Here is a 133701-nt window from a genome sequence, read left to right as displayed (position 1 = left end):
AAATAACCACATATAACAAGTGACTACCATATTGGTCAGAAAGTGTTAATCACACAGTCATGTCTTTGTGACCCCATGGACTGAAGCCCGCCCAGCTCCTCCGTCCATGGGATTCTCCAGTCAAGAATATTGCAGTGGGCTGCCGTTCCTTTCTCCAGGATATTGGTCAGAGCATCTCCATAAACTATCATCCACTTCTACTAAACAGTGAGGAATGACTACTGAGGGTTTAGGATGTCACCTCCCAAGAACAAAACAGCAAACTCAGAGGAAGCAGCCTCTGAAATTAAGATGGCTTACTGAGAGGATCAACACCAGTTATTTCTAAAATTTGCTTCTAGAGGGACTAGAAGGCTGACTCTCAAATTGGCCCTGGGCCATTTGATCACTATTCAGTTCAAGCATGTGAAACAGAGACTCTTTTATAGGTTACAAGTAAAGATGGGCTGCTGACCTTTAAACCACAGGAAATGTCTGGAATTGACTGCTGCAATCTCAAAAAAGTGCTGAAAGAAGACATTAAACATCAAGTATCACCCAAAGAAAAGTATAATAATTTGTCTCTGTTCTTTTTCCCTTACAGGAACACTTCCTCAGTCATGCTTTGGACTTGGAACTGGGCTGATCCGCTTTCCTATGAAGATAGATTTACTAAGGTAGAGAGAGGGTGACAAGCTTTGTGAGGCATGTAAGAAGCAAACGCCAAGACTTTGTGAGGATGTGAGAACGTGCAAAGAAGTGTGGCTTGTCTTCTGAGAACCGTAGGAGGCCTCTGGACTATCTGAAGCAGGGAGGGGACATTGTCAATTTGGGATTTTGTAAGGGTGACTATTGTTGCCGTGTGAAAAGTAGGGTGAAGGGGGTGTGAGAGATCAATGAGGAGACCTTTGTTTTTGCAAAAAGTGATGGAAGTGAGGAGTCTAAGAGCACTAGAACCAAAGGGAAGGGGACGGAGTAAATTGATATTTAGGGATAAAATTAACAGGGCTTTGTAATGATTGGACCAGGGGTGGGGAAGAGGAAGGGATGAGCAAGAGGTTCCTGTTTTTCATAACTGAATGGAGGGAGGTACTATCTGCTGAGATAGACAGAAAGGACCAGATCTGGGGAGAAAATAAGTCTCATTTTGGACACTTACGTTTGAAGTCTTCTTGACACTGTGAATATGGCAAGTAGAGAAGTTGGACATGCATTTCTAGGGTTTCGAGGAGTGGTTTAGTCTATAGTGTTGATTCCATTAAAAACTTTTGAAAAAAGAAACTGATATAATATCTCACTTTTCAACCCTCAATAGGTGATGCCCAAGAGTAGCACAAGGAGGATTTCTCCAGAATTCAGGTTTTACCAGGCATAGCTCCTTCCTTGCAGAATTTCAGGTGCCAACCTCACCAGAAAAGACTGCATTCCCCATTTCTTTCAGCAACGTCGTGGGGCATCTCTTGTTCTTACAAACCCTGCTAAATGTCCATCTGCTTTGGTCACACATCTGCCCTCTTGTCTGCCCCTCTGGCTGGGATGAGGTTAACACTTTAATCCTTTCTGACTTGCAGCGTCATCTACTGGCCAGTTCCTCAATCTGCAGCCTCATGATCCTTGAACTCACCTGTAAGTCACACACCCTAGAGTCTCTAGGGGCCATGCTTGAACTCAGCCAATACCCAACTCCATCATGTTGTCATCTGGGAATAACCAATATTGCTGGAGTTAACGATTTTTAAGAGAAGCTAAAGCTGGGTTTTTTTTTTCCTTATGAAATCATTCTATTTTTTAAATGTCTAACTCATTTTTTTTTTTTTAATTTTTAAAGGCCACCTGGGTCAAGAAAAACCTCTTACAGTCCCCGTTTCTGCCATGGATCATCAATTTGTGACTTTTGGTCTCATGGGTGGCACATGGACAGCATTCATGTATTCATTCATGACTCAGCCCTAATCGATACCTTTTCCCACCAAATCTGAATACATATTCAGAATCTATCTCAACATAAAACCCTCCAGGGAGATAATGTTTCAAATATTCAGAACTGCATATATGAGTGGGAACTTATCTGCCATATGTATTCTGGTGGTAACCACAGAATAAATTCTATTCCTCAAAAACAGGAGGACATCACAAAATGCCCCAAAGTCCCTCTCCTCACCTCCTTTCAAGACAAACTGCCCTGAAGCACAAACACAAATGCCAGAATTCTTTCAGTGCCCATTTCTATTACTACATATTGTGTTATCTGAGTCTACAAACCATTCCCATTTTCTTCCCACCTTATCTCTGCTCAGTGACCTTTTAAACGCCACTGTAGTTCAGTTGAATCAACATCTTTTTCTTTTTCTATTCACTCTTGGCCTTCACCTCTCCTCTCAACCTTTTTTTAATCTCAACATTATTTCCCTAAATGCCTCATCCTGATTAAAAACAAGACCTGGACACTTTTCTCTACATAATTCTCTAATGTGATGATAATTGATGGAGAAGCCTTTTCATACCCTGACCTCAAAACTCAAGGGCACCAGGAAGAGTCTGCAAGCCCTGTACTTTCCTGCAAAATGACTCGTTTTGTTTTCAAATGAGTTGAAGAAAGAGTTCCCATTCTTTCAATTAGTGAAACAACAATCATTTTCCCATGTAAAATTAAAGCTTAGGAGGCACCTTTCCTTGGGAAGACGTGAAGCTGAACACTTCTCACTGAAGCTAAACAAAAGCATTAAGAAGATATATTCCTCCAGAGATGTACTCCTTCAGATCCTCAAATGCGAGTTGTTGGTTTACTTTTCAGCCAAAGTAAAAGATCTCTTTGCTTCTTTCTTTAAGGATCTCCATTAAGAAAAGAAGCAGCAGTTTTTCTATCATTGAGTTTCCTTTGTCAGGGGCAAAGGAAGGAGAGATTATAGTCTCACAACTTAGACAGTGGTTGTATTAGGTTGCTATGGGTACCATAACAAAGGACCACAGACTGGGTGGTGTAAACAACAGACTTTTTTTTTCTCACAGTTTTGGGGGTTTTTAACTTTTTATTTCACTTTGGAGTATGGTCGATTAACAATGCTGTGACAGTTTCAGGTGCACAGCAAAGGGACTCAGCCATACATACACGTGTGTCCATTCTCCCCCAAACTCCCCTTCCATCCAGGCTGCCACATAACCTTGAGCAGAGGTCCCTGGGCTATACAGTAGGTCCTTGTTGGTTGTCCATTTCAAATATAGCGGTGTGCACACATCGATCCCAAACTCCCTAATTATCCCTTCCCCCCTTCTTCCCCTCAGCAACCATAAGTTTGTTCTCTAAGTCTGTGAGTCTGTTTCTGTTTGTAAATAAGTTTGTTTGTGTCATTTCTTCTTAGATTCTGCATATAAGGGATATCATTTGATATTTCTCCTTCTCTCTCTGACTTACTTCACTCCGTATGACAAACTCTAAGAAAAGGAGAAATATGACATCTCTTATGTGCAGAATGTAAAAAGGAATGATACAAATCTCACAGTTTTGGAGACTGGAAGTTCAAGATCAAAGTATCAGGTTTAGCTCCTCCCAAAGGCCTCTGTCTTTGGCTTGTGAGTGGTGGCCTTCTCTCTGTGTCTTCACGTGCTATTTCCTCGGAGACTGTGTCCTAATCTTTTATAGGGAGGCCAGTCATTCTGGATTAAGGCCCACCCAAATGGTCTCACATTAACCCACTTAACCTCTTTAAGGACCCTATCTCCTAACACAGTCACATTCTGAGGTCCTGAGTGTTAGGACTTCAGCATATAAATTGAGTGGGGGAGGACACAATTCACCCCATAGTGGTGGTCTTGAGGACAGTCTACATTCGAGCAGAGTTTAAGTGTTTAGTGATGACAAGCGCGCCTGTGTGAGTGTGCGCAGTCACTTCAGTCGTGTCCGACTCTGCGACTCCATGAACTGGGGCCCACCAGGCTCCTCTGTCCATGGGATTCTCCAGGCAGGAGTACTGGAGTGGGTTGCCATTTCCTCCTCCAGAGGATCTTCCTGACCCAGGAATTGAACCTCATCTCCTGTGTCTCCTGCATTGCAGGCAGATTCTTAACCATCGAGCCACTGGGGGAGGTGTTAGTGACAACAGGAACTAACTCATGGCAGTGTGAGTAAATAATCATCATAATCGCCAAAAGGAAAAACCATCAGAAAACACCGGAGGCAGGAAGACAATCATGCCTTAAGAAGGAAAGAGCCTGAAACAGAAAAACCCTCAAGACACTCTCCCTCCCCTCCCTGCTTCCTCTGCTGCAAACAGGCATCTTCTCTGTTTCCTCTCTTTCCACAAGATAGAGAATAGTCTCCAGGCTGAAAACCTCCCTTGGACAGGTGCTGCCATTTATCCACACAGAGTAGCTAGAAAAACTTCAGTCCTAGTTTGCAGGGGATAGAATCCTGATGGTCCCAGTTGAGGTCAGGTGTTCACGACGGTCCAATTAGTTATAACCACGGTGATCACATCACTTATTTCACACATGTCTCTCGGGGGCTTGCCCCTGTGAACTGGGGTGATTGCCATAGGAAAAGGAGGTAGAGATACATGATCACTGGCCTGTGAACACGGTAGATGTTCCAAAACTTGCCACTAGATGGATAAAGATGTTTTTTCTGCATGTCCCACGCTTTTTTGTTAGATCTGAGCACCTGTTTCTCTCCCACTAACCAGCTGAGCTAGAGATTTCTCCTCTGGAAGCATAGACAATAGGTAACTATAGCAACTGGTTGTACAGGTAATTGCTCTAAAACATTACCCTGGGGTTAAAAAGCCATGGAGACAGCGATTCCCTATGTTCAACCGGAGCATTAGTCCACAGCTAAAGTGAGTTTCTTGTCTCCAGAACAGTCAATGTTTTACCTTTTAAAAGTAAAGTGTGTGTGCCACAATTCTCTCTGAAAGCTCAGGCACTGAAGTGGGTCCAGGAGATGCAATTTTAAACAGGCTCAACCTTGCATCTTGCAGATCCATGGCTTGGTTAGGTCTCAGATGCCTCTAATCTCCTTTGTCATCTTGGTTTCAGCTACCCACCATTTCCAGGAGCGGGTTGATGAGGAAAGACACAGGTTCAATAATATCACCTTTAGCTCTGATAAGACAGCATTCGCTAGGGACTCCCACGGCTGCCTAGTGGTTAAGACTCCATGTTTCCACACCAGGGTGCACAGGTCCTGATCCCTGGTCAGGGAACTAAGATCCCACATGCCACACAGCACAGCCAAAAGAAAAATTTTTTAATAAATTTTAAAAGACAGCATTCAAATGTGATCAGTTCATCCCCCAAACGTTCAACCAGTAGTGCAGGCATCCCAGAAACTCTCTATTCCTGATGATCTCCCTTCTCACTCACTCACTCTCACCTGAATTCACTGAATTTACAGACATAAGGACAACAGCCTTCCCTCTCTCTATTTTAAAGCTCAGATCACATTGCAGTGCCTCACTTTGGAATCACCGGGATAAGGAAACAGACATAACCCAGGGTTTTATGGTCTCGTGTCCTCTCTCACCCGGAGAAGGCAATGGCACCCCACTCCAGTACTCTTGCCTGGAAAATCCCATGGATGGAGGAGCCTGGTAGGCTGCAGTCCATGGGGTCGCTAAGAGTCGGACACGACTGAGCGACTTCACTTTCACTTTTCCCTTTCATGCACTGGAGAAGGAAATGGCAACCCACTCCAGTATTCTTGCCTGGAGAATCCCAGGGACGGCGGAGCCTGGTGGCTGCCGTCTATGGGGTCGCACAGAGTCGGACACGACTGAAGCGACTTAGCAGCAGCAGCAGCAGCAGTCCTCTCTCACCAATCATTTGGGAGACAACTGAGTGATAACCAGATGCATGCTGGAGCCAGGCTGCCCAGGCTCAAAGTTCTGCTACTTTCTGACTCTACCTTAGACAAATTATCGATCTCTCTGAGCCTCAGTTTCCGGATCATTAAATGAGCTAATATACCTAAGTGCTTATGTAGTTGATGGCTATTATTATTAATACTGTGATAAAAATCTGCCCTGAAAGGCCACCTCGGGTTACCCTGTGGCAAAATGCAAGGTCATTCCTCTCCGTTCTTCATTCAGGGCATCCTGCTCTCCTGCGCCTTTATCGCCTTCAGCTGGGAGCCTCATGGAGACTTCCCTGTCAGGCCCCAGAACCCAAGGTCACCTCACTCTGAAACAGCTGACTCTGAGAGAGAGGTAGTTCCCCTCTCCTTGAAAAAAAAAATACCCTCACTGTCTTCTGTTTCCTTTCTAAGAATTTTTTGTTTCTCTAAAAACATCCATGCATCTAGTTAATTGGATTATACCAGTTCACTGGGTTTCTCAGGTGGCTCACTGGTAAAGAACCCACTTGCCAATGCAGGAGACACAGAATATGTTGGTTTGATCTCTGGGTCAGGAAAATCCTCTGCGGAAGGAAATGGCAACTCACTCCAGCATTCTTTACTGGAAAATCCCATGGACAGAGGAGCCTGGCGGGCTACAGTCCATGGGGTCGCAAAGAGTTGGACACAACTGTGCATGCGCGCACACACAATTTACTAATTATCACCTAAAGCTGTCCCCTGCCCTCCATACTCACTACAACTGTCTGAGTTTGGACCTTCTCATCTCTCACGTGGACCATGACATCATTTTCCTACTTGGTAATGCTACCAATTTTGGTCTGATGTCCAAAACTGATGTCCATAGAGCTACTATAAGGGTTTGTTCTAAAAAACTGATTTGCCCACAGATGAAATATTTTTCCAGGGGCTTCCCTGGTGGCGCAGATAGTAAAGAGCCTGCCTGCAAAGCAGGAGACCCAGGTTTCATCCCTGGGTCAGGAAGATCCCCTGGAGAAGGAAACAGCAACCCACTCCAGTATTCTTGCCTGGAAAAATCCCATGGATGGAGGAGCCTTGAAGGCTACAGTCCATGGAGTCGCAAAGAGTTGGACACAACTGAGAGAGTTCACTTTCACTTTAAATATTTTTCCAGATAAAAAATTCTGAAAGCTCCCTATTGCCAAAAAGATATATTCCAAAGTTTTGTCTGCATAGCCCAGAAACCCCCTGCTGACCCCTACCTACTTTTTCAGCCTAATCTCCGATCACTCCACCTACCCTACCATGCTACACGTTAGCCACAGACAGCCACAAGCGTGGTGTTGTTACTTCTAGCTGGAGTATCCCAATCTTCCACCCATCCACCTAGCTAACTCTTACCCATTTTTTATGATCCAACTCAGTAGATATCTCCTCTAAAAGCAGTCTATGTTTCCCCCCAGAAATAATCCATTACACTCTCCTCCCTTTTGACTTCATACAACATATAGGACTAACCACTCTGTTAGTTTTCTAGACCGTCCCCACTTTTTTTAAACCACTTTATTGAGGTATGGTTGACATGTAAAAATATGGGAAACTTATATAACTCAACAGTCACATTTTAAAATCAGCAAAGGACAAAGACATACGTATAACACAGGGAACTCTAATCAATATTCTGTAATAATCTATATGGGGAAAGAACCTGAAAGAGAATGGTATATGTATAACTGAATCCCTTTGCTGTACACTTGAAACTAACACTACACTGTAATCAACCATAACTCAATATAAATAAAAATTAAATTAAAAAAATAAATAAAATGGGCAAAGGACCTGAATAGACATTTCTCCACAGCTGACATAAACTTGGCCAAAGGTACATAAAGAGGGACTCATCAGGCAAATGCAAACAAAAACCCCAGTGAAATATCACTTCATACCTGTTAGGATGGATATTTCTTAAAAAGAGGTAACAAATGTTGGCAAGGATTTAGGAAAAAGGGGACCCTGGTACCCTGTTGGTGGGAATGTAAATTGGTACTGCCATTATGGAAAATAGCATGGAAGTTTCTCCCCTACTTTACTGGAAACTCTTTGAGGTCAGGAATTATGTTGCATCAGTCTTGGTATTTTCCTCAGTACCAACCCCAGAAAAGGGTATGAGCTATAATAAACATTGGACAAATGAAGGAATAAGCGAGGGAGGAGGAGAGAACTATTCTTTATACACAGCTATAATAGTACTATACTGGGCCTCCCTGGTGGTTCAGAATCCACCGGCCAATGCAGAAGACACAGGTACGATCCCTAAGTCGGGAAGACCCCCTGGAGAAAGAAATGGCAACCCACCTCAGTATTCCTGCCTTGGAAATCCCATGGAGAGAGAAGCCTGGTGGGTTACAAGTTCATGGGGTCACAAAAGAATTGGACACAACTGAGCAACTAAAACAACCACAAATAATAGTAGTATAACCCTATCAATAGACTTTATCTTTGGATACATTCCCCAACATTGCAATGTGCTATATAGGTTTGTCTATGTATTCTCATCCTTGTTACTCTGGAACTAACGATTCCATCACGGCTGAGTGAGAGGTTTCAGCAGTCTCTGACTAGGGACGAAACCAACTGGCCCTACTCTTGAAGGAAATTCTATTCTTGGCCCCCTCATCAGCATCACTCACTCCCCAGCTGAGCGCAGAGCCCTGAAGGAGGTCAGCTTGCAGCCCAGCCCGCCAGTGGGACTGAGAAATGGAAGGACAAATCTTCCCCACCCCACCATGAAACTGAAAAAGCACATGTGCTACATGTATGTGGACGGACATCTTCTTCCTTCCTGCATCCTTTCCTTCCCTTCTTCTTTCCTTCCTTCCTTCTCCCAGCACATTCGCAAATGAGGTGCTCGTGTAAACTTGAACCTAGCAACTTGGGTGGTTGATTACACTCTTGTTTCATTCCCCTCCTAATCAACTACAACAGCCTTCAATATGCACACCAACCTCAGAGAGGTTGTATCACTTAATTACTATAAAACAACCCCACAGGTTAATGCATGCTTGATCTCAAAGGAGTGGCAGTAATCATTGTGTTATTTATATCAACTGCACAGTATGAAACAAGTACAGTGAATTCAGGCCTAGAAATACGACACAAGTCTGAGTTAAGGGAATGTCCACATCCTTGGCTCCTACTACCACTCCCCAAACTTGGGCTACCATGTTGCTATAGACTGAAATTTTAGACCAAGAAATAAATTATTTTGTGTTTTTCCTATTAAAATGCAAATACCATGTATGGTAGATCACATATCAACCCATGATCAATCATTTATGGCTCAGATACAGCTAGATAAATTAAGACATTTTTCTGTGCCTCAAAGAATTGAAAGAGAGTAGCTGGAGCTGAATAGTTGGGGCAGGTTACCATCAAGGATGGAAAACAAGTCAAAAGAGGAATGTTGTTATTGCAGTTGTTTAGTTACTAAGTCGTGTCTGATTCCTTGCAACCTGCCAGGCTGCTCTGTCCATGGGATTCTCCAGGCAAGAATACTGGAGTGGGTTGCAATTTCCTTCTCCAGAGCAATCTTCCTGACCCAGGGATCAAACCCATGTCTCCTGTGTCTCCTGCATTGGCAGGCAGATTCTTTGCCACTGAGCTACCGGGAAAGCCCAAAAGAGGAATGAGGGACTAAGAAAGCAAGCCTCACCTATTTCATATCTGTACCTCCTGCCTGGCATTGATAGAATTGTGGACAATCGCGTGGAAATAAGAGGTCGAGGAGTCTGACTGTAGCTGGCATCCTATTCTACAGGATTGATTTACTGAAATTTTCTACCTCTGATTTTTGCATCACTAGCATCCCAAGAATGAAGCAGTATGACTTCCAACTCGGCGTTTCACTTTATACAGTATATATGCTTCTGACAAGCTCTGGGTAAATAATTTTTCAAAAGTCAAATCATAACACAGGTATTCCAGGAGAGAATTAGTGAGGAGATCACCCGGAACAGTGAAAATGTCTTCACTGTTTTGTACAAATGCTTGCTTTTCTACATCAGGCTTGCTTGTAAAGAAGTACACTTACCGTGTGTTTGCCTCTCTCTCTGCAAGGCAGACTATTTAGAACTCTGTGATGACGACTGATTTAATTTACAAAATGCCTGTTCAGACAGGTAAGGATCTGCAGGAACTTCCTGATGATCTCATCACGATTCTATGGGATTCATAAAGTAAAGAGGATCACCCCCAAAGTGCTAAAAGATCTGTTCTTCTGTCTGAAAAGTTAGTCTAGAAATGAGCAGTCAGTCTCTTCTCCTGGGAAATAGAGAGGATGCCAAGCACTAGATAAGAGACTGCTTTTAGCTACAGGCTCTTATAGTGAGAACAACTGATAAAAAGTGTATATATTTGAACAAAAGGCTCATTTCATGGAAAAGGTTATTAGAAACTCAAGAAGAATGATGTGTCTCATTGTGGTAAATGAGGTCAGACACTCAACCTGCTTCCGACGTGGGCCAACAATCTTAAGCATGTTGTGAATAGAAAAGCACATTCTGTATCTCATCAACTTACCTGGGTTTGTACAAGACAATCCTTTCATTCCATAAGGAATATAATAGGCTTTTTAGGCAGCACCTTGGGGACAAAGAGAACCATGCCCCCAAAGAACTTGGGAACAAGGGTGCCCACTGAAAGGCAAACCAAACAAATCAACACTGAGCGGGAGGAGACAAAAAGTCTACCGAGTTCTTTCTGAAGCATAATCGATGATACTGGCACACTGAGACCTTACCTTGACCCAAAGAAATAGTCCTCAAAGCTATCTGCATCCTTTTGCTCTGAATCTTTACTCAACAATCTGCTGCTTGATAACGCAGCTCAATGCCTGGTAAAGGGGCCATCCAGGCACAGGCAGGAGTTCTCTCTCGTTGTAAATAATCATATTGGCATTCTAGTTTATCCATCAACCTCATGTGAACTGACTTAGCGAGTAGCCATCACTTTAAATCTGGTCAATTCTAAGTATACTGATAAAGCCCAGTTTCTGTAGCCCCATAGACAGCGGTACATGTACAAAGCTGCTGCTATATAGCACCAAGAAGACTTTCTATGGCTTTATCCTTTTGTTTGCCATTAATCTTTTTCCATTCTTTCACCACTGCTTAAAAGGTAAATTTCCCTTAATGGTTTGGCTCATAAGCAGTATCTACACAATACCCAAAATGCTAGTTGATCACAGACTTAGAGAATGAACTCATGGTTACCAGTGGGGAAGGTCGGGGGGAAGGGATAGCTTGGGAGATTGGGATGGACATGTACACACTGCTATATTTAAAGTGGATAACCAACAAGGACCTACTGTATAGAGACAGGAAACTCAGCTCACTGTTATGTGAAATCAGAATGGGAGGGGATTTGGAGGGAGAATGGATACATGTATATGTATGGAGAAGGAAATGGCAACCCACTCCAGTATTCTTGCCTGGAGAATCCTGTGGATGGAGGAGCCTGGTGGGCTGCTGTCCATAGGGTCGCACAGAGTCGGACATGACTGAGGTGACTTAGCATGCATGCATGCATTGGAGAAGGCAATGGCACCCCACTCCAGTCCTCTTGCCTGGAGAATCCCAGGGACGGAGGAGCCTGGTGGGCTGCTGTCTATGGGGTCTCACGGAGTCGGATACAACTGAAGCGACTTAGCAGCAGCAGCAGCTTATGTATGGTTGAGTCTCATTGCTCTCCACCTGGAACTATCACAACATTGTTAACTGGCTATACACCAATATAAGATAATTTAAAAAAAAAAAAAAAGAACTAGTTTATCTCTTTGAATTGTGGAATGAAAAATCCAGTAGAAATGATTCTTTAGCAGCAGAGGCAGAGATGCAAGGCTAGACTTGAGGTCAACAGTAACAACTGAGGATAAACTTTTTAGTGCCACAGACTCCTGTAAAGGAATCTGAGGAAAGTTACAAGTCCCCTCTCCATTAAAATGGACAATTACAAGATTTGGAGTCTGGGGTGGTCCATGAATCCTAGATACAGACTGATACTTAAGAAGCGTGATCTCATGCAAATCTGTCATTTTATAGATGGCAAAACAGAGGCTCTGTGAAGGGAAATGACTGACCTAAGGTGACACAACTAGTTACAGGCAGAAACAGAATTAGGTCTTTAACATCTTCAAACCAACATTCATCTAACCAACTTTTTCCCACTGTATAACAAGTCATACTGACATCAAGCAAAAACAGCAATAATGTGGAAACCAGCCGTTTCTTGCTGCTTGGATACCATCCTCTCTTGGGACATGAGAAGACTCCAACCAGACTCCTGACCCACGGAACCCCATTCTCTAAGCCAAGCTGCACTGAGTCATCTGGCTCTTGAGTCTTTATTCCTGTCTTTTAAAATGGGAGCTGAGGGACTTCGCTAGTAGTCCAGTGGTTAAGAATCCTCCTTGCAATGCAGGGAACAAGGGTTCCCCTGGCTGGTAAACTAAGATCCCATATGCCATGGGCAACTAAGCTACAACTACTGAGCCCACACACCACCAGCTGCAACTAAGACCCAACACAGCCAAATAAATATGTTTTAAAAAAAAAAATGGGACCTGAAAGAGGGAAACAGAACTGACCAACCCATTCTGGAGAAGATTCCGGAAGTTAGTATTGTTTCCTCCTGCAATATGCAAACTCTGGGTTTGTCCAGTGATTTCAATCAAACAAATGTGAAATCATGGCAAGAAAATAGCCAATTTATCTGAATTAACTAGTCTGGTCAATGAAAACACTCCATCTGAGGGGCCCAGGAAGGTTTCTCCTAAAGCAATTTCTCTGCAAACTATTAACTAAAAATTCTATGATGTTTCATATTTCCTAAAGCACTTTCAGGCTTCCCTCGTAGCTCAGTTGGTAAAGAATCTGCCTCAATGCAGGAGACCCGGGTTCGATTCCTGGGTTGGAAAGATCCCCTAGAGAAGGAAATGGCAACCCACTCCAGTATTTTTGTCTGGAGAATCCCATGGACAGAGGAGCCTGGCAGGCTACTGTCCATGGGGTCACAAGGGTCGGACATGACTTAGCTACTAAACCACCACCACCACCACCACCAAAGTGCTTTCAGGTACATAAGCCACCTGAAGAAAGAAAAATTAAAGGGAGAGAAGGCTTAGCAAATCCTTAATGTTAAATGGTTTATTTCCAAAACAACTCTGAAATAAAGACCTTTCTGACTCGTAAGGAATCAGACTCAGAATGGCTAAATATTTTGCACAAAGTCACAGTAACTAGCGGAGCCAGGACTCAAATTCTGATATCTGATACAGTCTTATTTTCTAGATGACAAATTGAGGTTCTAAGAGGTTATGTCATTCCTTTTTTTCATTCACCTCCTAAGTTATGGTTCTTGTATTTGAACTCACAACTTTAGATCCTAAAGCAAGCCTTTCATCCCACTGAGTCAATGTTTCTCAACGTTCTCTGCAAAGCACCCAAATGGGAATCACCTGGTTGCTCCATTTTTGAGAAAAATAGGTCTTAAGTGAGAATTCTTAAAGTGTGGCGCTTGGACCAACAGCTGAGAACACTTGTTAGAAATGCAAGATCTCCGACACCACCCAGTACGCACTAAATCAGAAACTCTGGGTGTGGGGGTCAGGAATCTGTATTTTAAGTCCCTGGGTAACTCTGATACCTTTTTGAGAACCATTCACTAATGACATGTTTTCCCTTAACCCCTCCCCAAGGCAACTCATTTACACCTGAACTTTTTCTAGATAGAACAATCCTAACACATGTAACCTCACCTTAAAAAGCACTAACAGGTATTCAGCATTTGATCTAAGTCCGTCATACTTTACAAACCCTGTGACATTTGATTCTACCGCCTAATTTCACTGTAGTCTCTTCTCCCCAGACACAATCAGAAATCAGAGGACTCGAGAATCTGCTGAGTATCAGGGACACAGAGAACAGACTGGTCGTGTCAGTGGGGAGGATTTGGGGGAGGGATGGAGTAGCAGGTTGGGATTAGCATATGTAAGCTTTTATATATGGAATGTATAAACAACAAGGTCCTACTGTATAGCACAGGGAACTATATTCAACATCCTTTGATAAACCATAATGGAAAAGAATATTTTTAAAAAGAATATATATATATATGTATAACAGAACCACTTTGCTGTACAGCAGAAATTAACACATTGTAAATCAACTACAATAAAAAAAAAAATCTGCTGAAAGAACTCCACCCTGAATGTGTTCTCAGAGATTGTTCCTAATAAAGAGGAAAAAGATGCTCAACACTATCATTTGCTTAGGAACCTTTCACTACTCTGAACAGAATTTTTAATGGTGATGCTTACATGAATTTGAGCAAACTCCTGAAGACAGTGAAGGACAGGGAAGCCTAGCATGCTACAGTCCATGAGTCACACAGTAGGACATGACTTAGTGACTGAACAACAAAAAGGTTAGAAAAGAGAGTTTGCTGCAAGAGAACCCACCAGTGTAGATTGTAAGGCTTTGTTTCAGAGCTAAGCTTGGCCATGTGATGTTGATGTGTGGGCCTTTCATAGTTTACTTATGTCTTGGTGGGTGGTTCGTTTTATGACACTAAATATTCTTCTCAAGCAGGTGGTTCGCTGGAATGAATAAAACTAATTAGTTTGCTCTTGGCAAAAACTGAGCCTTATTTCAGATGTGTCCAGGTAGGTTATTTGCTTGAATTACACAGGCGTTCTAACAAGGAGTGAAAATGTGTTACTCTTCCTGGAGTCTGCTATATTTTATCATGGAAAACACAATCAGTAGTACCAAATGCAGGTATAATGTTCGCTGGTTAAACCAACACCATCCTGTATCTCCCATGTTGCTGCTTAGCAATTGAATTTGCCTGCGATCCCGCTGTGGGCTGTTTCCACAAGGAATGGTGCAACACTGCCACCGTGTGGTTCCCAGGTGAAACTGGCTGAGGCAAAGATAATAACCATCCCCGTTGAAAAGGATACACTGCTTCCAGAGTCTCCCAAGAGGCTTAACCTTTGCGTTTTGAGCTTAGAATTCAGATGGAAGAGATGAGGACTTTCTTTGGGTGGACACAACGCATTAATCAGAAAGTGAGGCAGTGCCAGGGTAATCAGGTACCCCCAGGAATTCCCATTTTCAATTCTCCTTCAATTCATTCTGTTCTCTTCCCACCCCGTCCCTTTCTTGTTAGCAGCTTTTATTTGACTACAGCTTAATCAATTTCCATGCCATTCCTCAATCTCAGCTGCTGTCCATTTAAGGGTGCCCCCCTCCAATTCAAAGCATAGATCCCACCCTGCTGTGTTTCTCCAGGTTTCACAAAGCCTTCATCCAAATATTAGGAACCAACTCTTATCCTGGTCTGTAAGAGGGAAAAGAGAAAGAGACGGGAAAAGATGGGAGATTCCAAAAACTCACAATGATCAGTCCAGCAGCTGACTTGCCTGCTCTTGGACATTTCTTCTCTCTTTATTAATAGTATAGGAGTTTTTAGTTAGTATGAATATCAGAGACTCACAAACCATCTGAAACTTTCGGGGAAAAAAAGAGTTATTTTTCTAAATGAATTAAAGATGTACCTTAGGAAGTTTATTTACCTGAAAAGAACAATCTCCAAAGCTTGCACCAGTGCACCTTCAGGGTTCCAAGAACATATGGTTTCTTACAATTAACTAGTAAAAACTGAGGGTATACTGTGTGTCAAGCATACTTCTGATGAAGAAAAATCTGGTTACCCTTTATTTTTATAGTTTCCCTGTATTATTAATGGCCCTATTGCATCCCAGGCCCTAGGTAGGCCCTCCATGTCCATGCTATTTCTAATTCCCAGGTTAGAAATAGAAGTGTGCTTTTTTTCCTAAATGCTGCTTTCAAAACTAAACACAAGCACGCACATACACACACACACACACACAGCGTTCTTGTCTGGAAACCTTATTTGCAGCGGTGATAAAGAATCTCTTTTGCTCCTATAGTAAGGCTGACAGCTTTAGTGTTTCCTCCTTTAAAAAGTTAAATTCAAAATGGCTTTTATCTTTGTCGCTGAAGATGAGTTGACATTTAATGTAAAATGAGACATTTAGCTGCCTCTACGAAGGCAGAGTACGGGGGTTTCTAAGAGAATAAGCACATTTGTTTGTCAGATCTGCTGGCCAGCAGCTTTGGTTAAATCAGGTTTAATTCTCCCAGCTTACCCTCACCTCAGCTGAAGCAGCTGGGAAGTTTTCCCCCACATTCCTTCCACCCTGAGAGGTGCTGCCTCCTGCAGACACGAGTATCTACAGGGAGCTTACAGAGGAAGCTGGGAATGTTCATTCCAAGAGAATTTAAAGAAACGTAACAGCCATAGAAAAGAATCGAAATTGAGTCAGTTGTCGTGAGGTGGATGAACTAGAATCTGGGATACAGAGTGAAGTAAATCAGAAAGAGAAAGACAAATATCAGATATTAACGCATATAATATGGAATCTAGAAAAATGGCACTGATGAATCTATTTGAAAGCAGGAATAGAAATGGAGACATAGAGACCGGACACAGTGAGGGAAGGAGAGGCTGAGATGAACTGGGAGAGTGGCATCGACATATATCCACTATCATGTGTAAAATAATAGTGGGAAGCTGCTGTATAACACAGGGTGCTCTGTGATGAGCTAGGATGGCGGGAGGGAGGCTCAAGAGAGAGGGAAATATGTATACTTTTGGCTGATTCATGTTGTTGTACGGCAGAAGCTAACACAACACTGTAAAGCAATTATCCTCCATTAAAAAAAAGATGGTATTTAAAAAATTTAAAAAAGAAAGGAAAACCATAACATGCACGCACACTAGCAGGATCGATATTCACTTACAGTATATTCAGATGCACAAAGACAAAGAGCCTTTTTATTCTTCTGTTTTGTTCGGCTTCCCTCACAGGCCTTCAACCAGCTGATGGCAGAAGAAAAAAATGAAATGTCTATCCGGCCTAGTAATGTAGACTTGGTTGGAATCCCATCTCGGCTGGGACGGCTTGGATACATGCTTACTGTTTCAGAGTCTGCACCTCCCCTTGCCGGGCACCTCCTAAGCTGATACCTTAGAGTCTGAAAAGAACAGTGTGGCTTTGTGACCTCTCGGGGACAGAGAGGAGATCGTCGGGGTCCCTGAGATGTCAGCCCGCATCCACAGAGGAGGATACAGGCTGGGTTGACCCCTTGCCTGGAGCCCACAGAGGTGTGAGCAGGTGCTCTGGGCATTCTGCTGGTGCCTCTGAGTCTTTGGTCAACATCACTCAGGGTCTGCTGGACTCCGCTCACCTTAGTTCTTGCTGGCGCAGTGGACATACCCTAAAGCCTGCTGGGAATCACTGCCCTGCTGTCCTCAGCAACGCTGACTCCTTTGCACCCTGAAAGTTAAAGTGTTGGTTGTTTAGTCGTGTCCGACTCTTTGCAACCCCGTGGACTGTAGCCCACCAGGCTCCTCTGTCCATGGGATTCTCCAGGCAAGAATACTGGAGTGGGGTGCCATGCCCTCCTCCAGGGGATCTTCTGAACTCAGGGATCAAACCCGGGTCTCCCGCAATGCAGGCAGATTCTTTACCATCTGAGCCACCAGGGAAGCCCAATTTGCCCCCTGAAGTAACTCCTTTCTGCCAGGCTCCCCAGGCAGGCTCTGCAAAGGTCAGTGGCCAGCCCTGGGGGTGTGAGGAAATCCCAGGTCCCTTTCAGTCACTCAAGAAGGAAGGCTGGTTCAGAAAAGCCAGGCCCTCCTAGGCCTAACCCAGCTGAGCTGCCAGTGTCTTCTGACAAAGCTGCCACAGGTGGCTGCACGGGCAACCTGAGAAACCAGTCTACACCCAGAATCCCAGCTTACTGCTCGTATCACACACACACACACACACACACACTCTCACACACAGTCACATACACACACACACACACAGTCACTCACACACACATAGTCACACACACACACTCACACACAGTCACTCACACATACACAGTCACACACTCATTTACACACAGTCACACACACATAGTCACACACAGGCACACACACTCAGGCAACCTGAGAAACCAGTCTACACCCAGAATCCCAGCTTACTGCTCGTATCACACACACACACACACACACACACACACACACACACACACACTCTCACACACAGTCACATACACACACACACACACACATAGTCACACACACACACTCACACACAGTCACTCACACATACACAGTCACACACTCATTTACACACAGTCACACACACATAGTCACACACAGGCACACACACTCACACACACACACACACACTTCCCATCGCCCCAGGTCAGGCCCAGAAGAAAAGAGATCTCACCCCCCCTCCACTTCCTTTCTCTCCCTCCTCTTCTTCCCATCCCCCTATGCCAGAGGGATAGACCATGGATTTTCCATTTCCTCTACAAACTGGCCTCCTTCTGGACATCAAGTCTTGTGCCCTACCTGTCCTAGGCAGAAGGAGGAGTCTCTACACTTGGAAAATCTTTATCCTTTAATCTACTGAGGCCTCCTCTCAATAAGCTCGGAGTGAGTGTGTGCTCAGTCGCTCAGCCGTGTCCAGCTCCTTGTGACCCCATGGACTGTAGCCCACCAGGCTCCTCTGTCCATGGAATTCTCCAGGCAAGAATACTGGAGAGGGTTGCCATGCCCTCCTCCAGGGGATCTTCCCAACCCAGGGATCAAATGCAGGTCTCCTGCCTTACAGGCAGATTCTTTACCATCTGAGCCACCCAGTAAGTGGGACCCCTAAAAAAGGATTCCTAGATGTCTTTTTCCCTTAGGAGGAAAATGTCTTATCTTACTGCAGAATCAAAAATACTATTTTGAACACCGAACCTGGAATATTAACTCCTTCTTTCTCTTTGTCTCCCTTTAGTAAACATTCTAAGAGTTAGGAGGATGCCTCAAGTAAGCTGGAGAGAAGATTACATGTAAGGAAGTGTAAAATAAGAAAATGTTTCAAAATATCACCCTGTTGTACTGCCCTAGCTCTTCAGTTAAATTCTCCAGTTCCTTCCTGAGTACCTGCTTCATCTTCAGTTTTTGAGAAAGTACTACAGGAAGTACAGAAGAGGCATGATACATGGTCATAACCTCAGGGAGCTTTCAGTCTAATAGTAAGAGAGACTCTTGAATAATCAAAGGGAAGACCTGACTTGCACAAATGGATGATGAGGGCACTAAAATGCTGGCAGTTCAAAAGGCCCTCTCCCGACCCCTGATGTTTCCCTTCCTCCTCTGCTATCGTGAGGCTCTTACATTTTTAATCTCTTTGCCTCTTGAAAGAGAAGCCCTGAAGCAGCGAGCAGGTAAGCAACCCCTGCACTGTACACTGGTGTCTGCAGACAACCCTGTCGTCGGGAACCAGCAGTTCCCCAGGGGGACAGGGGAGTGGATGAGGACACCTACCGGGTCTCAATTTTGCACAGGCAATTTGTGCTCATAATTATTTTGATTACTGCACAAGTCACATAAAACTGGACCAAACAAACAGCCACTAATTGAATGCTATGCGAAACGTCTCACTCCTATGCTGGTTTCTAATATGTCAGAGTCCACTGAAAGAGAAACCTCACATCAAGTAATTTTCAATCGTCTGCTCTATGTTCAGGAAGACCTCTTAAAAGAATGGTAGATGTTGATTTTTTTTAAAGTCAAGTTTCATAGAGAGAAGACTTAAAAGAATAGAACTAAATATTGCCAGCAATTACTCCAGATCACGTGTGTGTGTGTGTGTGTGTGTGTGTGTGTGTGTGTGTCTTTATACTTTTAGGAGAAGCACCACCATGGAATAAGATACAAATAGTGCATGAAAAAGTGTAACATTTAGAAGTCAGAATCTTAGGTGATGCTGATACTGGTGATGTAAGGGTAAATACAAATTAGAAATAAGAAAAAAAAACAAAAAGCAATTCTCCACGAGGCAAAGAAAACAGAAAGATGCCATCCTCCAGCTTCCTTTCTTCTTTGAGCTTTACCTTTCAAAATTCATCGTTGTAAGCTCTTTCTCTGCCTCCTCAAAATGTATGTAAATCTCTTTAGAAAGTAAATAAGTCTCTTGCCAATTTTACAATCCAGGGATGTTTCCTCCAGGAGCAGGGAGCCATCTCTTTGAAAAGTAATCATCAAGAAAGATAGGACCCTTATCTCTCAGTTTCATGGGAGGACAGGAGCCTCCCCTCCTGAAATCATAGTGCAAACGTACCTCTTGTCTAGAGATATGAGAAATCTACTTTTTCTTTGGATAAAGGCAACTAGCAAACACAGATCATTATCCCCATTACATGGTGAATTTAGGAAGAACTACATGTGCAAACAGTGCTATCAAGTCCTCTTGAGGGCTACTTGTCCTTTATCTTGAGAATGTGTATGGAATGAGTGTATCTGCTTGGCTATAGAAACTATAGAAAGGGGTGAGATTTCTTTCTGTCTTTGTAATCTCTTAATGGATTGCCTGTGATACTCATCATGTCCTTGTTTAATGCTGGTTCAGTAATAAAACTGTTTCTCTTCTATCTTTGTGGAGAGGTTTTCTGAGTTGGCAGGTTTTGTTTTTCTGATACATTTTTTAATACTCTAATCTTTCTGTATTGAATAATTTGTACATTTGTGATTTTTTTTAATATCTTAATATTACACCATGGAATTAATGTAAGAATTAAACCCAACTGAATGTTATTCCCATGGCAAATAGATGGGGAAGCAATGGAAACAGTGACAGACTTTATTTTCTTGGGCTCCAAAATCACTGCAGATGGCGACTGCAGCCAAGAAATTAAAAGACACTTGCTCCTTGGAAGGAAAGCTATGACCAACCTAGACGGCATATTAAAAAGCAGAGACATTACTTTGCCGACAAAGGTCTGTCTAGTCAAAGCTATGGTTTTTCCAGTAGTCATGTATGGATGTGAGAGTTGAACCATAAAGAATGCTGAGCGCCGAAGAATTGATGCTTTTGAATGGTGGTGTGGGAGAAGACTCTTGAGAGTCCCTTGGACTGCAAGATCAAACCAGTCAATCCTAAAGGAAATCAGTGCTGAATATTCATTGGAAGGACTGATGCTAAAGCTGAAACTCTAATACTTTGGCCCGCTGTTTCGAAGAACTGACTCATTGGAAAAGATTCTGATGCTGGGAAAGATTGAAGGTAGGAGGAGAAGGTGACAACAGAGGATGAAATGGTTGGATGGCATCACCGACTCTATGGACATGAGTTTGAGCAAGTTCCAGGAGTTAGTGAGGGAGAGGGAAGCCTGGAGTGCTGCTGTCCATGGGGTCACAGAGAGTCGGACACGACTGAGTGACTGAACTGAATTGAATGCTGTTTAGTTGTTTTGCAAAAAACTAGGAATTAAATACAAGGAAGGAGGGATAATTCTGGAATATTCTGGATAATCTTTAACATGATTGATTAACTATTATAAAATTTGGTTTCTCCATCTGAAAAATGAGGATTATGTAACATGTATTAATCAATTACAGGTTTTGGAAAATGTTTAAATATCTTCTTAATATGGCCTCAAGTTTAGTAAACGTCTGGTTTGATCACATACCTATAACTCCAAGCCCTCTGCTCATCTATAAAAGTTTCCTTGGATGGAGTAAGTCTTCCTTTAAAACTCTGACTCTTCTACTGAGGAAAAAACAAAAACATTTCAGGATTTTTCCAGTGATTTTCAAAGTAAGGATACAAAATGTTAAAACTATTACAATATTGTAAAGTAATTAGCCCCCAACTAAAATAAATAAATTTATAAAAAAAAATAAATAAATAAAATAAAATAAAATATAGGTGTCTTTGACGTTGGTATAAAGTCACCTCCCTACCTTATCCACATTATCTATTCTATCAGCAAATGTTCAGAGATTTTTGTCATTGGGATATTCAGTTTCTTTTTAAATTACACATGTATTTTAAATCCTGGATACAAATACCTCCTATACTTTTCTGACATTTAAAGAATTCCACAGCAATGAATAATGGCCTCATTACAAAGATCAATAATAGCTTCTATTGCAACAAATCTTTAATTAACCTGAAATTCGAACACTGTCACGGTAAGAGCAAACAGACAAAAGGCTATCTGGTTTCTATTGGATTGGCCAAAAAGTGCATTCAGTTTTTCCATAAGATGTTATGGAAACCCAAACAAACTTTTTAGCCAACTCTATAAATTCCTGAATTAACACTCACAGGTAGACCTATAGCTTAGTCATCATATATATCTTACAAGGTTTATTTTGCTATTTGCACCACTTAAATTAAGTTTAATTTTAGCAATTTAGCCTTGAACACTAGTCATATGAGAAGCTCCCAATTTCCTAAGATACCAAGACTTAAACAATTAAGAGCATAAATTTGAAATCAAACAGATCTGCTGAACCATAAACTAACAGTGTGACCTTGATCAAGTTATTTAACCTCTCTTTGAAGTTTCCTCAGCTGAAAATGAGTTAAAATTAAATGAGATAATGCCCTTAATACAGCATAACCGTTAGAAATTGTTATATAATCACTCTATTCAGCTCCTTTGTAGCCAGTGTCTCTGCTGATGACCCTGGTAATTTGTTGTTGCTGTTTTCAGTCGCTCAGTCGTGTCTGACTCTTTGCGACCCCGTGGACTGCAGCCCGCCGGGCTTCCCTGTTCTTCACTGTTTCCCAGAGCTGCTCCAACTTATGTCCATTGAGTCGGTGATGCCATCCAACCATCTTGTCCTCTGTCATCCCCTTCTCCTCCTGCCTTCAGTCTTTTCCAGCATCAGGGTCTTTACCTTTTTTAAAAAAAGAAAGAAAACAGGAGAAGTTTGTAAAATGCCCTCACAAATTCTCATGCAACAAAAGGCCAATAAAACTCAGCCTGACTTCCAAATAAGGGACGGATTTTTCAGTTTGTCCCTTTAAGAAAGCAGAACTGTGAGTCTACCACTCAGCCAAAAATAAAATAAAATCACAACTGCCGCTCACTCCTATCAGAGAGACTTATAGCTTTCAACCCAATTTCTCATTCTATGGTTCAAATCAGCATCACGACAGCATGCTTCAAATTAATTAAAAGACATTCCTTTCCATCCAAGGTATAAGCATGGCAATTTACTTCCAAACATAATCAAGAAATTATGTAAAGGAAGATAAACCATACGAAGAATTTTTTCATGTGTGAAGTTAATTGATTTTCATATCTTTTTTTAATGTTTCAAATAAGGATTCTAAAAGACTAGGTTTCCTGAAATATCTCAACTCAGAAGAGTTTTGGAATAAACTCTTCAAAAGAGATCACACTTTCCACAAAAAACAGCTCCCGGGCTATGGGGGTAGCGGGGCACTTAGTGAATTTGTTACGGGCCTGCAGTAGCTACATTCAGAGTTCTGGGAACTCTTGACCAGAATTCCTTTGAATAGTCAGAAGAGGGCAAAAAGAGTGATGAAAATACATTCTTTCAGTAAAGCTTAGAGCTATGTATTTTAACAGGCCAGGTTGTGTTATGGAGAAAAAACTGCTGGCCATGTTTATTGTCTTCAATTCTTTGGGGAAAAAACAAACAAACAAACAAAAACTCAGGCAAACAAAAACCTGTTCACCTGCAACATTCACTTCCAAAAAGAAGACTGATCCCCTCTATTGAAAGCCAAATAAGAGCCTTATTGAGACAGTAGACACAGCTATCTCCATTGCAAATAGGGATTCTAAAGGTTTCCCCAGTCCCTGATCCCTACATTCACATTTCCATAGCCCCTTAAGTTGACTCCTGAGACCCTCCAGTGAACGCCCCCTCTGACACAGAAATATTGTCGGAGGGCAACATTATCATCCCATGAGCAGTCATCACCCATGTTTGTCCAGGATCTTCACAATTAAGGACCCTTGTCACACTTTTCCCCAAATTTCCATGTATTGAAACATCATTGTTCTGTTTTTGTTGTTGCTGTTTAGTTAGAGTCGTTCAGACTCTTTGCGACCCCATGGACTGTATGTAGCCCACCAGGCTCTTCTGTCCATGGGATTTCATTATGCTAATAACCAATAATAAGCTAATAGCATTTATTAATAATCCTTTGTTACCCTTTTTTTTTCTTTAATTAACGAAGGACACAGAAAATGATAATTTAAGTTCTGGCCAGCACAAGGCTACCACATTACCACAGTGAGCTGATATAATACCAGCCAAAATCCAGTAAAGGTGGTCCACAGACCAAACTCTGGAGCCAGAGCACCTAGGTTAGAATCCCAGCTCTGCCACGTCTCAGCTGTGCAACTTTGGGCAAGTTGCACAACCTCTCTGTGTCTCAGTGATCTCATCTATATGCTGCTAGTAATAACTGTACCTATCCATAGGGCTGTTGGAGAGACTAAAAAGAGTTCATATACTTAAAGAACTTAAAACAGTGCCTGAAATATAGTAAATGCTAATTTAAAGGAGCTTTAATTTTTTAAACAGCTTTATTTCTAGAAATAACTCCAGGAAATACTTCTAGAAACTTGTGTCCCTGGATGTCTCGATCTAAGTGAGACTGTGTGTTAGTTGCTCAGTGGTATCTGGCTCTTTGCGACCCCATGGACTGTAGCCCACCAGTCTTCTCTGTCCATGGAATTCTCCAGGCAAGAATACTAGAGTGGATTGCCATTCCCTTCTCCAGAAGTACTTCCCAATCCAGGGATCGAACTCTGGTCTTCTGCCTCGCAGGCAGATTCTTTACCCTTTGAGCTACAGGGAAGTCTAAGTGAAGATCTAAGTGAAGAACTCTACATTAAGGCCTTTTAAAATGTCATCTTGTTTTCATGTGGCCCACAATTCAGTGCTCACCATAGTAATTAATTGTAGCTTTAATATCCTCATTCTGCACCAGCTGAGGTAAAAAGAAATAAAAATTATCTGTAGTAGACTAAATGTGTCAGTAACATAATGTTAATCATTTAAACTCTAGATTTTTAAGAAAAAGTTTCCTCCTTCATAAAGTATCACTAGAACATAAATACTATTTCCATTTCCTTCACTCAAGATACAAGCAATTGTCGGATAAAAGCCAGCACCACTTTGCAGGGGCGGTGAAGAGGTGTGCTCAGTCACGCAGTCAGGTCCGACTCTTTTGCAATCCCATGGACTGTAACCTGCCAGGCTCCTCGGTCCATGGGATTCTCCAGGTAAGAATACTGGAGTGTGTTGCCGCGCCCTCCTCCAGAGGACCTTCCTGATCCAGGGATCAAACCCACATCTCTTGCTTCTCCCGCACTGGCAGGTGGATTCTTTACCACTGTGCCACCTGGGAAGCCTGAGGAAAAGGCAATAGAAAATAGAAGGGCAAGAGAAGTCAACTGAGGGAAGTAAGTCAAAATGCCCTAAAGGGACAACTATATTACTTGGCCCAGATAAAGTGAAGGATTCCAAAATCTTGGCATAAGGAAATAGCTCTGAAAATGTCAGTGGCCCAATCTTTCCAAGTGCTAAAATGGAAAACTATCCAGAGAGTGTCGGGCTGTCCAACCCCCATCCTGCCATCCTCAGGGACACCAGCACGTGGGACACTTTTCCCAAGCACAACCCTCTAGGCAGACACCCTCCCCGCCTCCGCTGCCCATCAGTTTCTAACACTGACTGTGTGATCTTTGAAATTACCCTGTGGCTTGATTTCCTCATCTGTAAAATAGAGATAATACCTGGACCCACCTAATAGTGTTTGCTTTTGGTTTCTCTTTATTTTTTGGCTGTGCCGAGGGGCCAGTGCAGCCTCGGTTCCCTGACCAGGGATCGAACCCTCACCCTCTGCAATGGAAACGCAGAGTCTTAACCACTGGACCATCAGGAAAGTCCCTATAGGGTTTTATAAAGATTAAACAAGTTAATGCACGCAGAGCTCCTATAACTGTGCCTGGCACACAGTAAGTGTTACCTAAGTCTAAAATATTATTTTTATTTTAAAAAGCTGGCTCCTGAACTTCTCCCCAGTCCTAATGAGTCAGACTCTGCAAATCTTCCCCTAGGTGATTCTGATGTGAAACAGCTTTGGGAACTATGGATGGGCAACTTTATTATTTTAAGTGAGTTTATCACTTAGTTATCTTATTTAAAATATCTCTAAATGGGTCAAAAGGTACAAACTTCCACTAGTAAAATAAACAACTCATGAGAATATAGTGTACAGCTATTACTAGTCACTTGTAAAACTAATATTTTATTGTATATTTCACAGTTTCTAAGACAGTAGATCTTAAAAGTTCGCATTACAAGAAAAAAAAATCCTGGCAGTGTATGGTGATGGATATTAATTTGTGGTGATTATTTCACAATACATACAAATATTGAATTACTATGTTATATACCTGAAACTAATATAATGTTATATGTCAATAATATCTCATTAAGAAAAAATTAAAAAACCAAAACCCAAGGGAATTCCCTGGTGGTCAAATGGTTAGGACTCAATGCTTTCAGTGCTGGGGCCTCAGTTTGATCCCTGGTTGGGGAAGCAAGATCCCACGAGCCAAGTGGTGTGGCAAAAAAAATGCCCCCAAACAAACAAAAAGTGAGACACTTACCAGAAAAAAGAAACAAACAAAAAAATCCCTGGAACAGAATGAGACAATCCATTGAATTTAGACCAACTGTTCTCAACTAGGGTGAGTTCTTACTGCCTCCCATCCCAGAGCATGCTCATCCATTTGTGCAGAAGTTTTTTTGCTTATAACAATTGGTAAGGGAATGCTACTGCTATCCAGTGGGAAGAGGCCAGACATGCTGCTAAACAGCCTACAATGCAGAAGCTAGCCCCCAGGATGAAGATTTATCAGGTCCAAAATGTCAATAGAGTTAATATTGAGAAACCCTGATGGACCGGTGCTTCCCAGACTTTTATGTGCTTACGAATCACCTGGGGATTTGTGAAAGTGTGTGTCTTGACTCTAAATCAAAGGTGAGGTCTGAGACTCTGCTTCTCTAATAAACATCACTGGGGAGTTTGTTAGAATCATTTCAGGCTCCCCCCCAGTACTGTTGGATCATACTCTGTATTTTAACAAGTTCCCTAAGGGATTTACATGCACCTCAGAGTTTGAGAATTTTGAGCATTACTTTGCTAGCGTGTGAGATGAGTGCAATTGTGCAGTAGTTTGCGCATTCTTTGGCACTGCCTTTCTTTGGGATTGGGATGAAAACTCACCTTTTCCAGTCCTGTGGCCACTGCTGAGTTTTCCATATTTGCTGGCATATTGAGTGCAGCACTTTCACAGCATCATCTTTGAGGATTTGAAATAGCTCAACTGGAATTCCATCACCTCCACTAGCTTTGTTCATAGTGATGCTTCCTGAGGCCCACCTGACTTCACATTCCAGAATGTCTGGCTCTAGGTGAGTGATCACACCATCATGATTATCTGGGTCATGAAGATCTTTTTTGTGTAGTTCTTTTGTGTATTCTTGCCATCTCTTAGTATCTTCTGCTTCTGTTAGGGCCATACCATTTCTGTCCTTTATTGTGCTCATCTTTGCATGAAATGAAATGAAATGAAAACATTGCTTTAGAAAATCCAATCAGGTTTGTCTGTCTTTTGCATGCTCATTTGTGTCCTACTCTTTGCCACTCCACGCACGGTAGCACACCAGGCTCCTCTGTCCATGGGATTTTCCAGGCAGGAATACTGGATTAGGTTGCCATTTCCTCCTCCGGGGGATCTTTCTGACCCAGGGATTGAACCTGTGTCTCCTGAATCACAAATCAGGTTTGTGCTAATCCACAAAAGAGAAAGCTATTTTTCAGACCTATTGACAAAGATAAGACTGGACATTATTTTCTAGGCAATTTTTTATATTTAAATATGATGAGAAAACTGCAAGGATTTTATTACTTTATTAGATTTTATTAATATTAAATAATAATTTATAATTATAAAGAATAATTTTTATAATTGTTGGATAATTCAGACATTCCAAGTAGGTCTAACTGTTCCTCAGTCAAAATCTCTCATAGCTTAGAGGTAGTCTGGAAAACAGGAAGGGCAGGGGAGAGCAGAGGAGGGATGGATGGGAAAGAGAAGGAGAAGAGGAAGAAGAAAGGAGGAAGGAAATTAAGGAAAGAACAAGAGAAGGAGGAAGGAAGGAAAGAAACAGAACGTAAGGATGTAGAGAGGGAAAAAGGAAAGAAAGAAGGAAGGAGAAAGAAAAGAAAAAGAGACAGTGAGGTTTGAAAAATGCTCTGTGCAACTTTAAGCAAAAGTATTTCTTTACTGCAGGACTTATCAGAGCCTTTAATGTTCTCATGTGCAATTTGAAATCGCAAAGAAAGATATTTTCGACATATGACAATAGAAGTTTTTTATTATAGAGCTTCTCGTGGCTCAGTGGTAAAGAATCCACCTGCAATGCAAGAGATGCAGGAGACGTGGGTTTGAACCCTGGGTCAGGAAGATCCGCTGGAGGAGGGCATGGCAATCCATCCTAGTATTCTTGCTTGAGAAATCCCATGGACAGGGGAGTCTGGCAGGCTACAGTCCATGGGGTCACAAAGAGTTGGACACAACTGAGCATGCATATACCATGCTAAGGGCTTATATGTTTCATTTCTTTTTAACCTTGGGCTTCCCCGGTGGCTCAGCAGTAAAGAATTTGCCTGCGGTGCAGGAGACATGGGTTCAATCCCTGGGTCAGGAAGATTGCCTGGAGAAGGAAATGACAACCCACTCCAGTATTCTTGCCTGGGAAAGCCCATGGACAGAGGAGCCTGGCGGACTATAGTTCATGGGGTCACAAAGAGTGAAAAACAACTTAGCAACTAAACCACCACCACCACCTTTTTAACCTCACAACACTGTGAAGTAAGTAATATTACCCCCACTGGACGATGCATGCCTTAAACCGGTATAGTAGACATTATTCACATGATCATCCAACTAATGTGTGCTAAACTCAAACCTGTTGTTCCTGACCCCAAAACTCAGCCTTTTATCCACCAAGCCCTGACGACCCTCAATATAACAATTAAAGGCTCATAAAATCCTATGAGAAATGGATACAGAGGGGAGGCAGACAAACCATGCGGGTTGCTTGGTTTCCTTGGTTTCCTCGTAAAAGACACCTCGTGAAGTTTTCTTGGCAAATATTTCCAACGACAGATGTGCAAACTGAGGAAAGCTGCTAGAGCACGTGATTGTATGTTTCCAGTCCAAATTTACAACTAAAGAGAACTTTGGTTTATGTCAAAACAAGAGGCTGAAAATAGATTCCTAGGCTCTACAGAGATGTGGATTTGTGAAAAAAGTTGATCCAAATCACAACACCGAAAAATGAGCCTTGTGTAAAACCATCCACACACTCAGCTTGGTTTGGGGTGGAAAAGATCAGTCAGTGTCCTTTATCCTTGTCTCCTGGACCTTATGAGATTGTTTCCTCTCGAAACATATCCCTAGGATATGAGTTACTTCATCTGGAAAATGAAGGAATAGCACTAAACAGTATCAGAAAGTACCTCTCCACTCCAAATTTGACGGCTTTCTGAATTGCAAAACCAATTCCAAATCTCCCCCTGGGAGCGGCTCATAGAGAAGAAATAGATGAAATTAGTCTTGTCCATACACGATTTTCAGTCATCTGTGCAAGCTCAGCTTCATGCTTCCCCACAATGCACACTCCTGGTATTCCTTCACTCACTTCCTGTTTCGGCTTTTTCGAGGTGACACGAATCAGGCGTGTCCTGGACAACCCAGAACCCGCTTGTGACCGGAAGAAGCCAAGCAACAAAGAGCAAGAAGTGGCCCTGTTGCCTCCTAACACCTGACCTACTGAGTGCTGTCACCGCACTCTTCCCACTTGGGAAGGCAGTGATACTGTCTAGTGTCCTCAACCAGTGCTGCTTAAACGGTTGGGGGTGAAAAATCAGTTCTTTTTGTCTGATAATTTCCAACCTATCTTAGATGGCTACATTATAAAATAGAATAAAAGTAAATTAATGGGAAAATGACAGGCTGCTTGGATGTCACAGCAATTTCAATTCGCCATAAAAGTTTCAAAATGTTTACTCTTCAGTTCCAGACTTATCTTTCCATGGACCAGTAACAGTTCACAGGACCATGCGGGACTTCAGGACTGCAGACCACACAAGAGAGGCTTTGCCCTAAATCCTTTTTCAATCCAATTCCAGACATTTATTAGGCAATTTCTAGGTCTATACTAGGTGACATGGGCACCACTGATATTTAGGTGACTGGCTTAAAACCTCTCTCACATGCTGAGATGAGTTAGAATGAGGCCGGACTATTGCAAAGTGATAGTGGAATTAAGTAAGCCATAGGTTTTAACTTGAAAAGAGGGAAACTAGCATGTGGCTTGAGAAGTATCACAAGTCAGAAGAGATTATGTTTCGTAAAGAATAAAACCTCCTATATTAAATATCATAGTGTTAATGTTTGGAAGTTCCAGACAGATCTCAACCTGGTCAACCTGTTTTTCTTTATCCCAGCTTGACCCCTCAGAGGTTGGAAGAGAAAACTGTGAGGCAAAAACTTAGGATTCAGCCTCAACTCTGTCATCCACTAAACCTCCCTCTATGTAACCCTCACTAAGCCCCATCAACCCCATCTCCAGAATGGGTCCTAAATCCATCCACGTTTCTCCACCTCCACCATTAACACTCAAGACACCATCACCCCCACCTGGATGACTGCAGTACCAGCCACATAGCTGATCACCCTGCTGCTTCTCCTGATCCCATCTCAACCCCATCAAGCAGAATTGGTCTCTTAAAATAAAAAGCACATCAAAGATTTCAAAATTCCACGGCTTCTCACAGCACTGAGATTAGAATCCAACCCCCACCATGACCTCCAACGTCAGACAGATAGTGAATCCCACTAGCTGCCTCACTCATCCCCAAGAATCTTTGCTTTCCCTCGTTACACTCCAGACACACAGTCATTCCTTACGTTTCTCTTGTCATCAAGTTTGTTTCACTTTAGGGTCATAACCTAGCTATTGATTCAACCAGGAACACACTTTCTCCAGGTCATTGCAAGCCTGGCCCCATCTTGCCATTACAGTCTCAGCTTACCTGTATCTTCCTTAATGCGGCTTTCCCTTTCCATCCAAATTCTCTCTTTCCCTTCATCCAGGTTGGCATTCATCATAGCATTTATCAGCAATGTGTCTTTACTGCTGCAACTCCAGAGTGCTGATGCCTTGCTTATCACAAGCACTCAACGAATATTTATTGTCTACAGGAAAATGTTCATCTCCATCTAGGACCTTGTGCTTAGTCGTTACTTAGTATGAAAAATAACTAATTCACTTCAAAAAAAAAAAAAGTACAATAAAAGAAGCTGAGGGATTTGTTTGCTGACTTACTTGGGGTTTAATTACATGGAGGATTCTGATGAAAAGAAAGAAAAATATTGTAGTACATTATGGTGCTAATGTGTGGGAGTTTTCATTGTTTACCCCTGTCTCCTTCCTGGGGTATTATTAATGAGCCAACTATCTTGTATGTGATAATGTATTACAATGCGCTGCACTGGCTTGTGGGTCAAGATAAAATAGCACAGTGTAATTTAAACAAAATGATGTTTGCTTAGTGAACAGCTGACTCATTTAACACTTGCTTCTCTTCTGTACTTTAGCTGTGTGCACCCCAGAGTTGCACCGACCCAGCCTCTCACCCACCCAGGTGATGGGAGGAGGTGGATGAGCCAGTTGCAAAGCAATCTAATCTGACCTCTGCAAAAACAAGAATCAAGGTGGCCCCTCAAACGGGCACTCATCTCGAAGGCTCACCAACTTGCCTTTAAACGACAGAGGGTTTCTTGACAACCACGTCTAATTTTCTGAAAATCCAGGCAGGTCCTCACCACCTGGTTACTCTCAGAGCAGCTCCTGGGCCAAAGCAGGGCACTGGTCCCAGGGAGGTGGGCTTCCACTTCAACAGACAACCTTCAAAAGATGGGCAGCCACTGACGCCCACCTGTGTTAACTGTCAGCTACCCACAAGAGAGTACAGTGGTGGGAATGCCCCTCTTATCTCCGGCTTTCATCGCTGTGGTGGAGAAAAGCTGCTCTTGTGGGCTGAGAGGGATGGGTTTCAAGGGTTTCTTTGCTTCTGATGTCAACCCTCCAGCACCGCAAGATGAATATGTGCCATCTGTAGGGTACTGTCTGATGGGGGAGGGGAGAGGCAGGGAAATACATACAGATACAGGTATGTACTATGGATGCCATGTCCTCAGGATGAGCCATCTCTTCCCAAAGGAACACTGAGCTCAACTTCTAGAAAGTAAGGTCTACTTACTTCTCCCCTTATCTCAGGGCTTCCCTGATGACACACATAGTAAGGAACCTGCCTGCAATGCAGGAGACCTGGGTTCAATCCCAGGGTTGGGAAGATCCCCTGGAGAAGGGAATGGCTACCCACTCCAGTATTCTTGCCTGGAGGGTTAGGGTTAGGGAGAATTCCATGGACAGAGGAACCTGACAAGCTACATACAGTCCATGGGGTTGCCAAGAGTCAGACACGCCTGAGCAACTAATATTTTAGCTATGGAAGGTCAGTTTATTTGAAACAATGAGTCTAACTAATGTAGTACTAGTTCACCACTGGGTTCCCTGGATATTGCATTGATTTCTCTTTCCTGTGTCAAAACTGGCCTCTCTGTGATGTTACTGAGTAATTAGCCACTCTTTTTTCCTTCTCCCACATCTCATCTAAACTGAAGGCGAACATGTGGTAAACACTCAATTGACACTTACTGTTTTCTTAATGCTTTCTATTTTGATTAATTAATTGCTTAAAATGTCATGACTGTCAAATTAGGGGGAATTGAAGATGGGAGCACACTTGTAGCAAAATATATTTCATTTCTCATTCTAAACTATGGTGGATGGCATTGGATGGTTTATTTATTTGATATATAGCATATTAGAGCTTAATTTCACCGCAATGTGAAGTGATCATTGTGGGTACCATCTGGGATCCTAACACGAGGACCCTAATGGCAGGATATAATACACTCACTTAGGCCAACAAATACAGAAGCCATTACGTAAGTGAAGAAATTTTCCAGAAATACTCTGAACAGCCCTTTACACAGTTCCTGACATGCAAGGGACTCACGTTTCCTTACTGGTTTTTTTTGCTTGTTTGTTTCCTTATTGTTTGGAAAACAGAAGCCTCTCAAGTCCAACACTCAAGCCCTCACCTGCAACCTGCACATATTCTTCTTTCTGTTTGTCTTGAATGAAAGCCCCCTCTCCAGAGAACTGTGCACCTGCACACAAGCAGCCAGGTGTTCAGCTGTTCAGACACCAAACAACCACCAACACGTACCTCTCTCTGTCACACTCACACTCGGTGCATTGAGGGGAAGCAGAAACCGGCGCTGTAGGCAAAGCCCACAGGACAGAACAGTAAAAAGGAACAGAGCTGAAGAAAGACAAACACTGCAGGATTTTGTCCCCAGAGAAAGATTAGCAAACTCAATTTTAGCAAAACAAAAAGGCAACATAGACCTATGAATTTCTTTCACACTTGAAAATAGGCTGGAATCAATGCAAAGTAATATAAATTTCTTTGCACACGAAATATATATCATGCATATACTGTTGTTTAGTCACTAAGTCGTGTCCGACTTTTGCCAACCATGGACTGTGGCCCACACGACTCATCTGTCCACAGGGTTTCCCAGGCAAGAATACTGGACTGGGTCACCATTTCCTTTGCCAAGGCATCTTCCCGACCCAGGAATCAAACCCACGTCTCCTGCATTGGCAGATGGGTTCTTTACCATTGAGCCACCAAGGAAGCCTTCAAGGGTACATGCTGCTGCTGCTAAGTTGCTTCAGTCGTGTCCGACTCTGTGCGACCCCATAGACAACAGCCCACCAGGCTCTGCCGTCCCTGGGATTCTCCAGGCAAGAACACCGGAGTGGGTTGCCATTTCCTTCTCCAGTGCATGAAAGTGAAAAGTGAAAGTGAAGTCGCTCAGTCGTGTCCGACTCTTAGCGACCCCATGGACTGCAGCCTACCAGGCTCCTCCATCCATGGGATTTTCCAGGCAAGAGTACTGGAGTGGGGTGCCATTGCCACAGGTATATATACGGATATAAAAACGTCGAGTCATCAAAAGTCATTACAGTCATTATGTCAACAACAGGATAATACTATAACCAAAGCACTTAAAGAAAACCATAAACTATTCTCCAAAAACTAAAGTCTCCTAAGTGGGTCTCTGCTTTCTAAGCTAAATCGTCTTTCAGTTCAAGACAACAACCTTTTGAAACCCAAAGGGCTCAGGAAATCATTTTTGCAAAGATATACTGTGTTTTTTCTAAATGCCCCAATATGTCTGTGATACAAATACTTTCTGGATTTTCCCAACTTTGTGGGGGGAAAAAAAGAAGATAAGAATAATTAGTGGTTTTTTTCTGCCTGGTTGTTAAACACCCTAATTACTTCAAGCACCATTGCTGCCAATTACACATAAGCTATCCTTTGAAAATACTGTTCAATCTAAACTAAAATTTATGCTAATTTCTTCTGAGAATTTAGCCAGTATTAACACAATTTGAAAAGTTATTAGATTTACTTTTCTAATCTTAACAGGGATGTCAATATTCTAAGCATATACAATGGAGATAATCTACTACCGTCTGAAGTGTAATGAACAACAGAAAAACTCTTTAAAAAGACAGAGCATTTTTATAGACCTGAAAAGTATTATAATTACATATCATGTACCATAACCTTTATTACTGACTTGCCATTATTTTGATACTGAAATTACTTCCTATATTCTGTCTTATAAAATTTACTTACATTAAAATCATATCATTGGGTCTTTCTTTCCTCCCACTTTTGTACTGGATGGAATTACTTTTTCTACTTGTTCGCTCAATAAATCAACATTCTGGTGCAGCTTGCGCAGACATTTTGGGTTCCTTTTTTATCATAAATTCAATGTCACAAATCATGACATTGTTTCTATAACAAAATGTAACAAAGGAAGCAGATTGTAAAGAAACATTAGTTGAATGAAAAAAATCTTGATGTGACCCACTTTTGTGGCACTCATCCTGGATTTTGTAATTAAAGGAAGCCAGTGATGAGAACCATAATATGTAAGAAACCTGCTTCCTAAATATGCATGAATGAATGAGATTTAGTGTTTGCCCTTAGACTGGAGTAGAGGGACAGAGAAGCAGTGTTCACAAGGCAGAATGTGACAAGTAGCAACAGTGTTACAAAATGCTACCGAGGTTTCAGGGAAGGATCAGAAAATTTCAGAGGAAGTGACCCCTGGGGTGCATCTTAAAGGATGAGTAGAAATTCACTGGCCAGAAATGAAGGGTGACCATCCAGAAAGAAAGAACAATAAGAAGAAAATCAAGAAGGTGGAAGGGAACATTTGGGAACCATGTTTACTGAGTTTTACCTATATAATGGCAGTACTAGGGAATAGGGCCTTGTATGTTAAACTGAAACGTTTTTAATAATCAGTAGACAATGTGCAGCTGTATTGGTTTTGAAAAAGATTGCAACACAAAGATGAATATGAAAGCAATGTGAAAAACAAGCTACAATGGCAAGAACGGAGGCATTTAGAGACTAACTGGGAAGTAGGAAGGATTCCAGAAGATCAGTAACAGTGAAGTCTTGAATAAAGGCCAGGGGGATACAAAGGAGAGATGGGAACCAAAAGGTAGTATAGAGGCCAAAATGATACTCAGGCAACCAATGTGGTGCCATAAACTGAAATAGGAACATCAAGGATAGGAAAGGGAAGTGCTTCAGAGGATGGAATGCCTAACCCAGAAAAGACGCACACATTGCAGAGACCCAGCCAGAGACCCAGCCCCTGTTGTATCACTTCCCTCTCGCAGTGTCAGGGATCCTAGAACTTACTGAGCCCCCTTGGTCACCCCACCTGAGGCGTTCTACAACACGCTAGGAATACCCAAGACCCCCTGACACCTCCATCTCCTCTGCTCACTCATTCAGTGTCACAAACACAAGCACTGCCCCTCGAGGGGCACCGTGCTCAGCCTTATCAAGGATGAGATGCTACCTTCATTCACACAGTTCTAATGGTCCAGTCCTCATGCAGCTCTGGCATGCTGTCCTGATCACTCTAGATGTGGTTTTGTGGCATCCGTCCTTACTTTCCTTTTCATGGACATGGCTTTACTATTTAGTGGATTTTAAAATAAAATGCAAAAAAAGAAAATTACATGCATCTTGCAATAAAGAACATGGAAAATAAAGTTGAGGAAAGTCTCAGAAAATAGAGCAAAAAGAAAGAAAACAGAAGAGAGTACAAAAATATTAGAGTTGCATCTAAGAAGTTCGATATCCAGGGAGCAAACATTCTAGGGAAAAAGAGAGGAAATGGAAAGAAGGTCATCAAAAAGTAATTCAAGACAATTTCCCAGAACCAAGGATGTAGCTTTCCAGACTAAAAGGCTACTGAGTGCCCAGTACCAAAAATGAAAACAGACCTGTGTCAGCAAAGATCACCATAAATTTTCAGAAAACAGGGGATAATGAAATCATAGGAACTTCCAGAGAGAGAGAACAGTAGAAAAGCCCTTTACAATACAGCCTGGCACACCCCTCCAACAGAGCCTTTCCCCAACATAGTACAGCCCTGGCCCCTCTCCACCCGTCTCCCCTCAAATATAAATCAGATTATGTCCCTCCTCTGTTTACAAATCTCTTATGACTTACATGACACTAAAATAAAAATGTAATGAAAACAAGAGAATTAGGCTTTAAGACCTCCTCTAAAATGTGATGACTCTGGTGAGCATTAACATTTTTAAATGAATGGATAAAAGAGTCTGCTTTACAGTCAGCTGCCAAAATGAAATTTCCTTCTTCCTAACTCACTCTTTAAGTTGTTTTCTTTTCCCTTCCAGTTTTTTTTTCCCTTTCAGTCATTTCTTTTCCAGTCATCAGTCCACACTTTTTAATGCAGAATGTTGGGAACACTGGTATTATATCTCATGAATGGCTCCAAAATAGGGTTTTCAGTGAAACAAGGTTTTAAAAGAACAATTGAAAAGTAGGTCAAGTTCACATGTGAGCTACGATTCTCTCAACTCTCCATGGGGTTAGGTAAGGCAAAGAAGGAACAGGTTAAAGGAAACAGTTCGAGCCCATATTTGCATTGGCCACTGGATAATCATCATGAGACTAAGAAGTAATATATTTATATATGTATAATACATATACATATATATTATGCCTTGAATATAAAATGCTCAATACATGTCTAACCAAACTGAATTGATGAAATGGACCTCTCGGATCTTCTTCAAACTTTAGAGGTTTGATTCATTCAGTAAATATTTATTGAACAACTACTGTATTGCAGGCCCTTTTCAGGTGTCGGGGACATGGCAGCAAAAGACAGAGGAGCGGTGTACCCTCTTGCAGTTTATGATCTAATGGGAGAGTTAGGTAAGACATAGACAAGGTAGGGTAATTGGATGCACAGTGAGAGGGTGAAGGTTGTGAGAACAGGATTAGAAAGGCTGGTCAGAAAGAGACTCTGGAAGGCACATTTCACCTGAGACCTGAATAAAAAAAAAAGAGGAGCCACACCAAGAGCAGGGAAAACCAGAAAGAAGAGCAAGAGAAAAGCACAAAGGTGGAAACAAGGTGGAGTATTTGAAAAACATAAAGAATACAAACTGGTTAGAACATCAACAAATGATGAAGGAGGTACAAAATGAGATTGGAGAGGCCCCTATGGAGGGGCCATAGGACATACAGGCTGGGTAGGCCAGGGTGAGGTGAATGGATTTCTCTTCTGCTTATCAGTTCAGTTCAGTCACTCAGTCATGTCCGACTCTTTGTGACCCCATGGGCTGCAGCACACCAGGCTTCCCTGTCCATCACCAACTCCTGGAGTTTACTCAAACTCATGTCCATTGAGTCCATTACTTCAGGATTCATCTTATGTGGAGTCACATAAGAAGGAGAAAAGATATTTAGACCTGGTATTGAACTTTGGTTCCTTTATAAAAAAAATTTCTTTTCCCATGAATGAGATAGAGCTGTATCCTCTTACAAAAAAAGAAATTTCCCTTCAGTTCAATTGCTCAGTTGTATGCGACCCCATGGACTGCAGCACCCCAGGCCTCCCTGTCCATTACTAGCTCCCGGAGTTTACTCAAACTCATGTCCATTGAGTCAGTGATGCCATCCAACCATCTCATCCTCTGTCGTCCCTTTCTCCTCCTGCCTTCAATCTTTCCCAGCATCAGGGTCTTTTCCAATGAGTCAGTTCTTCACATCAGGTGGCCAAAGTATTGGAGTTTCAGCTTCAGCCTCAGTCCTTCCGATGAATATTCAGGACTGATCTCCTTTAGGATGGACTGGTTGGATCTCCTTGTAGTCCACGAGACTCTCAAGAATCCTCTCCAACACCACAGTTCAAAAGCATCCATTCTTCAGCTCTCAGCTTTCTTTAGAGTCCAACTCTCACATCCATTCATGACTACTGGAAAAACCATAGCTTTGCCTAGACGGACCTTTGTTGGCAAAGTAATGTCTCTGCTTTTTAATATGCTGTCAGGTTGGCCATGACTTTTCTTTCAAGGAGCAAGTAACTTTTAATTTCATGGCTGCAGTCACCATCTGCAGTGATTCTGGAGCCCAAAAAAGTAAAGTCTGTCACTGTTTCCCCATCTATTTGCCATGAACTGATGGGACCAGATGCCATGACCTTAGTTTTCTGAATGTTGAGTTTTAAGCCAACTTTTTGACTCTCCTCTTCCACTTTCACCAAGAGGTTCTTTAGTTCTTTCATCAAGAAATTTTCCTTATGTGGTAGTAATTGTATGATAGAATTAAAATATTAAAAGACAAAAAAATTTCATTTCATTGGCTTGTTTCTTGGAGGTCAAAGGTATATGAATACAATAGCATGGGAAATGACGTGAAAGAGACAATCTTGGAATTTCCTAGAAAAATATGTCTCCATAAGCAAGAGAGTTCCAGAAAAACATTTACTTCTGCTTTATTGACTACGCCAAAGCCTTTGACTGTGTGGATCACAACAAACTGTGGAAAATCCTGTTGAGTCATCATACAGAACAAGCTAGGGCTGGTATTGCAGACTTGGAGTGAACTTTTCTCCATTCCAGCTAGTTCATGTAGCAACTGCCACATTATTTCAAAATACTCAAAATTTTCATGTTCTCCCCTACCATTTTGGTGAATACCTGCAGGAGCTTCTCCTGATCTTCTCCTCTTTCTTAATCTTATCCTAAATCCCACTACCTAATCCAAGCAAGCATTATCCATACATACACTTGCAGGCTTCTTCTAAAGGCACTTGGTTAGGGTTTGCCAGTCAGTACAAAACGAACCATTCACATCAATTCAAGGGATCCATAAAGCCGAAAGTCATAGTGGAGTATTTACTAGTTAGGGCAAAAGTAATGGTACAGTTGAGACAAAACTAATTCACTCAAAGGCTTTTAGGGACCTATTTTCCAGTGTCACTTTTGCTGTAATCCACAACTGCCCCAAATAATGCAGGAATCAAAAATTTCCAAAAGGAATGAAGCTAATGATAAACTGCCCCCACCCCGCCCCCAGTTAATGGAATACTCTGCCAACATGTAATTCTTTTTGAATACTTGGTTTTGTTTCTTCTATTATAAAACTATTTAAGTTTATAAAATGGCCAATTCATGTTGATGTACGGCAAAAACCATCACAATATTGTAATTATCCTCCAATTAAAATAAATTAAAAAAATAAAATTAAAAAAAATGGTGAAGCCTTTTCTTTATTTAAAATACCAAAATGCTATATATATATATATATATTGAGTCAAAAGAGAGTCTCTGATCTTGTGAACAACTATAATACACTGTAGTTGTCTCAATTTAGCGTGTGTATAAACTGCATACTAAAATACTGTCTTAACCTCACAATAACACAATATTGTAAAGCAATTATTCCTCTAATTAAAAGTAAATTTAATCACCAAAAAATATGTTGTCTTAACCTCACAATTGTTCCCTTATGCCCACAATGCACCAACCAACAATCCTCGCAAGTTCTACCTGCAAATCTCTAGTCAGATCCACGCCCTCCATTTCCACCTACACTGCCTTGGTTCCAGCTCTCATCTCCCACGTCAACTACTCTAATAGCCTCAAATCAAAAGGCCCTACTGATTCTTTCCGACCAACCTCAAACCTCTCCTCCTCTGTGAATACTCCCCAGCTCTCCAAGGTGGGGAGATTCAGTAACTCCAATTTGCTTCACGCAGTAGATCTTAGTATACACCATTCTTACAATACTGATTATACTCTACTGCAATGCCATCAAATAAAAATACACAAGCCACAGGCATAATTTTAAATGCTCCAGTAGCCTCATTAAAAAAACAAAAAGAAATTGGTAATTTTTAACAATATATTTTACTTAACCAGATACATCCAAAATATTATCATGTCAACATGTAGTCAATACAAAAAACAAGATATTCTATAATTTTTCATATTAGTTCTTTGAAATCCAATGTATGTTTTCCCTTTACAGCATATTTTAAACACTAAGTTGTTATCAAAAATCGTTGATCTGTATTTAGTTGCCATAAAAGTTACAACTGAAAAAAGTAGATTCACATACCCAAGTTGTTCCAAATGAACTTGAGAGTTTTATAATAACTGCATCAAATATCAATTTTATATTTTAAGTTAAAACTAACATCCAAAAATCAGTTCCTCAGTCACACTAGTGGCTAGTGGCTATGAGGTTGGATAGTGTAGCTCTATGGTAATTATTTGCATATACATTTGTCTTTCCCACTAAATCAGACCATATCTAATTTACCTTTATCCTCCTCAAGCATAGGCTTGGCACATATATAGTGTTTTGTGAAAATCTGTTGACTAGACAAAGAAAAAAAGACATGGAAATCACCTGACTATAGCAACAGTAAATCATGAAAATTCTTTTGTAAGGAATATGAATGGCAGTTTTATGAATATACACACACATACAAACACAGGCTTGTATTAAAAATAATTAAGAAAGTACATTTGAAATTGGTGCAGCCACTATGGAGAACAGTATGAAGGTTCCTCAAAAAACTAAAAATAAAGTTGCCATATGATCCAGCAATTCAATTCCTGGGTGTATATCCAGACAAATTATAATTCAAAAAGATACATGTACCCCAGTGTTCATTGCAGCACTATTTACAACAGCCAAGCTATGGAAAAAGTACAAATGTCTATCAAAGGATGAATTGATATAGAAGTTGTGGTACATATATACAATGGAATGCTACTCAGTCAAACAGAGAATGAAATAATGCCATCTGTAGCAACATGGACAGACCTAGAGATTATCATACTAACTGAAGTAAGTCAGAAAGAGAAAGATAAATATCATACGATAGCACTTATATGTGGACTCTAAAATATGACACAAATGAACTTATCTGTGAAACAGAAAGACTCACAGAACTTATCTATGAAATAGAAAGACTCATAGAAAGTCTGTCTGGAGAACAGACTCGTGGTTGCCAAGGCATGGGGGTAGGGAGGGCGGGAGGAATGGATAAGAGTTTGGGATTAGCAGGTGCACACTGTGATACACGGAATGGATAAACAAGGTCCCTCGTACAGCACAGAGAACTATATTCAATACCCTATAATAAGCCATAATGGAAAAGGAAAAATAGGAATAAAATACATACAAAGGAAAAAAGGTTAAGTACATTTGATTTGTTACTGATTTCTTCAATAACAAAAATCACTTCATATATATTACTCCCCCTTCTTCTGTGCCCTCACCCCTTTTTCTCCTCTCTTTAAAGCATTCATGGGTATTGTACCCAATTAGCACTTCATAATAGTTTCTACATTCGCTAGTTGCCTTCTCTATCTATGTCTTGCCTTCTCAAATTATATTTCAAACTTCTGGAGATGGAGATCATTCCTTGTACTTTGTAACTATCCTCATACATGGTTGAATAGCAATAACAAAGTACAAGAATTTAATATATGACATATAATCAATTTTCAGATGCTTTCCTTTTCAGTAAAGTCTTTCCCAATCAACTCTAGAAGCCCAGCCTCTCAGCACTCACATTCATATCACTGTCTCTGGACACCTGGTACCTACCACATAACCAGTTCTTCTCTGGGTTTTGCATGCTCAATTGCCCTTCCTCCCCAAGGAGGTAGGGTGAAATTTCCAGTCTATGTCACAATACCCTCATTATCTAGTTGCAGTGCTCTCACCAGATAGACCCTTCTGTAGGTGCTGCTTCCTGTTCCCATTTGCCACCTCCATCTCCCCCTATCAGCCATGGATGCAGCCGAGTGACAGAAGAGAATTCTGTAAGGATAGAGGCTACCCTGGTGGCTCAACTGGTAAAGAATCTGTCTGCAGTGCAGTAGACTGCCTGCAATGCAGGGGACCGGGTTTCATCCCTGGATTGGGAAGATCCCCTGGAGAAGGAAATGGCAACCCACTCCAGTATTCTTGCTTGGAAAATTCCATGGAAGAAGGAGTCTGGCGTGTTACAGTCCATGGGATCGCAAGAGCTATATACGACTGAGCAACTAAACCACATAAACCATGGAGAGCAGTTCGGTTTAGTTAGACGCATCACTGGGCTTCCCTGGTGGCTTGGCTGGTAGAGAATCCACCTGCAATGCAGAAAACCCCAGTTCCCTTCCTAGATCAGGATGATCTGCTGGAGAAGGGATAGGCTACCCACTCCAGTATTCTTGGGCTTCCCTGGTAGCTCAGATGGTAAAGAATCTACCTCTAATGCGGGAGACCTGGGTTCAGTCCCTGGGTTGGGGAGATTCCCTGGAGAAGGGAACGGCTGCTACCCACTCCAGTATTCTGGCCTGGAGAATTTCTGGACTGTATAGCCCATGGGGTCACAAAGAGTTGGACAGGACTGAGCTGCTTTCACTTTCACTTTGCAGACGCATCGCCCTGCTGAAAAGACTGGTGGTGTGCGCATGCTCAGCTGTGTCCGATTCTTTGCGACCCCATGGACTGTAGCCCCCCAGACTCCTCTGTCCATAGGATTTCCCAGGCCAGAAAACTGGAGTGGGTTGTCATTTCCTTTCCCAGGGCATCTTCCTGACCCAGGGATTGAACCCACATCTGCTGCATCTACTTGCATTGGTAGGCAAATTCTTGACCACTGCGCCACTGGGGAAGTCCACTGACAAATAACCCTATAAATCAATGCACACACGTACATTTCCATAAAGGGGATTACAACAAGTTTATCTTTTAATTCCATGTTGCTTGAGTAAGAACAAAATAAAAATAAATGTAAAGAGGTCTGGGTGGATCAGTCATGGGGCTTCTGTAAGTCTGCGCTCTTTGTCTTCTGCTTGGACAGCTCTTTAACGGCATTCATCTCTGCAGGAGTGAACTTTGGGGTTAGCACCACCGCATCGTAATCGAATTCTTCATCAAGCGAGAAGGGCTGAACTTCATCTCCAATGATCTATAAAAGGTAACGAAGGAGGAAAATCATATATAATCATTGTAAATGAAGATAAAGCTGAAAACATAAACTCCCTATTAATATTTAATTAAACTTTTTTTAGACTTCAGCACTCTCAGCTGATTAAGCTGTTTTTAAGTAAAGGAATAAATTCAATTATTCAATTTGACCTAATTTAGGCCTTTTAATATGCCCCATTTGTATCATCCTGCATCGGAATGAATATCATTAGCTAATACCACCTACAGCAAGAATCAGAAAGTCTCTCTTGCACACATTCAATACATTTTTACCATTTGTAGCATTAGGGCTACAGGCATATGGAAAAACTAAGTTTGCCGTTGTTCAGAGGCTAAGTCCTGTCTGACTCAGGGTCTTTTCCAATGAGTCGGCTCTTCACATCAGGTGGCCAAAGTATTTGAGCTTCAGTTTCAGCATCAGTCCTTCCAATGAATATTCAGGGTTGATTTCCCTTAGGATGGACTGGTTTGATCTCCTTGCAGTTCAAGGGAATCTCAAGAGTTTTATCCAACACCACAATCCAGTTCTTCAATGTTCAGCCTTACTTATGGTCCAACACTCACATCCATCCATAACTACTGGAAAAACCATAGCTCTGACTTTATACAGACCTTTGTTGGCAAAATGATGTCTCTGCTTTTTAAGAGTTATATTCAAATGTGAGAAAATGAACCCTACGATTTTGTTCAATCTTAAAGACATTTTTATTTTTAGTATTTACTAAAAAAGACTTGTATCAAAAAAACATTCATTTTTGAAGATAAAAATACTCTATGCTTAACTTACTTCTTCAGATAGTACTTGGGCCAATAACAGCAGGAATTAAAACACATAGTGTCCCCCTTACAAGGTCTAGAATCCTTTCTTCCCACCAAGAATTTTAAAATATTACAGAATTTATTTGCAACTCAGAGTAGCTGCAGAGAGAAATAATAATTTTGTACCTGCTTATTCATAATCTGTGAATTTTAAAGACTTCCAAAAGGAAGGTAGTTAAAAAGTGTATTTTCCAATAAACAAAAGAGAATGCTTTAAATCTCATTGTATTACCCCTTAGCAAGCTTCTCCAAAATCAAATGGTGTGTGATACAATGAGATCACCCAGTACTTCTTTGCAGCTCTATATTATGTATGATGATGCTGAAATAATTGAAAACTATGGCTTATGCAAGAGTAAAAAAAAATGCCCTGAAGCTATAATAAGCTTTAAATATTCTTGCATGGAAAATGACCTCATCAAGTGACTTTTGCAATGTTCTTGAAAATGGAGCATCTCACTCAGAAGTTGTGTGCTGTTTTCAAAGATGCGGGGGGAAAAAAAACATGAAAAGTAGGTATCTCCTATCTGTGTAGCAAGTTGCATTTTGTAGTTGGGTGTGCAGTGCCAATAGCAAACACCCAGCCATCTATCATCCTTTCTTAGTAAAACCAGCAAGAGAACAAATTTCAGAGACTTGTTCATTTCCTCTTTATTAGAAAGTGTCTGTGCTTTCCTGACAAAGGTAATGATGGGACCTGTCATTGAGTGAGTTCCCATCACACACCAGCCCCAGTACTAGGAACTTTGTGGGAATTAGCAGTAATCTTCAAACAACCCATCTTACAAAGCTCTAAGAGGTTAAGTAACTTACCAAGGCTGTACAATTAGTAAGGTAGAGAAGCAAGATTTGATTCCCAGGTGATCTGTAGATAAAGCTTCCACCTTCTCAACAAAAAACACCAGCAAAGATCAACCTTGAAGTTTCACTAAGCCAAATCATGTCTCTTTGGGAGAAAAGATCTTTTCTAAATAAGCTAAAAAATTCTCCCAGTCTATCATAAAAAATGCACGCAAGGATCCACATAATACTGTGACTGTCTTTAAAGGAGCAAGTGTATACAGGAGTCAAATCAGTCTGCAGAGTGGCTGATCTGTCCATTCTGGTGACTTTCTGAAAATTAAATTTCTCATCACCAGTGGGGTAAAATGGCTAAGACCAGCTCAAATGAAGGAACATGTACACAATGACACAAAATGCTCATTTCCTGAGCAGAAGCATCCTTACCATCTCCAGCTCTACCCAGCAGTTGAGCGCTGAGGCCTGCAAGCCTGGTCCTGGCAGAGGACGAGGAGGAGTCCCCTCTCTGCCACTGTCTTCTGTCCGATGGGATTCTTGCTGCCCTGTAGCCTGGTTAAAGGCCTGCCATCTACATGTCCACCATGCTTCCAGCTGCCCGCTGCACTAGGACTTTGAACCCTGTCTGAGGCCTCTAAGACCTGCCTAGACTTCACTAGGTACTCTCAATAGATGCAGTCACTCTGCCTTCACCCACCTCCCTCTGAGACTGGAAAGCAGGTTCAAATTCAACAAATCTCTTTGCTGAGCTAAAATCTCAGCAAGATCATACCATCCTTCTCGAACTCGCTCACACCACATGAACAGCCCTCACATTCCCACCTCCCTCCCCTCTATGCATTCACTCCATAAAACAGCTATTGAGCATTTAATATGAACTGGATACTGGGAACACACAAAGATGAAGAAAAGGAAAATCTGTGTCCACAAGGTTTTGTAACTTCAGGGAGAAGACGGAAGTAAGGGAGTGATTTCATGATCATGCTCCATGCTCCCCAACAGAGGGATGCAAAAAGGGCTACACAAGCATGGAGGGCAAAGTGCTGAAGCTTAGCTTACTCCCAACTGAGCATGGCCACTCTCCAAAAAATCCTACTTGACTCCCCACTCAACACCCTACTCATGATCCACCTTGTATCAGCAACCCAGACAGAGCAAGGCTGGTGTGTTGAACTTCTAGACTCTCTTGACGAGGGCTGACTCCCACGGTCAAGTTAGTCCTTTCTCCCAGATACGGCCCAACCCATCACCTTCTTACCATTCTCCCTTCCCAAGGGTCCCAAGGCAACTTTTGGACACAATATCCAACATTGTGGAACTGGAGATATAGAAATTAATCTTTAAGTGGAAAGTTTTTATTTTTCGTAAGTTCTTTTTCATACACTTAAATTTTTCTCTATTATAGAGCACAATTTCCTTCATCAGTTATTTGGTATTAACTTAAATGGCGCCAAGGAATAAGTTTTTAGCTAGCCAATAAATATACGATGCCAATGCAAGAATTACTCATTTATAATACACTTAAAACATAAAAATATACTTAAAAATATAAATGTCTTCACTTAGAAACTCAGTTATTAACAGCAGCTCTTATTGTTAGATTCATTCCTTTAGGCAATCAGTTAAATGCCGACGTATATAATAAAAGAAAGAAACTGAGGGTGATAATAATTTCTTATTTGCAATGCCAAAATATGATACCAAGACATTTTAAAACTGTTTGGGTGTATCACTGTCACTCTGTACTGCAAGGTGGCCAGTACAACTCTGGATCAAAATGTCAGAGGAATAGTCTCCTGCAATCATTCAGATACATCCATTCTTTCCACGAATGTTTATTAAAACCTAGGTGCTGCACTGGGTGCTGAGGATACAAAGCTGCAGACTTGTATGAAATCACAGAGAAATGATTTAGATACACATATGAACAATTATAGTAAAATGTAGTAAGTATACATGGTATAGGTAGGAGGGAACAGGAAAGAGAAGGAAAGCGTAACCCAGCCTAGATTAGAAGGCATTGGGAAGGAATCAGGGCAGGCTTCCTGGAAGAGGTGCTATCTAAGCAGAACCTTCAAAGGTAATATTATTTAACAAGGTTGAGGGAAAATGATCTTAGGACAAAAGCAGGTCTCATGAGCAGAGGAGGCCAAGTAAGAAAGACACAGAATTTCATGTATGTAGATCTGCAAGTAGGTCAGTGCTGTCAAAGCAGAAAATGTCAGGTAGAGAGCAGCAGAAGATAAGGATGGTACCAGATCATGACAGGTGTATGCTACTTTTCCCAGAGATGATGAAAAGTCGCTGAAGGATTTTTTTTTGAAAGCAGGTAGATACTTGGTCATCTACGCATTTCAAATAAATTCCTTCCTTCATTCAAATGCTAACTGAGACGAGTGCTGGGGACACAGGCGTGGTGCAGAGAACAGGATGCCCTGCCCTCCTCGAGGGAACATCAAGATAAGTCACTCTGAAGATGAAACAAAGGGTAGGCTTGGAGTCAGGAGTCGGCTGAAGCAGTCCAGACAAGAGACGAGCACGGGGCACTGAGAGCAGACATTTGAAAATTTTAGAAAAACTGGCAGCACTTGCTGGGTAATTTGCATATGGGAAGGGACGAAGGACAAGAATGCAGGAATGGAAGCAGGTAAAGATAAGCTCAGTATTTAACACGCTGATTCGAATGTACCTTAAGGAATCCAGATAGAATTGTCAACAGGCAGTTGAACACACAAACCTGGAGCTCAGCAAGAGGTCTGAAGCTACAGAGATACAAATTTGGAGACAGAAGCACAAAGGGGAGTCACCTTGAGATGAAAACGGGTCCATGTGTGCAAGTGGGAAGAGCTGTAGGTTTCGCATGGAACCCTGAGGAACAGCAGCTCCTAAGGGGAGCATGGCAGGAACCCCCCAAAGGAAGCAGGGCGAAAACACCCAGAGAAATACACACCGGGAGAGCCAGGAAGAGAAAACCAGTGGACTGTGAGTGTCAGGCAAGATCAGTGGTGAAAATCGCAGTAGAGAGACCCATTAAAGACAGAAAAGTGTCCACTGGCATTTGGCAATAATACTGAGCTCAGTACCTTTATTCTGAATACGTCCAGACAGATGATTAGCACAAGGACATTTTGCAATGAACTGAATGAGGAATGAGAGGAAAGGAATCAGAGACGACTAGGGGAGCTAGATCTAATGGTTTCTGAAGTCTACATGGAAAGTGAGAAAAAGGACAATATCCAAGAGGGGTCCAAGGTAAACGGGAGGCTATTTTTCCTTAGTTTTCTTTCATTTTGTTAAGAATGGGAGAGACTTAGATGTGTTTACATGTTGAGGGGAATGAACCAACAGAAAAAGGAAAAGAGAATGACCCTAACCATCTTATTATACCAGAAAGTCACTCCCGGTAGACAGTAAAGTTTTTTTGACTATCTATTTGTTCATTCAGTATTTACTCTGTCTTCTACAGGCATAGCACTGAACTCAGCACTAGTTCTGACTTTTTTGCATTTCAATTAAGTAACCTTCTAGAGACACACACGAGTGAATGTAGAGTCTTCTAAGACAAGGGGCATACATGTAATTCAAAGTGAACCCTGATGTACCCTGCAGTTCAGAAGACTTCGCTATGATCTTCAAAATGACAGCTTTTCAGCTACAGTAAAGCTGCAGTTCTATTTATGCATTTCAGCTGTTGGCTACTGTGGCACACTTTGGGAATTCTCTTCTTTCAAGTTGGGTTCATTTTTGGGTTCTAAGCTATAAGGCTCCGAGGTTTTAAGATTGCAAACTGAACTTCTGATTTATTTCAAAGAGTAGAATTTGTGCAATGGGACACCAAATCCCCTGCTACTAAACAGAAAACAACTGTGAATTAAGTTATTAACTTGTTATTTTTGCCTAAGGAGCTCAGAGAAATATATGGGTTTCAGGTGTCTAATTTCAAATCTAATTGAAATCTTTTTGTAGCTTCCCAGGGAATAGAATTGGTACACTATTAGAAAACTGCTGGTTTTCTTAAAATTGTTTCTGTGACTTATTCTAAGAGGGGCATTGTTACAGGAAGAATCATTTTCATTCATAGTACCACATAGGTAAATTAAAGAAAATAAAACTAATGCTCAAATCAATAACAGCAGCATTTAGCTATAGGCTGTCCTGCACAGTAATATGGTAACTAAACTGTCTTTAAAGGTGAAAAAGTTGAGAGTCCTATTTTGAATTGGAAAAACAGGCCATCTCCCATTAAAATATTACAAAAGTTTCTTCAATGACCTCTTCTGTACTTTGGGAAGTAGGAGAGGAACTCGTAATTTGTTATCTTCTTAATGTGAATTCTTTTTGTTCTATAAAGCTGTTCAGAACTTCCAAAATTCATCAAAATAGAGTGACCATAGCAAGAAATTATTCACAAAGGGGAAGTGGAAGGTTCTTGAAAAATGTTTGACTGTAAGGGGGAAAGGCACATGTATAAAAGCAGTGATAAAATTAGTGAAAAAATTAAATGGATTCAGTTCATATCAAGAAGTTATAGATTCTTATTAGGCAATTAAGAGGAAGTCAGGACATCCAGGATACATTTTCATCTTTTGAGACTGACATCACAGAAAGCAACTACCTCTAGCCCAAAATGGCCCCTTGGTAGGTCCTCACAGGACACATGTGCTGGAATTTGGTGATTATGTTCTTTTTCTTGCACTGGGTACTTTAGAATAAGATTAATACTATTAAACCAAGGCAGAGGTGGTGTGGTACTGTGATTCTAGACAGTCCTGAAATGTTTCTCTAACAAATAGTGGCTAGAAATTAAAAGCCCACCCACAATATTACTCTGAATATTTAAAAAAACACCAAAAATTATTCATCTATGTCTCATTAGTTTGCCAGCACAAAAAGTGTTCTATCATTTTGATTTGAACATTTAAAAATTTTCACATTTTCTGAGAAGAAACTTATACTTGTTTTAAAGATACAATCATATATAGGCTTTTAACTAGTATTTTGCTGGCTATATGAGAGATCATATAAATCATTCATTTTTTTAAACCCATCAACTAAAGCCATCTTGTAACAATTTCTATAATGGCATGAGGTGCCACTGACCACTGGCTGGCCCAATAATTTGTATGGTCACAACTGAAGTCAAGAACATGAACAAGTCTTTAAAAGAATCTGATTCTTACTAGCAATCACCTTGCAATTTTAGCTTCGTAATACTCAGAGAAAGCTCCATAATTCAAAGAGACACTGAAATGTGGCTGTCTCGACCCCATGGACTGCAGCCCACCAGGCTCCTTTGTCCATGGGATTCTCCAGGCAAGAATACTGGAGTGGGTTGCCATTTCCTTCTCCAAGTAACCTAATTGGGGGTTCAATATAAGTCTGCAAGCCTCCTAGATAGACTTTTCTGATGTCAGTGAACAAAAGCTCTATTAGCAAAGGGCAAAAATTGAAATGTGTGGATTACTTCTGATTGAATGACTGCTTCCATAACAGAATATCTTCAAGTGACAAGACTAGTACCTGAACTATTAAATAATCAGGAAACACTCTAGGATTTTTATTTGGAATCAATAATAAAGAGCCCTTAACAACTTCTTGTACCTGATCCCCTTTTATGCTAGCGTAAAAAAGGTGATAAAGGTTACTACCCAGCACCATCAGCGGCCTCAGTTGGTGCGTGTCTATTAAGTAAATGAAGATGAGCTGGAAATGATAGTAAAAGATGACTCTCCATGTTGTGTATTGGGGAGAATTAACATGTGGCAGATTCCATTCTCCCATGCTGGAGAAGCACATGGCTAGATGACATTTCTCAGCTTCCCTGGGGACCAGATAGGAACATGGGAATAAGTGGTTGCCAATGGAGAGTGAGCAGAAATGAAGAGCCTAAGTCCTCAGCCTTGGGGAAACGTGCTGTCCCCATCCTCTCATTCCCTGCCCCTCCAGGCGCGACAGTGACCTGACTTGAAACATGCATGTGAAGACAATGTCCTGAGGAGCAGTGGGATCCAGAGAGGAGGAACCTGGTGGGCCCCAGTGACTGAAAACAGAGCCACCACTTGCTCACGTTAAAGGCTCTCTGTAGACCGTTACAGGAGAGACATAAACTTCTCCTTTCAGCCACTGAAATATTGTTAGGGTTCCCTACTATAGCAGCCTGGCCTTACCCTAACTAATGCGAAATGTTTACAGAACCTTGGAAACAATAATAAAAAGAAAAGAGGCTGGTACAGAAAAAAAGAGATAAGAAATCTGTCCATCCCATCTGTGGATTAGTCCCCAGGTAGTACCATCCTGCAGCATGGCAAACATCATGACATAAAAATAGTTTCTGAGTAAAAACATAATTGCTCTCTGAGTGTTCAAAAGGGATTATACACGTTAGAGAGAGATGACAGCGAGAGGGACCCAATTAAGCAACCTGAATTCTACATTTTCCCAAATCTGAGAAAAATATCGGTGCACACGGGTACAGTGGCATTTCTCTGAAAGGACCAGTTACAGAACCAAGGCAATTTCAAAAGGCCTGAATTGCCTGGGAAGTACCTCTTCCCTTTGTTTGTCTGCTCCTTTCACGGTGGGCCCGGGCTTCGTTCCAGGGGTGAGAGGCTGGACGGCCACAGAAGGAATGTAAGAGGAAACACTCAAGCTCACTTCCTGCTCCGCTTGTCCTGGAAGCAGCAGCACGTCTGTTGAACACAAAATACATCACTCGATCCCTTCACCAAGTCCACAATTGACCTAAATCATCAAAAAGCCTACGACAGTCAAGAGAATGAGCAAATATGCTCAAGTAGGCCCGTTTCACAACACCTGTTCTCATTGGGGAACTTCACTCCAGGGTATCTCGCTTCTAGAAAATAAAAGCTGTCGGTGCATTAGTTTTTCTCTGATTATTGCTATGTTAACAATCCATCCAAAAGGTCTGGGAGAAATGTTGTCTGGGGAACAGCTTGATCATGCCTTTCAACCCAACTTCTACTACTACAGGAAACTAAGTCCAGAAGATGCTACTTTTGCTTGCCTCATTTTGCCATATTTTCCTAAGGGGAGAAAGAGAAAGAAAATGGAGTGCTGATTTCATCCTGTAACAATATGGCAATATTTCAAAACAACATATTACAAACAATGATGCCAGAAGGAAGGCACTTGCAGCAGAAAAATGAAATAATCTGTCATACTCAGAATGCATGGCCTCATTCTCAACACTTGCAAACAACAACAATGTGCTTTCTGTTTCCAGCTTGTTTAGCACAATAGCAAGAATTCAAAAGCCAATTCTGGTTTTCTGATCAATCCATTAGAAGTAGATGTGTTCCCTTTTTTTTTCTTTTGCACGTGTAGCAGAACATGGATGCATCATGGACAAACGATGATCTTCCACATCTCTCTCTGAAGACAGAAAAACAAATAGAAGCCCAAAAGGATTGCTCCTTGGCCTGTTTCTACAGGACCAGAAGGGCTGCTGGAGCCAGCCAGTAACTTGCAGCTGGCGCAGGATGCTGCAGCCTGCTACTCAATGATGATCCTAATTAAGACACTAATTAAGTTCTCAGTGGAAGTGATTAATTAACAACAGGCATGCCTTGGCTGTTGCCAATGGCAGCATATATGAGGAGATAACTGAGCAGGTACTGCTATTTAAAAACTGAAACAGATTTGAAATACATCTCTCTCTACTGCAGATACCACCTGGAAGCTTAAGAATTTTGTAATCATGTCTTTTTTGATCCCTGAGTGAGGAAGATCCCCTGGAGGAGGAAATGGCAACCCACTCCAGTACTCTTTGCCTGGAAAATCCCATGGACAGAGGAGCCTGGCAAGCTACAGTCCATGGGTTTGTACAGAGTCGGACACAATTTAGAGACTGAGCATGCACGCATGACTATGATTAATTACTGAAATCGTAGAATGTGACCTGATTAATTAGGGGAAATAAAAACAATAATAATAGCCAGCCTTTTACATGCATTAACTAAGCTAATCCTCTCAACAACTCTATTATTTCCTGTTTTACAGGCAAGGAGCTCTGACACCCAGAATCGCCGCACTCAAGGTGCCACAGCTGCAGTCTGGCTGCAGAGCCCTGTTCTGAGCCCAAGACGTCACATCAGAAACTGATTTTCTGATCAGAAAGTATTTTCATTGCTTATGTTATTTAAATCTACCAGATTTGTATCTCCAAACTCAGGGCCAAGAAACGTCACTATGACAAGCATGTTAACATGATTAGTCAGCGGTCAGTGTGTTCATGTGTTTTATAACCAGAGAAGTAATACTTTTAAATACTCATTAAGGTTGGTGGAAAGACTGGCTTTCCCTTTATGAGTCCAAAGCTAAACTCCACTGGTTAGGGGCCAGCCAACAACAGAGGCAAGGAGAGTAAGGGTCAAGCCTCTTAATATGAAAACCAATATCTACCAGACCCATTGGCTGCCTGAGCAAACATCACTTCAAACGTGAAATCAAAATCAATTCTGCTTTCAGAGCTATTTAAGATCCGACTGACAATATCGTGCACCAAGAAGGACAACTCTGCCATTCCTTTGCTGAAATTCTTCACGTCCCTCATATATTTGCAAAGAAGGTAGGGTTTTCAGCAATAATGGTTTCCTTCCTAAAAAGCCCACTGCCATGGGAACAGTTCTTTCAAAACAAGAGGACTTGGCATCCACCACATTTCAAATTCCTGTCATTTGTTTCTCCAGGGTAAAAGGAAAACACACAAGCTTGCACAGTTGTTGGAGTCTAATATAGCACCTTATGTGTAGTAAATTCAATGCATACTTGCAGAAAGGGAATGGATTTCCTGTATCTCAACTTTTAAATTGAACAGCACGTTTAAGTCTACCTATCCACAGAACATTGTGAATGATGTAAAATATGTAAAGTCCTTATCCTCAAAAGCTAAGTTTTTTTACAGGGATATGATTTTTACACATAAAATCAAAGAATAGTCAATAGAAAAACTGAACTGCTTTAACTCTAAATAGGACAGATTTATAAAAGAGTGAAATCACTATGAACAAGAGCAGTCTGGTAATAAGTAAGTTATAAAGAAAGCTACCTTGTCCTTTAGCCATTTTACAGTCACTGATGGGTTATTTATATATTCATTCTCTGAGAGGGAAAATTATTGTATTCATTGATGATGAGGAATGGAATTTCTGAAGATCTCTATAAAGCTTTTTAGACTGAAATCTGATCTTTAAGACACTTTGCTGTTGTTATTTAGTCACTAAGTCGTGTCCACTCTTTGCAACCTATGGACTGCAGCACACCAGGCTTCCTTGTCCTTTACTATTTCCCACAGCTTGCTCAATCTAGGCTTATTGTTTCTAAAACAATTAGTTTTTTCTTAACTATTGATAAATACCACCATCTTGACTGATGGGCTTTGTCGAGTTAAGGCAGCTCTCAAAAAGGAATCTTCATGTTGGATGGCAAGACTGGTTGAAAGCATTTCAATCTCTTTCTCAACTACATAATAAGAATGTCCAATGTTTATAAATTATGTTTGTGCCATCTGCCTTTCTGTATTTAACCAATGACCAGCAAGTCAAAGGTAATACATTTAAAAGTAAGCAATCAAAAAAAAAGGTAATCTGACATCTGATAATCTAGATAACAATAATATTTAATCTGCCTATCATATTTATAAGATCAACCAATTCATTCCTTTGTTGCCATGTAGAAATAGCCAAAATTTCCTGAAATTTCGGGCAATCTTCAAGACCAAAAAGGATACACATAAGAAATGGACTGAGGCCTCTTATGCACATGGATTCCAGCCAAGATAGTTTATGTCAGAGTTTCTTATTATTAAAAAATTTTGAAGACCCAAAAAAGTTTTTTTTGTGGGAATTATATCTAACAATATTCACCATATTAGAAACTGAATTTTCAAATATTTGATTTTGAATTATTAAAATAATACAATCATTATTAAAATACTTTTATTTTAAAAAGATATTTTCCAAAAGCAAAGAAAATAGAAGAGAAGCATTGTTTTACATTTTCCAAATCTTTTAAGTGCTGGTCTTAAGTAGAAGAAAGCTGGATTCTATATTTCCTTCTGCATTCAATTTTTGGAATATGCTGTTTCACATGATGAAAATAAAGAAATTCTAGTCTCACACGATATATATGTTGGAAAGGGGAGGAGTACTTTAATACTCCTTTTATACAGTGGGGATATTCTTTGATACACACTGGATCTTGACAAATGATACTGGTTTTAAACATATTTTCAACGTGCAACATGAAACCCTTTCAGTGACGTTTTCATGCTCTTATGTTTAAAATTCACTGGTCTGCCTTTTATGGTATGAATCATTCTCCTGTGCATGATTTTGTAACACCATAAATCGGTTATTTGGAAAATGGTAGTTCACTCTGTTATGCAGATCTTTCAAATGTTGACATATTTCATTATGCAATATAAAAGTCACATTAGTTAACATTACCAATTTTATCAGAAAAGCCTTTAAATATTGAGAAGCTGCCAAGCTCACAGTACTGGATATAAGTTTTCCAAAAATCCAATTTTCATTTGATCCATTGCCAACTTTATCACTGGCAATGAATACTATCAGTTGTTTGTCTTGAAAAGACAGCCTCACTTCATTCATTTTTGAGAATTACACTTTGTCAGTCATTCTGTCAAGTAAAAATGTTGATCCATGAAAGAAGAAAAAAATTAATTCAGCACACCACTCAATAGCACGAGTATTTTTCATGAAAAAGTGTTTTTCATTTTTTCCATGAAAAAATGCTCATGTATTTCATGTATATGTGAAATACAACTGTTGTACTTCAGTATGCAGCAGAAGTGCTTTATACATACAAAACATTAAAAAGAGGTATACTCAGGGATCAAGATTCAATAAAATTAATAATTTTTACTACTTCCCTGGTGGCTCAGATGGTAAAGAATCTGCCTGCAATGTAGAAGACACGGGTTAGATCCCTGGGTCAGGACGATCCCCTGGAGAAGGAAATGGCAACCCACTCGAGTATTCTTGCCTGGAGAATTCCACGGACAGAGGAGCCTGGGGGGCTACAGTCCATGGGGTCACAAAGAGTTGGACACTACTGAGCACACACCACACAGACACCATTTCATCAAAGACATTTTCAACGGAAACTGGCATTTGTTTTAACTACAAATTCATGACAGTGAAGATAACAGTGACTACTAGTATAGTTTGGTGCTTCTACCTTGATTCACACTAAGGTACTACTATCTTTACCCATCATTGCTTTTGCAACATCAGTGCAAACATTAACATATTTGACCTTCAGACCTTGGGGTTTCCCAAGGAGCTCCCAGACCACATTTAATACCTGACCCTCATTAGACAGTCTGACCCTCCCACCAAAAACACTAGAACAGCTGGAAAAGTGATAAAAATCAACTAGTTAAAGGCACTGGAGAGCTACCAGGGAAGCCCAGAACTTGAGGGGCTAAGATCCTGGAAAGAAGGAAAGTACTGAATGTGAGTCTAAGATTCTAAACTGTTTTTCAACATATGCCATTTAGTGATTTGTAAGCAGAGGCTAAAAACCAAGAAGAAATAGGCTAAGAGGCTGAGAAGCTTAGCAGAACTACCAACAGATTCACAGTGCTATGAAGACAAAAAGCAGAGTTCAGGACTTCCAAAAAGGAAGGGCTGTAATTTACCCTGAAGGGCTACACCCTAGAATAAGCAAGAACTAGAAGCAGAGGAGCCCTCATGAGCCTGAGGCGGTGGCTCAGATGGTAAAGGATATGCCTGCCGTGTGGGAGATCCAGGTTCAATCCCTGGGATGGGAAGATCCTCTAGAGTAGGAAATGGCAACCCACTCCAGGATTCTCGCCCAGAGAATGCCATGAACAGAGGAGCCTGAAGGGCTACAGTCCATGGGGTCGCTAAGAGTTGGACACGACTGAGCAACTTCACTTTCACTTTAACCTTTCATGCACTGGAGAAGGAAATGGCAACCCACTCCAGTATTCTTGCCTGGAGAATCCCAGGGACGGGGGAGCCTGGTGGGCTGCCGTCTATGGGGTCGCACAGAGTCGGACACGACTGAAGCGACTTAGCAGCAGCAGCAACTTTTTCTTTCATAAAACCTGAAACTCAGTCACCAAATCAGCTCAATCCCATACTGGGTTAAGATGATCTATAACTACTCTAAATGCTAGCAAAATGTGGAAGTTTCTCTAAACACAGATTAAGGTAACATCATCCAGAGCCTCTGTAATATTTTATATCCAGTGTTCAGCACTCAAACAAAAATTACCATTTATACAAAGACACTGGATCAAAAGGGAAAATTAATGATACACATGGACCCATAGAACATCTCAGTTATTGGAATTATGAGACAAGAACTTTAAAATGATCAATTAATACATGCCAATAAATATATTACAAAATGGAGAATTTGGCAGGGAACTGAAATTTTTAAAAATAGATACTCCAGATCTCTTGACAAATATAACAGAAATATTGATGGCTTTAACATCATATCTGATACAAGACAAGATTACTGAATTGGAACACAGATAGTAGAAAATATTCTAGCTGAAGAAAGAAAGGAAACAGAAAATTATGGAAATGCAGGAAAGATCATAGAGAGATGTGGGACATGGTGAAAAGGTCTGGGCACAGGCATTATTTGAAGACATAATAGCTGAGACTTTCCCAACATTTACAAGGATCTACAAACCCCAAGCAGAATAAATACAAAGTAAACAATGCCAAGGCACAATGAAGTTACTGAAAAACAAAGAGAAAAATTATAGAAGTAAGCAAATGAGGTAAAAAAACATATTGATATTACCTTCAAATGTACAACAATCAGATTGACATTTGGTTTTTCTACAGTTTTCAATAGAGGAACAATTAACACCATAACAGAACAGAATAACACCTCTAAAATGCTGAAGAAAATAATTATAAACCTAAAATTCCCTACCCAGCAAAAATAGGAGGCAATGAAACAATAATATTTGATTAATCCAAAATAGGCAAAAAATGAGTAAAGAAAAGAACATATAACTGGCAGAACAAGTGGAAAACAAAACAGTAAGATAAAAGATTTAAAGTCAAATATATCAGCAACGATATTAAACATAAATGGATTAGACACTCTAAAAGACAAAGTTGTGTGTGTGTTTATGTGTGTATAGATGCACATGAATAAATCATATGACACTTTCAAGAGACACATTAACCAACACCCACTTCAAGAAAAAAATTGCAAAGTAGAAGTGGAAATACAAAAGGAGGCAGAAAACTACTACTGCCATCCAAGAAGCTGGGGAAGAAGCTGGGGAAGCTCAGGGAAGACTTACTTATGGCTGGAGCTGGCATTTGACAGTGATAATAAATCATATCCCTCTACCTTTAAATACAGAAATAGAGAAAAACACATTCAGGAATCAAAATAATGGGGACCAAAATATGAGCTTCATAAATAACGAAGCTGATTTTGAAAACGGAGCTTGTCTTGCAGTCACAACTGGACCTCTTATTTATCAAGCTTTCCTCCCAAGTCTAGACCTCAGACTATCCCACCTGAGAGGAAGTCTGAGATGACAGAAATCCAGCCAGGTAAAAGGAGAACCTCCTCACATCCTTGTAGCTCTTGGAGTAGGGGCTCAAGAGTGATACCTCCAGAACTGTCTAGAGCTGGTTCTCAGCTCCAGTAGCATATTAGAGTCACCTGCGGAGCTTTAAAACCTGCCAGTGCCCAGGACACATGCCAGCCTACTGGAAAAGGCTCTCCAAAGGCAGGATCCAGGTATTGTCTTTTTTTTTTTTTAAGCTCCTCAAGTGATTCTAATGTATCTCAGGTTGAAAACCACTGGGTAAGGCAGGCCTGGGCCCCATGTAAAGTGTGTCTACTATAAGAAAGGTGGCTCGGGCACAGCAGAGAGGACATACACCTTCCAAACAGCATGAACCCAAAAGAAGAAACAAAGGCCTCATCCATACACATCCAGTTTTTTCCCCTGATCTCTCCAATTAGATAAAACCTTTCTTTTTCCTAAGGGAGAAATAAACATAGGAACTGTTGAAAGGGCGGAATTATCATCCCAATTCTGTTCTCAGGAATGGAGTGGAAGCATTTATCTTTGTGGCTGACATAGCTTTCAAACTAGAATTTAATAGATGGATAAGTCTGCACATAAAAAATAATTGGAGGAATAGAGATAGAGGAACATTTTGTAGCTAGGATTTTTTCCTTCTCAATGTTTTTAGTGATCTTCTAAGCAATGAAAGGATGATTTTTAACAGTCTCAAGCGTAAAGTAAATGAAATGCCTAAACTCTGAGTTGGCTGAAATATGCCATGCTCTCCTAGTTCAGGACCTTTACATATGCTCTTCTTATCCTGTTCCTATACTCTGCTGCCCACTCACCCCTCACTGTCCCTCCACCCCCTCACCTAGCTAGTAATTACTCATCCTTTAGATCTCAAGCTCTCTGCTCTTTATCTGATCCACAGAAAAATTAAAGTCCCCTACAATGTGCTCTCATAAGATCTAGAGCAATTCGTAATTATATATTTGTGATTATCTGGTTAATGTCCGATTCTTCCAATAAACTATGAATTTCCATAAGGACAGGAACCAGATATGTTTTATTTTTTATTTATTCCCAGATCCAGTCACGGTCATTAAATATTTATTGAATAAAAGCCAGGTCATTCACAGGCTACATAAAGCTGCTTTAAGTTGCAGATAAGGAAAATTTTAAAGAAAAAAAAAAGAGGGAGGGGGAGAGAAACTGATACCTTCATTAAAATTGGAAGTACTGGAAAGCTTGAAAATGAAAATCAAATAAGGCTGCCAATCTTCAAGCAGGAATCAGTTGCCCATTTTCATTCAGTGAAATCAATCACAACACAAGCACATACACTGGTCAAGAAACTTGTGTAATACAGTATAATTCTGAGTATCAGACCTCAAAATGGTCTCTTTGACCTTCTGCACTCATCCAGAGAACAGGCTGAGCCAGCTGAGGGGGGCGGAAATAAAGACAATCAGAAGTACTAACACATACATATGGAATTTAGTAAATTGGTAAAGATAACCCTGTATGCGAGACAGCAAAAGAGACACAGATGTATAGAACAGTCTTTTGGACTCTATGGGAGAGGGCGAGGGCAGGATGATATGGGAGGCCATTGAAGCATGTAAATTATCATATGTGAAACGAATCGCCAGTCCAGGTTCGATGCATGATACAGGGTGCTCGGGGCTGGTGCACCGGGATGACCCGGAGGGAAGGGATGGGGAGGGAGGTGGGAGGGGGGTTCTGGAAGGGGAACACATGTACACCCATGGCGGATTCATGTCAATGTATGGCAAAACCAATACAATATTGTAAAATTAAAAAATAGATAAATAAACTAATTTAAAAAAATAAAATAAAATAAAAATTAAGCTTAAAAATAACCATGAGGTACACTTAAAAAAAAAAAAAGAAAATTCTTTCTACTCTAAAGGGCAAAATAGCAACTAATTGTTGACTTTTCTGCGATCCCATGGACTATATAGCCCGCCAGGCTCCTCTGTCCATGGGATTTCCCAGGCAAGAATACTGGAGTGGGTTGCCATTTGCTTCTCCAGGGGATCTTCTCAACTCAAACCAAACCAGAGTTTCCTGCATTGGCAGGCAGATTCTTTACCACTGAGCCACCAGGGAGGCCCCTATAATAATTAATACCTATTCCAAATAATAATCTTTCTGGATATGCATGGCAGTAACTAACCAGGGTAATTATCTTGTCTCAAACTCATCAAAAGTTAATTTGATGTCAAATAAACACAGGGCACCAAACTTTGTGGCCAAGGTTTCTTTGGACAACTGGTCAATAGCACAGCACTGGGTTGGCTTCTTGGAAAAACTGTCCACCTGGGCTGCTGAAACAACAAGCTAAATCCCAGGGCAGCATCAGAGGCCTGAATCTTAGAGAATATTTATGAAAATGAAGAAGGTGAACAAATAAAGTCAATGGTAGAAAAACAATAGGCAACTCACTTCCTTGTTGCTCCAGGCAAATCTGTTGTTTAAACAATAATGACAGAATCTCATCAGTAAGCCTCTCAGCTGCCAAAATTATACAAGCAACTTGCCTATTTAAAATGTCACATTTTCCATCTGATATAAATATTTACCTTCTGCTCATATTCCTGAAGTGTAATACAAATTAGACCCAAAGATAAAACCCACCTTGGCACAAATGAAAAACTACCTGTTATCAAATTTCTGTAAAAATCATACTATAGTGAGACGTTTTAATGCAATCTTTTAAACAAAAGAAACAGACCTAATAGTAATAAAAAATAACTTAAAAATGTTTAAAGAAAACAATGTAAAAGTAGTGGGAAAAGTAAAGACAAATTTAAAATACTGATACAACAACGATACAAATTCACTGGCTATGCAGGATTATGTCAGAATACAGACTTTCTAATTACTGGCAAGAAAAGTAACCATCACAAAAACCTTCTACCTGTACACTGTTGTGCCCTCCTGTGAAATTAACTTTATGTTGCAAATGTATACATGCCGACTCCAAGTGCAGACGCCAAGGACTACCCACAAGTGAACTATATCAGAATCCCCTGGGGGAGTGGTTAATAACACAGATCACTAGGTTTCACAAAAGACCTTCTGAATTAAGCTCTTTTTTGGGAACAAGACCCAGGAATCTGCTCCTTTCCCCCAAACTACCCAAAACCCAGAAACAGTGTGCTTGCTCTACAAATTTGGCTTCCTCATAAATCCTTAGCAATACCTTCTAATCCAATCAGAACCCCTAAATTGCTCTTATAAAGAAATTCAGAGCCGCCTAAAGCACAGAAGTTAAGAGAACCTCTCCCAGGAGTCTGTGATTCCCTTAGATCTCTCATCTCCCTTAAACCAAGTAAGCAAGGGGAAAAAAATCTGCAGTTTGTTGGTTAATAGACTGCTTGAGAAACAACTCCTTCAGTGGAGTAGTGTTATGTTTGGAAGCAAAATAAAAATGTTAATTGCTTCCAATTACCAAAGCCTCTCAAATTCAGGGGGAACCAGAGAAGCCAACGCAGAGGCTTATATAGACAATTTACAGACAGCAGTCCACAGACCAGCTACACCCTGCACTTTAGCTTCTGTGTGATTAGAAAGAAGCCCTCCTCCCCAACAATAATGACCACAATGGCTGTTTATGACCACCTAATGACTGTAAACGACAAAGACCAACAACCAACTCCCCTGTGGAAATTGCCCCATGGAAACATTCAACATTAATTTTGAGAAATTCTTGCATATTAAATTAGCAATGAGAGTTTTCAAAACAACTCAAATTTTGAACATATTTCAAAGCTCCTTTGAGCAACAAAGGATACCTATGCTTATACAGAAATGTTAACCAGGAGAGGAAAAAGGCCTCACAAACGTCATGGACTACATACGTGTCAGCGGACAGCAGGCTCTCTCAGCCCAGCCTATGCAGGAGAAGAGCCCAGAAAAAAAACATTCACAACATAGCTTTAGTTTTAATTGTTTGGCTTACATATTAATAAATATTTATAAAAGCAAAGATCTGGATTTTATTTTCTTTCTTGTTTATTTTATGACCAACTCTCATAATTTTTATGGTCAACTGGTATTTTATGGCGCATTCAAAACTAATCTCAATTTACAGCATGATGCAGAAATTCTAAGAAATAAGAGTTTGACTTCAATGGTTCTACTTGAGACAATTATCCAAAAATCAATCATATGGTAAATGGGAGATGGGAGGAAGAAACTCTTTATTTCTTTTAAAACCAAAGACTTTACAACCTTCAACCAGCTTTGTTTGACCTTTCAGCTGAAATCTTTATTAACAAAAAAGAGACTGCAGGACTCCAGTTTTCTGTATCTCAGGGAAAGGAGAGGTAAGAATTGTACCCCACGCCCACCCCCCCAGAAAAAAAAACAAGAAAAGAAAAGCTGTCTAAAGTCTTACGTGTAGTTTCTAGAAAGAGGTCAAGCAGTGCAAAAAGGAAACAGAAAACATACCCTTGCTCAGTTGGGGATTAATCTCTTCATCCAGGTCTAAATCTTCTATATCAAGGAAATTGTCTACCTAGAAAAGGATTAATATCATTTTTATGCAAATCAGACCTAGAGAAAAAAAAATGCGGTTAAGAATCAATGAATCCATTTCTACAACACTCAAGTGCGCAACTGAATCCAATTTTCTCATTAACTTTTGAGGCCCAGCTAGAGTTCTTTGTGTTCACTGTGCTCTCCCAGAGACATCTGAAAGAAGCAGTAAATTTAGAAGTTGGCCTGGATTTTGTAGGCACCATAATAAGATCTCTAGACTGAAAGAAAAAATACAGTCTGGGGAATTTTTGAAAAGTTTTTGTTCCTGATTCTATCCCAGAATATATACCACCATCAAGACAGTCCAAAGCAGTGTCTCTGTCTTTTGTTTTTGTTTTATTGCTTTTGTTTCTCTGGCCAGTGATGGTGGTGGGTCTGACTGTTCTCATAACAGTGTGCTTTAAACTCCAAAGAGACAGAAGAAACTAAAGAAAGCAGGAGAGAAGGTTCATTCAAAACAAAATCATCCTGCCCCAGGTAATCACAAGAAAGGTGAGCAGGGCAAAAAATCAAGTGTTCTCTTTCGAGCAAATAAAACTGAAGATTACTTCAAAGATAAAAAACAGAGCAAATGACCTTTACAGACACAAGAGCAGCATTTCAATGAAAATTATTCCACATGGAATACTGCTTTCCACAGCAAGCTGACAATGAGACATTTTAAATTAACAAGATGTTAACACTTCATACATGAGCTGATTCATCTCAGGTGAATATCAAAGAGTGTAAATTAAAAAAATGATTTCACCACTGGCAGACCTAGCAAAGGCAGGATGTCGAAATGCCTTTTATGCTTATGATCTAAAACATGTGCATAACAAAATACTGTAAAATTATAAATTTAGATTTCATCATTGGAATTCAAAACACAGCCTCGGTCTTTCTTCCCCACTCTACTAATCAGACCATGGCTTTTACACAGGAATTAAAAATGGTAGCTTCCATTGCTTGTAAGTACATAACTGCAGTTATTTTTTGACATCCAAGTGACAGCAAAAACTTACCTTCCAAATGATGGTTTAACGCTAAAACTTGAGAATCTGTTATATTGTCATTTCTCTTAATGGTATAAGTTCAGGGGAATGAGAATCATGTTTCTCAACTGAAGCACCACTTCCATTTCTAAAGCTTTGAGGAAAAAAGATCCAGAACCCAGCCAACCAAGGACAGTTGAAGATAATCAAACATCATTTTTTTTAATCAAATACCATTAAAAAAAAATCATATGGACAAAATCTGCTCACTTTTCCAAATTTGTATGGGAGATAGCAAATCAGTCCTGTGAGGTTTTTGTGCTGTTTTTGGTTTTTGGCCATGGAACAAAATTGAATCTTGCCTTACCTTCACCTCCCCTGCTCGATTCAGATCACCTTGAAAGCAACTGCCAACTTTTTGGCCATCATCTATCATTATCTGAAAACCAAGACAAAAACCATTGAAGACATATTGATCGGAACTTGAAATAACCAAAAATAAAGGAGCTGATCTTGTAGCCCTTCAGGCACAAAACTCCCCTTCTGGTTTCTGTTCATTAGCTATGCTCGATGGACCATCACACCTTAGCGACAGCAGATTCACTAAGTCATAGGGGTAGTCAGGGAATAGGTTTCAGGAGGTCTGACTTCTACTTCTGTCCTCTAGACCCATCTACAGTGGAACTGAGAGTAACATGCTTCCCCTCAGTCTTCTCATGTGTAAAACAGGAACATTCCCCACCTCATTACCCCAGCTCCCATCCCATCCCAACGAACCTCTGAAGGACAAATCAGAGAACGCTAATACAACATTTTCAAGTTATTAGGAAAAAATATTGTGAAACAATTCTTTGCCTCTCACATGCTGGTTAAAGATTCAACAGAAAATGTAATTCCAATTGCCAGTGATTGCCAGTAGACAGGAAATCTTCTAGAAAAAAAAAAAGTTTTGTCCCTTAATTGTCTCTCTGGAATAAGTTATAGAATTACAGGCCTTCACTGTATATAAACACACTTCTAACATGGAGATGTTTCTCCCTTGCATAAAACCACAATCTCATATACAATTCTACCCACCATATCACAGGGAAGACATGTGAGATATAAAGTAGAAACTCAAATAGCTTAAAAAAATAGAACAGTTTCCACTAGGATTTCTTGATTGTTAAAAAACATAGCTAGAAAGAATGTGAATATAGTCTATGAAATCTTGAAGATTAGGAAGAGAGCATCTAACATTTATTGATTGACCAACGCTTGGAAAAACCAAGATAACACATTCTACTTTAAGTCTGAAGGACTGAATCCAGGACAGTAAAAGAAACTCCATTTACACAGAGGATTATAAAAAAGGAACTCTTTTATCCCAAACAGAAGATAAGCTAAAATACAGAAACAATTACATGAAAAATCTGTAGATGGCAGATCCTGATATTATCATAAAAGTTGGCTGTTGAAATCATGAAATGTAATGATGATTTTCAGTAAAGTAATCCCGGGGCTCTCCTTCTAAAATCAGGAGTGTGAGTTACGGATCCAACAACTATCCAGTGTTTTTTATATTCTTACAGTCTCTTGTTTTAAATTCATGATGAATTTTTTTCTCCGCTTCTATAAATGTGCTATGGTATTACCTGCTCCTCTTCCGAACACTGTGATGACATACGAAGAAAGGTGGCTTTATTGCTAAGACGGTGGTCATTTGGTTCATTTCTCTGAGTAAATTTTATTGAAGTAAAATTGTTTTCTGAAGAATTAGTTCCAAAGGCTCCTCTTTCAGTCACATTATCTGAAATGATAAATTACATATTAGAAAACACCCACCACATCCAGTCTAGTTTATTTTGTGTTTATTGAGAATTTTTCTTCCAAACAGCAACAGAAAACTTTTCAAGGACATCTACAAACTGAATGCTTGAAGCATTAAGTACTCTTAACCTATAAAGTTATTTCTAAAAATGCATAAAGGACAACACTATTTCATTCACTATTCGATAAACATTTATAAGAGCTTACTATGTATCCAGCATTGTTCTCAGCCTGTGTTAAAAGGTCAGTAAAATACAGTATTTGCAAGACTCTCAGACATTATCCATCTCATTTTTTTTTCTAAATTTGAGGGTTTTTAAAAAATATGGAAGCAAAGTATAGATGATTTTAGAAAATTTGTAAGAGAAAAAAATTAAAACTAGAATATCACTCATAATCCTATAAGACAGAAACGCTGCAAAACAATTTTTTCAGTGACTATTTTTCTCATCTTTTATCTATGCATCCATAAACTTCTAAAACAAAAATGGAACTGTACTATATATATCATATTATAGGTCAACTTGAGAATATTTTTTCCATATTATTGCATATTCTTCTGCGTAATTTTAATGATTGCAGAGAATTCCATTGTATATATTTAACATAGTTTATTTAACCAATTCCTATTCTCAACTATTTAAAACTATAAACAGTAAATACCTTTGTACTAAATCTTTGGACATTCATGACTATGTACTTAGGATAAGGCAAGAGTCTAAGATTTCATCCTAAATTAAGAAAGAATTATGATAACATGATGCTGTTAACAGAAATGTGGGGGATAAATTCAGATGAAAGAGGACAAATTAACCTTTGTCCCAAGTTGCATCTGAGGTGCCAGAGGAAACTGAGGGAAATGTACCAGAGGCAACTGCAAATGTAGCCTAAAATGTGGGAAAGAGATCACAGCGACAGGTAAAAGAGCTAGTGAGTCAACTACACTGTGGTCATGGTTTAAGCCATAAAATTATTTTTAATATTAGCAGTAATATTAAAATAAATAAGGGTTAATGCTTACTTGAGTGTCAGACAGTCTTTTATATGCATCTCATAAATCTCATTTAAACCTCACAACGGCCGTAGCTGTAGGTGCTGTTAGTAGCCCCATTTTTCAGATGAAGAAATCAAGGCCTACAAAGAGCCTAAGTAACCTGTTCAAAGTGACACAGCTGGTAAGTAGCCATGAGGGGATTTGAAACCAGTCCTTACTAACCACTTACTGTGCTATGCAACTGAATTGGGAGAGTAGCATTGACATAGATACACTACCAGGTGTAAAACAGACAGCTAGCAGGAAGCTGCTGTATAACAGGAAGCTCAGCTCAGTGCTCCGCGACCTAGAGGGATGGCATGGAAGGTGTGGGTAAGAGGAGGCCCACTGAAATCAGTGGGATTTTTGTTCTAATGATCTCAGGCTGGTGCAAGGTAGCCAGAATCCTTTGTCTGCTTCTGAATACCTCATCTTTGGTAGAATTAAGACTTGTAGGGCTGTCTATAGGACATTTAACACAGAAGTACTATTGGGGAGCAGAGGTAAGGTGCAAGCGTGCATGCTAAGTCACTTCAATCGTGTCCGACTCTTTGAGACCCCATGGACTATAGCGCACCAGCTTCTTCTGTCTGTGGAATTTTCCAGGAAGGAATACTGGAGTGGGTTGCCATTTCCTTCTCCAGAGGACTTTCCCCCACCCAGGGATGAAACCGGCATCTCTTCCGTCTCCTGCATTGGCAGGCAGATTCTTTACACTTGGCACCTGGGAAGCCCATCCTTTAAGTCTAGCACAACCTAAGTCTAGTATTTCCAGAGAAAATACTGTGTACCCAGCACAACACTACTGTAATAATCTATTGACTTACATATTTGAAAAGCACAGTGATGTCTGGGAGGAACAGATGCTCTCTAAGGACAAGTTCTATTTGTTCCCGTAATCACTCAGTGTACTCCTCTGCCAGTTCCAAGAGAACACCAGGTTATTTGACAGATAACCAGATGAAACTCCTTCAAAATAAAGAGCAAAATATAATGAAGTCCTGGCTTCTGATGCTGATGTGGAACGACTGTTCAGGTCTCAGATCGAACAAAACTTCTCATTCACTCTTTTAAAACTTCTTCCTATTGTACACATACAGCTTTCATTTTTAACACACCGAAAGATGCAGAAAAAAAACTTGTTCTCTGTTTGACTCAATCTACATTTGAAGACTCCTTCCTAAACTTTGAAAGTAGTTTCACAAGAGTACACACTGCTTTACTCCAAAGACCCTGAAGTGCTTCTTACAAAGGCTTTCATCATTTTAAAAAACAAAAGCAAAAAAAAAAAAAATTAATCTCTGGGCAGAATAAGATAGGGAAAAAGTTCCTTTTTAATATGATAATGACAAAATGGCGGGTGATGGCACAGCCCAGGATCCAAAGTGGCCTAAAGCCTGATTCGAGTGCCAGATGCTCCCTCCCAGAGTGATTCCAGGGGCGATCCAAACATCTCATCCAAGTGTGCGTCTCATATTCTTCTGTTTCTGTTTTTCATCAGAGTCTTTTCCCACCCTTTCATCGGATCCCTAATGTTTCTTGCTTTGAAATAAGTGTCAGACATAATACACTTTAGAAATCTAATAGCAATATTTCAGAGAACAAGTACGTTTTTGAGACCTGAAAGAGTGTTTCTTTTGGGTATTTCTGAATCAAAACTTCAATACACATGAAACAAAGGTTGTTGTTTTTTTTTCCTAAAAGTTTCATTATTCTGAAGCAGCAGAATTTCAATTTTCTTTTGATACCAAACAGACAAGCTTCCAACAGAGCTCCCTTACAAGGCTACCAACTATACCTATCATGTCTATTTTCAGGCCAAAGAAAAAGTTTACACTCCTGGAAAAGCGTTTAAACTACTCATACCTTGATAAATTAAAACACCTATCATAAATTGGCTGTATATCTTCCAGATGAAAGTGATATGTCTCAGAGAATTTGGTTTCGAAAGACATTTTTAGAAATTCAAATTCCCCCATTCAAGACTGTACTAGTGGCCATAAGCTGAGAAGAAAGTTTAGGCCTCTGGGAAAGCTTTCAGAGATCAACTCAACCAACATGAGAATTCACGATCTAATCCTCCTGGCAACCCCTAAGGGTCTGTTTTTCTGCACCATGGTCAATAGTGATATAAATTAAGAGCATCTTCTCAGTCATGAAGTGATATTGAATACATTGCTATAAGGAAATAAAAATTCATGGGGGGGTGCGAAATTCTGTGCAACACTGGGTAGTTGCAAAAAGCCTTCTGCCAAGAGCGTAAGGGATAAGCACTCATGCTTATAACAAGGTTGGGTACTCTGAAAGTCAGGGGGGTGATTTGCACATCACATTCCTAGCCTAGAGCAACATTTCTCTGGACAATATCTGCTCTTCATTTGCCCAGCCAAACTACCTCACTCCACTGCTTCTTGATCACGTGTTCCTTGGTATCTGGCCTCCCCTGGACCTAGAGTTATTAGGATTAAATAAGCAATTTAAAAGCCAATCACTAAAATAAATAAATTTATTAAAAAAAAAAAAAGCCAATCAATCATAAATCAGAATAAATCCAAAGAAGCTAAATTCAGCAGACAATGGTTTTGCCTAAATTCCCTTTGCAGCGCTCTGAATTCCAACTGTTTAATGTTCTTCACTGGAAAGGGCGAGGGGAGGAGGGACTTGCCTTAGCCTGGCCAGAGATCACTGTGCTTTCCCTGAGGCTGGATGGTAACTGACTCATTATTCACAGTCAGAGCTCTCAAGCTGCCAGGACACAAATGCACAACTATCGATCAGGAAAAAAAAAAAAGAGGTGTGTCAAAAGTCCAAGATGAGGGACACAATAGCAGTAAGTTGACATTTTTGCAATGTCCAGTGTTAGGTGCTTACAGGGAGAAAAAAAAATGTGAAGAGAATGTAAAGTTGCTGTAAGTTTATTTTCAGGGAGAAAAGCTGACTGGTCGTTGAATTATGCAGTTCATTCAACCCAGGGGTTATATTCTGAGCATAAAATATGTGCAATGTGATCAAGATGGGGAGACCCAGTTCCTGCCCTTACAGAGTCTACAGACTAAGAAGTCAAGCCAGGTATGCAAACCACTCAGACAGAATACAACTAAGGCAGAGGATGGACTTCCCTGGTGGCTCAGGGGTAAAGAACCCTCCTGTCAATGCAGGAGATGCAGGGTGGGTGCCTGGGTGGGGAAGATCCTCTGGAGAAGGAAATGGCAACCCACTTCAGTACTCTTGCCTGGGAAATCCCATGCACAGAGGAGCCTGGAGGGCTACAGCCATGGGGTCACAAGAAGAGTCGGACACGACTTAACAACTAAACAACAAAAGGAGACGTTGTAAGAGGATGTGGAGTTAGAGAAGGGTGAAGTCACAGTTGGTCTAGGAGAATCACAAAAGACTTCATATAGGAATGGGGAGTGTGAGCTAGACTCTGAAAAATGGCCACGATTTCAGCAGGTGAGCCCTGTGCAGAGGTATCCCACAGAAGAACTGCACAAGGAAGAACCGCCACACCTCCAGAAGACAGGAGTACATAGTGAGTGATGCGTGGAAGGCCTGCTACTTACAGGGCCTGACAAAAACTCTGCACTATACCAAGGCCCTAGGGAGTCATAATTAGACCATGCTCTAAGGAAATGAACTGGATGGAATGCGGCAGAGTGCGTTAGATACTGGAGGTAAAAAGTACGACGTTACTGCAGCAATCCAAGCGAGAAGTAAAGGGAGCCTCGGTAATGGGAGTTAAGAAAGGAAAAAAGAGCTCACAAAGTGGGTTCTTCTTGTGTTTCTAGAACCGAAATGAAGGCACTGTCTCCAAGTGGTTATGTTTCCTCAGATATCTCAGAAGGTTCACCTGATCTTTCCATGGCAATCCGTACTATTCTCTTAATTTCATTTGGCATGCCCTAGATAACCAAAAAAAAAAAAAAACCAAAAAACAATCTCGGTGGTGGTGGTGGTAGGTATTACAGCACGCTTGCAATCTGTCAAATGGATCACACTGTGGTGCAAAGAGGCTGCACATATCATCCCATAAGGTGAGTTCACCTTGCCAACAGCTTCATTCGAGGCTGTAGAAGGGAGCTGGCCCAGCGCGGGAGCAGATGCAGCATATGTGAGCACAGCTTCCCTGAGTCCCAGAATCCCTAACAGGCTGACCTCTGTTAGTGACACTGTCTACACAAGGCAGGATACTGTGGCATCCGGGAAGTTTGTTTCTTTTTTGTATCACAGTCCTCACCTACTTAAAATTTTCAAGTCTATGCTGCTGCTGCTACTGCTGAGTCGCTTCAGTCGTGTTTGACTCTGTGCGAACCTATGGACTGCAGCCTGCCAGGCTCCTCTGTGCATGAGATTCTCCAGGCAGGAGTACTGGAGTGGGTTGCCATGCCCTCCTCCAGGTCAAGTATATGCACCTATGGTTTATTTTCTTAGTAGGAAATAATTATGACAAGCAGGACCCTCCGAGTTCTTCAGCCAGATCCAGAGTCACAAGACTATATGCTCATCCAGTGAAGAACTCAGGTAAGGATCTAGGTGTCCGTGAAGAGTAACTCCACCTCTCCATAGCTTCATCGAGGTATATTTGCAGAATTCACTTAAGTGTGTTGTTGTTGTTATTCAGTTGCTAAGTCATGCCTGACTCCTTGCAATCCCATGGACTGCAGCATGCCAGGCTTCCCTGTCCTTCACTATCTTCTGGAGTTTGCAGAAACTCATGTCCATTGAGGCAGTGATGCTACATAACCATTTCCTCCTCTGCCACCCTCTTTCTCCTTTTGCCTTCAATCTTTCCCAGCATCAGGGTCTTTTCAAATGAGTCGGCTCTTCGCATCAGGTAGCCAAAGTAATGGAGCTTCAGCTTCAGGGTCAGTCCTTTCAATGAAAATTCAGGGTTGATTTCCTTTAGGACTGACTGGTTTGATCTCCTTGCAGTCCAAGGGACTCTCATGAGTCTTCTCCAACACCACAGTTTGAAAGCATCAATTCTTCAGCACTCAGCCTTCTTTATGGTACAACTCTCACATCCGTACATGACTACGGGAAAAACCGTAGCTTTGACTATATAGACCTTAGCTGCAAAGTGATGTCTCTTCCTTTTAATATGCTGTCTAGGTTTGTCATGCTTTCCTTCCAAGGAGCAAGCAGTCACTTAAGTGTACCATTTAATAATTTTTAATAAATATATGGTGTTGTCCAACCATCACCACAATTACATTTTAGATCATCTCCATCATCCCCAAAAGTCTCAGTTACTCATCTGTACTCACTCTCCATTCCCACTGCCAAACACAGGCAACCACTAATCTACTTTTTAAAGCTACAGAGTTGCCTTTCCTAGATATTCCATATAAATGATACCTATTCTCTTTTGTAGTTGACGTCTTCACTTAATATGACATATTTGAGGATCATCCACGTTGTAGTATATATTAGTATTTAATTCCTTTTTATAGTCAAGAACTATTCCACTATCTTCATAGACATTTTTTTTTCCATTCAACAGTTAATGGACGGTTGGATTGTTTCCACATTTGGCACCCCCTTGATTCAAATACTGAGTTTGATCCAAAGACCACTGTCATTAATCCAATTCCTTTGTGGTGCCAAAACATGTTGAAATCAAAACAAAAGCCAACCACAGAGCTCCAGCTTCCCTTCATACCCCAACAAGGAAAGAAATGCATATATTAATTGAAGCTACATAACTGTCTGATCATCTTACCATCTCATATGGTCACAGACTTAGAAACACGATCCTGTTCTCTTCTCCAAACATACTGAAATCATCTGCAATTGCCTTTCTTTAATTTTCCACGGTTATCTCTTCCTAAACTGTAAGCCTAAGGAGAATAGGGACCTCTCTATCAGAAACTTACTCACAGTTCCTGAAAGGGAAATATCCTTTCCCCATTCCTAAGGACATGTACCAATTAAGACTGGAAGGTGGACGGACACAGCACACTTGACCCAGCGAGATCTCTGTGTGTTCTGTACCATGCTAGGCTGGAAAACGACAATTGAGAAAGTTAAAGGACATGACCTCTGCCTAAGAGAAACAGAATTTATCTCCTTAAAACTTTTACTCACTCAAAGGCACAACACTTTGCGTATCTTTCAGCCAGCATTTCTATGTCTAAGAATTTATCCAAAAAAATAATTATGTGGGCAAAGATTTCACTACAAAGCCAAAAATGTCTGATCCATTCCCTTGAAATTTTTTTACTTAATCAAGGCCTTACATTTTTGCATATCTTTGAACCAGCATTTCCACCTGTAAAAATTTATTCAAAGACCATAAATAAGAAGAGTGCAAAAATGTAGCTACCAAAAAAATAATAATACTACAATATGACCAAAGTCATTCAAGGACCTACAAAGCTATCCATGCCTCGTCCGCCCCCACCTCCACAGCCTTTGATATCAGCTTCTCCTCCTCTCTCTCCTGATCATGCCACTCTGGTCACTCTGGCCTCCGCACTGTTCCTCAGCCAGGCCAGGTACTGCTCTCTCTAGGCCTCTGCACTGTTCCACTGGCCTCGAGTGCTTTTCTCTCAAGTCTCTGCAGGCTTAACTCCCTCACTTCCTTCCAGTCTGCATTCAGATTTTACCTTCCCCGTGTGCTCAGTCGCTTTAGTTGTGTCCAACTCTTTGCGATCCTATGGACTGTAGCCCACCAGGCTCCTCTGTCCATAGGATTCTTCAGGCAAGAATACTGGAGAGGTTGCCATGCCCTCCTCCAGGGCATCTTCCCAACCCAGGGATCCAGCCCACATTTCCTGCAGTTCCTGCATTAGCATGCAGATTCACTACCACTGCACCATCTGGGAAATCCAATAATTGTGTTCACTTCAGTTCAGTTCAGTCGCTCAGTTGTGTCCGACTCTTTGTGACCCCATGGATCATAGCATGCCAGGCCTCCGTGTCCATCACCAACTCCCGGAGTTTACCCAAACTCATGTCCATTGAGTCGGTGATGCCATCCAACCATCTCATCTTCTGTTATCCCCTTCTCCTCCCGCTCCCAATCTTTCCAAGCATCAGGGTCTTTTCAAATGGGTCAGCTCTTCACAGACTGATCTCCTTTCGGATGGACTGGTTGGATCTCCTTGCAGTCCAAGGGACTCTCAAGAGTCTTCTCCAACACCACAGTTCAAAAGCATCAATTCTTTGGCCCTCAGCTTTCTTTATAGTCCAACTCTTACATCCATACATGACTACTGGAAAAACCATAGCCTTGACTAGACGGACCTTTGTTGGCAAAGCAATGTCTCTGCTTTTTAATATGCTGTCTAGGTTGGTCACAACTTTCCTTCCAAGGAGTAAGCATCTTTTAATTTCATGGCTGAAGCACCATCTCCAATGATTTTGGAGCCCAAAAAAATAAAGTCTGACACTGTTTCCACTGTTTCCCCATCTACTTGCCATGACGTGATGGGACCAGATGCCATGATCTTAGTTTTCTGAATGTTGAGCTTTAAGCCAACTTTTTCACTCTCCTCTTTCACTTTCATCAAGAGGCTCTTTAGTTCTTCTTCACTTTCTGCCATAAGGGTGGTGTCATCTGCATATCTGAGGTTACTGATATTTCTCCCGCCAATCTTGATTCCAGCTAGTGCTTCATCCAGCCCAGTGTTTCTCATGATGTACTCTGCAAATAAGTTAAATAAGCAGGGTGACAATATACAGCCTTGACATACTCCTTTTCCTACTTGGAACAGGTCTGTTGTTCCATGTCCAGTTCTAACTGTTGCTTCCTGACCTGCATACAGGTTTCTCAAGAGGCAGGTCAGGTGGTCTGGTAGTCCCTTCTCTTGAAGAATTTTCCACAGTTTGTTGTGATCCATACAGTGAAAGGCTTTGGCATAGTCAATAAAGCTGAAGTAGATATTTTTCTGGAACTCTCTTGTTTTTTCGATGATCCAGCGGATGTTGGCAATTTGATCTCTGGTTCCTCTGCCTTTTCTAAAACCAGCTTGAACATCTGGACATTCATGGTTCACGTATTGCTGAAGCCTGGCTTGGAGAATTTTGAGCATTACTTTACTAGTGTGTGAGATGAGTGCAACTGTGCAGTAGTTTGAGCATTCTTTGGCATTGCCTTTCATATATACAAATTAACCAAAAGAAAAATTCAAGAAGGATATATAATATGCCCATGGTTTATCTCTTAAGACACAGGATTATGGTTTTATTAATTGGATATAGGTTTGCCTACGTGAAACAGATACCCAAAATAACAATTGGTTAAACTAGACAGAAGATTATTTCTTGTTCATGCAATAGTACAGGTAGAGATAATTCAGGGCTAATATGGCTGTTCTGCTCCAAAAAGTCATCCTAGAGCCCAGGCTCCTTCTATCTCTCTGCTCTGCTCTTTTTAAGGAACCACCCTTCTCCACATGATCAAGGAGGAGGAAGCACCCTTGCTCCAAGCAAGAGGATGAAAAAAAGAGAAGAAGAAAGCATGGATGTCTGCTTCCCTCTGTTACTTGCCAAGGTTTGGTTTAAGCTACTAAATGGAGGAAGCACCAAAACAGAGCAGCTGAAACAAGAATTTTATTTCTCTCTCATTTTATTCCTCATAGGGCAGGTGGGCAGGCTCTGCTCCATGAGATGATGCAGGGATCCAGGCTGGTGGGGTGCCCTGCCATCCTCAGCACAGGGCTTCCACCTCTGGCTCTACAGAATTGCTCCAGTGATTGCCTGGTTCCAGCCCAGGGAAATGAAACAAGAGTCCAGGGCATGTTTCCTAAGGATGTGACTTCAGAGTTACACACGTCAGTTCCCCTCGCTTCTTACAGGCACATACTTAGTCAAATGGCTATACCCAATTGCAAGGGAGAAGGAGAACTATAACTTTCATTCTGAATGACCACAGAGTAGCTAAAAATTTGACTGCCGGAGAAAGAATATGTTTTTTGTTGTGTTGTGCGCATATGTGCATATGCATGGAAGCCATATGGAGGCCAAAGTTACCCAATCACAGAGAAATCACAAAACAGATGTTTTAGTGCCTCTCTGTAGTTTCTACTTTCCTACCATGAACAAAAAAAATAAATAAACATTCATTTATAGAGGCAAAAAGCATTTTGTTGTCAAACCCTCAATTCAGGGAGAATACCTACATGCATCTCCAAGACGACTTTCCTAAAAATATTGAAGAAAAACATACATATATGGTATTTTACATTTACATGCTTTAATATTTTGGACAAAAGTTTCCTTTAGCATTTAACTTTGTGGTCCCTCTTTAATTTACTTATTCTTAATTGCAGAATAATTACTTTACAATATTGTGTTGGTTTCTGCCATACATCAACATGAATCATCCATAGGTATACATATGTCCCCTTCCTCTTAAACCTCCCTCCCACCTCTCACCCCATTCCACCCCTCTAGGTTGTCACAGAGCACTAGATTTGAGCTCCCTGCATCATACAGAAATTTCCACTATCTATTTATCATATGTAATGTATATGTTTCAGTGCTACTCTCTCAATTCATCCCACCCTCTCCTTCCCACACTGTGTCCACAAGTCTGTTCTTTATGAACGGTCCCTCTTATAAATCATAGTTACCCCAATCATAAAATGTTATGCTTGACTAAATTTTTAAAACTTACCAAGTAGCTTCATGTATGAAATATAGAGCAGAAAAGTTACCAAAAGTATAAGATTATTGGTGGGGCATTTCCAAGAAGTACACATAACAAGATGCCTTCATCGCCTGGGTGGCCTCCCAAGTCTCCTGCCTGTGCACTTGCTAATGATAAAATACTCAAACACTCTTCTGGTAACAACAGAAGCAGACAGGAGATTTCTCTGTGAGTGGGTAACTCTGGCCTACAGACACAAGCACTATAATCCTTCAGACTTGGGACAGAATTCATGCTGAACCAAAAACCACCCTAAAATTCTGTAAGAGATTTTATCTTCGCCTCCGCATCAGATTAGCAAGATCAAAGTAAAACCATTCCTATAGTGCTCACTTTGGTAGCACATATACTAAAATTGAAATAATAGAAGATCAGCTATTAAATAAGAGAAGATCAGCATGGCTCCGGAGCAAAGATGTCATAAAATTCGTGAATTGTTCCATATATTTTTGCAACTAGACCTTATCATACAAAGTGAAGTAAGTCAGAAAGAGAAAGACAAATACCATATGATATCATTTGTATGTAGAATCTAAAGTATGGCACAAATGAACCCATCTATAAAACAGAAACAGACTCACAAACACAGAGAACAGACTTGTGGTTGCCAAGGAGAGTGGGGCAGGTGAGGGATGGACTGGGAGTTTGGGGTTAGTAGATGCAAAGGATTATCCATAGAATGGATAAACAACAAAGTCTTACTGTATGGCACAGGGAACTATATTCCAACATCCTGAGATAAACCATTATGGAAAAGAACGTGTGCATGTGTATAACTGAGTCACTCTGCTACACAGCAGAAATTAACGCATTATAAATCAACTATATTTCAATTTAAAACAATTAAATTTTTTTAAATCATTCCTGCAACCTGCCATGCTTTTTCACTGTCAAAGTATCTTTTAAATAGTATAAAATGGTGACATTAAATTAAAAGTTATATTTAAAGTAAAATAATTGTCCTTACCCTTTGAGTAAAGTGTGGACAATTTCATGAAAGCTATGCAACTATTCCTAGAGAAATACTATATATACAAAAGCCCAGAATTTTGAGGAATTCATCCATCTTCCCACACCCTTTCTTAATCTCATTTAGGGTGTCTATCAAAGCTGGTCTGAAAGTCAAGGTTCCTGGGCTGCACATTAGAACTGGTAATCAGAGTTGGGGGATTGGTCCCCAGGAGCCTGCATTTTAATAAGCCTCTCCCAGGTGATCTTTACATATACCTCAGGTGAGAGTCCCAAGTAAAGATTCCATGGAGCAGTATCTAAAAAATTTACAATTAGAGGTTTCTGATGCCTCATCTTTGTCAAAGCACATAAATACATTTGCCTGAAGAATCTATATAGACATATTATTTAGTCCATCCACCAGAGGCCAGTGTAGGATTATTCCCTGCATTGTACAGTGTTACACTACATAATACACACTATAGACACTACACAATACATACTACACATAGTTGGTTTTAACTACTTCAGTGAAGAAGTGTAGAAAACTATACCGAAATATATAACATCTTATAAAAATATAAAATACTGTAGGTAGTATTTTACATTTTTATAGTGTAAAGTCAAGATTTCTTTAATTTTTAACCTTGATGTTCCTCTTTTAAATTATAAATAGTCTGCATAGTTACAATACTTGAGAGTAAATCTTTAACATTTACCGAGTACCTTCATGTATATCTCATCTGATTACCTCCACAACCATATGAGACACCGAGCAGACAGGATTACCCCTGATTTACAGAATCAGAGAGAGTAAGTGGCAGGTCTACAACCTCAAAGAATCAATGAATGTCAGGACCAGGTCTTCTGAATCCTATACTAGAATAGCATCCTTTCTATTACACTCATCCTACCTATGACAAAATAAGAAATACAAGGGCAGTATACTAAGTTCCCCATAAAACTAAATCCTGCCAACCTAAGAAACTTTCCTTCACTCTGAGATCATGTGCTTCTGCGTGCCCTCACAAAGATGCATCTACTTAAGACAATCTCTTTTACTCACACAGGTTGGAGAAAGCTTGAGTAATTATTTTTCTGTCTCCTTCATAAATAAAGGCTTCCTACAAGGTTTCAAACTTTATGAGGTAGAATAACCTCATCTGTACAAATTTGTAATAACATAGGACTCATACATTGGTGTATGAGAGCAATACAAACACAGAGATAAATTATACATGTCTTTCACACTTTCATTTTTTTTCAGAGTACTCCAAGACACCCTTGAATTAAAAAAAAAAAAAAACAAAACTCTTGAAGCGAAAAAAAAAAAAGAAAAAGTCTGAAAATCCACTGTTTCTAAACATTCTTATTGCTCTTTTCTTAACTCATATTAAGTGTTTATTCAACTGAAAATTGAGACTCCAGAACCAAAGGCAATATTCTGGACAGTGTTTAATCAGCACTATGTAAACAGTAGTCAGCATTGCCTCCCCAATCAATCTATAACTATAATGTCTACAAATATACAGATTGCTATTGGTTTTTCATACATCTAGAGCATTTGGAACACCCAGTACACAGAAATTAGTAAGAATGACATATTTCTGTCTCATTTATCTTGTATTCCCAGATTCTAACTCAATGCCTGAATACAGCAGGAACACAGTCAATACAGAAATGGCCTCAACATTAGCAAGAAAAACTGGATTGACACCACAATTAGGAACTAGAATCAGTACCCAGAAATTAGATGAGTGGCTGCAAGTCACACAAAGCATAACTTGGAGAAGGTGGGGAAAAAAATGGTACTTGGTTCACAATCCTTTTTTTCTAACCAGTGATTTGCACACCACAAAAACTACAACAAAGTAAGGTAAGTCCGGAAAGCAAGTGAAAATGGCACAGTGGTTCCTCCATGTGCTAAGGCAGCAATGGGCTGCACAAAGAGTGAGCTAACTAGTGTCACTTCAACCTATCCCATCTGGGACACATCTGAATAGGAAGGAAAAAATGACAAAAAATGTCATACTAGACCAACTGCGGTTTGATTTTCATATAAGAAAGATAAGAGTTTGGTTAAAATACGGTTTCCTGTTTGTATTCCTTTGGGTTTAGTGGACCATTTCAAAGAAAATATTATTGTTCTGTGCCTGAAAGAACATTTTGCTAAAACCATCCAGATGTGAATATGTACCCATTCACTGAATGAAAGGACACAGTCTTGTGACCACCTGTTTCAAGTCCAGTAATTTAGTCTTTTCCATCAAATATAACAATACACTGACAACAATGATTTTAAAAAAACGCGTGCGTGTGTGCTAAGTCGCTTCAGTGTGTCCGACTCTTTGTGATCCTATGGACTGTAGCCCGCCAGGCTTCTCTGTCCATGATTTCCCAGGCAAGAATACTGGAGGGGTTGCCAAGTCTTCCTCAGTATTCTAAACAAATGGGCATGCACTTAATATTGTTTAAATTGGCTACTTAAAGGATGATAGTAACCATCTTAAAAGTTTCTTTGGGGACATCCCTGGTGGTCCAGCAGTTAAGAATCCACCTGCCAATGCAGGGGACGTGGGTTCTACCCTGGTCTGGGAATATTCCACATGCCACAAAATGACTAAGCCCATGTGCCACAACTTCTGAGCCCACACATCTAGAGCCAATGATACGCGACAAGAGCAGCCCCCATAATGAGAAGCCCATGCACACCAATTCCACAACTAGAGAAAACCCACGTGCAGCAGCAAAGACCCAGTGCAGCCAAAAAAAAGTTCTTTGGCTGCCAGTAATTCTTTGCCTGTGTTTTGAAAAAGTTCAAAATTCCATTTGCCCAAGAAAGTACACCCCTCTAATTTATGCATACATATAAAATATGCTAGATAATATATATGTATGTGTGTGTTGAGAAGTTATAAAAAGAGAAAGAAAATGACTCATTTATTAGGACATAAACCAGATTTAAAACTTCAAGATATTTACTCTAAGAAAATACATGTCAAAAACACCGCCAAAAATAATTTAATGATTATAATTCAAAATGTTGTAAATACTTAAACACGTTTTCTTTCCTTATCCAATTATACCTAAACTACAGCAGACACAGAAAACAAATGACTATCTATGGACCAAATATTCCTGTGCAGAATGAATATGAATTGTAACAACTGCAGCTGAAGATTTATGCTAATATATCTAAAACAAAATGGCTTGATCAGCTCAAAATCCATCATAGTTTGGTGGGGGGGGGGGGGAATTTCCTTCTGCAACTGAACCAGCAGTTTTCTGTGTTTCATAATTTGTCAATTTTTCCCTAAGTGTAGTGATTTAGTGATGACAAAAGAAATAGAGAAACAAATGAAAATTACTTAATTACCATTTGCAGATGTTCCCCCAAAGGGAAAGAACAGGTTAAACAGCTGATGCTATTTCTTCCATTGGACTCTGCTATAGAGTATCTCACCTCATCCAATACTTCTCTTCTCCTTCAGTGTTTATGTGATATTTGATGCTGTGATAAATATGTCACATACAGGCAGCCGCTACATGTATGATCAATATAAAATCATGAGTTTTTTTCTTCTCCTTTTAGTCTTTTCAGCAATACCCCCCCCTCAAAAAAAATCAATCAATCAATCCATCCTTACTCTCTCCATTTGGATGCCAGATTAATTAGGTGGATTTTTTTTTAATTGCCTATTTGCTCTTATTAGCAAATCCTCATTTGATGCCTTCTACAAATTTCTCTTGAAGTTAACAGCCTGGTGGTCTACACCCTAATTTAAAGCAAGTTTATTACTGCTTGCTGTGCTTTTTCCAACGGTGCACTTTACTATTAAATTCACATTTGTAAAAGTGCTTCCCGAGTTGCTTTTTTTTTTTTTTTAAATGTGGCTGATGTAAAAAAGGAAACAGCAAGACACTGCAAATGGCCTATGAACTAAAAACACCACTCAATATTCAGTAGGGAATTAAATGACTGATAACAACAGCGCAGAAAAAGTGGCTGAAGTGCCACCTGGAAGCATAAAGCTGGTCAGTTCGTTTCCAACTTCCGCTGGCGGGCAATCTGCCAGTGGTGAGGGTGTCAAAACAATGCTAAGGCTGCTGGTCTCTAATACTCGACAGAAGACAACTGCAAAAGGCTATGCAGCAAGGATTATGTTTTGTTGTCGTGTTTTCTTTTATGAAAGAAAGCAGTTTTTATGCTCTACTGAAATTCCTTTCCTGCTCTGAAATTGGTAAGAGGGCCAGCTGCTTTCTCTATTTTTCTCTGTGGTATTTGTCGATGGCAGATTTCAAATTCATTCTTCAGATGGGGAAAAGACGCTTCGTCTCCCCGTGGAAGTTTAAAGATGCATTGCTAACGATCAAATTCAAGATAGCTTTGGGGACCAAAATGATATGTCAACTCTGGAACCGTGTTATGTGCTGTCGCCAGTTTCATTTTTAATTACCCTTTTTAGAAGTTGTCAAGTGTGAGTGGTGATACAAAGCCCTGTGGCTGAAGTGACAACTCGAAGTTTATCAGTCTAGAAGTGTAAACCAAATCCCAGCCCAAGATTCTAAGCTCTCTGACAGAACACACACTCAGTAAGGGAAAAATAAAAATAAAAGGCTCCTGAAATGAGAGCTGTGAACAAGTTGGCCTCGGTGGGCCTCGGGATCTCCAGGCAGGACACTTGTGGCTCATCTTTGGCTGTTTCTTCCCCCTAATCCTCTGTCAGTCACCTGTTACCAAGGGCCGCACTTCCTTGCTTGCAGAGTCGCACTGGCCCTATTTCCTTTCCGTTTCCTCCTCCACGGCCCTAACGGAGTCTGTACCACCGTATGTGTGTTTCTGCCAGCCTCCTGGCTGAGCTAGTCTCCCTGACTCTAGTTGCTTCTCTCCTTCTTTGCCTCTGTTTTTCAAAATCACTTACTCTGTGTGTGTGTGTGTGTGTGCACGCGCTCAAATTCTACTATGGCTCCCAATTAGCTAGTATATCAACTCCAAATTCAGGGCATGATGACATCAGGGCATCTTTTGCAGGCTCTTCTTTCTGTGCCTAGCCATTACATGTGGATGTCCTTTAGGGTCTGGTCTGAGGACCTCCTGTCCCTCTTTCTGCCATCCTGTGTTCTCTTATTTCCTTTTTGTTTCACTTATTCAACAAGTATTTATTAAGCATCAATTTATTCTACATTACCAGGCACTGCTTTAGACACGAAAATAATAATAATGAACAAAACCCTCAAGCAACTAGACCTCGTGCAACTTACACTCTGGAGAAGACAAAGCAATTATATTTCGAGGAAGCACATCCATTCCTGTGGCTCACATTACCCACATGCCAGGGACTCCCCAGATCTCAAGAATTGCTCACTGCTATGTGGAAGGCAGAAAAGCAAAATGACTCAGGGTATGGGCTTTAGAGCTACGATGACTAGGCCCATATTCCAATGCCATCACTAAATAGTTACAGGACCTTAGGTAATTCTGTTAGGGTGGCCACAACAAAACACAGACTAGGTGGCATGAAACAACACAAATTTATTTTCCCACACTTCTAGATTCTAGAAGTCCAAGATCAAGGTGTGTGCAGGTTTGCTTTTCTCCTGAGGTCCCTCACCTTAGCTTGTAAAAGGCTGCCTTCTTGCTGTGACCACCCGTGGTCTTTCCTCTGTGTAGATGCATCCCTGGTGCATCTCTCTTTTCAGGAGGACACCAGTCATACTGAACTAGGACCCCAACCTAATGACCTCGTTTAGTCTTCATTACTTCTTAAAAGGCCCTGTCTCCAAACACAGTCACGTTGCCAGGTAGGGCTGCAACAGATAAATTTTGAAGGGACACGATTTAGTCCATAACAGCAATTTACTTAAACTTAAGCCTTTGTTTTCTCATCTGTAAATGGAGAATAATAAAAATTTTAAAAATTACAATGGAAAAAAAGAAATTTACTAGGTTATTACAAAGCTTCAGATGATCCAAGTAAAGTGCTAACCATAATAAATACCTAGTACTTAATAAATGTTAGCTGCGGAGAAGGCAATGGCACCCTACTCCAGTACTCTTGCCTGGAAAACCCCATGGATGGAGGAGCCTGGTGGGCTGCAGTCCATGGGGTCGCTAGGAGTCGGAGACGACTGAGCGACTTCACTTTCACTTTTCACTTTCATGCATTGGAGAAGGCAATGGCAACCCACTCCAGTGTTCTTGCCTGGAGAATCCCAGGGACGGGGGAGACTGTTGGGCTGCCGTCTATGGGGTCATGCAGAGTCGGACACGACTGAAGCGACTTAGCAGCAGCAGCAGCTTATCAATAAGGGAAGGTCAAACCCTCGCATGATTATTAAGAGTATTAGAACCTAAGAAAAACTGAAACATATTTAGAGATTTTGAACCGAAAAGTTTGAGACAATCAAAGACTAGACCACCACCTGATTATAAAGTCACAGGCATGGCCATTTGCCCAGAACATTCAGACACATAATGTTCTACCTAAGGGGGAATTTCATTCAAATATTAATAAGTATGAAGGGAAAAAGGCAGGTTGAGTTGACAGGGTATTTTTTTTTCCAAATATATGTTGAAAGAACAATAAAAGGCTAAAAGCATGAAGTGTTGGAAGGGAAATGAGAATGGCATAAAGAAAACAAGAAAGGAAACTACACATCAAAATCAGAAACAAAATCTTTGATCTCAACAGGTTTAAGTATATAAATATGGCATTGAGTAAAAAGCTGTTATTATATGATAATATAGAAAACGATAAAAATCACTTGGGAATCTGGATCCTAGTTATTTGAAGAATGAAATGAGAGAATGAAAAGCAAAGTCTTATTTAAGAGTTAATCATAAAATTACAGTAGATTCATTTCAATTTCCAAAGCACTTTAAGCTGAAATTGGTAAAACTGGCTACCTTAATTGAAATTAGTCATTTACTCTGAAGCACTCCTTGGAAGGAAAGTTATGACCAACCTAGACAGAATATTAAAAAGCAGAGACATTACTTTGCCAACAAAGGTCCATCTAGTCAAGGCTATGGTTTTTCCAGTAGTCATGTATGGATGTGAGAGTTGGACTATAAAGAAAGCTGAGCGCCAAAGAATTGATGCTTTTGAACTGTGGTGTTGGAGGACTCTTGAGAGTCCCTTGGACTGCAAGGAGATCCAGCCAGTCCATCCTAAAGGAGATCGGTCCTGGATGTTCATTGGAAGGACTGATGTTGAAGCTGAAACGCCAATACTTTGGCCACCTGGTGCAAAGAGCTGACTCATTTGAAAAGACCCTGATGCTGGGAAAGATTGAAGGCAGGAGGAGGAGGGGACGACAGAGGATGAGATGGTTGAATGGCATCACCGACTCAATGCACATGAGTTTGGGTAAACTCCGGGAGTTGGTGATGGACAGGGAAGCCAGGCGTGCTACGGTTCATGGGGTTGCAAAGAGTCGGACACGACTGAGCAACTGAACTGAACTGAATACACACAAAAAAACAATAATGGTGTGAGTGTGTGTGTATGTGTGTGGGAAATGATGAGTGCTTGAGAACACAAACTATACCTTAAATGTTTTTGAATCCTTAGCATCTAAAACAAGAAATTCAGACAATAAGACACTCAGAGGATTGTTGAATGAATAAATGAATGAATGCATTAACAGAAAATCAAATATAATTATTTACATCTGTGTTTTATAACCTAAAAAATGATAGAAACATAACAAATAAGGAGGAAGAAGCATTTTTTTCCTTTAGACACACAGTCTGGTATCAATTAACTATATTCACAAAGAAACTGAAATACCAAAGATTGAAAATCAGCTTCTTATCTTTATCCGCAATAAAGTCAAAAATATAATAATATCTTCACTGATAATAAACAAACTCAAAATCTGCACACTAATTTTCTAATACAAATCTTAAACTCGGTCTTACTTTCTTGATCTGAAGAATTCAATTATAAATGTCTGCTTAAAATTAATAAGCAATATGTCTCTTTAAACATTTTGGTAAAACACAGGATTTATCATCAAATATGCACCATGATTATAAAAACCAGAGCTGCTTTTGAAAAAAAAAAAAAACAACTGCAAAACATAGTCAACATAAATATGCTGGAGTGAGAATTATGCTACAATATTAACAGTTTCCAACTGTTTTCCAAGCACCCAAAGCAGTCATGTGAATTTCTTCAAAAAGGTTCTAGTATAATCTTTTCCAGGGAAATATTTTTAATAGGATTACTGACCCTTTTAACACTCTTGGAAAGAAAAAGAATATCATAAGCATTCTGGCCTATAACTATTATAAAAATAAATAGAAGAGTCAATCAGTGAAAGCATACTTGAATAACTAAAGAAATGTACGTAACTATACATGGTGATAACTACTTTAACGCAGACAAGATTCCACTTCATATTAGCAAGACAATCAAATACACTAAGACAAATGAAGGGCTGGAAAGGAGGAGAAAACTCTGAAGAAAAAGCTTTCATATCTTCCTTCAAACAGAACTAACTACATTGACTGTGGTCAATTCTGTTGGCTATCATTCCGCTCTTAGGCCTGACCCTAAATCCTATGTGGTTTGTCAGAGGTATGTAAATGTTTCAGGGGAAGAAAGGACACTTAGTGATTTAAGACATATTTTTGCACTCACAACTCTTGTGCTGTAGGAGGAACTTTTTCAGGTCATTAGTTTATAATGTGAACTGGCGCCTAAGGATATTTTGAAAGGGAAAAAACTAGTGTGCTTGGAGATGCAGTTTATGTAACTTGCGTCATCATTTATTTCAGCTCAATTTGGGGCCTAAACTGAACTCAAAATGAAGTCACCACATCTGCAACAGATTCTCTGGGCATGGAATGAGCACACAGAAATCTGCAAACAGAACGGACTCCTTACCCGGAAAAACAAAAACAGTGTAACCTCCTTAAAATATCCAAGTCCTTGCAAGACGTTCTTACACTTTCAGAGTACAAAAATAAAGTCAACCTCACAAGTAAGTTCCAAAATAATCTGGGTTATCAAAATGCCATTGGCATACCAAAATGCATTAATTCTGCCAGTTTTACCCTTGTTTCCACAGCCTACCCCAACCATTCACATTACCATGCATGGATGGGTCTGGAAAACATGGAACTAAATCATTAGGCTCAGAGAAAGCAAGCATCTTCCTAAATCCGTGTGCATAAGACAAATGGTGATTTGGCCATTATCAAGATTAATTTGATCCACATATGATACCAAAATAGATCATTCTCAGCCCCAACTTAACAAACCATTTCCTAAATTCTCTATTTCCCTTAAGAGTAAACAAAACAGGTAGATATTCTCACTACCTTGTACAATAAAAGAAACAGGTTGGAATCTCTTTTCCTTTTCTTCACTATAACTTCACTTCTTTTACGTTTGTTAAGGACACATGAATTATGAGTTCAAATCATGGAGCTGAGGATCCTGAGATTGTCATAACCTAAGAGATTAGGAACTCCCTATTTTCAATCTTGGGTACACATTAGAATCACCATAGGAACTTTTAAAAAGTCTATATTCCCAAGCTCCGTTAGGGCCCTGGAGTTGAGTCCAACATACATGTAAGTCAATAGTCTCCCAAATGTGGAGTCATGACCCAAAAAGGACCAAGGTTGAGAGCGAGCCAATGGCAGTCAAAACAGAACTCAATGCCTACAGGAGCCGGTGACGTGAAAAAGCAGGCAGGATATGCACACAGTTTTAGGGTGTGTGAGAGCCAGAGAGTGTATTACACTAGTGAGGTCACAGGGCATGGGCTCCGGAACTCTAGCTGATACTGCCATCAGGGAAATAGAGGTAACCCATCTTCTCACTTAATCAGAAAAAAAGAAAAAATAGAAAATCAAGATTTTTATGTAAAATTTCCAACTTTTAAATGTTGGCTCAATAAAACGACAACAATACTGCATGAGGTAAGCGAACACATTACAAAACACAGAGCTCGGGTTTGGCCTTTAGGGCTTCAGTTATCACTTCTGGTCTAAACAGTGGTTTCCATTCTACAGAAACCACAGCAGCAGCATCACCACAATAACAATACCTAGCCTTCATTAAGCATAGACAAGCTAGCCACTATGCTAAGAGGTTTACATGGATTATCTCAATTAGCCTTCATCAACCTTTATGGTACTATATCCCCCCTTTACTCAAGTGACTTCCCCTCAAGCCAGAAAGTGGCGATGCCAGAATCCAAACACGTGTGGTGTGACTCCATATCCTACATGGTGCTAGATTTCTTCAATGTTTTCAGTGTGCTCTTAAAAGCCTAGACTCTTTGCAATTGTATTTTTTCAAAACTAAAACAAAGGGATTATACTAAATGATTTCTCGGGTCCTTTTCAGTTCTTAAATTCAATGGCTCAGACTCCATAATACAGTTCTTGGCTGATAAAAAAGTTAGTATTTATATGCATCAGTTGCAAATGCCTTGATGAGAATCACCTGATCAAAACAATGGATTGAGTGAATGCTCATTCAACAGTCTTTCTGAAAAGACAGCAAAGACATAAAATCATAAAAAAATTCCTTATCTCTACTGGGCTTACCTGGTGGCTCAGTTGGTAAAGAATCTACCTGCTATGCTGGAGACCTGGGTTCAATCCCTGGGTTAGGAAGATCCCCTGAAGGAGGACATGGCAACCCACTCCAGTATCCCTGCCTGGAGAATCCCCATGGACAGAGGAGCCTGGGGGGCTACAGTCCATGGGGTTGCAAAGAGCTGGATACGACTGAGCGACTTTCTCTTCACTACTGTGATAGAAAGTTTACTTTTCCATCTTACCTTTTGAAAGATGAGTGAACGTTCTCAGAAATTCATCATATGTTTGCTCATGACAATTAACAAACTTAACCAAGACTTCTTCAATTAGCCGATCTTCATCCATCGTCTCCAATTCTGGTGTCTGGGCAGGCATTCCTATTCATAAGGCCACTTTATCTAAGAGACCAAGAAAAACATGAGCTATGGGGAGTTGTGCAGTACCAGCCTCTCTTGAAAATACTCTAGATGGATAGGTGGAAGAATTCCAAGTCCCCAAAAGGACAAATCAAGATAGTTATTAGAGCGACATACCCTAGTCTAAGAGACCAGATTTTTATTCATATCTCGATTGCAGAATTGTTAACCATTCCAATTTTATTTTTGCTTCAGTTTCCTGGTTACCATCTTCTTAATTCACAGGAATATCATCACACAGTTACATAACTAGAAACTCAAAATCTTTCAAGGTGAGATAAACCAACCACCCATCTAAAAACAACAGCAACAGTTACTAATATTTGTTACTTACTGAGCACCTATTAGGTACCAGGTGCTGTTCTTTACCTTCATAACAACTCTAGCTCAGATTACAGAGCCAGTAAGCAGAAATGTCAGTTCTAGAAGTGTGACCCTAGAACCCATGCCCCTAAGTACTTCACTATGTTTCTCTATCCATTGCATGACATACACAGACACCCTCCATACTCTGGTACTATTGTGGCCAAACAGTTGACTTGTCTGTGCTTTAACACATCCAGATATTGGAAACCCTTTATGTTCCAAAGAAGCCTTTGGACAGCTCTATTAAAGCCTCCTTCTAAAACAGCCTGAATCTGTCTCCGTGTTCCCTACCCCAAACTGGTCCTGGGTCCCTGGATGAGACTGAACCATTTCAAATCTTTTCATACATAATATACTTTCAAATATTTGAGCAAGCCTACCCTGTCCTTTCTCAATCTTCTTATTTCATCCACTTACACAAATTTCTTTTTCAAAATTCAGCTCAGAATCCAGTCTGTCTCTGAAGGCTTTAGCTTTCCATCTCCCATCACCACAAGAGTGCATCATAATTTCCATGCTGCTACTCTATGCTGCCCCCACTGTTCCACTTACCCCATTGTACTGTAAATAGCTGTATACATTTCTGGGTCTTCTATGAGACCTGAGGCCCATGAGAGAAAGGGTCCATATCTTTTCATAGCTCAGGACGTGACACAGAGTTGGCGGCCCATCGATCTCAAGCTAAAATTACTCATTTGAGCAGGTACCACAGTCAAATATTGTTAGAAGTTGGCAAAAAAACTCTACTAAACCTCCCCAGTCACTGTATCCGTACCTTATGTGACATGGCTTTGAATCCTTTCACCCTTCTGATCAATCTACCTGGAAAAGATTTCACACTGTCTGCATCCCTTTAAAATATGTCATCCAGAAATGAAGACAAGACCCCAGGTACAGTCTGGAGACAGTGAGAGTTCACCAACTCTCATATGCTGAATGTCTCACTCCTACTTCACACAAAGATCATGTTCGCATGCTAGCAGCCCCTTCACAGTGTCAGATCATTGACTACTTTGTTAACTAAATGCTTGTCAGCTGAGACAATACCTCAATCCCTGCCGAGTTTGAACTTTGTTTTTAGTTATGATATTTTACCTTGTTAAATTCCATTCATTCTGTGTGAAATACGCTTCTTACACAGCTTTGAGAAAAAGGACTGTCTACAGGGAGCGGAAGAACAATGACAGCCTAAACAGCCAGTGTGATCCATGGGAGGGGTTCTCCAATCCTGTATAAAGTCTGCAGTTCTTCTGTTTTTCCTGAATAAAAGTGGACATCTGGTGTCTGTTATTAACTTTATTATTTGGTATTTACCAAAAAGCTCAGGAAAAACCAACCAAAAATATATTCACAAGATGATACCCAAACTCACTTAGTGGCAAGACCCAACCTGAATTAACATGAAAGTGTTTGTGACTTTTATTTATTCTGTATAAATAGTATAACTATTTATGTTTCTTTGAAAAAATACTAATGGGCTTGCTTTTGAGGTGCTTTTCCAGACCCCACTGGAGATTTTATGTATTAATAATATGGCATTTGCCCTGATTACCTTTCTAAACTCCAAAAAACTTTTGAATTGTGAAAGACAACTGGCCCCAAGAGTTTTAAATAGGAAGAATGAAGCTACAGGTACCTCTCAAGATTGCTGTAAGGATTAGATGAATATACAGGGGGCCTCAAGAAATGTTACCATGAGGATGGCAACAGTGGGTCAGTCTAAGTACTCTGCCCTTTGTTTACATGACGACCTGTGTTGACTGTGACCCCTTTGACTTTGAAGGTACTACTATTACCCAAAGATCAATCAAGAGAATTCATGACACATTACAACCCTAGATAAAACATGATATTGTAGCAGTCCAAGTGAAAATAAAAAGTCTAGCTACACACCAACCCAAAATGAAAGAAACAATCTGTACCTGAAAATTATATATAGGAAAAAGCACCAGTTACAGTTTATGCAAATTTACCTATTATACTGTCAGGCTTCGGCAACCCATAGTTTAATAAATTATGCTTGCAATTGCTAGCTAATAAATAATGATAAATTCAAAGGTGGTTATTATTTAACTATTAGTAGGACAGATACTTAATTACCAAAATGTTCATGTCAATCTGCTTTTCCAGAAGTAGACCCCAGCAAAATTCCAGAACTGTATTATAGCAACCTCTTCCTCAAGCCATCTCAGGTAATCTACTTCTGCAGACAAATATCAAACAGAAGCAGCCAGATTGTATTTTATATTGCTGTAAATGCCTTCCCGTGGATGCTTTGAGAGTTATAATAGGAATTCCTTTAAACATGCTTTGCAATTCTCAAATTGGTATATTTTGAGTATTTAGCCTTAACACATCTCAGTTTTAGTAAAGGCAGACAATTAACAGGCTGTGCACAGCACAAATTCAAAATCTTTCAATGTCTTCAATTTTATTCCTGTGGTTATCACAATACAGTAACTGTACAGACTTTTTAGACTTTTGCAAAATCCAGTTTTACAAGCTGTCATGATTTAAAGAGTTTAAATTTAGAACTTTCCTTATCTATGAAAATACAAATAACCTCATGTTAAAAGTCCTCAGAGACTGACAGAGCAGATAATCATTTACCAGACAGTCAAGTGGTTTATGCGAATTCTAGGGGTTTTCTAGAAGGAAGCATTGCTTTTTCAGTTACCATTCACATTAGTTTGTGTTTTTACCATGAAGTATTTTTCTAAAAGAGAAAAAGGAAGAGAGAGAGAGATACTTGCCTGGATAACAGGATTCTTTGATTTGGGTTTTTTGTCTTCAAGCTTAAAGCTCCACATAAAAGACCCAGAACATATTGTGATGATAAGTAAATGTGTAACAACATACACTTTCACAATCACAGCCTCCAGAAGGAACCACTGGGAGGATGTATCGCTCTGCTTGGACTACTAAACTCCACAAAAGACCACAAGCTTTCTTAGGAACAGGATTCTCTTCTTACTGAGTCCCTGGGAGCTAGCAAAAGAACCACACCATCTTCCTGGAGTCCCGCTTTCTTACTATCAAATAACAAAACTAACGACCACTCAAGCCAGGTAGTGTCACCTGCTCTCTGAAAGAACACATAACACATCCAGGCTGGTACTGAACCCAAGTTTGCTCACTACCAGAAAGACCAATACTTGAGAGACAAGTACTGGTAAAAATAAGAAAAAGCTGCTTTATTCAGGAGGCCAGTGACCTGGGGAGATGGTGGGCTAATGTCCTAAGATCATCTCCAAGTTGCTGGCTAGGAGACCAAGGTTTTCAAGGGGAGTTTCAGGGATGTACAAGTAGGGGTCGACATGCAGAACAGCAGTCAGCTCCACTAATCATCTCCAAACTGGTCTAGTTAATGTCATCCTCATTAGGCGTTCATTAATTTTCTACTAAGGGTCATTCCATTCCCATGTCCTTGAGGTTGGTTTCTGAAATTCTTAGGCAAGTGAGATTAGTTCTCATTCTCTCCTCGTCAGCTTGTCATTATCTAGGCAGCTCTAAGGCATGCCAGGGCCAGCAGGAAAGGAAAATGCCCATGAACTTGAAAATCTGTGCTGTTCAAGATGGATCCGCTCAGGCCCTGGCCATCAGTTTCCACTGTCAATCCTTCATCCCATTTCTGTGGAATAGGGGCAAAAGTCTCTCTTTCTTTCAAAGAGAAAGCAAAAGCAACGGTTGGGACATTCTGTTATATACTTAGAGCCTTCATGATGGTTTAGGAGTTTCAGTTTTTAATTGACTCTCCCTGTGTCATCAATTTCAGGTCCACTTGGAGCCAGCTGGTTGAACCCACAGGACATTATCTCAACAGTTTGGGGTCATAAATCAAGACACTGGTTTAAGCGAACAATAAAAAAAAAATTCTGTTGGGCTGTTTTTTCCTTTGTTTGTACATTCCCTCACTTCTCTCGATAGTACCTGTTTGAATCTGCTCTTTGGAGCTCAGGGAAGGTTTAGGAGACTAAAGCCTTTTTGTAAACAAGAGGCAAGCAGAGGACACAGAGTGGGGATTGGGGGGTGATCTGTCCTGGGAAGGTCCCTGTAAAGGGTCCCACTCCTTTAGAGACATTATTATAAAATAAGGTATGTGGAACTACCACCACTGATGTAGCATTTCTTTGATACTTATCTTCAGATCCCTGCCTCACGTGACTTACTTAAAACACATTTGTCAGAGAGGAGAGCAAGAAGCCTTAAGAAACAAGTCACCCTGAGCTAGTAACCTTTCAAAACATATAATCTGCTTTCTAACAGCACAGAAAGGTATATGCCTACAAAACCGTGTTTTTGATGTTGTTGTTGTTGTTGTTTTTAACTGTGAGGCTTACTGCTGATACTTGAAAGTAATAAATAACACATTTTTAAAGATAGTTTTGCAGGGACTATCAAAGCCCACTGTCTCAAACTCTCATAGTTCTGCTCAAGCAGCTCCTGCTGTATGAAAGGTAAAATGGGATATTTTACAAAGAATTCACCTAGGCTGAGGAAGGAAAATGTCAACCTTGGTGCTACACAGGCTAGGTCTCTTTTTATTCTTGGGAAAATGAACAAATCCCAAAAGACCAAATTACACAGTAAGGGTACAGATTTATTTACATGATAGAAGAGACCCAGTATGAACTGACAGCCTCTGCCTTGACTGAACAACAACTATTTTGCATCCTATAATATTTTCATGTTGTTTATATCATATCAAGGAGAATGAAATTCAATGACAGAAATTGGCACAGATTCTCAGAGTTGAGAGAAACGTAAAGGTCATCTAGTTCAATCACAGAATACAAATCAATGAATCTGGAAAAGAAACTCTAAGTGAGGTTTTTGTCAACTAATGACTCTACTGGTGAGCAGTATTACGTGCTTCTCATAAACAGTAATGAGATGTTCTTGATTATGATTTTTAGTGCATAGATGAAGTCATCAGGAAATTAAGCAATAAGTAGCAATCTCACTCAGGTTGGGTGTATTCATGTGTCTGACTACAACTATGTTCTTTATCCCAACAACATACAAAATATCTTGTGGCAAAATGCACACACACACATGCATATATATAATTTGTTTTAGACATTTACCAATACAAACAAGAAAACAAAGGAAAAGAGGAAGACATAAATACAAAACTTCTTATGAAATAGAAGATCTAAATTCCTTTACAGGTTTTTATCTGGGTGATAAAAACATACACTCTGGCATCAAAGGATACACAACACTTCAAGTTACAAGGTTCTCCCAATGAGCCTTTTCTAATACTTTAAAAAGGATGGAATTCTCCATTATCAGCAAAAAAGCTGACCGTATAAGCCTCTAGATTTCCACATAGATTCCCCTTGGTACAACCCTCTGCAGTGAATATTAAAGGAAGCCTTTGGTAGGAGGCAGGAGAGGCTTGGGGATAACTGCTAACTACAAAGCTTTAGAAGAGGGGCTTCCCAGGCGGTAAAGAACCCACCTGCCAATGCAGAAGATGCAGGTTCGATCCATGGGCTGGGAAGATCCCCTGGAGAAGGAAATGGCAACCCACTCCAGTATTCTTGCCTGGAAAATTCCATGGACAGAGGAGACTGGCAGGCTACATCCATGGGGTCACAAAAGAGTCAGACACGGCTTAGTAACTAAACAACAACAAAGCTTTACAAGAGAAAAGCTGCATATTGTCATCTGTGCAGAGGTCTCAGAAGTTGGCACATCTTTGTTATACCTTTTCCTTGACAAAAATCTCATCTTCAGGAAAACAGAAAGAGAAGACACCCAGTAAAAGTTTACCAAGAATGTTGGAACTCAGGCCTGTTGATGGTTTTCCTCCTGCAGAAAGCTCTAGAGGGTGGGAATAATACTAATCTATAAAATTACATATTTAAACAGAAAGTTTCCTCTTGAAAAATTTGCTTCCCTTTCCTGATCATCCATCCAAGTTACTGTAATGGGGTGTCTTCAGACTATCATTTATTAAGACTTGTTCATCAACAGATTGTATAAAATCAATTTTATTTCCCCAAAACATACTCTTCCTCCAAGCTGCTCAAGTCAATCCAGAAATGTCTACATTGACTCACTGAGGCAGGTCAACTATTAGACTGTTTTCAATTACACAACTATTAATTCCATTAAACAAAAATGCAAACTGTTAAGCATTTGGAACTTCCCTCTCCTTGCTTACTCCTTATTTTTTTTAAAAAAGCAAATTACCTGCGGACATGGAAGCTGAAAGATGCACCCATAAGACAAATTTTAGAAAATCCATTGCTTTCGAAAGCAAGAAGATTACTTTTCCACTACCATTTTTGTTTCTTAATTTGCTTTTTTGAAAAATTTGAGTCAATCACCTACCTTCACTTCCTAACAAAACTACAAACATATTAACTGACCTCTAGACTAGTACATTTTATCAAGAAAAATGTACAATACGCATATTTCAGTCTTACTCAAAACTGATCTCCTAGCCTCAGAAATGTGATCATCTACCTCAATGAGTTACGGACAATAATAGTGAGTATTTCAGTGAACATTTTTCCAAGGCCCCTGATAAACCTGTGGATCCAAACAGGCAGTAGAGTTTCTAAGTCAACTTTAGAGCTCTATAATCACACAATAAGGTTTCAATCATAAAAGAGTTACTAGCTCAAATGTAACCCCACCTTCCCATGGGACATGATGTCCCATTATTGCTCAATTTATCTGTATTGCATGACAACTGTGGCACAAAAGCATCCACTCTCAATTAAAGTCATCTCTTTGCCTGGCTTCCCAGCCTGTGGGCCATGTGCACAGCACACAGCACTTCCACAAAACCAGAAAGCCTGCTTTAAAGCAACACCTGCACAGCTAGTTAGAAGCAGGTGTAGACCCACCAGACTAAATCAACTCTGCTCTTAGAAATTCACTTCGAAAAGTGTTTCAAAATGCCAGATGGTGCAAATAATATCAACCTTTTCATTTGACATTCTCTTAAAAAGAAATAAGATTTTAAAGCTGTATTTCTCAGCTATTTTTGATTTTCAATTCCTAAGACCATGGAATAACAAGGAGTAAAACAGCGATTCCCTAACTTCCAATTTCTCTCAGCATTTTATTTGCAATTTTGCTTCGGTGTACCCAACGTAACACACACATGCACCTACGTAAAAACCAATTTCTTTTTGCCAGCATGGTTTCTATACACAAAGGTAGAAATTAAGAGACACAAATTCCCTCCTTCTCTAAGAATAAAAATTTTAAGTGCATTTTATTTCTGGTACAACACTGTAAATCACCTCTGAAATGTTGCTCCATTTTATTCTACAACTAAGAGTCCTGCTTAAAAATCAGAGAACATTCTGGTCAGGTGGCTGCATTTAATTCATCACTTTAAATAAAAAATGACAAGTCACTTGTCATGTTCTTCTCTTGACAATCTATCATACTAACTGTAGATTGCTTCCGTCTATATGTTTTCCTTTTCCTTCCTCTTTTCTCCTCTTTGCTAGTTTCTGTTGTGGCTTCTATCGTGGGATTCATTCAACAAGTCAGACATCTCCCTTTCCCATACTATTTATATTATTTCCTGAAAAAAAAATCAGCCACTTATTTAAAAAAATAAAAGCTGTCTATGCCTGTTTGAATGCTATGAAAAGCTGTCATCGACCTTATTTCAAACACTTGCTAACCCGTTGGGCAATAATGTCATTTAAGTTGTTTCTTCATTTATAAAAGGGGATGGAAATGCTTGGCAGGTCACTACATTTCTTGAGAAACACTGTCATGCATTCACAAAACTGTGCTCCTCCTCTGCCCGCCTCAGCTCACCATGTACACACACTCCTGCAGCTGAGTTACCCTTTCAAGTTATTTAACTTTTCTGGCCTTAAGTAGTTTGAATGTAGTTATAAAGGGCCAGGATTTGAAGTTGTCTTCCATCTCCAACGTTCTATTTTTCTCCAACTATGTCTCCTTTTCATTCAATTCCTATGACAGTATATCCCATTACTAAGTCTTTCATCTCTTCCGTGGAATAAAGATTATTTTACTCTGTAATGACACTGACTTGTATTCTTTAATTGCCCACTGTCTTTGGATTTAAGGTAGAAGAAATACACATGTATCAGTGTGAATTTGACTCTGCCCCTATAATTGTGATTTCTTGAACTTTTAAGAAAGGGTGACTACTTTCTACTATCGTGCAAGTTCTTTAAGGCAAGACCTATGTCTGTGGTATTTTTTTTTCCTAATCCTCCACATGACTCTGTACACAGTGGATGCTGGATACTGTTCATGACTTCACATTTAGCTTCTGTGCTAGGATTTTGATAGGCTGGGGACAACGAACCCAATCAGCAACCAACTACCTGTTTTCTGGTGTTAGTAGAATGCAAAGGCTAAAACAGTTACCTAAACCTACCCCTGGATTCTGTGTTGCATTTATTATTTTATATTTATTGTGGAGATGTCCAATATGTCAATTAGATGAGAGCGGTCACTGATGCTAGAATTTCAAGTGCCATAATGATTATACAACACCATAAACAGGTTAGGGAAATAACCCAATGCTCTTTTGCAGACAGAGAAAAAAAAATCCTGTGGAAGTAACCAGAAGAGATGATGACACTTTTTTAAAGAATGGATCAACATTTCAAATGATGAAAATCAGCCAAACAACTAAGCTACTTGCTCGGTTTTTAAAAAGTCAACCCTGAAAATGCATCCTAAAAATTTTCAAGAAATGAACATCTTCACTTATACAAATAAATTCATGGCACCATCATCACTAGACAGATTTATTGAGTACACTCTTTATAACAGACACTTCATATCCATCCATCCTCCCAATGAGGCAAGTATCACCCCTGATTTAGAGATAAGGACTGAAGCTCAAAAAGGCCATTCAGCTAGTAAGTGGCAGAACGCAGACTCAAATCCAAATCTATCTACCTCTAATCACTACATTCTATCATCTAAGACACACAGAACCTGATTAAGTGACCAACACTGAACGGTCTGATAGACTGCATTATATTTACCCAACGGAATTTTTAGGCAAGTATTAAAAATTATAAAGGTGGAAATATACATTTCATAGTATATATGAAAGAACATTACGTCAAAAAGATAAAACACAATTTAAATACATTCTTATCATAATTATTAATGTATGCACACCTGGATAAAAATTACAACACAAAGAAAAGATTTTATGGTTAGGATAAGGGCTTAATAAATGATATATATTTTTCTTGAGGTAACTGTTTTTAATGAATTGTTTTAAAATTAAGTCAGCTACAGTAATCAAGACAGCGTGGTATTGGTGAAAGAATATACAAATAGATCAATGGAACCAAACAGAGAACCCAGGATAGATCCACATAAGTAGAGCTAACTGATCTTTGACAGAGGAGCAAGGGCAACACAACGGAGGAAAAAACAGACTTTTCAACAAAGGGTTCTGGAACAACTGGACATCCACAGCAAAAATAGGAATTTAGACTTATTAATAAAATGGATCACTGAACAAACAGTAAACCAGAAAATTATGAAACTCCTAGAAGTTTTATATCAGAAGAAAACCTAGATGACCTTGGGTATGGCAATGGCTTTTTAGATACAACACTAAAGGCATGATTCATGAAAAATATAATTGATAAGCTGAACTTCACCAGAATTAAAGACTTATGCTCTCCAAAAAACACAGACAAGAGAATGAAAAGAAGAGCCATATGATGGGAGAAAATACTTGCAAAAAACACATCTGATAAAGAACTGTTATCCAAAGTATACAAAGAACTCTTAAGATGCAACGATGAGAAGACAAATAACCTGATTAAAAAATAGGCCAAACACCTTAGTAGACACCTCACTAAAGAAGACATACAGATTACAAGCAAATGAAGAGATGTTCACATCACGTCATTAGGGAAGGGCAAATTAAAACAATGAGACACTACACACCTATCAGCATGGCCAAGATCCAGAATGTTGACAACACCAACTGCTGGTGAGGACGCAACATGAACTCTCATTCATTGTTGGTGGGTATACAAACTCATAAAGACAGCTGGGAGGTTTCTTACAAAACTAAACATACTCTTACCATATGATTCACTAACAGGGCTCCTTGGTATTTACCCAAAGGACTTGAAAACTTACGTCCACACAAAACCTGCACATGGATGTTTATAGCAGCTTTATTCATAACTGCCAAAATCTGAAAGCAACCAAGATGTCCTTTGGTAGGAAAACAGATGAACTGTGGATATCCAGGCAATGAAATATTATTCAGAGCTAAAAAGAAATGAACTATCAAGTCATAAAAAGACATGGAGGAAACTTAAATGCATATTACTAGGTGAAAGAAGCCAATCTGAAAACTATATGACATTGTCAAATATGCAAAAGTATGGAAACAATAAAAAAGATCAGTGGTTTCAGGGGTTGAGGGAAGGGAACAATGAGTAGGTGGAAAACAGAGAATTTTTAGGGCAGTGAAATTATTCTGCATGATCCTATAATAATAGATACATGCCATTATACATTTGTCCAAACCCCCTGAATGTACAACACCAAGAGTGAATGTTAATGTAAACTCTGAACTTTGAGTGATAATAATGTGTCAGTGTCGGCTTCTTTGGTGGCTCAGTGGGTAAAGAATCCACCTGCAATGTGGGAGACCTGGGTTCGATCCCTGAGTTGGGAAGATCCCCTGGAGGAGGGCATGGCAACCCACTCTAGTATTCTTGCCTGGAGAATCTCCATGGAAAAAGAAGCCTGGTGGGCTGCAGCCCATGGAGTTGCAAATAAGCACAGCACAACATGTCAATGCAGGTTCATCTATTTTAACAAATGTATCTCTGGTGGGAGGTACTGATAACGAGAGGCTATGAATGAGTAGGGGGCACCAGGTATATGGGAAACTCTACTTTTCACACAATTTTGCTGCAAACCTAAAACTGCTCTAAAAAATTGTTTATCTTAAAAAATGAAGCCAGCTTTTATGTATGTTCTGAACTCTTTGGTTTATTCTTCTGACTGTGAAACTTTGGAGTAGGGATGGGGGAGGCCACTATCACAGTTTTTAAGACCACTGTGGAATATTTTCCTTGGCTGAGCATTTATTTAATTTTTCTGCAACAATCTTTTAAGGTAAATATTTCTATCCCCATTTCAGAGATGGAGAAACAGAGGCTTAAGGATTAAGATGACTCCACCTGGAAAACAGCAAAGATGGCAGAGAAAAACAGGGCCACTTGACTCTAAAGCCCATTTTCTTAATCATCCCATTGTACAATCCTACACAGCAGTTGCCTGATAAAAGTTGGTGGTGGGCCTCCCATAAACAGAACTCCTTTTGAGCTTAGCATTAAAGAAAACAAGACCACTCAAAATCACTGACATGGTACTAGTAGTTTCTGCTTTAGGAAAAATAACTTTCCATTTGAATCATGATAGTATTAATTTGTTGCCGTTGTTGCTGTTTAGTCACGATGTCATGTCTGACTCTTTGCAAACCCTTGGATTGTAGCCCGCCAGGCTCTTTTGTCCATGGGATTTCCCAAGCCAGAATACTGGAGTGAGTTGCCATTTCCTTCTCCAGGGGATCTCCCCAACTAGGGGATCAAACCCACGTCTCCTGCTTGGCTTGGCAGGTGGGTTCTTTACCATGGAGCCATCTGGGAAGCCCCAGTATTTATTTAAATCATATTAATTATATTCATTTTTCTAAAATGTTTCTAATAAATCAGGTTTCTACCAGGGCTTTTTTTCTGTCTTTACAGATGAATAGTAGATTAGGTTTTCATTGCTCACCAGTAAGGAAACAGTTAAATCTTGAGGGTACACCCTGGTGGATATCTCCCTCAACCATCTAAAGAAAAACAAAAAAGTCACAGTCAGTTACTCCCGTTAGATCTGCTTTCACTGGGACATCTGTAGGCACACATACACGCTCTGTTTACCATCATCCTTCTGCAGGCCACGGTCAGAGTCAGCAGTCAGTGAATCTTCCCCAAGTGCTGACATTTAATACCTGGTTTAGCGGCAAAGATTGAGAGGGCTGAGCAGACCCCTGGCCTTCAGGTAGGTCCAATAACTTCATTTCTACTGGAGCTAAAACCTGGGAGCTTACGCTTGTCAACTTTTAGGGAAAGATGCCCCCTTCAGCAGTATGTTAGTTCCAGTTGGACTGGGTGTCCAGAGAGGGAAGGGATGATGTACAATTTGGAGAGAAAGGGGCTTTCTGGTCTCAGGCTGCAACAAGGATTTTATTTCTGTGGCATCCGAGTTGACACATTAATCTTAGTGCATAAATGCTTCTCTGGTACAAGGGTCAGAAGGAAGACCCAATCCTGGCTCCACTGTCAGCAAAAAAAAATCAAACAATGTGTGCCTCAAGCCTGATTAACTGTGCAAGATAGGGTTAATTCACACACTGAAAAGACTGCAGTTACACGAGGTTACCTGCTATTTTGGAGCAATCAAGAAAACGTGGGCCATGCTGATCAGTAAGATTTAATGCTTCTGAGTACAGTAGCTTTCTTTGGAAGGGAAAAAAAGTCAGTTCAGACACAGGAAACTACAAACCCAGACCTCACACCATTAGTCCTCTTTTGATTCTCAACTATGCCCTAGCTTCACAGTGAATAAGTGAAAAGCTCCCTGCTGAGGGATGTTAGCATGGGGTTGGGAAACTTGTATAAATTTATTGGTCCCATATTTCTGTCTTTTAAAAAGAATCTTTAATGTGTTGACTTTGAAAGTTCCTTCAATTGAAGAACAGTGTCTTCTTTTTCAAACCCTGCCTGTTTTTATCTGGCCTATTTAAAGAGAACCACTTCAGTAGATTATTTTAGTTATAGTATCACCTTTTAAAAACTCATTTAAAAACTGAGATGGGACAAATAGAGTCACATTGAAACCATGGAAAATATACCATAGTCTACTCCTGTGAAGATATATTTAAGTTAGTAAAGCAAAACTGCAAAATCTAAACTACATGGCAAAATAAAGTGAAAACACTTTCAATGTTCTTGTTCATTCTTTAAATACATAAGTCATCCGGCCATGGTTTAAAATGTGTAACCTAAAAATTAAAAACACAAATACTTTGTGTTACAAGAAGAGGTAATCCATATTAACAGTAATCAACTTTTACCACTATTTTTAGGGCCCTGTAATTATGGGGTGAGCCAAAAGCAGGACATCAAAGGGAAAACAGGTCTGAAATCTTTGGGGACCCAAAAAAGCTACACAAAGAGGTAGTATTCCTCATGTCTTGCCTAAGAGAAAATGTTTCTCTTTAATCTATAATAACCATGTTTTCCTTTATGAGAAGTCAAAATCCCTATGAACTTTATTTGTAATCAATTTCTCATTAGTAATCTTTTTTTTTTTTTTTTTAACAAGAACACATTGTATATGGCACAGAGAACTCTACTTAAGGCACTGTGGTGACCTGAATACAAAGGAAGTCCAAAAGGGAGGGGATACATGTATATGTATGGCTGCTTCGTTTTGTTGTACAGTAGAAACTAACACAACATTGTAAAGCAATTATACTCCAATAAAAATTAATTTAAAATTCAAAATCCCCATGAACTTTAAAATGAAGCCAATAGGCTACAATGAAACTTTCTGTTTAAAAGCAAGCACTCTTGGTATCCGGTCACCTCTTGGGATCTGGGATCCATTGCCTCTGTACTGCATGCTTTCTAGCCCAGTCATTACTGGGTGAAGCCCAGTCTTCACTGGTGTTTACAACAAGCAGGCTTTGGCGCTGGTGCTTCCTCAACCCCAGAACGGGCAACTCTGAAAATCATCTGCACATCATGCTGAGTGTAATCACTGCTGGTTTTCCTTTACTAAACTGAGTGCCAACAATATTTCCTTTTAGTTCCAATGGAAAGCATTTTCTTAGATGCACAGATGCCTTCTCTCGTGTATAGCTGCATAGGCCACAAGTAAATAAAACACTTGCCCAGGTTATTTCGTAAGCAAGGCAAGTTGCTGAACCTACAAATCACCATGTCTGAGGAAGAAAGAGGCTTGCTTCATAACCTTAGGCATTAATAATCCTTCTCATTCACCAGTTCCTCATTTGCTTTAATAACCCACAAGATGATTACTAAAATATCACACTTTGAATCTCCCAAGCTAAAAATAACTAGAAGAGAATAATTAGCAATTCATTAGATCTGATCTTCAAGGCCCCACCAAAATTGCATTAGACTGACCATAGATTCCAAACGGTCCAAGGAAACTTTTCAGGGGTAATAAAATTAATTATAGCATCAAATAATGTTTGCTGTGTGGTGTGCTACGCTCAGTCACTAAGTCCTGTCCAACTCTTTGCAACCCCATAGACTGTAGCCCCCCCAGGCTCCTGGACCAGTACATAGAATTTTCCAGGCAAGAATGCTGGAGTGGGTTGTTATTTCCTTCTCCAGGGGATCTTCCTGACGCAGGGATCGAACCTGTGTCTCCTACATTGGCAGGTTAATGTTTATTAAATACTTACTATGTATCAGCATATATAATCACATATGTGCTGTGTGATTTACATGTGTCATCCCATTTACTCTCAAAAATAACTCAATGAATAGGTACTAATACTATCTCTACTTCACAGATAAGAAAAGAGAGGAAATAAACTTGGCCAAGAGAGTTAAACAGCAAATAAGTGTTTCAGCCCAAATTTGGACTCAGACAATCTAACTTTAGAGTCTGCATATTTAATCAGGAGTTAGTGAAAGGGCAACAAGAAGAATGAAATATTCCCTGTTACTTAAATTGAGCTCACCACCAAACCTCTGTCCTATGCATGCACAGTCGTATCCAACTCTTTGTGCCCCCATGGACTACAGGCCCACCAGGCTCCTCTATGGGAGTTCCCAAGCAAGAATACTGGAGTGGGTTGCCATTTCCTCCTCCAGGGGATCTTCCCAATCCAGGGATCAAACCCACATCTCCTGCGTCGCAGGCAGATTCTTTACCACTGAGCCACCTGGGAAGCCCCTTCTGTTGCATTAGTTCAGTTCAGTCACTCAGTCGTGTCCGACTCCGACTCTTTGTGACCCCATGGACTGTAGCATGCCCAGCTTCCCTGTCCATCACCAACTCCCGGAGATTACTCAAACTCATGTCCATCGAGTCGATGATACCATCCAGCCATCTCATCCTCTGTCGTCCCCTTCTCCTCCTGCCTTCAATCTTTCTCAGTATCAGGGTCTTTTCCAATGAATCAGTTCTTCCCATCAGGTGGCCAAAGCACTGGAGCTTCAGCTTCAGCTTCAGCAACATTTCTTCCAGTGAATATTCAGGACTGATTTTCTTTAAGATTGACTGTTGCATATGTTTATTCAATTCTAACCAGTCTAAAAAATTATCAATCTACGCCCACTAACCAGATTCCCAGATCTTAAAACCCTTCTAATCAGCTAATTATGCATTAACAACCTTACTTTTTAGAAGTTAGAAGTTCAAATATAATCATCACAACTAGGACTTACAGTGTACAGAGCCCTGTTCTAAGTGCTTTGCATGTATTAACTTACTAATCACAACTTACATCAACCCATGAGGTAGGTAAAATGATCATTTCGTTTTACAGATGAGGAAACTAGACACAGGTTAATTACTTGCCCAAGGTAACATAGGAAGTGACAAGAGCCAGGATTTGAATCCAGGCAGTCAACTTTCAGAGTTCATCCTATTAGCCACTGTTTTTGAAACATAACAAACAGTTTATTCTTAGAAGTCAAGGAATCTGTGCTTTTTTTTGTTTCCTTTATTTTAGGAATTTAGTCTGCAAACAGGGAGTGTATTTCACATAAAGGCTCCTGATATCTCTTCAAGGTAGGTAATAATTTTTTTTAATTAACCAAGCTTACTTCATCTGATAAATATATTTCAAAAATCATACACATATTACATTCTGTATAATTCTGGTACCTCTTTTCTTAACGCCTGCTTACAACAGAATTACTAAAGAATTACTTTGAGGTTCTGGAACTGGAAAAGGATCTGAAATAACGGCCACTAACTCTTATTTTCTTATCCAAAAAGAGGGAGGGAGGGAGTGGAAGAGACAGAGAAGAGGTGTTGGAAAACTTCTCTGCTTCCCTAAAAGAACTCTAAAACCGAAGCAAGAGCAGTTGAGAAAACAAACAGCCTTGAGCGAGGTATTCGCTAAAATCTAATTACCATATTTCCATGACTACATACAGTAATGGTAAAAATCATTATCAGGTAAATTCTCCCCAGCACGCTAGGTATTCAGAGACTAGTCTGTTGGTTCCGCAAAATAGTCACAGCTTTGTACTCTCGGTGCCCCCTTCAAACTCCCGCCCCAGCAACCTAAGGATGCCCAAGTGTGCAATTTTGAGTCCGAGCTCCGAAGCGTCCCGGCAGGAGTCCATGAGGACACCTGGGCCAGGAGTCTCTGCAGGCGGCGGTTTCCAGGCAACCCCACTCTAGCCAGAAGCAGCCGCGCTTCCTACCCGGTCACCTGTTAATGAGTCCCCCGGAGAGGTTCCAACAACACCCGGGCGGGGGTAGCCTGACGCCCCTCCCGGTACCGCAGCTTTCCCATAACCCGGATGTTAGTTGTGCGTCAGCCAGTCTCACCTCCCATTCCCTAGTTTTCTGTCTTGGTTCCCATCTAGTCACTTCGCATTTATTCAGTGAGACTCGTCTCCTGGAGCAACAAACTATTGGAGCCACGCGTCCCGTAGAGAAGGGATTCCTGGGAAATGTAGTTCTTTCTTCCGACAAGTGGTGAATCCTTACGGGAAAATGACTACAATTCCCAGAAATGTAAGGGACGGTAGTCCATGTCTAAAACAGTTCCCAGCTGCTAGGATTGTTTTAAACAGAAAGGTTCTGTGTCTCTTTGCTTGTCTAGCCGCCTGAATTTTTGCTAATTCCACTGCAAACTTGTGGGACAGTTCTTTATATTTAATATGCTTTTTGCCTGTGAGGGAATCTACACATAGTGATTTTATATGAAGAGACGTAGTAAGTAAAAAAAGGTGTGTTTTTTTTTTGTAATTCTTTCAGATAAAAGATCTATCCACCATCAGAAAATATGTCATTACAGATGGTAACAGTCGGTAATAGCATAGCCTTAATTCAACCAGGCTTCTCATTAATGAATTTTGATGGGCAAGTTTTCTTCTTTGGCCAAAAAGGCTGGCCCAAGAGGTCTTGCCCCACTGGAGTTTTCCATTTTGAGGTAAAGCATAATCATCTCAAACTGAAGCCTGCAGTTTTCTCTAAAGATTCCTGCTACCTTCCTCCTCTTCGATACCCGGCCACTTGCACGTTCAGCAGCAACTTGGAGTCTGAAAAGCATCAGTACATCATCCATGGAGGAAAAACACCAAACAATGAGCTTTCAGATAAGATTTATGTGATGTCTGTTGTTTGCAAGAACAACAAAAAAGTTACTTTTCGCTGCACAGAAAAGGACTTGGTAGGAGACGTTCCTGAAGGCAGATACGGTCATTCCATTGATGTGGTGTATAGTCGAGGGAAAAGTATGGGTGTTCTCTTTGGAGGACGGTCATACATACCTTCTGCCCAAAGAACCACAGAGAAATGGAACAGCGTAGCTGACTGCCTGCCCCATGTCTTCCTGGTGGATTTTGAATTTGGGTGCTCTACGTCATACATTCTTCCAGAACTTCAAGATGGACTATCTTTTCATGTCTCCATTGCCAGAAATGATACCGTTTATATTTTAGGAGGCCATTCACTTGCCAATAACATCCGCCCTGCCAATCTGTACAGAATAAGGGTTGATCTCCCCCTGGGTAGCCCAGCTGTGGAGTGCACAGTCTTGCCAGGAGGAATCTCTGTCTCTAGTGCAATCCTGACTCAAATAAGCAATGATGAATTTGTTATTGTTGGTGGCTATCAGCTTGAAAATCAAAAAAGAATGATCTGCAACATTATCTCTTTCAAGGATAACAAGATAGACATTCATGAGATGGAAACCCCAGATTGGACCCCAGATATTAAGCACAGCAAGATATGGTTTGGAAGCAACATGGGAAATGGAACTGTTTTCCTCGGCATACCAGGAGACAATAAACAGGCTGTTTCAGAAGCATTTTACTTCTATACATTGAAATGTACTGAAGACGATGTGAATGAAGAACAGAAAACTTTCACAAGTAGTCAGACATCAACAGAAGACCCAGGGGATTCCACTCCCTTCGAAGACTCAGAAGAATTTTGCTTCAGTGCAGAAGCAAACAGTTTTGATGGTGATGATGAATTTGACACCTACAATGAAGATGATGAGGAAGATGAGTCTGAGACAGGCTACTGGATTACATGCTGTTCTACTTGTGATGTGGATATCAACACTTGGGTACCATTTTATTCAACTGAGCTCAACAAGCCTGCCATGATCTATTGCTCTCATGGAGATGGACATTGGGTCCATGCCCAGTGTATGGATCTGGCAGAACGCACACTCATCCAACTGTCAGAAGGAAGCAATAAATATTACTGCAACGAGCATGTGGAGATAGCAAGAGCACTGCAAACTCCCAAAAGAGTTCAATCATTAAAAAAGCCTCCACTGAGATCCCTCCACAAAAAGGGTTCTGGGAAAATTATTACTCCTGCCAAGAAATCCTTTCTTAGAAGGTTGTTTGATTAGTTCCATGAAAGCCTTTCAGATTCAGGTGCATCAAATTTTTAAACTTATTTTAAAGAATAGTAACAATGATAAAATTTATCTTCCTGTTTTTGTTTATTGAAAACATCTAATGTTTTCATTTAGTTATATGAGTAAAGTACTAGGGGAAAGTGCTTATAATGTCATACTGAATATAGTCATTGTATTTAGACCTATACAGGATCTATAACCTGTATTTTGAAAATATTTTACTCAAAGTTATATTCAATGGCAATTTATGATCTGAATTTTTATTCAAGGAATCTTAAACACAGAAGTAGTAATAATAATCAAGGTATGCTTACATCCTTTATAGGACTTTTGGTAACAAATAATCCACCAAGCAGTTAATACAAATTTAACCAGTAAAGAAACTAACACCCAAAGGAGTTAAATGAATTATTTTGTGGACTATAACAATTTGGTGGTTGACTAAAAATTAAAACTGAGATCACCTGTATCCCACATGAATGTTCTTTGTACACCTCAAAGATGGCCACTTGACTATGCCCATATACAGAAAAAACTATAAGGAGATAGGTAGGAAGGTAGAGAGATAGATTGTTGTTGTGTTTAGTCACTCAGTTGTGCCCAACTCTTTGGACCCCATGGACTGTAGCCCACCAGACTCGTCCGTCCATGGGGATTCTCCAGGCAAGAATACTGCAGTAGGTTGCCATGCTCTCCTCCAGGGGATCTTCCCAACCCAGGAATCGAACCCAGGTCTCCTGTGTTGCAGGCAGGTTCTTTACTGTCTGAGCCACCAGGGAAGCTAGATAGAAAAAAAACAGATAATCTCCATTGACATGAAGAAAGACAAAAGGAATCTACATCGTTTGTTGCATTTTATGAAGCTATCCACATGCACTCACTTTCTTCATAGTCTCCTCCCCCACCCCACCCACCCGCCCCTCCCTGCCCCCAGTCATATGGTTAACAGATGGTAAAGTAAAGCTAGTAGGTTGAAACAGTTCTTGGAGAGATTTAATGAAAATGCAGTCCACTGACACTCAGCTCTCTGAAACAGGGAGAAGCCTTAGAGTACAGTAAGCATCTCTAGCTCTCATGAGAGATTACTTCCACAAGTAATATTGATTACTTACCCAAATAATAAAAGTTTAGAGATTGACAAAGGTAACAGGTAGATAATTTTTAAAAGGGAAAAAGAAATATATGTGTGTTTATGAGTATAGTTGGTATGTGGAGTTTGCTGCCAGTGAAAGTTGTAGAATCAGTGAGCTTGCTCAGGTTCAATTAGACGCTTGCTAGAATTAAAATTCGGAGAAGGCAATGGCAACCCACTCCAGTACTCTTGCCTGGAAAATCCCATGGATGGAGGAGCCTGGTAGGCTGCAGCCCATGGGGTCGCTAGGAGTCGGACACAACTGAGCGACTTCCCTTTCACTTTTCACTTTCATGCATTGGAGAAGGAAATGGCAACCCACTCCAGTGTTCTTGCCCGGAGAATCCCAGGGACGGGGGAGCCTGGTGGGCTGTCGTCTGTGGGGTCGCACAGAGTCGGACACGACTGAAGCGACTTAGCAGCAGCAGCAGCAGAATTAAAATTAAAAGAACTGTTAATTTTGAGGCTTCACATCAATTGATAACTAGATGACTTTAGATACAAATGTCTTCCCTCTTGGAGTATTTTTCTGGAAATGTATTTCATTTTAGCCCAAGAGCTTAAACCTCTTAAGCCTCTCATTCATTTGTTTCATTGAGTCCACAATGTGTAAGGTATTATGGCCAAATTTAGGGAAAATGTGAACCATACAGGAGATGAAATCCTGCTGAAAAGTTCTGCTAACAGTTCATGCCTCAGATACTGAAATAAATCTGAAAAAATTAAATCATGTTCACTTTGTTTTAGTAATGTTGCTTGATGAATATTCTTTTTGCATAATTTGCTGTACCATTGTTTTGATTTTTTGTTGTTTCTATTACTTAATAAAACTAATAAAATATGAAAATGTCTTCTGTTTATATTGATTTATTCCAATTATTAACATTGGTAGTTACCCAGTTATTGGCATAATTATACCATTTAATTTTCTCAGGATCACTCTACTTTCATTTATTTTTTATCTGTCAGTAGAAAGCGACATAAGTAGGAGCTGAAATAGCCTCCACAATGTTCAAAATGTTATTCCCTCAAGTTGTAGTCATTCCCACACCTTCTCTTACCTTTATGTGTCTACAATGACCAAGTGGCTAAAAAGGAATTACACATACTTGTTTCATAGTGAAAGTAGATTGCATACGGTAATCTGAGAAACTCAATTATAGCTGCTTTTGGGGTTTGTGTGTGTATGTAAATTGAGGGCAAGTACTTTGGTTTTACTTACCGTAAGTTTGAGTAAAAATAGGTCTTTTTAAGTCATCTCACTAGTGAGCCTGCCAGATGTAATTTGAAAACAATAAAGTTTCTTTTCTACTAAGCATATGAAAACTTTCAAATGAACCACATTAGAACAGTACTCACTTATCCCAAGGATATAATGCTTTTGCCTAACACAGTTCTAGGGCTCACTTTTCAATCACTTTCAGAGTCTATGTTTCATTCTTTTGAAGATACTCAACAGTTAGACATGAATTTGATTTTTGGAAACAGACAAATATTATCCAAAGCCAAGTAGGGTATCATTTTCAGCATTATTGTCACTTTAGGCCAAAAGTGAAGTCTGAGCTAACAAAGTGGGTTTTCTGATATGCCTCACAAATAGATTTTAAAGGTAAGTCCCAAATGGTTTACACAAACTAATATCAATAAATAAGTATATGGCTTTCCAGGTGACTATTTTGAGGGACTCTACCCTTCTCCAAGCACAAAGATGGTCCATTGGTTAAGAACTCACCTTGCATGCAGGGGATGTGGATTCACTTCCCTGGTCAGGGACCTAAGATCCCACATGCCATGGGGCAACTAAGCCCTTGGAGCCCAAGCACCACCAGAAAAGATCTTGCGTGACTCAACAAAAATCCCATGTGCTGCAACTAAGACTCCCATTCAGATATCTACATATGGACCTATATAGCTATACAGATAGATAGACACACGTATATGTATATATATAAACAAGAGCAAAATACACAAAAGAGTTCTATGTGTCGAGAAAGCGGAAAGCATAGTGGAAAAGGAGTAGTCAGTCTAAAGGGTAGGAAGCTTGTCATGTTTGTGGAACTGAAAAAGCATCAGTCTGGACACAGTAAACAAGAGGAGCGTGGAATGGCACGGGCATGGAGAGGCGGCCAGTGCAGGGACCCCCAGTTTTTCATCACTACAAGAAAATCATATAAAACTTCATTCATATCATGTGACCTGTTCCTTCCTGCTTACCTCTCTGTGTTACTACTCTCCATGTGGGGACACCTCACCTAATGAGCTTATGCTTTCACAATTTATGCACAATCTCCCAAAATGCTGAACTGATAACATTTGTGGTGAGCACCCCTAGTTACTTCACAGGTACTCAGGGCTTTGGGGGAACCCATTCCTTCTGCAGGGTATGCTTTCCCTCTTGCACTTGATAACTCCTGCCAATACCAGAATCCATCTGGTTCATTCCTCTCCACTCTTTACATCCCAGTTCAGATATCTGCTCCTCCTCCCAGAAACCTCCTCTGGACCCCATCACCCCAAATCTCTGCTTATAGACTCAAAAGTACGAGAACTAAAACTGTATTTTTTCTGTAAATCAACTCACATTATACTATGCATCCCTTTCACTGTGCATTGGAAATTTAGTTTAATAAATTTAGAGTTCTCTGTCTTCACCCAGCTTTGTCTCAGGTTTTTGGGGTACCTGCTGTTTACCTACAAATACAAATATATTTCAATATTTAAAAACTTGGTATGTTTGCATGGAAGTAGCCAGGCCAAATCTCTGTTCTGAGTAGGAGCAAGCTGGGAAGTCTCCAGCAAAGGTGGCACTAAATTGCTTGAAATTTCACAGATGATGTGGCAGTGACAGGCTAGTATGAAGGTAAGACAGACGGAGCTAGAGGGAAAATTATGAAGGTGCAGTCCTGTCAATTTAGGGCTGAGATAAGCTTCAGTGACCTCGTGTGTAACGTGAAGAAAATAGTGGTACTGACTCCAAAAGGAACCCATGAGAAAACCACAGGCAAAGGGTTTGCCGCACTGTTTGGTCAGTGGTAGCTATTATTACTGTTGTTGTGATCGCCATTGTTGTTGTCACTAGGGAAAGGACTGGTCAAGAGAACCTGGGGGCTAGCTCACTTCTGCCATTATCTGTGTGGCCCTGGCAAGTCAGCCACTCTGATCAAAATGTTGAGTGTATGAATGCGTGAATTTTATGGGTCACAGGATCATATTTTTATGATTGTCAAAGGAATTTAAATTTTCATTTTCAAACCCTACATTTTGAATTGCTACACTTACCTTAAGTATCTGGAACCAAATTGTCTTTCATATTTCAGTATAAACTATACTCATTATTCTGTTGCTTTTTTATTATAAAAGTACCAAATTCATGTTGTATTTCCCTCAAGGAAAAATGTCATTTCATTTTTTTAATGTTGTACTCAATATTATTATTTGAATATAAATCACAATACCCACCGTTTCCAAATTTTAAACTTTTATTTCAAATACTTAAACATACAACTGTTAACTATAGCCATAATATTAATAAGGAATAGAAATATTAAAATATAAAAATTAAGTGCTGAAATATACTTTAATTGAAAACATTTGACATGGAAATTCCTTCACAACAAATCATCAAATAAAACCACTACATCCTGGTGCCTGAACTTTTCCTAAAACAAATACAAAAAAAGAAGAAGAAACGTCTTAGAAGCCATTAAACAAACTTTACAATTTTGAGTAGGAAAATAAAGTGAAGTGCAATTTCACAAAAGGAAAAATCTGGCCAAAAATGAATGAGGTATATTTATGTAGGTCACTGTAGTTAAATGGAAAAAAATAAAATAGTGACAAAATATCTACTGTTACTTAAAAATCTCTCAACATCGAAAGAATAGACCACCTCTCATACAATAACTGAAGACACAGACATATCTGCAATCAAAAATCATTTGCATCGAAATGATGATTCATCCTTGCAATCATCACCAGTGCTTACAAACTCTGCCTCCTAGCTGTGTGTAATTTGAATTCTGTTTGATCTAATGTGAGATCCACAAGCTCAACCAAAAAAAAATCTTTACCTTCATCTATCTTTTGTGAAAACAAATTGAGGCAAAACTAAATTTTAATTCACTTGGAAGGAAAAGACATCTTTTCCTCCTGTTCCTACTTCTTGGTACATATTTATTAATCCCAAAGAGCTTTTTGACCTCATACTGACTATTCATCAATTCAGCCATTATCACTGGTCCCTGCAGTGCACCTCAGCGGGTAGGCAGGAGAACTTGTAGAATCAGGTTTCATGGGAGAAAGATGCCTTTCACTTCTCAAGTCTCATTCTACACTTCAGAAAAAAAAAAAAAAAATGCTCCGTTTAGTGTGGTGAATTTCCCTAGAGAATGTGACTGCATTTACAATAGACACCATCAAAAATAAAACTTGAATATAAAACCAGGGTCTAGGATATTACAATCTCAACAGTGAGGAGGACAAAAACCATAGGCAGCATTTCTACATATTGAAATTCCTGCAGCCAGATGGTCCTGGGGTTTATTAAAATGTGATCTGATTAAGGGATTATTGGGAGGGTTGTGCTATAAATCATGCTGTTAGTCACATGCATTCAAAGTAGTTCCTACAATGCTAGAAAAGTTGAATTTAACATTGGAAAGTGTTTACATTGCCACCAATCGAGTAACAGAGAGGAAGTGGGGGAAAAAAATCTACAAACCAGAGCCAGCATGCCTCAGGGAGTAAGAAGATTACAGGAATTTAGCTGTTTATTAGTGCAGAGATGTGCTGAAAGGATTAAAGGGGATGAAGGAAAGGGGTGGCTTCAAAGTCCATTAGTTTACCAAATGCAAAACATAAACGTTTTCTAGAAAAAATACAATTAAAATATGTATGTCTTTTTGACAACTAAATTACAAGTATCTTTGTAATTTATATATTCTATACAAAAACAGCAAGAAAAAAACTGCTGTATTGTTTAAATGGAAAATACCAGGTTCAATCCCTATAAAAGCACCAAATGCATACCATTTAGGATAATATCACTGATGCACATTTGACAAGTAAATTACAAAGCTCTTTGATATACTGTGTATGAAGAGTGGCAATTAAGGCCAATAAAATCAAAGGAAGAAAAAAACCAATTAACACTAACATATCATTATGACTCACTAGCATATAAATTCCCACGCCTGCTCTAAATTGCCAGCAATTGGCAATTCCCAAATTCCTAAGGATGCAGACATCCAAATGCAGTTTCCAAAAACTGGAGCCACCAGAGGCTTGGGGGGCTCTTGAGAACTTTGACAACTCTTCCTCCTAGCAAAAAGCCCAAAGCACACCAAGGACTTAAAACCCACCCGACCCTGCTCCTAAGAAATGCAATCCCAAGATTATGAACTATAGTGATGAGTTGTAGAGTCTAAACAAATTATGTTACTGCTTTATTTTTTTTTAAAATAATGGTTCATTTTTGTGGTAGAAACAACATGGAATCTGAAGACAAAAGATTTGAGTTCAAATTCCAGATCAGGTATTTAGTATCCCCGTAAATTTTGGCAAGTCGTTTAACCCTCCACCAAATGGGAATCATAGCAATGTCTACCCCACAGAGTTGTAGTGAGGAAAAATGAGGCAAAATGAATGTGGATGAATGTGGAAATATTCTAAAAGTGGCAAAAAAAAAAACAAACCACAAACCCTCTACAAATGTTAAGTCTTCCACTGTACCATGAGCAGGCGTGCTAAACTTGTGCGTGCATGCTCAGCCACTCAGTCACGTCTGACTCTTTGCAACCCCATAGACTATAGCCCACCAGGCTCCATAGACTATAGCCCACCAGGCTCCACTGTCCATGGAATTTTCCAGGCAAGAGTACTAGAGTGGGTTGCCATTTCCTACTTCAGGGGATCTTCCCAACCCAGGGATCAAACCCACCTCGCTTTCATCTCCTGCATTGGCAGGCAGATTTTTTACCACTGCACCACCTGGGAGGCCCTCCCTCTAAACTTAGCAGGTGAGAAAAGTACAACAATTTCCTGCTGCAAAAACCTTAATGCACTGAAATTAAACTAATCATACTAGAAAAAAAAGTAACATAATGTAGAGGGAAAGACTCCATGAAAACTAGATTTAGTAAAATTGATCCAGGTTTCATACGGAGAAAACCTGGCAGAAATTTTCAGCAAGACATTAAATCTGTTTTTATACAGTAAACAAACCCAGATTTAAAAGACCACTGTGGAGTGGAAGGTGGGAGGGAGGTTCAAGAGAAGAGGGACATGTGTATACCTATGGCTGATTCATGTTGATATATGGCAGAAGCCAACAAAACATTGCAAAGCAATTATCCTCCGATTAGAAATAATTTTTTTTAAAGTAAAAACAAAACAAAAAAGGCCCCCGTAGCTTTAGGATTGTATGGAAAATCATTTGGAGAATCTAAACTAGTTAAAAGTAAAAATAAAGATCTCTTGGCTACTGATAGCAAACTAAACATGTACTACCATAAGATTAATAACTAACTGCAGCTAACAGTTTTATTCTTCTAAATTTGTTATTGAAAAATCCATGGTACACATGATCTCCTAAACTCCAGCCATTACAAAAGAGACATCAATTAAATTCAGAAAAGGACTGATTTTCCAAAAATATTCTGGATGTAGGGTATTTCTGCATAACTGTACCAACTGACAGGATGTACCAGGAGCACTGTGTCAAGGTCAGTGTACCATACACAAGGAAGATATTATTGCTAGAGACATCTGAAAAGCTTTTTTGAATCTTGTAGGATAAGCCAAAATATGTGAAATTTATCAAACAAAGAATTCTACAAAAATGATATAAAAAACACAGCTCAATATAAACTAGAGTAACTTGGTGAGGGGATGGAGACCACAAGTCAAATTTCTTTCCTGACTTCTTTGGCAACCCTCACTTTGATTTTCATGTCACTCAGTCGCACACACACCTATCTGTTCATCTCTGTTCCCCTGCAGTTATTCCTCCTCTCAGCTATCGAGCTTTCAAATAACTGATTTCCCCTGTTGCATTTCTGAACTCCCTAAACAGCTCAAGCAATCAGCTCACTAGTTACCCATTCCTGACATGGGTTCAGCATCTGCTGCCTCTCCCACCTACCACTGCCTGGGTGGTGAAGCCCCACACACTGGAGCGCAGGGTACCAGGAGAAGGTCTCATGCCACCCAGAGGAAAACATATTAGCAAAACCAACTCATAAGCGGCTGCCCTGCTTAAAATTCCATTGAATCTTGAGACTCTGGAGAGTCCTCTAGGTCTAACGAGTCCGCTAAGCCTCCCTGCGAGTTGAGGGTAAACCCAGTGTCTTTCAGGGCATTATGAGCATTCATAAACTTCTGCAGGTATTTGGAGGTATACAACCAGTGATGTTTCAAGACGTCTTCCATTTCGTAGTACTTGGACTGCCTGGCATTCATTTTCCGGAAACGCCTGAACAGTTTGTTGCCAGATTCATTTCCCTCGCTTGCCCATGCCCCAATGGAGCCATCCCTCTCAATAATTTCAGGGACGTGAGCCAAGGTTTTGTGAAAATAATTGGTGATTTTGCCCTCGTATCTATACTTGAACTTGGTGGAGAGCAGCTCAGCAAAGCGCTGTGAATTGAAGCTATACTGGCAGAGGGATTCCGGGCACTCTTTAGCAGGGCATGAGGATCGCCAGACGGGTTTCATCTTCAAATAAAGGTCCATCAGTTCCCTCAGGGCTTCGTGCCTCTCCTGGGAGGGAATTAATTCACAAACTGCCTCAACCGTCTCTTTGGTCATGAGCTTCCGGGCAAAGTTGCCGTTCATCCTCATGATGGGCTTCAGGTTCATCTTCTTCCGGAGGTGCTTGTCCAGGGTAGCCTGCCATCTTTTTCTTTCCTCTTTGGAGGCGTTGGCGTTCTTATACACCTCTCCGATCTCCAGCTGGAAGATCTTGTAGAACTCAGCCGCATTGCCGATGTCGCAGTGGAGCGCATCTATGGAAGGCACCGTCTCGATGAAGGGTTTGGCCGAGACCCCCTTCACCCGGTCCCGCAGTTCCTCCACCGTCTCATGGTAGGGGTTAGAACGCCAGACCTCATAGCGCTCCAGATTCTCAGCGTGGCTTCTGGTTATGGAGTGGAAGACCAGATTTTGAGAGGCCTCCAGGCGGGTGGCATCACAAAGGGTGCAAATGTAGACTGAGCCGGAAGCCTCGAGGCCTTCCACTTCCCGGACCAGTTTCTCATCGTACCCGGTGCCCCTAAAGATGAACTTGAAAATCCGAAGGATGCCTCCCATCTCCAGCATTAATTCGCTGCCCTTCATGGCCTCCCTCTCGGCAATGAGAGGGCTCAGGATGGCCGTCAGGGTCTCGTGGTCAGACTCATCGGCTAGCATGAGGCACAGCGGCTTGCAACACAGCTCAGAGTTAGGCTTGGCTTCCTCGAACACCTTCACGTTCTGTGACCCGTGAGCGATGCTGATTTTCATGACCGTGAAGGAAAACCGAACCGCCTTTTCCGGAACTGCCGGTCCGCTGCCGTGCTTCTCGCTCACGTCTCCCATCCCATCACAAGATTCCTTCACCACCACGGTGAAGGGCCCATTCAGGTAGTCGTCAAGCTCTTGGGCTTTCATGCCCTCCAGGATGTCTTCTTCCATGTCCATCAGAGCCGACACCAAAGCTGCATCATAGCGGAAGCGCTTGGCAATGGTGTCCACCGGGTAGTCGTCCACAGAGGAGGCCAGTCCGGAGAGTCCATCAATAATGCCTACGTCAGTGCTGGAAGACACGTTCTTCAGAGGTGGCTGCCACTCGAAGGGGTGGTAGCCTGGCAGAAGGACTTTCTCAGCACTCCGAAGGGCGTGCAGAGGCTGGAAAATCTGCCTCCCGCTGATGGCCTTCACAGTCCTGTACATCTTGTGGTACTGGCTGCAGCTGAGGAAGGTGTTGACACGGATGGCCAAGCAGACAGCCGGCTGCAGGCCGGAGCCACGTCCCTTCATGATGGCCTCCAGCTCATCGGCTTGCCTGTGCTCATTTCTTGCCCTCAGCGCCAGCAGGAACAAAGTCAGGCACACGGACTTCACATCTCCACCTTCTTCCTTGTCGGCAAAAGCCTTGACCTGCATCTTGAGCTCTCTCAGACGGTGCTTCTGAGCCCGCCGGGTCAGAGACAGGAGATGCTGGCGGGGCCGGCCCCCTTTATTGATATGCACAAAAGTCTCTTTTGATTCCTTGTGGCTTGAGACATGGTGATTGTATTTTTCCAAGCTGACCTCCTCATCACACTCCTCTGCTGGACATTTCACCATCAGAGAATTCAAGATGCTCAGAAAAGACTTCACCGGACTCTCCAGGTCAGTGGGGAAGCAGGGATACTGGCAAGAAGGACAATAGCTGCCCATGACTTTGAGACATCTGAGAATGCAGATCCTGCAAAAGACGTGCTTACAGTTGGTCTCCACGGGGTCCGCCAGAATGTGTTCGCAAATCTGGCAGGAGATAGATTTCACAAAGTGCGCCGGGAAGTCCACCGCCAGGAGCCTGGTACTGAGGTGTATCTTACTGCAGTTGGCGATCTTCTTCATCAGTTCCTTGCTGCTGATCCTGTCCTGAGTTCTTCTCTTGCACCGTCGGGCTTGTCTCGCTCGGTCGATCACAGTTCTGAGTCTTTTGCTGAGCTGTGAGTTTGGCGGCTGACTCTTCCTCTTGAGTCCTCGACGGGCAGCATCGCAGATGTCACAGGATGGTGTGTGGGGGTGCCACTCCATCGTTGCATTCCTCGGGGAGTAAACCTCACACGGGGCACTACTGAACTTCCTGTGCATGAAGCTCCAGCAGTTATGGCAGAACTCAGTGGGGTGGATCGAGTCCACATCTGCCTTCACGTCGATCCGGAAGACCTTGGCAATGAGGTCTGGCCAGGACGTGGCCCTCTTTTCCTTCTTTCGTAAGAGGACTTGGGTTTTTCCATCCACTGGCCCATGGACGGGATATCTCCTGTGGTGCCGATCAGCTTTGAGAGAATTCCCACAGATGCGGCAGAAATGTCGCAGGTTGGCTTGGTGGATTGCTTTGTCTCTTGCTTTTCCATCATCATGGGATTTTTTCAGAAACTTTGGGTGGGGCTTTAACACCGGTTGAGTCAGGGCTGGCTTTGGACCACCAGCCTTGTCCAGGGCTGCTGGAGATTGCTCTAGAGAGGGCTTCCCCTCGGAGGAATCTTGCTTTTCTGCTTGAGCATTTTCTGGGGCCTTTTCAAAGGATCTCACCCTGAACAGTTTAAATTTCCATTCTGAAAATTTAATATGTGGATGCTGGATTTCATCTGGGGCAGAACTGAGTCCCAGGGTGGGTGGCAGAGAGACAGCCATGCTGGCTGATACCTGAGAACAATAAAAACAAGTCAGATGAGGAAAAAAATGTTAACATCCCACTGATGCACCTTGGAAAGAATACAGATAGTACATTCAATTATTCACTTATTAAATCATCCAGAAAGTTAATTATTAAATCTCCTATTTTAATATACTATGTTAGGTGCTAATCATATAGCAGAGAATAGAGTCATTCCCTGTTCTTACAGTGTGGATGGTCATTTAAACCATGTATGTAAGTACGTGCACCACCATAGTTTATTTTACATATATGTGTACAATCTTATATTTCAGTTTATTATTTTTACTGAGGTACAGTTGATGTACATACCATATGTACAATATTATTTCCCTTTCACTAAAACCTTAAGGTCTTTGAGGGCAAAAATCTCTGACCGATTTACCTCTGTCTCCCCAAGGTTCCTAGCACACATTACATGCTCAATAGTTATTTGCTGAATAAATGCAAGAAAAAACTGGCTACTAAAACCAAAGAAAAGTCATATTTTATGCATTGTATCAGCCTCATTGCACTAGCTGGACAATATATTTCCAGCTTTTTAAAGCTGTCTCCCGGGAGGTTGATTGTTTATTTCTTCCAAACGGGACATAAAAGGATGATAAAGCTACAAATCCAAAGAAACTAATTACTCAGTACTTGAAAGGATGAAGTGAATTTTGAGCTTTATGAATGCATTCTAATAATAAGTATCATGGATAGTAATTATGCTTACAATTTTAATTAGTGAACGCTGCTGTAAATTAAAAGGCTGTGTCTCCATTAGAAACAAACCCCACGGAAGTCTCTAAACCTGAAACAAACCACAGTGTGCATGTACAAAGATTCTGAAGAACTTTTAAGATGAAAAATTCGAGTATTTTCAGATAAAATTCCACAGGCCATCCTGAAAGTCATTACCAGGCACTGATCATTAATTAGCTCTATAGTTTGTAATAAGAAGATGTGGGAGTAATATTTTTCTTCGTTGAAAAACATTAGCAATTATATATTTCAGGAAACCCTAGCGATCTGGGTTGTGGTGTAGACATCATGGTGCTGTAGAGAAAAAGTCTTAAAATGCCATTTGAGTATCTCTAGACTCAATTAGCCCAATATTCTCAAAATTCTTTAGTATGCATAACTGGAAAAAACAGCAACTGTATGTTCAAACTGTCATCTATATATCCCATATTTGCCTGAATTAATGCTCTTTTTTCTTAAAGTCTTGATTTAATTTGCTACAATATTGCTTCTGTTTTATGTTTTGGACATTTTGGCGGAGGGCGGGGCGGGGGGTGGTGCTGTGAGGCATGCAGGAACCTAGCTCCCTGACCAGGGATCCAACCCACACCCCCTGCACTGGGAGGCGAAGTCTTAATTACTTAAACTGCCAGGGAAGTCCCTGGTTTAATGCTCTTGACTTGGAGGATTATATTAAATAACATTTCCCCTCAATTAACTAACTAACTAACCAAATTGGTGATATTTTTCTAGTCATGCGGTCATGGGGACTAACCCTCAGAGGAACACACTTTGCCCAGAGGTGGGATTGGTGGTGGGGGCTGGTGGGCAGGGGGAAGCCACGAGGGCCCGTCCTGACAGCTGCTGACAGTTGCCTGTCAGGCCGTCCCTTTAAACCGCTGAAGTCTGCTCCATCTTGCATGCATTATGCTTCGGAGGTGCATGTTTTTTGTAAAAACTAATAGCCAACTTCCCAGTCTTGGTTGAAAAGGAAATCCTGTTACCTTGTTCTATATGCAGGACTGTGTGAGAACCAAACAGTTCCAAACCATTTCAAAGGGCTCATTAACCTCAGAAGTATTTCAGCTGCAGCCCAACCAACACCTCAAAGTTGCATACGGTTCAATTATGTTCCTAAATTCCGTCCTGGGTCAGGGTCAGGGGCCTTCCCATGCCCCCTCTGTTGCCTTGGTCTGAACTCATTCCCAAGTGTTTTTTTAACTTCTTTAGCCTTCCCCTTCCCTGTCTTTTTCTAGCATGCTAGTTCTCTGGAATTCCAAGATAATACTTTGAATTCTTCTTTTTAAAAATGCATGACCATCTCTAGAGTTATTCAAGTTAAATATTGAACTTTCACAATCAGTAAGTCAAGGCATGTTGGAAGGAGCCCTAGAACTGTCTCCCCTCCCTACCCACACCTCCCCTTGACTCCCACTACCCTAAAAATAGTCTATCAAAATCAGCTGAAATACATTTGTGAAAGTACTCCCAGAAAGAGTACCATCACCAAGCTATTATTAGCCATTGACAGCCAATCAAATTTACTTATTGGATTGTTTCTCTATTTAGCTGCTACAAGTTTATCCAAACTAGAAGCAAGAATGGAGTAGGAAAAATGTGTTATTCTTCTCTTTTTTAGGGAAACATACACCAAGAAGCTAACAGTGGTGATGTGTGAAACCTATGAGGCTTCCCCAGGTGGCGCTAGTGGTAAAGAACCCGCCTGCCAATGCTGGAGACAGAAGAGATGCAGTTTTGATCCTCAGGTTGAGAAGATCCCCTACAGGTGGGCTTGGCAACCCACTCCAGTACTCTTGCCTGGAGAATTCCATGGACAGAGGAGCCTGGAGGGCTACAGTCCATAAGGTCAACAAAGACTTGGACACAACTGAAGCAACTTAGCATGCACGCAGGTGAAAGCTACAGATGTTTTATATTTTTTATCCTTATCTAGGATTTTTACTGCCTCTGAAATAAGCATCTATTATTTTTAGAAGGTAGAACTTTTAATAACTAGTTCTAATCAGATATCATTTATCTATTTGATTAGCAAAGATTAAAAATATTGATGCTCATCAGCATTAACGAAGGTATGAGGATTGAAGTATCTCCATACATTCTTGGGAGGAGTGTAAATTGGTATAATATTTCTAGTGGACAATGTAACAATGTCTTTTAAAAGTTTAAATATATATTATCTTTGGTGAGGTAAATCTGATTTTAGAAAGTTCTGTAAAAACATTCCCACAGGTTATTCCCATAGTGATATTTTATATGGAGAGAGAGAGAAAGAAAAAAATTAAAGATGTGTTTAAAAAATTTTTTGTTACTTTGCAAAATAGAAAACAGCATAAATAATCACTAAGCATTATTAAACAAACTATGGACCAGGTACACAATAGAAAACACAGAAATTAAAATTTTCTATATGCATTGATACATATATGCAGTTTCTATATACATCAAGATATAAAATGATGCCCACATTACAAAGCAGAGACAAGAACAACAATAGCAAGTATAGTAAGACCTCATTCTTGCATATTTGTTCATATTTGTATATATCTGAAAATTTAGAAAGTCTGGAAGGGTATGCACTGAAACCTTCACAATGTCAACTCTTAAGAAAATAGAATTGTACTGATAAGATCTCTAATTTTCTATTTAATTCATTTTTATATCATTACAATTTTTCACAACAAATGTGTATTATTTTTTAAATTTTTGTGATACATTCACTTTAGGGAAAAAAACATTTTTAAGGCTAGATTTCTATGTACCCCTTAGTCATGTTCCCGTTGTTGTTGTTGTTCAGTTGCCCAGTCGTGTTTGACTCTTTGTGACCCCGTGGACTGCAGCACACCAGGCCTCCCTGTTCCTCACCATCTCCCAGAGTTTGCCCAAGTTCATGTTCATTGCATTGATGATGCCATCCAGCCACCTCATCCTCTGACACCCTCTTCTCCTTCCTCATTTTCCCATATTTCTTCCTAAATTTCGTCCCAGAAAAGTTTAGCCAAGTGTTAAATCTGACCCCCATTCTTAGCTTTTCTTTTCTGGTAAAGGTGCATGCATTTTCAGTCGCTTAGTTGTGACCGACTGTTTGCGACCCCATGGACTGTAGCCCGCCAGGCTCCTCTGTCCATGGGATTTCTCAGGCAAGAATCCTGGAGTGGGTTGCTATTTTCTTCTCCAGAGGATCTTCCCGACCCAAGGATCGAACCCATATCTCCTGCGTTGACAGGCGGATTCTGAGCCACCTGGGAATCCCAAACAAGTTGAAAGGGGACTGAAATATGGACTTGCAGACAGCATGAAGTTAGAACCATGAAAGAGTTATCTTGTGGTCATTTTTTTTTTTTTTTTTGACACCCGGGAATCTTGCAAACTCTTGATCTCTCTTCTAACAAAGGGTCTCAGTGGTGGACCAGCATCAGACTCTATAAGGCAGGGTGGTTGCCGGCTCAGCCCTGTTCCCATCGTACTCTGCCCTCTCAGAGGTCCTTCTCCCTACAGGGCATGGATTCGCTTTGGCAGCCAGTCTAAGGTGACTTGGCTGGGGCAGAAACTGTCATTCATATGAGTGCATCATTACTTATTTTGGAAGGCAGAGCCCGGCACCACCCCCACTCCTAGCTCAGCCCCCTACTCTGCACACACATACGTGCTGGTACTTGGTCCACAATACCCCCCTTAACGTCTTTGGTCCCCACAATGCTTGAGTGACTACTGTGTGCCCAAGCGTGACCCCTTGTTGTCACACTCGTTGCACTCAGTCATTCATTTATTCATTCACTCCCCAAATAACTATTGTCTACTTTTTGCCAAACACTAACATCAAAAAACAGACAGCATCAAAAGCCTTTTTATGTCTCAAGGCAACTACAAAATGACCTGAAGATTCTGGCTCTTCCTCCAGGCAACTTCTTGCTTGAACTACTTCAGAAAAAGAAGTGCGCTGTCACAGCCCCTGTTCAGGAATCCTGTTCACGAACGTAACCTCCATGTAGGGCCTCTACAGTGACAGTTCTCAAAATTGCTATGTGCCAGCATCACTAGGGAGCTTGTGTTTAAAAACAATGATGCAGATCATCAGGTCCCAGAGAGTCTGATTCTCCATCTGGGACAGAGTCCAGAAATTGTATTTTTTAACAAGTATTTCAGTGACATTGCTACTAGGGGCCCGCAGGTCATGCTTTGGGAAATACTGGTCTCCTACTTAATCTGATGCAGCTCAGGAAATTCCTGGCAATTCTTGGCAAATACCTGGGCACGTACGTATTTCCTCCAACCCTGAAATTTGTTTGCTCCTGATTATTTTTCTTGTCTGGATCAGCGCAGTATTTTTTCCAAGAGTCTCACTACTTTCTTTCTACTGATTCATTTTGCAAATCCTTTCAATAAGCACTGCTTGGGAAATTCCTGGCAGTCCGTTGGATAGGACTCTGAGCTTTCACTGCCCGGGGCACATGTTTGATACCTGGGTCAGGGAACTAAGATCCCCACAAGCCACACACTGCAGCCAAATAAATAAATAAGACACTCCCTAAGCCCTTCCTCTGCCTACAGCCCTCCAGATATTTTGCATCTTCTTGAAGAACCTGTGTCTTCCTCAACTTGGTTTCTTTTCCCTTTCCTATTTTAAGCACATTAGAGAGAAAAACCAAACATACGTCAGCTTCCCTCCATCCCTCCTCTCATTCCCCACTAGGGAAAAAGCCCAAGTACTTCTAGTTAGCAACATAAAAATATAATAAATATTGTGACTCAAGGCATGAAAAGCATGAGTGTTACCTTGCTCAGCAGGCTGCCTGGGCAAAGTGGGAAGACTGCGATTCAGTTGATATCACTTGATACCAAAGAGAAGGCAGAGGGTGCTCTCCTGTCTTTCAGGCAGGCTGCTGCATTATTTATCAGTCTCCACTGCCTTTCCCAGCCTCCCCCCACCACACAGGGCTAACCACAAGTGATGGCAGCCAATCACAGGCCATGAGCCACCCAGCTCCAGCTGGCACCTGGTTCTTCAGGAAGCTTAGCTGGGGGACCTGAGTGTAGAAGCACACTCTGGTGTGTGCTGCAACACTGCCAGAGCTGCCAGTTCACTCCCCAACACTGTTTGGTTGGAAATCATCTTGTCAACATAATTTCAGACTTCTGCTGAGGTTCTATAGCAGTGCCTCAGTTTCCTCATCTGTAAGATGGAAATACAAACAATATATACCTTAAATAGTCAATGAGCTTATACAGCGAGAGTTATCATAGGAAAATACTTGCAACAGCATCTGCCCTTGTTGTTGTTTAGTCTCTAAGTTGTGTCCAACTCTTTGCAACCCCATGGACTGTTGCCCACCAGGCTCCTCTGTCCATTGGATTTCCCAGACAAGAATACCGGAGTGGCTTGCCATTTCCTTCTCCAGGGGATCTTCCCAACCCAGAGATCGAGCTCACGTCTCCTGCACTGCAGGCAGATTCTGTACCACTGAGCCACCTGGGAAGCCCAGAGATCTGCCCTTAGTAGGTACTCATCAAATGCTAACTCTGTGATCACTTTTATTATAATTTTGAAATGACCTACCTGGACAGTTCTCAGGAAGGGAAGTTTGTGCTCCTCGAAACAACACTACATTTCCATTACTAGAGTTTTGAGGAAACAGACTAGGATCTGTGCCTTCAATTGCTTTGGGTCTTGGATATATTACTTAAATCCAAGTAATAGATTTATGAGATGCTATCTCCTTGTCTACATCCCAATATTGATTATATTAACCCCATGTTATCCAGAGCTACAGGCCAGGCTTCCAAGTGCTTTACGTGTCACTTATTTGTCACCACAATGCTATACATTTGACATTATTTTTTCTAAAGAGAAGCCACAGAAGCTTAAAGCAATGGAGAAGCTTACCCATAGACACCCACCACTAAATAGTGAAGTGGGATTCAAAGTGCATGTTTCAACCACTTCAGTATTCTGTAAAAGGAGAATACTGAGAGCCATCTGCAGCGAGAGTGTGAGGATGACTCAAAAACGAACTTCAGTCTACCTCGCAAGGTCTCTGTTTCAAATCCCCTTTATATTTCTTAGACCCAAGTACCCCTGTGCTCAGCTAATATGTGAGGGGTGGCCGTGTTCTCATCTTCAGCAAAAACGATCAGCATCAGGTGCAAGGATTTCTCTGTGCTGTGCTGCCCTCTCTAGACGTTCCTAGTATGTTGCTGTTGTTGTTCAGTCACTGTCTTATCCAACTCTTTTGCAACACCATGGACTGTAGCCTGCCAGGCTCCTCTGTCCATGAGATTTCCCAGGCAAGAATACTGGAGTGGGTTGCCATTTCCTTCTCCGGGGGATCTTCCCAAGCCAGAGGTCGAACCCACGTCTCCTGCTTGTCAGGCAGGTTCTTTACCACTGAGCCACCCGGGAAGCCCCCTCCTCGTATATCCCATTGTTTTTTACTCAGGCCTGTCCAACCACACAACAGTCCTGGGGGACACAGTTTCCACCCATAAAGACTGAGCAGGAGCCATTGCAATAATATTGGGAGAGATGGCCTGTGTCTTCCAGGAGCTTCTGTGTTTATACCCAAGCTTCACATGCTGTCATGAGGCTGGCAGGTGGAAGCTGAGAAGTTCCTGGAGGCGAAGCCCATGTTCAAATCAGCAGGAAGCAGGGCCTCCAGGATGTGACTTATAGTCTTGATGTCCTCTTTGTACAATGGGGTCATGTAGAGAGGAGTCAGAGTATCGCTGACACAGAGGACGTTTCCCTTTCCCTCCACCTTCCCACGCTGTAAAACCCTGCATCTCCTCTGGACTCACAGAAAGAGGAAGGGAGGGCCACCTCACCTTACCTCACCTTGAAGGAAACAAGGAAACAGCCATATCTCACAGAACTGGAACAGAGCAGCAAGTCGCAGCTTCCAAGGGTCGGCTTCAATTCCACAGACCCACTTAGAAGTTGTCTAACTCCAGAGGGACTGTCTGTTTCACTCTCCTGGAACTTTCCTGGGTTCGGCCCTGAAATTCCAAGGCAAACAGAGTCAGCGGGTCGTCCTTCAACCCCAAACCAGAGCTGGAAAATTTCTCTAACCTCAAATATTCATAAATGGAATCCTTTTCAATTGTTCTTAGGAAAATTAGATGTTCAAAGAGACTTATTAAAGAATACGCATCAGGCCATAGGGACCAGGGGCGTAAGGGACAAACCAGATTATGCAAGAGCTTTATCTTTTATCATATTTGCCAAGGATTTCTGTGTTGTTTAAGTTTTTATCAGTCATATGTTTCCCTTACAATAGAAAAAAACAAGATATACGAATAAAATATTAAAAATTTAAAACGAGGCAAAATAAGATATTGGGTACGTGTGAAGAAACACTTCTAATTTTTTATATTTGAAAATCTGGATTTTTATACATCAGATTCTTCAGGGACAGGATTTCCAATATTTTCCTGTCCCTCCCCATTACGCCTGGGGACCTCTTTTTCCTAGCCATCTTGAAATCTTGTAGCTGTCCCCTCTTCTCTGCTGAGAGATGACACCTCCATTGGATCACCAGGAAAACACGCTGAGCCATGAATCCTGCCCCCTTTTCCTGGCCACTAAGATTCCACCCACTATTCCTGTTTCAAGTCTTTGCCATGCGACAGACCCCCACCTGGAGCAAACCTTGACTTCCATCATGAAACAACAAAGTCAGAGCTGCCAAGACTTGCACGTTGTTCCAAGCAGATTAAAAATAAAACATGCCCAACAGATCTTGGCCAAGTTTAGCAGGAGGAAAAGAATGAAAAGGGCAAACTAGAGTTTGGACAATTCAAGGCCAGGCAGGTCCCAGCACTGAGGAGAGCCCTCCCGGCTGAGAGACTAGCTGTGGTTAATCCTAGAAACGTGGAAGGGGCCAGCACTGGCCCTGCTCCGTATGCTGCACAGGCGCCCTACTATCTCTCACTTCACCCGCCTTTCCACCCAAGCCCCAAACCCTCCTTAGCAGGTTGCCTCCACTCATTCCCCTGGACTCCCTGCAGGCCCTTTTAAAAGACCTTTTCAAATTCAATTTCCTCCCAGACAGCCAGGAGCTCCAGTTGCTGATATCAATCAAAATCTACTCCTGCAGCTGTGGTCTGAGTGTGTGAACACTGCCTTCTGTGCTCTTATCATAATCCAGCAGATGCTGTTTACTGACACTGTGATTACATATATAAGCATGTATCTGTGTATCTCCAGCTCACAAAACCCTTGTCTTCCAACATCACTGAATCGAATGCCAGAGCTGGAAGAGAACTTAGAGGTTATCTGACCCAATGGATGTCTCTTAAAAGTGAGAAACAGTCCCCGAAGGGCAAAGTGTCCTATTCCATGTCATAGGAGGGAATGAGAATTAGTAGCAAAAAATAGCATTACAAACAGGTCTCTGGAGTCCTAGGACAAGATTCTTTCCAGTACTTTGAAAAGGGAGCATCCCTCCCCCGCCCACCCCCAATGCCTTCTTGCTTCTCTGAGCCTGGAAAGGAACTCCAGCTGGCAACGAAGCAGAACCATAACAGGCCATTGCTAGACTAGAGCCTTCGGTGATAACACAAACTTGTCACAGTGCTGGTGGTGGAGAGCCGGCACCCCCACCCACTCGTTTCTCCCCCACTTCCCCGATCTTGAAGTTGCTTTCTAATTAACTCAATGTGGATTATCCCTGTTAGTAAATTTTCTAATGCGTTATTAATTGCTCTAAACGTCAGCTGCAGCTCATTCCCCACAAATTCAGGAGTGCCTTGGCGAGCTTTCTGGCATTAGCTAAGCTGTTCTCTAAACAACTAGTGCCATCGTGTGGGCAAAAAAAGGGCTGTATCATTGAGCAATCAGAAAAAGTCTCAAGAAGTTCATGAACTGGTTCAGCAGCAGTCAATAAGTTTGGTTTTCTTCTTTCTTCCATGTATCCCGACTTCTGTCTTCCCTACCCATCCCCTTCACTATCGCCTGCCTCTGTAGGAATCTTCCATAATTCCTATAGACTAAGTTAGAAACAACATCAGAAATTGAGATGGTGAAAGTAACTTGCTCGAGACCCCAGACCTAGTTAACTCTAGTCTTCCACTAAATCAAAGGTCTAACATGGAAGTCCCTACTTTGCTACTGCTAACTGGTCCCAGAACATAATTAATGAGTGCCTCCTCCCCCTTCCTCAAAAAAGTGAAGACGTACGGAACGTGTCTTCATGAGGAAGTCTGAGGACTTAGAAGTGCTGTCCAATGTTTCAGACTTTATTAGATATCCTTTCTAAACTGGAGACATCTGTTCCACCTTCCAACCCCAAATATAGAAAGGCATTTCTTTCGCCTCATCTCATTCAGCTGTACAGGGTCTAAGAATGAGTTCAAATATCAGTGTAGGATGAATTTGATCTAAGTGTCCAGGGGTTAGAATTCAAGTCTGAGGAATGAGCTTTCTCCAGCCTAGAATAAACATAATGCCTTGAAATGACTAATTGTAGGACAGCCACAGATATGTTTACAAAAAGCCAAACTGGGCATCTGTCTTAAGCTCTGCAATTTGGGGACACCCAAAATGTTATAATTGTTTTTGGAGAGTGAGAAAGGAATACTCTTAAATGAAGGGAATTTAACTGTAATTTAGCTGTGTTTCTATCTCTAGTTACCAAGTAGCTTAACTTTTTATCTAATGAGAACAGTTGCTAAGTTTTTAATAAATTTTAGTTAAAATTATATTGTTTTTCAACTTATGAATAGTGGTTTTGGAAAGACATAGGTACAATCAGCTTCTAACTATATTTGTACAAAAACATGCCATTGACTTATCTATAATATGTTTATCAAAAATGTTGAAAATTTATGTGACTTAAATGTATATATTATTATAAATTTATTTCTGGGACATTCCTCCCACTCCAAAAAGAGTACTGTTTTCAAATGCAGATAAAAGCACACTTTACCAATATCGTTACAGAAAAAAAATTGTATCTTTATTTCTGTATTTATTTATTTCATTATGTAAGTTTCTATTAGAAAGTCTGGATTCTACTCTTTCCTGTCTACATGTCAGTTTTAAAAAATAACTCTGGGGAATTCCCTGGTGGTCCAGTGGGTAGGATTCTGGGCTACCACTGCCTTGGGTGGTTTAATTCCTGGTCAAGAAATTGAAATCCCACAAGCTGTGTGCAGTGTAGCCAGTAAGAATAATAACGTACATTTTTAAATAATAAAACTAAAACATAACTTTGCTTTGTCACAAATAAGGGGAGACCAGCTGAATTCAGCTTGAATTGAGATTGGCCCTGCTTTTTACTTCCATCAAAGAAGAATTAACCTTCATTCTCCTCAGGCTCCCCTCAGCTTTTCCAGTCTCTCCAATGTCCCCCCTCTATTCCCCAAAATCACCAGCCACAACAAAACCCATGAATACCTCTAATATGTACATATTCCATATGTTATACTAGAAAAAAGAAAGGTTCTCAGTAACATGACATCAGAGTATTGCTCAGACCTCCTCAGTGCCTTTGCGGCTTCTCTGTTTCTCATGGACCACAGACCATTACGTAGAAATTGCTGTAAGTTTCCAGGAATCACCCCCGGGTTCCCGTGCCTTTTGGCCACCTAGACTCACAAATCTCTTTTTCCAACAGAGCTATTCCTCCAGGTAGCAATCAGTAGCAATATAGAATAATGTTGAAGTAACTTGTGGTTTGTGTCTGTCAATCTAAACGGGGGCTTTAGATTGAAATGTGAATGTGAATGTGCCGAAATGTTCATCCCTAGTACCTCAAAATGTGACTAGACTTCAAGATAGGGTTTTGAAAGAAGTGATTAAGTTAAAATAAGGTATCAGAGTGATCCCTGGGCTTCCCTGGTGGTAAAGAATCAGGGGTAAAGAAGCCTTCTGCCAATGCAGGAGACATGGGTTTGATCCCTGGTGCAGGAAGATCCCACATGGGGAGGAGCAACTCAAGCCCGGGAACCATAACTACTGAGCTCTAGAGCCCAGGAACGGCAACTACTAAAATCAGAGCCCATGCTTCTCAAGAGAAGCCACTGGACCGAGAAGCCCACACATCACAGCGAAGAGGAGCCCCTGCTCGCCACAGCTAGAGACAGCCCTCGCACAGCACGAAAATGTAGCACAGCCAAAAATAAATAAATAATAAATAAAATTATATGTTAAAAAATTTTGTAGAGTGATCCCTAATCTAGTCTGACTGATGTCCTTATGAGAGGAAATTGGGACACACCAAGGTACGTGCAAGCACAGAGGAAAGATCACATAAGGGTGCCAGGAGAAGGCGGCCTTCTACAAGCCAAAGGGACAGGCCTCAGGAGAAACCAACCTGAGGGCTCCTTAATATCTACCATCGAGCCTCCAGACTCGTGAGAAAATAAGTTTCTGCTGTTTAAGCCACCCACTCTGTTGTATTTTGTTCTGGCAGCCCCAGCAGACTAAGAAAATGGGGGTCTCTCATCTTGGATATTCCTTTCACCCTCCCTATGTGTCAGGCATTACCATCATGAAGGTCCAAGCAGATGACAGCGCCAAACTCAGGTTACTTCTGGGGCAGCCTCTTCTTCCTCTTGGGCGTCCTAGCCGTAATAGATGCGCATATGTGTGCTAAGGTGCTTCAGTCATGTCCGACTCTTTGTGACCCTGTGGGCTGTAGACCCCTAGGCTCCTCTGTCCACGGGATTCTCCAGACAAGAATACTGGACTGGGTTGCCATGCCTGTGTCCAGGGGATCTTCCTGACCCGGGGATCGAACCTGTGTCTCTCAAGTCTCTTGCACTGGCAGGTGGGTTCTTTACCACTAGCGCCACCTGGGAAGCCCCAGTTGTAACAGATGCCACTAGCCAATTGTCTCATGTCTCCCAACTCAGCCTCAGTGAAACGTTACAAAAGAGGCCTCGGTTTCTTCATTTGTAGAAGCAAAGGGGAGGGAATGGGATAGCAGTATCTCCATAATTTCACTCTGACCACATTCACAATTTTTGCCTTACCCAAATACCACCTGCACTATTATTTGTTTAATATTATCTTTAAAGGAAGCCACCTTCTTTACTTATTAATCTACTTAGAGAAGGATTTTTATAAGCTATCAAATGTTTGTAGCAGAAATACAATGTAGGAAAAAAAGACTCTCTCTGTGTTAGTAAGGAAGGTTAGCGAGTATAAAGATCTACCAAATAGGTACTTTTTCCTTCCCAAATTTAGAAGGGTTGAAAGAAAACTAGAAAAACAATTCAGCAGTTAACTTGCACACGAAGCTAATGTCTCCACCTGAAGTCATCTCACGTGCTACCTAAACTCATTTCATGCTCCGCAATGGGACTCGGCAGAACACCAAAGGATGTGATCTTTAAGAAGCTTCCCAATTCTAAGAAGCTGCAACTTGTGTCTTACGAATCGTGACACACCTGTCACAGAGCAGCTGTGGGAAGTCAATTCAGGAGTCCGCCCAGTAGGGGGCAGGGTTGAGACAGTGCTGCAGATGGGGGCCTTTCTTAATATAGCTTCGCTTGTTGACAGCTCTCAGCCTGCTCTGCTTCAGCTCTTCCTCCTCACCTGCTGTTTGTCTACATCTGCCTGGACGTCCCTGAGGGAGACGACAGACCAGCACATCACTTCATGTGGAAACCAGACTGGGGCTCTAAAATACTCACATTTGTTGGAAGAAGCCCTAGTTCCCTCAGTCCTCATGGAATCTGTCTTCACCGTCTAAACTTAGGAAACAGGGTCCCTGCGCCCTGGATCCAATTCCAGGTTTTAAACCAATCAGCCAAATCTCCAGCATTTTTAAGCATAAGCATTGTGTTAGACAGAGATTACAGAATTTAATAACCTGCTGCTTGCAAGCTAGGTTAATTGGGCAGATGATATCAAAGCTGTTGCTATTAATGAATGGAACAGATAGGGCATAACTGCTAAATTGCATGCTAGAGACCATAAGAAAAGTAAAGTTTCAGAGGAAATTAAGGGAAGGGCAAGGAGACCCTTCTCCAATGCCCCCTTGAAAATGCCTTTAAAAACATCCAAGATGAGAGAAAAATTTCAGCAGTACCAGATATAAGTGATAAAAATTAGACTTAGGCCAAGATCCCCGGGAGGAGTCTCTATAGATTAGGCGAATGACAGGTAAATAGGGTTACATTAGTTTGCTAGGGCTGCCATAACAAAATACAAACTGGGGGACTTTACCAGTAGAAATTGATTTCTGACAGTTCTAGAGGCTGGAAGTCCAAGAGCAAGCTGTCATCAGGATCAGTTTCTCCTGGGGCCACTCTGCTTGGCTTACAGGCTGCTTTCTTGCTGGGTCCTCACATGGTCTTTCCCCTATGCTTACAGATTCCTGCTGTCTCTTCTATTTCTGAAAAGGACACCCATCCTATTGGATTAGGGCCCATCTACATGACACTATGACCTCTGTGTAGTTGTTCAATCACTAAGTCATGTCAGACTCTTTGTGACCCCATGGACTGCAGCACGCCAGGATCCTCTGTCCTTCACTGTCTCCCAGAGTTTGCTCAAATTCATTTGCATTGAGTCAGTGGTGCTATCTAACCATCTCATTCTCTGCCACCCCTTCTCCCTTTGACTTCAATCTTTCCCAGCATCAGGGTCTTTTCCAATGAGTCAACTCTTTCCATCAGGTGGCCAAAGCATTGGAGCTTCAGCTTCAGCATCATTTCTTTTAATGAACATTCAGGGTTGATTTCCTTTAGGACTGACTCGTTTGGTCTCCTTGCAGTCCCTGGGACTCTCAAGAGTTTTCTCTAGCACCACAGTTTAAAAGCATCAATTCTTTGGTGCACAATCTTCTTTATAGTCCAACTCTCACATCTGTTAAGTGTGTGTGTGGGGGGGGGGGTGTGTGTTAGTCACTCAGTCATGTCCAACTCTTTGTGATCCCATTAACTGTAGCCCACCAGGC

At 40.7% G+C, this 133701-nt stretch overlaps 3 protein-coding genes, 2 long non-coding RNA genes and 1 pseudogene across 13 annotated transcripts; 3 read left to right on the top strand and 3 right to left on the bottom strand.

Annotated features, from left to right (window-relative positions):
* Window positions 1-21852: 21852 nt before the first annotated feature.
* Window positions 21853-31029, bottom strand: LOC145527163 (uncharacterized). Its single transcript, XR_014069548.1, has 4 exons — window positions 30876-31029; window positions 26997-27319; window positions 24874-25112; window positions 21853-22615 (listed from the first exon to the last, which is right to left on the bottom strand). It is a non-coding gene; the product is annotated as an uncharacterized LOC145527163 (long non-coding RNA).
* An 11073-nt stretch (window positions 31030-42102) lies between these two features.
* Window positions 42103-54157, top strand: LOC145527165 (uncharacterized). Its single transcript, XR_014069550.1, has 3 exons — window positions 42103-42184; window positions 43239-43329; window positions 52977-54157. It is a non-coding gene; the product is annotated as an uncharacterized LOC145527165 (long non-coding RNA).
* Window positions 43074-105543, bottom strand: IFTAP (intraflagellar transport associated protein). Of its 7 annotated transcripts, none has more exons than XM_081544689.1 (8): window positions 105345-105543; window positions 100649-100706; window positions 88322-88477; window positions 65702-65856; window positions 64435-64506; window positions 63004-63070; window positions 51504-51646; window positions 43074-43320 (listed from the first exon to the last, which is right to left on the bottom strand). In XM_081544689.1, exons 3-8 carry the CDS (start codon window positions 88452-88454, stop codon window positions 43162-43164), a joined length of 729 nt encoding a protein of 242 aa, XP_081400815.1. In that variant the 5' UTR covers window positions 88455-88477; window positions 100649-100706; window positions 105345-105543; the 3' UTR covers window positions 43074-43161. The 7 variants fall into 7 exon arrangements, with proteins under 7 accessions (XP_081400815.1, XP_081400816.1, XP_081400818.1 ...); XM_081544690.1 differs by having other exon boundaries at window positions 105464-105543; XM_081544692.1 differs by lacking the exon at window positions 100649-100706 and having other exon boundaries at window positions 105337-105543.
* Window positions 76890-77013, top strand: LOC145528044 (U6 spliceosomal RNA; annotated as a pseudogene).
* Window positions 105544-105706: 163 nt separating the features above from the next.
* Window positions 105707-109487, top strand: RAG2 (recombination activating 2). Its single transcript, XM_081544686.1, has one exon. The coding sequence runs from the start codon at window positions 105924-105926 to the stop codon at window positions 107505-107507; it is 1584 nt and encodes a 527-aa protein (XP_081400812.1). The 5' UTR covers window positions 105707-105923; the 3' UTR covers window positions 107508-109487.
* Window positions 109488-112109: 2622 nt separating this feature from the next.
* On the bottom strand, window positions 112110-133139 carry RAG1 (recombination activating 1). Of its 3 annotated transcripts, XR_014069545.1 has the most exons (6): window positions 132969-133133; window positions 131283-132366; window positions 126625-126790; window positions 119772-119849; window positions 115620-119046; window positions 112761-112976 (listed from the first exon to the last, which is right to left on the bottom strand). XR_014069545.1 is itself a non-coding variant. In XM_081544684.1 (5 exons), the coding sequence occupies exons 4-5, from the start codon at window positions 119817-119819 to the stop codon at window positions 115903-115905; spliced, it is 3192 nt and encodes a 1063-aa protein (XP_081400810.1). In that variant the 5' UTR covers window positions 119820-119849; window positions 126625-126790; window positions 131283-132366; window positions 132969-133133; the 3' UTR covers window positions 112110-115902. The 3 variants fall into 3 exon arrangements, 2 of the variants coding, with proteins under 2 accessions (XP_081400810.1, XP_081400811.1); XM_081544684.1 differs by having other exon boundaries at window positions 112110-119046; XM_081544685.1 differs by lacking the exons at window positions 119772-119849; window positions 131283-132366 and having other exon boundaries at window positions 112110-119046; window positions 132969-133139.
* Window positions 133140-133701: the final 562 nt, after the last annotated feature.

Source organism: Giraffa tippelskirchi, chromosome 11 (genome assembly GCF_054371585.1).
Source record: "Giraffa tippelskirchi isolate mGirTip1 chromosome 11, T2T-mGirTip1v1.2.pri, whole genome shotgun sequence".
Classification (NCBI taxonomy): Eukaryota; Metazoa; Chordata; class Mammalia; order Artiodactyla; family Giraffidae; genus Giraffa; species Giraffa tippelskirchi.
This window is presented reverse-complemented; position numbering and strand designations above follow the sequence as displayed.

Coding starts and splice junctions, on each gene's coding strand:
- RAG2 (XM_081544686.1), top strand. CDS start 105,924: ATGTCATTACAGATGGTAACAGTCGGTAATAGCATAGCCTTAATTCAA.
- RAG1 (XM_081544684.1), bottom strand. CDS start 119,819: ATGGAGACACAGCCTTTTAATTTACAGCAGCGTTCACTAATTAAAATT. Junction 119,047..119,771: donor AGCGTTCACTAATTAAAATT/GTAAGCATAATT, acceptor TATTGTTCTCAG/GTATCAGCCAGCATGGCTGT.
- IFTAP (XM_081544692.1), bottom strand. CDS start 88,454: ATGCCTGCCCAGACACCAGAATTGGAGACGATGGATGAAGATCGGCTA. Junction 51,647..63,003: donor TAATCCCCAACTGAGCAAGG/GTATGTTTTCTG, acceptor TGTGTTCAACAG/ACGTGCTGCTGCTTCCAGGA. Junction 43,321..51,503: donor CAGACAAACAAAGGGAAGAG/GTACTTCCCAGG, acceptor TACCTTTTATAG/ATCATTGGAGATGAAGTTCA.